At 37.6% G+C, this 107,457-nt stretch overlaps 1 protein-coding gene across 16 annotated transcripts; it reads left to right on the top strand.

Moving 5' to 3' along the window:
* The first annotated feature begins 11,231 nt into the window (after window positions 1–11,231).
* BTBD8 (BTB domain containing 8) lies at window positions 11,232–107,126 on the top strand. Of its 16 annotated transcripts, XM_064282287.1 has the most exons (19): window positions 11,232–11,364; window positions 21,811–22,008; window positions 27,879–28,035; window positions 32,189–32,424; window positions 44,685–44,802; window positions 53,590–53,679; window positions 64,149–64,229; window positions 65,493–65,589; window positions 71,484–71,572; window positions 72,125–72,227; window positions 83,961–84,143; window positions 84,782–84,919; window positions 85,795–85,924; window positions 88,348–88,409; window positions 98,780–99,485; window positions 99,792–99,876; window positions 100,282–100,421; window positions 102,342–104,657; window positions 105,939–107,126. In XM_064282287.1, the coding sequence occupies exons 3-19, from the start codon at window positions 27,959–27,961 to the stop codon at window positions 106,406–106,408; spliced, it is 5,121 nt and encodes a 1,706-aa protein (XP_064138357.1). In that variant the 5' UTR covers window positions 11,232–11,364; window positions 21,811–22,008; window positions 27,879–27,958; the 3' UTR covers window positions 106,409–107,126. The 16 variants fall into 16 exon arrangements, with proteins under 16 accessions (XP_064138357.1, XP_064138355.1, XP_010596414.2 ...); XM_064282285.1 differs by lacking the exon at window positions 27,879–28,035 and having other exon boundaries at window positions 11,242–11,616; window positions 32,189–32,340; XM_010598112.3 differs by lacking the exon at window positions 27,879–28,035 and having other exon boundaries at window positions 11,242–11,616.
* The last annotated feature ends 331 nt before the right edge of the window (window positions 107,127–107,457 follow it).

Here is a 107,457-nt window from a genome sequence, read left to right as displayed (position 1 = left end):
GTGCATTTATCGATATAAATTGGCCTCTGAGCACTGCTTTTGCTGTGTCCCAGAGGTTTTGATAGGAAGTATTTTCATTCTCGTTGCTTTCTATGAATTTCTTTATTGCCCTCTTAATGTCGTCTATAACCCAGTCTTTTTTCAGGAGGGTATTGTTCAGTTTCCAAGTATTTGATTTCTTTTCCCTAGTTTTTCTGTTATTGATTTCTAGTTTTATTGCCTTGTGGTCTGAGAAGATGCTTTGTAATATTTCGATGTTTTGGACTGTGCAAAGGTTTGTTTTATGACCTAATATGTGGTCTATTCTAGAGAACGTTCCATGTGCACTAGAAAAAAAAGTATATTTTGCAGCAGTTGGGTGGAGAGTTCTGTATAAGTCGATGAGGTCAAGTTGGTTGATTGTTGTAATTAGGTCTTCCGTGTCTCTATTGAGCTTCTTACTGGATGTCCTGTCCTTCTCCGAAAGTGGTGTGTTGAAGTCTCCTACTATAATTGTGGAGGTGTCTATCTCACTTTTCAATTCTGTTAAAATTTGATTTATGTATCTAGCAGCCCTGTCATTGGGTGCATAAATATTTAATATGGTTATGTCTTCCTGATCAATTGTGCCTTTTATCATTATGTAGTGTCCTTCTTTATCCTTTGTGGTGGATTTAAGTCTAAAGTCTATTTTGTCAGAAATTAATATTGCTACTCCTCTTCTTTTTTGCTTATTGTTTGCTTGATATATTTTTTTCCATCCTTTGAGTTTTAGTTTGTTTGTGTCTCTAAGTCTAAGGTGTGTCTCTTGTAGGCAGCATATAGACGGATCGTGTTTCTTTATCCAGTCCGTGACTCTCTGTCTCTTTATTGGTGCATTTAGTCCATTTACATTCAGCATAATTATAGATAAGTGTGTGTTTAGTGTTGTCATTTTGATGCCTTTTTATGTGTGTTGTTGACAATTTCATTTTTCCACATACTTTTTTGTGCTGAGACGTTTTTCTTAGTAAATTGTGAGATCCTCATTTTCGTAGTGTTTGACTTTATGTTTGTTGAGTCGTTATGTTTTTCTTGGCTTTTATCTTGAGTTATGGAGTTGTTATATCTCTTTGTGGTTACCTTAATATTTACCCCTATTTTTCTAAGTAAAAACTTAACTTGTATTGTTCTATATCGCCTTGTATCACTCTCCATATGGCAGTTGTATGCCTCCTGTATTTAGTCCCTCTTTTTGATTATTGTGATCTTTTACATATTGACTTCCCTGATTCCCTGTTACGAGTATTTTTTTTTTAATTAATCTTAATTTTTTTGTGTGATTTCCCTATTTGAGTTGATATCAGGATGTTCTGTTTTGTGACCTTGTGTTGTGCTGGTATCTGATATTATTGGTTTTCTGACCAAACAATATCCTTTAGTATTTCTTGTAGCTTTGGTTTGGTTTTTGCAAATTCTCTAAACTTGTGTTTATCTGTAAATATCTTAATTTCGCCTTCATATTTCAGAGAGAGTTTTGCTGGATATATGATCCTTGGCTGGCAGTTTTTCTCCTTCAGTGTTCTGTATATGTCGTCCCATTCCCTTCTTGCCTGCATGGTTTCTGCTGAGTAGTCTGAACTTATTCTTATTGATTCTCCCTTGAAGGAAACCTTTCTTTCCTCCCTGGCTGCTTTTAAAATTTTCTCTTTATCTTTGGTTTTGGCAAGTTTGATGATAATATGTCTTGGTGTTTTTCTTTTTGGATCAGTCTTAAATGGGGTTCGATGAGCATCTTGGATAGATATCCTTTCGTCTTTCATGATGTCAGGGAAGTTTTCTGCCAACAGATCTTCAACTATTCTCTCTGTGTTTTCTGTCCTCCCTCCCTGTTCTGGGACTCCAATCATACGCAAGTTATCCTTCTTGATAGAGTCCCACATGATTTTTAGGGTTTCTTCATTTTTTTAAATTCTTTTATCTAATTTTTTTTCAGCTATGTTGGTGTTAATTCCCTGGTCCTCCAGATGTCCCAGTCTGCATTCTAATTGCTCGAGTCTGCTCCTCTGACTTCCTATTGCGTTGTCTAATTCTGTAATTTTATTGTTAATCTTTTGGATTTCTACATGCTGTCTCTCTATGGATTCTTGCAACTTATTAATTTTTCCACTATGTTCTTGAATAATCTTTTTGAGTTCTTCAACTGTTTTTATCAGTGTGTTCCTTGGCTTTTTCTGCAGTTTGCCTTATTTCGTTTCTGATGTCTGGAAGCATTCTGTAAATTAGTTTTTTATATTCTGTATCTGATAATTCCAGGATTGTATCTTCATTTGGGAAATGCTGGGAGCCAGGCTGCAAGGGCGGCCCCTCTGCACCCACTGCCCCCAGCATAAACATCGAAGAATTCCTGAAAAGTCAGGAATATCTCTGTCATCTGTGTTATGTTTCTATTTCATTTTCAGCCTGTATATAGCAGAATGTATAAGCATAAAATTCCATTATAGATTTAGGGACCTTTGGACGGGGGGCGTCCTACTCATAATCCCCTGGTGAAATCTCGGGTAGGGACAGCCCGTGTGTTACTTGGGGATCAACATGAAGTTGTCTTAGGGGAAAAACAAATAGCTCGACTATGGAAAACAAGAATAGGATGGTGAAATCCTGGTATTTACCAAGGCCCTTTTTTGTGATTAAACCACCACCCACACATGACCCCATAAAAGTGGAAAAACAAAAGGCAGTGAGTTCTCTCAGCCAATCTCTCAGCCAATTGCAGGTCAACTTTCTCGTCCACCCCGCTCACTGCTGCGCTTGACTGGTCTTTGGGTATAGAGATTGGGCTAATTGTCCTTGGCATAATCGTGGACAATATGACGTAACCCAAAGTGGCTGGACTTTAAGAACTTGACCACCCTGGACAAGATGGACAAAGCCTATGTGGCAATGGTTTTGCAAAAAGATTAACTGTTATAAAAACTGTGGAAGGTATTGCAAGATTAAGCATAAGTGTAAAGCAGTATGAAGTCAATTGTTACTTTAAATCAACTAAACAAAAACTCATTGTATTTGTGTGCGCACGCAGAACTGTACTATGTGTCACTTGGAAAATTATGTCTCTGAGAAATGATGTTTATGATTATATCTTGTACTGCCCCTTTATTGATCATGCGATGTTATGCTTTTGTAAGCTTATGATATAAAAGACAATGTAAAAAATAAAGAGCAGAGGCTTCCTTTTCTGCAGAATGAAAATATAAGACACTCTACCGCTCATTCTTTTTCGCCGAACTCTACCCCTCCTCTGGTGACCCTGTTCATTGCTGAGGCTGGCCCCCGGCAGGGAAAGATTTTGATTCTTTTGTTTGGGGGGTTGTAGAAGCTGTCATGGTCTGCTTCTTTATGTGGTTTGATATGGACTGCTGTCTCCGAGCCATCAATGGGAAACTAGTTTTTCCAGGAAATCCACTGACTGGGACTCTGGCTCCAGGCTCCGAAAACAATCGCTGCTTCCCCGTATTTGTTCGTTTTCCGTCTCTAAATCTGTGTTTGTTGTTCAGGGTTCGTAGATTGTTATATACGTGATCGATTCACTTGTTTTTCCGAGTCTTTGTTGCAAGAGGGATCGGAGGTAGCGTCTACCTAGTCCGCCATCTTGGCCCCGCCTGCTCAATATTGGTATTTTGAAACTCTAAATCTTACAGGATAATACAAATGAGTAGTTCTGTTAATGTTGTTAGGAACCAAGATTTTTTCAATACGAGAGAAGAGAATGGAGTTTAAAAACAAAGAATCTAAAGATCTAATAATGTTAAATTTGAATTAGAAATATTAGTGTGGACCCAGTATTTTTTTTTTCTTGTAAAAATGTGTATTGCTTAGAAGCAAGACAACCCAGTAGCAATGAGCATACTTAGCACCCAGGTTGTGGGCTTGAAATAACTTTTCCACACTAAGAGGAACTACGCGGCTCTTTGGAGGAATAGCGGGAGCAGGAAATACACAAGATGAGTTTCCTGCCAGAAATCAAAGAAGCTATCAAAGATGAAAGGATTCCGTCAGAACACAGAAGCCAACAGGAAGGAGCTCCTATTGGTTGGATAGGACAATTCGAGCATCAAAAAGAAAAATGAATGCAATTTGACTAAAAGACTGCATATATAAAAATCTGAGTTCTTAAAGATACTAAAAATAAAAAAACTGGACACCATTGGAATTAACTGGGGGGAATTAACTTCTTACCTGAAAAAATGGTAATTTAAATAAAAGAATTAAGTGTTTATCATGTCTTTGCAGCGTGAACTGTGTTTCTGGATCACCAAATACAGTGAAGCCTGTGACAGCTAGAATTCGATTGACTGCCTTGTTTGAGTCTCACAAGTTTACAGTCTTATTACTTTTCTATCGCTCTCTATTAGTACAAAATATTTGAGTTTTCCTTCTCTGATAGGTTTCCACCTTACACAGGTTTCCAGCTTTCACAGGTTTTACTGTATTTCTTATTGATTAGGTAACTTCTTTTTTATAGAATTTCAGCAAATAAGAATGGAAGGAATGATAGAATTATAAAATCAATTTGCAACCCCTAGTTAATTGATTCAAGCATGAATCATCAACTTTTAAAACTATCACATGATAGTTTTAAATGATACATTTTAGCAGCATTAAAGGGGGGATAACCAGACATTGTGTGTCTCCTGATAGGATACAAAATGAATTACCACCTGTGTAGGCAATCTCAAAACCTGTGAATATATTAGGTTACACAGCAAAGGGGAATTAAGGTTACAGATGGAATTAAGGTTGCTAATCAGCTGACCAGAGCCCTGGTGGCACAGTGGTTAAGAGCTCGGCCGCTAACCAAAAAGTTAGCAGTTTGAATCCACCAGCTGCTCCTTGGAAACCCTATGGGGCAGCTGTACTCTGTCCTATAGGGTCACTATGAGTTAGAATCAACTTGACGGCAATGGGTTTGGCTTTGGTCAATCAGCTAACCAAGGAGCCCAGGTGGCTCAGTGGTTAAGCACTCCACTGCTAACTGAAAGTTTAGCAGTTGGAACTCACCAGCTGTTCCATGGTAGAAAGATGAGGCAGTCTGCTTCCATAAACATTAGAGCCTTAAACACCCTATAGGGCAGTTCTACTCTGCCTTACAGGGTCACTATGAGTCAGAGTCAACTTGAAGTCAACAGTTTTTGATTAACCAGCTTACTTTGAAAATAGGAGCCTATCCAGTGGGCCCAACGTAATGCTAAGAGTCCTTAAAAGAGGGAGGAGGGAGGCAGAAGAGGAGGTCAGAGTGGTGAAATGTGAGGATTCACTAGCATTTCTGGCTTCGAAGATGAAGTGTGCTATGAGCCAAGGAATGTGGGCAGCCTTCAGAGGCCAAAAAAAGCAAGAAAACAGATTCTCCCCTAGAGCTTCCAAAAGTAATGCAGCCCTGCCCACACCTTGATTTTAACCCAGTGAGACTCATGTTGGACTTTTAACCTGCAGAACTGTAAGATAATAAATTTGTATTGTTTTAAGCCATGAAATTTGTGGTAATTTGTTACAATAGCAATAGAAAACTAACAGACCACCTATAAAATATTTTTACTCAGCAGTTGAAACTGAATCTAATCAAGCCTTTTAAGATAACTTCTGTTTGTAGCAAATGCTAAGGATAGATGAACATGGTAAGTGATGCTACAAGGACACAAAAGTCAAATTTGAAATGTAAGATACAAACTGGCTGGACTTCTGCCACAAAGTCATCCAAATGAGGAGAAGAAAATGAAAAAGGAACTACTGTAGATTAGAAGAGTTTCAGGAGACGTAATAGCCAAATGTAATCTATGGATCTTTGAAAACTGATTCAAAGAAACCAACTCTAAAAGGAAATTTTCAGAATTGGGAAATTTTTATAATGGATTGCATTTTCATTGAAATTATTGTTAATTGGTAAGGGAAAATGTTAGCATCGTGGTTATACAAGAAAAGGTCCAGTTTTCTAAGAGCTGCATGCTGAAGCCTGTAGGAGTAAAATTTTAAAAATGTTTGGGATTTACTTCTAGAAACTTTAGAAGGAAGGCAGGTAAGGAGGAAGGAAAAAAGAAAAGATGAAGAAAAGGGAAAAGAAGGAAAGAATGGTAAAGCATATGTGCCCAAATCTTGATAATTATTGAATCTTGGTAATGGGTATATTAGGGTTCACTGTACCTCTCGATTTCTTTCTATGTGTGAAATTTCTCAGATTAAAACTTTTTAAGAAGGAAAAAAAAGGCGTCCAAAAGAAAAAGAAAACTTTCCTTTTCATGAAATTGTAATCCTTGGAAGAGGTTTTTGCCTTCCAAGACAATTTTGTCTAAATTTTTTTTTTTCATACACAAAGATCACAATTAAGGCCAAGCCTAAACAAAGTGGTGGGTTTAGCCACAATTATGTTCAGAGCTACCGTTGTTAATTCCTCAGGACTCTTTTAGGAAAAAAATCTGATAACCTCACTCACCCTAAGGGGTAAATGTGACCGTAGCGATGCAGTAAGTATAATACAGATAATGCTATAAGTAAAAAATCTCTAATGGTGGAATGTGAAGCACTCTATGACAAGCTTCTTTGTTCTGGTTTTTAAGAGATGTGTTATGTATGCTTTCCATATGCTCTCAAATGTCTGACTCTGTAATGTTCTTAAAACACGTGTTAAGTCACTATTATGTATGTTTCTACAATGCTTTTATATTGTTATGATGTTTTTATAATGCTCTTTTTTTTTTATTGTGCATTAGGTGGAAGTTTACAGAGCAAATCAGTTTACCATTTAATAGTTTGTACCTGAAGTGTTTAATGACCTTGGTTTCATCCCTCACAATGTGGCAGCACTATTCCCATTTCCACTCAAGAGTCCCTGTTTTCTTTCATGCTGATTTTCTACGCTCCTGCCTTCTCATCTTTGCTTTTGGGCAGATAATGGCCTTTTGATTGTCCTAAGGAATACTTTCCTCTCCGGTGTTATTGTTTATCTTATGTGCTTGTCTATTGTTTGGCTGGGAGGTGGTCTCAGGGAATGGCTTCGGTTCCAGGTCAGATGGGTGTCTCTTAGGGCCACAGTCTTGGGGGTTCCTCCAGTCTCTGTCAGACCAGCAAGTCTGGTCTTTTTTACGAATTTGGTTTTTTTGTTCTACAGTTTTCTCCTGCTCTGTCCAGGACCCTCTGTTGTGACCTCAGTCAGAGCAATTGGTAGTGGTAGCTGGGCACCATCTAGTACTTCTGGTCTAGGGGTCTGTAGGCTGTGGCTCATGTGGTCCATTGGTCCTTTGGACTAAATGATCCCTTGAGGCTTTGGTTTTCTTCACTCTTCTTTGCTCTGGACAGGAAGAGACCAATTGTTGTATCTTAGATGGCCGCTTGCAGGCCTTTAAGACGCCAGACCCTACTCACCAAAGTAGGATGCAGAACATTGTCTTTATGTGCTAGGTGGTGCCAACTGACGGAGCTGTCCCTGAGTGTATGGTCCTTTGTCTTCCAGCCTAGGAACTTCATCTATAAGGTGTTTGGTTATGTCTAAGAGGTTTCCCTGACTATACCCCTTGTGTGCTCTATATGAGCCACACCTACAATCATGTATGTAGAAATATCCACCACCAAACCTATATCTGCTGGTGGGTGTGTTCCCTTACATCCTCCCACACCCTTGATGTATCTATCTACCTACTTATCCATTCATAAATTACCATTGGAAACCCTGGTGACGTAGTGGTTAAGAGCTATGGCTGCTGGCCAAAAGGTCGGCAGTTCAAATCCACCAGGCGCTCCTTGGAAACTCTATGGGGCAGTTCTACTTTGTCCTACAGGGTCGCTATGAGCTGGAATTGACTCGACGGCAGTGGGTTTGGTTTTTTGGTTTGAGTTACCATTTGTTAATACTGTTGCTTCAGGATTGTCTAAGCTATAGCGATTACCATAAACCAAACCAAACTCATTGCCGTCAAGTTGATTCCAACTCATAGCAAAACTATAGGACAGAGTAGAACTGTCCCATAGGATTTCCAAGGTGCAGCTGATGGATTTGAACTGCCGACTTTTTGCTTAGCAGCCGAACGCTTAACCACTGCACCACCAGGGCTCCAGTAGTTACCATACCAAACCAATACCAAACACATTGCCGATGAGTCATTTCCAAGGAGGTGCTGGTGGATTCAAACCGCTGACCTTTTGGTTAGCAGCCGAGCTCTTAACCATTGTGCCACCATCCAATAACCAAACCAAACCCAGTGCCGATGAGTCAATTCTGACTCATAGCAACCCTATAAGACAGAGTAGAACTGCCCCACAGAGTTTCCAAGGAGCACCTGGCAGATTCAAACTGCCAACACTTCTGTTAGCAGCTGTGGTACTTACCCACTACGCCAACAGGGTTTCCATGCCACCATAGTTGCCCTTTATTCTTGCATTCCTCTCAATGTCGTCTTGCCTTGGTCATGTTGTACTGACTTCTGTGATATTATATATTGTCTTTCCTTTCATCAATATTACCTTGTATCTTCTATCTAATTAGAAATTTTCCCTCCTTCCGCCTCCCATCCCTGGTAACCAACAGTGATTTTTTCTTTTTTTCCTGTGTGTAAACCTGTTGTTGCTCCTTTATAGTAGTGCTCTCATAAAATATTTGTCTTTTTGTGATTGTTTCATTTAGCATAATGTCCTCCAAATTCATCCATGTTGTGAGATGTTTCATCATTATTCTTTGTTGTTGTGTAGTATTCCATTGTTTGCTTATCCATTCATCTGTTGTTGGGCACTTAGGTTCTTTCCATCTTTTTGCTATTGTAAATAAGGCTCCAATGAAAAATGGTGCAGTGATTAAGCATTTGGCTCTTATTTCTTTAGGGTATATAACTAGGAGTGGGATTGCTGAATTATATTGTATTTCTATTTCTAGCTTTTTGAGGAAGTACCATACCATTTTCCAAAGTGGTTGTACCATCTTACATTCCCACTGACAGTATCTAAGAGTCTCCCCACAACCTCGCCAACATTTTTTATTTATTTTTTAAGTGCCAGTAATGTCAGGGTGAGATAGTAACTCATTATAGTTTTGATTTACATCTAATAGGTAACTTGGAAACCCTGGTGGTGTAGTGGTGAAGTGCTGTGGCTGCTAACCAAAAGGTCAGCAGCTGGAATCCACCAGACACTCCTTAGAAACCCTATGGGGTGGTTCTACTCTGTCTTACATGGTCGCTATGAGTGGGAATGGACTCAACAGCAATGAGTTTAATAGGTAATGATCGAGAATATTTCTTCCAATGTTTGTTAGCCACCTGAATGTCTTCTTTGGTTAAGTGTCTGTTCATATCCTCTGCCCATTTTTTAATTGGATTGCTTGTCTTTTTATTGTTGAGATGTTGAAGTTCTGTATAAATTTTAGAGATTAGTCCCTTGTCTGATATGTCATAGCCAAATTTTTTTCCTCCAGTCTGTAGGTTCTTTCTTGACTCTTTCGAAGAAGTCTTCTGTTGAACATAAGTGTTTAATTTTAGGAGGTCCCGTTTATCTACATCTTGTGCTTTGTGTGTACTTTTAGTTATGTTTGGTACTCTATTTATAGCATATATTAGAGTCCCTAGCATTGTCCTATTTTTTCTTCCATCATCTTTATAGTTTTAGGTTTTATTTTAGGTCTTTGATCCAATTTGAGTTAGTTTTTCTGTGCGGTGTGAGATATAGGTCTTCTTCCATTTTTTTACAGATGGACATCCAATTTTGCCAGCCCCATTTGTTGAAGAGACTGTCTCTTCCACATTTAATGGTCTTTAGCCCTTTGCTGAAGATCAGCTGACCATAGATGGGTGGATTTACATCTGGGTTCTCAATTGTGTTCCATTGGTCTATGTGTCTGTTACTATACCAGCACCAGGCTGTTTTGACTACTGTGGCTGTATAGTATGTTCTGAGATCAGGTATTGTGAGGCCTCCTACTTTGGTCGTCTTCTTTAATATTGTTTTACTTTCCCAGGGCCTCTTTCTTTTCCACATAAGGTTGATGATTAGTTTTTCCACCTTGGTAAAGAATGTTGCTAGAATTTGGGTTGGGGTTGCAGTGTATCTGTAGATCACTTAGTAGTACTGACATTTTCACAATGTTGAGTCTTCCTATCCATGAGCATGGTATGTTTTTCCATTTATGCAGGACTCTTGCAGTAGTCTTTCGTAGTTTTCTTTGTATAGGTCTTTTATGTCCCTGGCTAGGTTTATTTCTAAGTATTTTTTCTTATAGAGGGTTTAATGCTTTTGGAGCCCTCGTGGCACGGTACTTAAGAGCTTGGCTGCTAACCAAAAGTTCAGCAGTTCAATCCACCAGCTGCTCCTTAGAAACCCTATGGGGCAGTTCTACTATGTCCTGTAAGGTCACTATGAGTTGGCATCAACTCACCAGCAATGGGTTTTTTGGTCTACCTTGTGCAGAGCTTGTGAATGAAACAGAATTGAGCTTTCTTCCGTTGGAGGAGGTAATCAAATAAAAAATACCAAAAGGCCTTTAAATGATGTCTTCTCCAGCTGTTTTCCTCAGGCCAAAATATTAAAAATTTTATAGCTCATTGATCCATCTATTTCCCTGCTCAATCAGTAGCTGTTTCTCCCACTGTACCTTGTCATAAATTTCATGGCTTTATATGCAAAACCACCCACACACCCACTGCCCTCGAGTCGATTCCGACTCATAGCGACCCTACAGGACAGAGTGGAACTGCCCCATAGAGTTTCCAAGGAGCGACTGGTGGATTTGAACTGCTCAACACTGGAATATAATCTGACCTTTCTCCAACGAAGTCCAAGAGCAGGTCTCTGAGCCAATATTGAGTGAGAAGAGGATGGGGTCTTCTAGACGTCATATATACCCTTCGTAGGAGAATCTCAGGATTGTTCTAACTCTGCTGATTTTAGGAAGTTCTTCCTCCCCACCCCTGGCTCTATTTTCCGCGCTTGAGGGAAGAGAAGTAAGTGAAGGCCTGGTAATCGCTGCTGGAAAGGTCTCGTGAACTAGTCTTTACTAGTCTTTCCCGGGTGGGGGAAAAAGTGCATACATCCCAGGAAGACATGGTACAGAAAGGCTACATGGGTCGATTTGAACTCAGGCCTCAAAAGAAGTCTATTAAAATGAATGGTTAGTTCCAACAGAAAAACAACGAAGCGTAAATGCAAACAAGGGAAAGCGGGCTTGGGCCAGGTGACTGTTGGCTCCGCGGACAAAGGGGGCCAGCCGGCGGAGGTAAACAAAGCTATTACGCCTGCGCAAACCCTCCCGGGTCACGTGCCGACGCGGTCCAGGGCCTCCGAGATTTCCGGGGACTGAGGTCCGACTGTTGTAAGGGGCCGTCTACAAACACACTAGAGGCGGCTACCTTTTCCCTCCGGGGGCCGATTCCGGTAGGAGCGGAGCTTTTGTTCGGGAGCGCCCCCTTCTCCTTCCAGTGCTGGGGGAGTGGGGCCGAGCAGTGGGCTTGGGAGGCCTCGCTGTACCTCGTGGAACATGGCCCGCTGTGGGGAGGACAGCGCGGCCCCGGTGGTAATTCTGGGGTCCCCTGGAGTTTGCAATAAGGGGTTTCAAAGGAGGGGGCCCTATGAACGGCGCCGGTTGAAGGCGATGGTGTCGGAGCAGCTCAGCCAAGATCTGCTCAGGTAGGAGGAGGCGGGGACTCTGACTGCTTCAGTTCCTAAAACCGCCCACCTCCCGCCCCCTAAACTGTAGTTTCCTCCCGCTCTGACTCTCCCTTCCCACCTAGTTTTCCTTGTCTCAGGCAACTGTGGGAAACTGACCTGTCTCACTGCTCCAAAAGCGAGTTTCCTCGCCCTCAATAACCAGTCCCGAGCACTGCGGAGACTACGTACCAGGGATTCAAAGGGAAGACAAGAATCTGAAATTGTAATTATGTGGAGTACCGGTTTATGCTAAAATAACACGGGCGGGCTTAGTTGCTTTAAAGACATTTTGTTGTGGTCGGGATGGATCCGTGTTTCATGGGTCCTGAAACGTATACAAGTTTGTGTAAGCTTAAAATTTTTAAGAAAGAAACAAAGGTATGAAACTGAATGTTTATTTAGGAGGAAGAAAAGTAGGGCAGATTACTGGGGCTTTGGAGATCTCTTTATTATGAGAGACAAACAATTTCAGCGGAAATGCTTATTTAGAAAAGGATTGCAACCTGGCTTCCCCTCTCCACTTGGAGCACACTACAGCAACCCCTAACCCCTACGAGGGACGAAGCAAGTGAACGGTCCTGAATTTTAACATTCGTAAGCCTCGTGGATGTCCACCTTTGGTTATGGTGAATCCAGCTAAAATTATCTGTTTGCAAAGAAAATAAAGCTTAGAAATCTTCCCTAGCTAATTTCCGTTTCCATCACAACACAGATTCTGGAATTTTAGCCTGCATCACAGTCAGCTGGAAAGCTTGTTAAAACGCAGATTTGCCAGGTCCCACCCCATAGTTTCTGATTCAGTAGATTTGGGATGGGATCCAAGATTTTGCATTTCTCACAAGGTCTCATGTGATGCTGATGCTGCTGGCAGGGGCCTTACTTTGAGAGCCAGTGAACTACTAACTGTTGCGCAGTAGTCTACATTTTAAAAGCACTTTGGGTCAGAAACCCACCCACACTTAAGGCACTCCTGCAGCAATAATTGGGATTTTCCTGTAATTTCCCCTTAATTTGGGCCTGCCTACCAAGGATGCTGCTTTGTCTCTACTAGCAGGACTGATGTAAAAGATGGCGAAAACAAGACTGAACGTGCCCCGTTCCTAGGGGAAGGGATGAGATACCTCCTTCCCACCAGTGGCTTTATTTTTCTGGTGGCTTTGCTTTGCTGTTCCAGGATGTGGAGTAACTAGCCTAAGAAAAGTAATCAGTGAGGCAAATGAAAGTTGTGTTCTTTGAACTTCAGGGCAGGAACTTTTATGTCTTGTAGTTGAAGATCTCTCTACTGGACACCATGAAAAAGGGTTTCAACTTCATGAAATTTCTCAAGGTCCCAGATGTGAAATATAAATACAAACAAGGTTCCCATGCTACTTAACACAAGCCTAGTGATATCTTATAAAGTGACATAATACATGTAAATTGTTTTGTGAGCCTTGAAGTGTCACATATGAATTTAAGGAAGGTAAAGTGTCATATATGAATTTAAGGAAGGTACTTCATATAAAGAAAATGATATTGAAAGTAGAACAGGTACACAATTTATCCTTGTCTTAGCAGCAGTTGAGGACAGGATCTTGGTGGTTCAGTGGTTAAGCCTTCGGCTGCAAACCAAAAGGCTGGCAGTTCGAACCCACCAGCTGCTCCTTGGAAACCCGGTGGGGTGGTCGTATTCTGTCCTATAGGATCATTATGAGTTGAAATTGACTTGGTGGCAACAGGTTTGGTTTGTGTTTTTTTGTTTTATTGCAAGCAAAGAAGAATTGGCAAAACAAGTTTGTTTTAAACAAAAACAAAACACAACTTCATATACTCATCCAACTACATTAAATGGTATGCCAAGTTAATCTTCTGTAAGTATAGCAATATTGTTCATTTATTCTACAAACAATGGACCCTGTACTAGGTTCTGAGGAATCACGGATTAATAAGACAGGGCTTTGGTGTTTGCAAGAGCCCCTGGCTGGTACAAATGGTTTGCACTCATCTGGTAACCTGAAGGTTGGCATTTGAACCCACCCAGGGGTGCCCTGGAAGAAAGGCCTGGCAATCTGCTTCCGTAAAGATTACAGCCAAGATGACATTGGGTTTGGTTTTGGATATTTGTGTTTACACCTTAGTGAGAGAGAGATTATGGCCAAACAAAAGTGATGGGGAAGAGTTGGGAAAGATTTTATAGAAAAGTAACAGTCGAACAAGTTATTGATTAGGAATTGATTAGGTAGAGATTGGGAAGGGAGAGGTCAGAGGATGTCTGAGCCAGGGGAACAGCTTTTACAGAGGCAAAGAGATATGACAAGCTTTATTTGGGGAAAGCAGTTGTATTTGATTCTTCCAAATGGCATGGAAGAGAGACTTTCAGTTTACCTGAAGTGATAGGATAGATGAGGAAGTGAGGAAAAACAGGAGACAGTTTCAGCAGTCAAAAAGCCAGATCCGATGGAGAACTAGAAGGTTGCTTAGGATATGACAGCAACTGTACAGTCTTATCTCATTGAGAAATGTACCATTATTCAGGATTATTGTAATAAAAATAGGTAATATTTACTGCTGGCTCACTATTTGCTAGATGCAGGGCTTTAATGTTTTATTTGTACCTTTCATGAGTCTCGTGAGGTAAATCTTATTATTCGAATTTAATAGATGAGGAAACAGCATTAGCGAGAGAGTGGTGGGGACAGAATAAGAACTTTGGCAGTCTGGCTCCAGGGGCATTAAAGTGACTTGCCCAAGGTCACATGGCCAGTAAATGATGGGGCCAGAATGTGAGCCCAAGCAATCTGCCTCCTCTATAGTAGCTGAGCAAACTGACCTTCCAGTAACTTTGTTCCTTCATCTTTGCTTGTCTCCATACCCATTTCTTTTTCTTACTCTACCATGGATTTGCTTTGGAACTCTCAGAGTGAGTGCGATCAGCAGATCCCTGTTTATCGTAGGACATCTCTGCTACAGTTCTAACTACCATATTAGCTGCTGGCTATCCTTGACTCTTTTTTGCCATTCCTCTTCAATTTGTCATTCCTGACGTAGTAGAGCATGTGATTGTCCAATTGAAAATGACCAATACCTGTCCATTTTAGCTTAGTAATGCCTAGGATATCCATCTTTATGCGTTCCGTTTCATTTTTTAACAACTTCCAATTTCCCTAGATTCATACTTCATACATTCCACGTGTCGATTATTAATGGATGTTTGTAGCTGTTTCTTCTTATTTTGAGTTGTGCCACCTCAGCAAATGAAGGTCCCAAAAGCTTTACTCCATCCATGTTATTTAGGTTGACTTTGAGGAGGCAGCTTTTCCCCAGTCATATTTTGAGTGCCTTCCGACCTGAGGGGCTCATCTTCTGGCACTTTAACAGACAGTGTTCCGCTGCTATTCACAAGGTTTTCACTGGCTAATTCTTTTCAAAAGTAGACCACCTGGTCCTTCTTCCTAGTCTGTCTTAGTCTGGAAGCGCCACTGAAACGTGTCCACCATGGGTAACCCTGCTGGTATTTGAGATATGGGTCGCATAGTTTCCAGCATCACAGCAACAAGCAAACTACCACAGTACAACAAACTGACAAGTGTGTCAGTCTAAAACAACATTTCAAGATTTATCCTGAAGTATAACGCTGTCAGTGGTAGGATACTATCCATATGCCTATAAGGAAGACCGGTTAATACGAATATTATTCAAATTTACACACCAACCAGTAATGCCAAAGATGAGGAAATTGAAGATTTTTACCAACTTCTGCAGTCTAAAATTCATTAAATATGCAATAAAGATGCCTGGATAATTACTGGTAATTGGCATGTGAAAGTTGGAAACAAAGAAGAAGAACCAGTAGTTGGAAAATATGGTCTTGGTGACAGAAATTATACATGATAGAATTTTGCAAGACCAACAACTTTTTCATTGTGAATGCCTTTTTTCAATAATATAAACAGCGACTATACACGTGGGCCTTGCCAGATGGACTACACAGGAATCAAATCGACTACAACTGTGGAGAGAGACAATGGAAAAGCTCAATATCATCAGTCAGAACAAGCCATCAATTACTCATATACAAGTTCAAGTTGAAATTGAAGAAAATTAGAACAAGTCCATGAGAGCCAAAATACAACCCTGAGTATATCCCACCTGAATTTGGAGACCATCTCAAGAATAGATTTGATGCATTGAATGCTAATGTCTGAAGACCAGACGAGTTATAGAATGACATCAAGGACATCAGAATGCAGAAGGTCATTAAAAAGACAGGAAAGAAAGAAAAGACCAAAATGGATGTCAGAAGAGATTCTGAAACTTGCTCTTGAACGTAGAGTAGCTAAAGTGAAAGGAAGAAATGAAATAAAAGAACTGAACAGAAAATTTCAAAAGGCAGCTGAAGAAGACAGAGTAAAATATAATGAAATGTGTGAAGACTTGGAGTAACAATATTGAAGGATTGTGTGGGTGGAAAATATTGAATGACACAGGAAGAATCAAAAGCAAATGGAAGGAATACACAGAGTCACTGTACCAAAAGGAATTAGTTGACATTCAGCCATTTCAGAGGTAGCATATGATGAAGAACCAATGGTACTGAAGGAAGAGGTCCAAGCTGCCCTAAAAAAAAAAAAAAAAAAGCCCTAAAGGGAATGGCAAAAAACAAGCCTCCAGGAATTGACAGAATATACCATTTGAAATGTTTCAACAAACGGTTGCAGTTCTAGAGGTGCTCACTCGTCTGTGTCAAGAAATTTGGAAGACAACCTCCTGGCCAACCAACAGGAAGACATCCATATTTGTGCCCATTCCAAAGAAATGTGATCCAACAGAATGAAGAAATTATCAAACAATGTCATTAATATCACAGGCCAAGTAAAATTTTGCTGAAGATCATTCAAAAGCACTTGCAGCAGTACATCAACAGGGAACTGCTAGAAATTCATGATGGATTCAGAAGAGGATGTGGAACGAGGGATATCATTGCTGATGTCAGATGGATCTTGGCTGAAATCAGAAAATACCAGAAAGATGTTTACCTGTGTTTTATTGACTATGCTAAGGCATTCGACTGTGTGGATCATAACAAATTATGGATAACATTGCAAAGAAAGGGAATTCCAGAACACTTAATTGTGTTCATGCAGAACCTGTACATAGATCAAGAGGCAGTCGTTCAAGCAGAACAAGGGGATATCACGTGGTTTAAAGTCAGGAAAGGTGTGCGTCAGGGTTGTATTCTTTCACCATATTTGTTCAGTCTACATGCTGAGCAAATGATCCAAGAAGCAAGACTGTATGAAAAGGAACGTGGCATTAGGATTGAAGGAAAACTCATTAACGGCCCGCGATATGCAGGACGGCTTGCTTGCAGAAAGTGAAGAGGACTTGAAGCACTTACTGATGACACAGACTACAGCCTTAAGTATGGATTGCGCCTCAATGTAAAGAAAACAAAAATCCTCACAGCTGGACCAATAAACAAAATCATGATAAATGGAGGAAAGATTGAAAATTTCAAGGATTTCATTTTATGTGGATCCACAATCAGCACCCATGAGAGCAGCGGTCATGAAATCAAATGACGTGTTGTACAGGGCAAATTTACTGCAAAAGACATCTTTGAAGTGTTGAAAAGCAAAGGGCTGCTTTGAGGACTAAGACGCGCCTGATCTGAACCATGGTATTTTCAATCCCCTCATATGCATGCAAAAGCTGGACAATGAATAAGAAAAACCAAAGAAGAATTGATGCCTTTGAGTTGTGGTGTTGGCAAAAAATATCCAATATACCATGGACTGCCAGAAAAACAAACAGATATGTCTTGGAAGAAGTACAAGCAGAATGCTCCTTAGAAGGTAGGATGGCGAAACTTCGTCTCATGGACTTTGGACATGTTATCAGGAGGGACTACTCCCTGGAGAGGGACATCATGCTTGGAAAAGAGTAAGACCCTCAATGACATGGATTGACACAGTGGCTGCAACAGTGAGCTCAATCATAACACTGATTGTGAGGATGGTGAAGGACTGGGCAGCATTTTGTTCTGTTGTACGTAGGGTCACTCAGAGTCAGAAGTGACTTGATGGGACCTAACAACAATTCTTGACTCAGGTGCCATACCCTTGTCCGTTCAGATGTGGCTAGGTTTTCAGGGTCATGTGGTACAAAGCATGGCTACATATGCAAAATAAATGACTTTGGTAGCTTTGTTTGGAAGGATACCAGGCAATCAAAGTGACAGCAAATGAGTGTGAATGTGTAGACTAAGGCTAGATCACGGAGGCCTTCTTTGCTCTAGGGAAGTGTTTGAAATGTATTCTGGAGGCAGTAGAGAGCCATTGTTTTTTTTTCTAAAATAGGGTATTAACATATCTGGGTCATGGATTTGAGGAAAAAGAAAGTGGAAACAAGGAAACCAGCTAGGAGATTTTATAATAGTTGAGGGATATATAATGGCAGTGGAAATGGAAAGGGTTAAAGGGATTAAGGATTGATGGCATTATCAGCACCCAGTTATCCAAACCAGACATGAAAGGGATCCTAGGTCATTGCCTTCTCTTTACCTTTTATACCCAGTCATTGACTTTTACCAATTTTATTACATATATATATAATTTTTTTTATTGTGCTTTCAGTGAAAGTTTGCAATTCAAGTCAGTCTCTCATACAAAAACTTACACACACCCTGCTATGGAACCCTAACTGCTTTCCCCGCAATGTGACAGCACACTCCTCCTCTCCACCCTGTATTCCCCGTGTCCGTTCAACCAGCTCCTGTCCCCCTCTGCCTTCTCATCTTGCTTCCAGACAGGAGCTGCACACATAGTCTTATGTGTCTATTTGAGCCGAGACATTATCATTTTCTGTCATATAGTCCAATCCAATCCCTGTCTGAAGAGTTGGCTTAGGGAATGGTTCCAGTCTTGGGCTAACAAAGGGTCCGGGGGCCATGACCTCTGGGGTCCCTCCAGTCCCAGGCCATTAAGTCTGGTATTTTTAGGACAATTTGAGGTCTGTATCCCATTGTTCTCCTGCTCCATCAAGGATTCTCTGTTGTGTTACCTGTCAGGGCAGTTATTGGTGGTCGTCGGGCACGTGCAATAGTTACCTCATTTTCTTCTTATCCCTCTTTTACACTACTAACAGATGATATTTTGAAAAATAACAGTATGACTGTGTTAAATCATTTGGTGACTCCTCTTCAACTGCACGATGGAGTTCAAGCTCTTTGCCTGTTTTCATCTTTATCTCTGCAGCTTCTTCTGCCACTTCTCGCCCCCCCCCATACTCTACGCTGACTGTACTTGCACATACCTTTGAAAGCTACATGGAGCTGGTAACTTCCTTCTATTTTTCCTTGTTTCCCTGACCAACTCTTTTTTTTTTTTTTTAGTCTCTTTTTATTGTTTTTTGCCTTCATATGATCTTTTTTTTAAAATAATTTTTTTTGAGGTTTTGGTAAAAGTCTACACAGCAAATTAGGTTCCAATTTGGCAATTTCCACACAAATTGTTCAGTGACATTACTTACATTTATCACAGTATGTCGACATTCTCTTTGTGTTCAGTTGTTCACTTTCCAGTACTCTAGTTTCCCTGCCCCCTTACTTTTTCATCTTTCCTTTTGAGTAATTGTTTACCTTTTAGTCTCATACACATGGCTTTTAAGGAGGGTGCTGATCTTATGGGTAATATATTTTGTGTGCCACTCTGCTAGTTCGCTAAAAGGTGATCTCAGGATAGGCTCAGTTCTAGGTTTAAAGAGTGTCTCAGGGAGTCCTCTGTTCTCTAGTGTTCCTGTTCATCTGGCTTTTTTTTTTTTTTTAAGAATTTGAGTTCTGCTGCACATTTTTCTCCCATTTTATAAGGGACCGTCTATTGTGACCTCAGCCTGACCAACTCTTATTCAGTCTTTAAAACCCCGTTTGGTTTCTGTGTCCTCTCTGAGGCCTTCAGGGAGCCCTGGTGACACGTGGTTGAAGTGTTTGGCTGCTAACGGCAGGTCAGCGGTTTGAACTCACTAGCCGTTCCTCACGAGAAAGATGTGGCAGTCTGCTTCCGTAAGAATTTACAGCCTTGAAAATCCTATGGGCAGTTCTACTCTGTCCTATAGGTTTGCTATTAGTCAGAATCAATTCGAGGCAGTGGGTTTGGTTTTTGGTCTATGAGGTCATCTCTTATGTCTGCCCCTAAAAAAAATATGTTACTTATTTGTGCTACTGAATTATCAAGCTGTTTTTAATTTTCAAGCATGGCTTCCCTACTATACTATGAACTCCTTAAGGATAGGTTTAGTCATTTTTATGTCCCCAGCACCTAGTGCATAATATGTGCTCAGTAAATGATTTGTGACAACCAAGTTTTATCAACAGTCTAAAATGATTTAGATAGGTTAATACAGTGGTTGGCAGAGCAATGAGATGGAAAGAAACTGGATCTTGGTACTGTTGAGGCATTGTTCCAACCTGTCTTTTCTCTAGACTTCACTATTAGATGAGCTGATAAACCCCTTTAACGTTTAAGCCAGTCTGAGTCACATTTTATTTTCTGTTACTTGTAACAAAGTCCTAACTGATATGAGTGGTTTTACAAAATAAAAACTGTTGTATTTTCTCATTAATTCTTTGTTTTCATCTAACGAATACTCTTGGGCATCTCTTACGAGCAAGGTGCATTCCCTCATGATGGTTGTATGGCTCCCAACTGCAGTGCTTTAAAATTCACATGGGGAGGAGTGCGGGATAGGGAGAAAGTGGGTGGGAGGAAGGAACAAATTGAGTGCTGTGCAATTTGAGTTTTTGTTAAAGTTTGAGAGACCAAAACATTTTTATATAACTTTTAAAATCACTTATGAAAATAATCTGTTGATGAAATATTGACCAAACTAAGATGTATCTGCTCATTGTTTTCAAGGTGCTGAAAGCTTCTTTGCTTAGAAACATTTGTTTCATTTAGGGCAAGATATGATTATTCGCCAAGCAGGAATTGAGCTCTTGCTATATGCTAAAGATACAGTTTTTGCCTATGGGGAGTTTGTTGTCTAGTGAGAAGAAAGACGTAAAAATAATGATGCAATGATAAAAGTGCTATCATAGAGGTATGTACGGAGTGCTATGGGATCAGAGGAAGGAGCCATTAACTAGGTCTTGGGGGAGTGTGAGTGTCAGTGGCAGCTTTCCCAGCTTTCACTGTAATGGTTATCTTTATCCATTACTTGTACCTCCTAGAGTGTACTGGCATGATTGCCGATTATTTCCTGCAATACAGAAGCCCTCTGAGAATACATATGATGCTAACGATAATGCTGTAGTGATATGAAGTATTGTTTAATATTTAGAGAGTAAAAACATATAATTAACCACAAAGAGAAAAAGATTGTAATACGGCAGGTTCCATTATGATGCTGATTTTTCAATCATTCCATCACTTTACATGTAGATGTAATCAGTTAGGTTTACCATAACTGTGTCTGTACATTAGTAAAGGGATTTGAATGAGTTTCCCCTATGAGTCTATCATTTTAATAATCAGTTTTTAAAAACTAGTTCTCATTGAGTCAGTTCTGACTCATGGTTATCCCATGTGTGTCAGGGTAGAACTGTACAGCGTGGTTAATTCTGTTTGGGGGGGAAAAATGGAATAGGGCTTAAATGTCACATTCTTGACAGTAAAGCTTGCATTTCAGACTTGTTATTTAACATTAGAACAAAGTGCATCAGTTTCTAATCTGAATTGTCTATTGTTACATCTAGTTTGTTGGTATTTACTTTTTTTGCTTCAATTTTAACCAGATTAAAAAAAAAAAAAAGATTTTTTAAACATCCAGTGACTATGTTACTCAGTGTTTTGTTTTTGAAAATAAATCTAAAGAATATATGTTTTTAAAGGAAAATAACCATGAGTAGCACAAATTTTACTGTTATTAGAAGGAATTTAATAAATGATATTTTTTTAAAAAGTTGTTTTACTATTTTAGTGAAATTATATTTGTTTTCACTGTAAATTTTAGGAAATTAGATTATAAGCCAATATTAAACAATGCTCTTTCAAATATACTGAGAACAAACATCTTTATATTAGCTTATTTTTATTTCATCTTGCATCTCTTTTTTAATTTGTGTGTTATTTTTTAAACCTATTTAAAAACAGGTATGTATTTCTTAGCTAAGCTATGATTCTTTCTTATACTTCACAGGCTTCTAGGGGAGGAGATCCATACAGATGTTACTTTTTGTATAGGTTGTACTTTGTTCAAAGCACACAAAGCAGTCCTTTTAGCAAGGGTTCCTGACTTCTATTATCATACTGTCGGAAAAACATCAAACAGTTTAACAAATAATGAGCCCGTTGTTGTGGAGCACTTGGAAGCGTCAGAATTTAGAACATTTTTACAGTAAGTGCTTTCTTTATCTTTTTTTCCTCTTATATTTAAGTGTAATATATAATTGTTTATTTTTAAAATATGTATGTGTGTATCTGTGCTTTTATTCCATGTAGTTTCATATCTATTTCTAACCTACTAAGAAAAATCCATTCATTTAAAATTCCAAATTGCCTTAGTAAATAGTACTGGTAAAGGCTACTTATTAGTATTAAAAGTATTAGAGGCTTCACATTGGTATACGTTAAATACTTGGTATTGTTAGAGGCTAAGTACTAACTAACTTGTGTTTAATCTTGAGAGAGGATAAATGAGTGATGTGCTCTCCAGTAATTTGAATGAATTACTATATGCCAGTCAATAGCAGCACTATTGACGTTTTGGAACAGTAATTCTTTGTTGTAGGGGCTATCCTGTATACTGTAGGAAGTTTAGCAGCATTCCTGGCCCTACCTACTAGATGTCAGTTGCATGCCTGTGTAGTAAAGAATTTGCTCTTGCCGGAGGAGAGGTCTGGCTTTTGCCCCAGGCGTCTGGAAAGTAATCTGTGTTATACCTGATAGAGGTGTCATGTGGTAACTCCATAGTAGTCTCTGGGTGAAGCAAACAGTTAAGCACTCCACTACTGTCTGAAAGGTTGGCAGTTCGAACCTACTCAGAGACACCTTGGAAGAAAAACCTGCTGATCTGCCTCTGAGAGGTCATAGCCACTGAAAACTGTGTAGTTCTACTCTGTAACACATGGGGTCACCATGAGTCGGAATTGACTTGATGGCAACTAGGTTTTTTTTCCTTTTTAGTGGATGTAAAATAGTATCAGGAGTTCTGGGTAGTACAGATACTTAAGAGCTCAGCTACTGACTAAAAGGTTGGTGATTCAAATCCACCCAGAAGCTCATTGGAAAAAAGGCCTGGTGATCTACTTCTGTGGAGTGAGGTTCTAGTCTGAAACACATGGAGTCACCATGAATTGGAATTGACCCAAAAGCAACTGGTTTTAAAGTAATATCTCATTGTGGTTTTGATTTGCAGCCCCCTGATGGCTAATGATATTGTGCATCTTTTCATGTCCTAATTGGCCATTTGTGTATCTTCTTTGGAGAAATGTCTATTCATATTCCTTGCCCATCCCCCTTCCATAGCTGTATTTTTAGAGATAGATTGCCAGTACTTTCTTCTGTGGCATTGCTGGGTAGATTCGAACCTCTAACCTTTTGGTTATTAGCCCAGCACAAACCGTTTGCACCACCACCCAGGGACCTTTCTTTGCCCATTTTTAATTGGCCTATTTGTGTTTTTATTTTTCAGTTGTAAGAGTCTTCATATGTTCTGGATACTTAACCCTTAATTTGCAAGTATTTTTTTCCCATTCTGTGTATTGTCTCTTCACCTTCTTGATGGTATCATTTGTAGTATAAAAGTTTTAAATTTTGATGTAGTCCAGTTTACCTAGTTTTTCTTTTGTTGTCTTTTCACCTTCTTGATGGTATCATTTGTAGTATATAAGCTTTAAATTTTGATGTAGTCCAATTTATCTAATTTTTCTTTTGTTGCTTATGCTTTTGGTGTTATATCTAAGAAACCGTTGCCTAATCAGAGGTCACAAAGATTTATCCTTTTTTTTTTTAAAGAATTCTGTAATACTATAGTTTTAGCTCTTATATTTTGGTCTGTGATCCATTTGAGTTAATTTTTGTGTACAATATAAGAGCCCCAACTCTTTTCTTTTACCTGTGGATATCTAGTTGTCCCAGCACCATTTGTTGAAAAGGCTGTTCTTTCACCATTGGATTGTCTTGACACCCCTGTCAAAAATCACTTGACTGTAGATGTTAGGATTTATTTTTGAATTTTCAGTTCTATTCCATGGATTTATATGCGTATTCTTATGCCAACGCCAATTATTATTTATGACTCTAATGAGAAACCAAAGTTGGATTTTTGTGTTTTTATGTTCTGGATCCTAGGTATTTTTTAGATGTTAGTCTTTTAGTCATTTGCTGACATACTTTTTTCCTATTAACAAAATCATGTTAAAAAAAATCGTATTGACTTTCTCTTTGGATAATTAAATTTCAAGTATATTTATGCAATTTGGCTTATTCTTTATTTTATGAAAGTTGTTTGAGTGATTTGTTTTTTTATTATTTCAGAGTTTCTTGTATGAAGTTCCTATAAGCATAAATGAAAAATTCCCTAACCTATACTTCACCTGGAGCCCGGGTGGCAGAGTAGTTAAGAGCTCAGGCTGCTAAGCAAAAGGTCGGCAGTTCGAATCCACCAGCTGCTTCTTGCAAACCCTATGGGGCAGTTCTGCTCTGTCCTATAGGGTCGCTATGAGTTGGAATCGACTCAGCAGCAACGGGTTTGGTTTTTGTTTTGTTTTTTTTAATACTTCCCCTGTGTATAAGAAAAGCGTGATGTCCTATAATTTAAGTAGATTGTTTAAGTACAGTTTAGAAAATCATTTAACCATTTCCCAGTGTAGATTATAAGCTCACCATTGAGTTCTAAATATTAATTTTAAAATGTATACTTTTTTCCCCCAGTAGGCAGTATACCAAAACCAAACCAGTTGCTGTAAGTTGATTTCCGACTGAAGAGGAGGCTCTAGAGTCAAGCAAGGCCTACCACTTCTAGCTGTGTTAACTTGGACTAATCACTAACCATTATATCCTTAGTTCCTCCACTGACAAATGGGCATAATAGTAGTACCTACCTCATAATGCTGTGAGGATTGAATGAGATGCTCATAAAGCACTTAACACAGTGGCCTAGCATATAGTAACCATCCAGCTGTCACCAAAAATTCCGATATTGATTCCAAGTAATGGCAACCCTGTGTGTGTCAGAGTAGGAGTGTGCTCCATTGGGTTTTCAGTGGCTGTGATCTTTCAGAAGTGAATCACCAGACCTTTCTTTCAAGGAGCCTGTGGGTGAATTCGAACTGCCAGCCTTTTGATTAGTGGCTTAGCTGAGTGCTTAACTGTTTGCACCACCCAGGGACTAATGAGCACTCATTAAATATTAATAAGTCGTATTAACCACTACGCCACCAGGGTTTCCATTCATAGTAAAAAATTAGTAGGCTCTATTTTTTTTTTATTAAATAGTAAAAAAAAAAAAAAAAAACTAGTAGGCTCTGTTAAATCATGGTTCTTCAAATACTGAGTGTATGTTTAAAAGAAGATGCTTGGGATAAGTTGTATTTTTATACATTAGAGAAAGGGAGAGATTACAGCAGTGTTATTCTTGGTTATCGTTAAAAGCGATAGGGAAAAAAGATTGGATTGAAGAAAACATAGCTGAGTGGAAACAGCATTGACCTTGATAACAAGGCAGCTATATGCCTTCTCCTGGCTCTGTGTTACTGTTTTATGACATCTTTCAGCCTCATTGTTCTCATATGTAGAACAGGGAAGTTGGAGTGGATACCTTTGTGCTTCATAGCACTTAAGCGTGCTCTATTTTAAGCACTTAATCACATTCTATTTTGAGTTAGTCATGTATGTCTGTGGTTATATAAGCTCCTTGAGATTGGATTGTCTTATTGATGTGAGCACCCCAACAGTATCTCATATGGCATCTTGCACATTAAATGTGCTTGTGATGCTGCCCCCATTTGTTTTTTTAAGCAGATTGCACTAAAACTGGTTTATATTAAAATAAAGCATAAGGAGAGGGTTATAATTAAAACATTGACATTAAAATTTGTTATAATAAAAATTTTGATAAAGTAAATTTTTAAATTCTGACTTTATGAAATTTAGTCTTTATAAATCTCTTCATCTCTTCAGTTCACATTGTTCCTCTTAGGAAAACCAATAGAGTTTAAAACAACTCTGAAAAGTTTTATGTAGAATGACTTCAGAGATGGCTCAGGTGATTGGCAATGGGAAGTAGTGCTTGCCCTTACGATTAAAATTCAACTCAGGATCATAAAATCTTTGGTTTTCCGAAACGACTTACATTATTACAGTTTGTGTGTGCTTGTGTGTGTGTGTGTGTGTGTGTGTGTGTAAAACAGGGAAGGAAAAGAACCTTTGACTTTTCTGTTTAACATCAATAACCAGGAAGATGCTGGGGTGAAGTGTCAATCAGGTAAACATAGAAGAGCACTGAACAAGGGATTCTGCTTTCCCTGAAGCTTTCACCCGTTACACTGAGTAGCCTTGGTGACACAGATGGTTAAACGCTCAGCTGCTAACCGAAAGGTCAGTGGTTTGAACCCACCAATGACTCCACAGGAGAAAAGACCTGACACTCTGTTCCAGTGGAGATTACAGCCCAGGAAACCCTATGGGGCAGTTCTGCTCTGTCACATGAGGTTCCTGTCAGTCTGGATAGACTGAGCGGCACACAACAACATTAACCTCTTATACTACTAGGGCTGCAAGTGAATGGGATAGGTGTCTTCCTTGTGAACATTATTGCTACTTCCAGACCATTCTCCCTTCCTTCTTCCTAATCCCTCTATCTTTGAATCTCATTTTTTCTGTCTAGACCACTTGACAGTCATCTTGACCCCCAGATCAGGTCTCATTCCTCAAAGATTTTAGCTACTGACCATTGTCAGTCTCTCTATTAAATCTTGTTAATTGCAGTAGTCACATGTATGTTGCCAATATCCTAGCCTCTGCGTCTGGAACTGTCATCTTTAGTAATCTTGTCCTGCAACCTGACTCACCCGTTGTACCATGCCAAATTCTAAACTTTGTCATTGCCAATAGCTGAAACCCTCCATAATCTTAATTCCAAGTATCTTGCTTTCTAACTTTTACCTCCTATCTTTCTAGCTTACTCCCTTTAGTACTCCACCTCCGAAAATTCATCAGCGCACCAGGACCTGCAAATAATCCTACCACATTTTTTTATTGTCTCTTATCCTCTTATGTCCTCATTTCCCTCCTTAAAAAAAAAAATTTTTTTTTTCATTTCTCTCCTTACTCAGCTTAAATTCCTTCGTCTATCATTGTATCCTCAGAATTTGTGTTATTTTAATGTTAAAATCCAACTTTTAAATCCCACTCATTGACCACTCCACTCCTACATCGACACATTTGAAGGTGGCTGGAGAAAAACACTCAACAGGCTAACTTGTCTCACTTTATATTCATGACCGTGAACATCAGGTAGGCATTTAGTGCTGACCATCAGTCATAAACCCTAGTCATTTGCTCTTTCATTCTTGAGGATTGTTTTACACCTTCTCTTCCCTCAACTTGCAACTGCTTCTCCTCCATCCTGATTCTCACTGAGAAAACCAAAGCAATCAGAAGAGAACTTCCAAAAACTTCCACCACATTGACTTGCTCACTTGCATATGCGTCCATATGCTTTGTCTTCTCTCCTCTTACTATTGATGAACTGTCAGTGCATTTAAAGTCAGTCCCAGCACTTGTCCACCAGATCTTATCCTATCCCTTTTCACCTATTCAGGGACATTGCTCCAGCAATTTTCACTTTTCCACAAAAGTTTTCCCTCTCTTGGATTTTTTTATCAGTACGTAAACATTTTCTTTTTTCCCTCATCTAAAAAACAAACTCTCCTGACCCCACTCTCACTTTAGCTGATATTCTAATGCCATGATCCCATTCCATCAAAGCTCTTCAAGAGTTATCTGTTGCACTCTCTTCAATCCCTTTCCTCCGATCCTTTCATTTCTTTAATTGAGATATAATCCACATACCAAAAAGTTCACCCTTTTAAAATATATGGTTTTTAGTATATTCACAAAGTTGTGCAACTATCTCCACTACGTACCTAATTCCAGAATATTTTCATCACCCTAAAAAGAAATCCTATAACCATTAGCAGTCAGTCCTGTTTCCTCCTTCCCCCTGCCCCTGGCAATCATAATCTTTTTTTTTTTCCTCTTTAGGGATTTGGCTCTTCTGGGCATTTCACATGAATGGAATCATATAGTATTCATCCTTTGGTGTCTGGCTTATTTCAGTTAGCATGTCGTTTTCAAGTTTCATCGTTATTGGAGCATTATCAGAACATCATTCCTTTTTATGGCTGAATAATATTCCATTGTATGTATGTACCAAGTTTTGTTGATCCATTCGTCTGTTGATAGCCAAAAGATGGAAAAAAAGTGCCTGTTGTGAATAATGTTGCAAACTGCTATCTATAGGGGCTGCACCATTTTACCTTAACAATAATGTACAGGAGTTCCAGTTTTTCCACATCTTCTCCAACACTTGTTATCCTCCATTTTTTTTTTTTTTGATCATAGCCATCCTAGAAGTTGTAAAGTGGTATCTCATTGCAGCTTTGATTTGCATTTCCCTAATGATTATAGGGAAACCCTGGGGGCTTAGTGGTTAAGAGCTACAGCTGCTAACCAAAAGGTCGGCAGTTCGAATCCACCAGGTGCTCCTTGGAAATCCTATGGGGCAGTTCTACTCTATCATATGGGGTCGCTATGAGTCGATTATAGGGTTGCTGTTTTTGGGTGAGTCAATTATAGGGTCGCTATGAGTTAGAATCAACTCGGCAGCAACGGGTAATGACTAATGATGTTGAGTATTTTTTTATGTGCTTATTGGCAGTTTGTAACAACAACAATGTATCTTCTTTGGAGAAGTGCCTGTTCCTTTGCCTGTTTTTAAATTGGGTTGTTTGTCTTTTTGTTGTTGAATTGTAGAAGTTCTTTATATATTCTGGATATTAAATCCTTATCAGATAAATGGTTCCCAAGTATTTTCTCCCATTATGTAGATTGTCTCTTCACTTTACTGATCGTCCTTTGATACTGTAAGAACGGGGCTGTTTCTGACCTCCTCCAGCCCCACAAGGGAGAAAGAGAACCAAGATTAACAGCCCAAGGCTGATTCCTATGAGTTGGAAGCCAGACAAGCCTCCTCTGCCATCTCTACCAATTATGACACCAGCCATCCCTCCCACAGCACTGTTTACAGGGTTCGATAATTCATTGCAATGGCCACACAGAACTCACAGATCATACAGTTATGGGGTTTATTAGGGAAGTAACAGTTACAGTTCAGGGTCAGGAACACTCGGGATACATTTCTTCCATCGGGATAGCCTCTCTCCAGCTGTGCTTGCAGGCACGCCTTTCCCTGGACCTCAGTTTCTGCCCAAAGGCACTCGGCTTTCTCTGTGGATCAGGAAGGCCACCATCCTGACTCCTGCTGCTGGAATCTCCTGCTGGTCTCTCCTTCCTTGGTGGTGGTGGGCTCCTCTTTGCTCTGGAATTAGCTCTCTTTTAAGGCAAAACTGACCAACCCCCTTGGTAGGCCACAGTTACCCTATCACACAATCACCTGGGTGGGAGTTACAAGCCCGTGGCTAGAAAGGCCAATCACAGATACATACAGATTTTTCATTTTGATGAAGTGCAACTTATCTATTTTTTTCTTTTGTTCTTTATGCTTTTGGTGTCATGTCTAAGAATCCATTGTCAAAAACAAAATCTTGAATTTTTATGCCCATTTTTTTTCTAAGAGTTTTATGCTTTTAGGTCTTATATTTAGGTTATAGATAGACTTTGAGTTAATATTTGTATATGGCTTGACGTATTGGCCCACTTCATTCCTTTGCATGTGAAGGTCCAGTTGTCCCAGCACCATTTATTAAAGATACTGTTCTTATCCCGTTGAATGGACTTGGGACCTTTGTCAAAAATCAATTGGCCATAAATATATGGGTTCATTTCTGAACTTTCAGTTCTATTCCGTTGGTCTGTATGTCTGTCCTTATACGGTGAAACCTGTGAGAACTGGAATGCTACAGGACAGCCTTGTTTTTCTGGGTCTCGCAAGTTTCCTGCCTTTGACAGGGTGCAGTCACCACTTTTCTATCGTTCTCTGTTTAATGGAAGATATTTTAGTTTTCCTTCTCTGACAGGTTTCCACTTTACCCAGGTTCCTGCTTTCACAGGTTTTACTGTATCAATACTACACTGTTTACATTAGTAAATTTTAAAATCAGGAAGTGTGAGTCCTCCCGCTTTGTTCTTCTTTTTCAAGATTGTTTTAGCTATTCGGGGCTCCTTGCAATTCCATGTGAATTTGAGGATTGACTTTTCCATTTCTTCGAAAATGCCTGGTTGAATTTTGATAGGGATTTTGTTGAATCTGTAAATTGCTTTGGATAGTGTTGACATCTTAACAATATTAAGTCTCCCAGTCCATGAACATAGAATGTCTTTCCATTTATTTAGGTCTTTAATTTCTTTGAGCAACATTTTAGAGTTTTCAGAGTACAAGTCTTTTACCTCCCTGGTTAAATTTATTCCCAGGTATTTTATCGTTTCAGATGCTAATGTAAGTGGGATTATTTTCTTGATTTCCTTTTCAGATTATTCATTGCTGGTGTGTAGAGAAACCTGACTTGATTTCTGTGTGTTGATCTTGTATCCTGCCACTTTGCTGAATTCATTTATTAGCTCTACTAGCTTTCTTGTGGATTCTTGGGGATTTTCTATATTAGTTTTACTCCTTCCTCATTGATTTGAATGCCTTATACTTCTTTTTCTTATCTGATTGCTCTGGCTAGAACTTCCATACAATATTAAATAACAGTGATGATAGTGGGCATCCTTATCATGTTCCTGATCTTAGGGAGAAAGTTTTTGGTCTTTTACCATTGAGTATGATGTTAGCCATTTATTTTTCACAAATGCCCTTGTCATGTTGAGGACTTTCCCTTCTATTCCTATTTTGCTGACTGTTTTGTTTTTTTAATCATGAAAGGGTGTTAGATTTTGTCAAATGCCTTTTGTGCATCAATTAAGATGATCATGTGGTTCTTTTCCCTCATTCTATTAATGTGGTATATTATTTTTATTTATTTATTTATTTATTTAACTTTTATTGTGCTTTAAGTGAAAGTTTACAAATCAGGTCAGTCTCTCATACAAAAATTTATGTACACCTTGCTATACACTCCTAATTGCTCTCCCCCTAGTGAGATAGCACAGTCCTTCCCTCCACTGTCTCTCCTCGTGTCCATTTGGGCAGCTTCTGGCCCCCTCTGCCCTCTCATCTCCCCTCTGGACAGGAGATGCCAACGTAGTCTCATGTGTCTACTTAATCCAAGAAGCTCGTTCTTCATCAGTGTCATTTTCCATCCTATATTCCAGTCCAATCCCTGTCTGAAGAGTTGGCTTTGGAAATGGTTCCCGTCTTGGGCTACCAGAAAGCCTGGGGACTGTGACCTCCAGGGTCCTTCTAGTCCCAGTCTGACCATTAATTCTGGTCTTTTTACGAGAATTTGGGGTCTGCATCCCACTGCTCTACGTGCTCCCTTAGGGGTTCTCTGTTGTGTTCCCTCTCAGGCAGTCATCAGTTGCAGCCAGGCACCATCTAGTTCTTCTGGTCTCAGGCTGATGTAGTCTCTGGTTTATGTGGCCTTTTCCGTCTCTTAGGCTCATAATTACCATGTGTCTTTGGTGTTCTTCATTCTTCCTTACTCCAGGTAGGTTGAGACCAATTGATGCATCTTAGGTGGCCGCTTGCCATGATGTGGTATATTATATTGGTTGATTTTCTTATGTGGAATCACCCTTCCATTCCTAGGTTAAAGCCCACTTGGTCATGGTGTATAATCCTTTTAATATATTGGAATTGGATTGTTATTATTTTGTTGAGGGTTTTTGCACCTATACTTGTAACAGATATTGGTCTGTGGTTTTCTTTACTTGTGTTGTCTTTATCTGGCCTTGGTATCATGCTAATGCTGGCCTCATATAGTGATTTAGGAAGTGCTCACTCCTCTTCTGCTTTTCTGGGGGAGTTTGGGAAGAAGGATTGCTATTAATTCTTCTTTGAATGTTTGGTGGAATTAACCACCGAAGCTGTCTGCCCATGGACTTGTGATTTTTTTGGTCACTGATTCAGTCTCTTGTTATAGGTCTGTGGAGACACTGTATTTTTTCTCAAGTCATTTTTTTGTAATTTGTGTGTTTCCAGAAATTTGTCCATTTCATCTAGGTTATCTAATTAGTTGTTACATTGTGAAGTGTAATTTATTATGTTTTAACATTTAAAAAACGTATAGGCTACTTTTCTGCTGTTTTAGATTGACCTTTCTCCACTTAGTCCTGATTAAAATGGCTTTAATATTATGTAATTGTAATATATGAAATCAGCATGTTGGGAAATTAGCTTTTAAGAATCATCAACATTATTTTAATTAAGTGTATTACATTTTGTCTTTTAGGATTGTATATTCATCAAACAGAAACATAAAAAGCTATGAAGACGAAATTCTTATGAAAAAGATACTAGAGAGAGGGTTATCACCAAAGAAACCTGACTTAAATCCTGGAAAGTGTATTGACAATGATGGAAGATCATCTGTAGAATTCTTAGGTAAAAAGTTATCTGATCGTTCCCTTCTGAAGAATGACATTTCAGAGGATATCAGCGATAAAGAAAAAAGTTTAATTTCTACTGGTGAGGTATTTTTTTGTGGATTTTTACAAAATTTTATAGCCATGAAAATAATTATGTACTGATACTATTAAAGAAAGCAAACTTCATAGATCTGCTGTACTGATTGTATAAGCATGGGGAAATGAAAATGCTGGTATGATCAACTCCCAGTTTTCCCAAGCAGTTAAAGATGAAGTTATAATGGAAAAATCCACACAGAATTCACACTTCACCTTTTAAGCATTCCAGCCTCCACCTGTTACCATTCTTGTTCTAATCTACACCAATAAAGAAGCTTTAGTAGACCTATAGAGTCAGTTCTGCTGTAAAACAATATATACATTCCTTAAAAAAAAAAAAAAGCCACGCAGCACAAAATCACCAATAGGTGAAAACTTTATTGTTGCCATATAAGAAAACAATAACAATGGTAGCATGGTTTTACATATGTTAAATGGTTAAGTACGTAAATACTATGATAAATATGACACTTTGCCTTGAAAAGACTTGAAGTTTGCTTATGGAAGTGGGTATTGGAAAGACTGTTGTTTTCGAATGGGTGAAAGGAGGATTTAAGTATATAGACATACCCTTTGGTTAGCATCTGTAGCACTTAACCACTATGCCACCAGGGTTTCCTGTAGATATACATATACAAATAATAATTTTTAATTTAATATTATTATTTTTATAATATTTTATTGAGTTTTTGTTGAAAGTTTGCACAGCAAGTTAGGTTCCCATTTGACAATTTCCACACAAAGTGTTCAGTAACATTAGTTACATTTATCACAATGTGTCAGTGTTCTCTTTAATTATGTTCAGTTTGTTCACTTTCCAGTACACTAGTTTCCCTGCCCTCTTATCTTTTCATCTTTGCGTTTGAGTAATTGTTGACCTTTTGGCCTCATACACATGGTTTTTAAGTAGGGCACTGATCTTACGGGTCATGTCCTTTATTTTGTGTGCCACTCTACTAAAAGGTGATATCAGGTTAGGCTCAGTTCTAGGTTTAAAGAGTGTCTCAGGGTGATAGTCTCAGGGAGTCCTCTGATCTCGAGTGTTCCAGTTTGCCTGGCTTTTTTTTTTTTTTTTTTTTAATAAGGATTTGAGTTCTGCTCCATAATATTTTCCCATTCTATCTGGTTTCAACTATTGTGTCCCTATACAGAATCGTCAGTGATTGTCACTGGGTACCATCTAGTTCTTCTGGTCTCAGGAGAGATGAGGTTGTGGCTCATGTAGACATGTTTCTTTTCTGTGCTTTTGGTTACCTTCTTACAGTTTTTCTCCTGGTGAGTAGAAACCCACAGTTGTGTCTTAGATGGCCGATCGCAAGGTTTTAAGACCCCAGATGCTACTCGCTTCACTAGGATACAGATCATGATTTTTGTGAACTTTGTCATGACAATTGACTGAGTCGTATCATGAGACTATTGCCCTACAAAGCTATAGATATTCTGACAAGAAACATGAGGTGTCTGAATCAGAGAACAGACCATTTATTACTTACAGAGCACATTAGCACCAGTTTCTAAGCCCTCATCGCCATGATGTGATGCACTGAGGGCCTGATGTTACCCTGCATGTGCAGTGGGATTGCACTGTAGGAAAGGAATCCCAAAATTAGGAGACTCTAAGCTTTTATAAGCTGCTAACACATCTGCCCATCATCCCCTCCAGAGAGAGAGACTTTTACTTTGGAAGGTAAAAAAAACCCTTCTCTGGGAGGGGAGGGGAAAGTCTGTAGATTCCTCACCTTGTAATGTAAGGAAATGACTCCATGAGGGAGGTGTCTAAATCTTTCCGAAGCAGTGCATTAGCCCACTTTGCTTGCTGTTCAGTCATCCTTTAACCAAGTTTGTCAGTGTTCAGCTCAGAAATCCCATACCACGTAGAAATACAAAAATATTCATAGAAAATGATCCAACAGTTGGTTATCTGAAATCAGTTGGATGTTTGGAACACCAGATATGAGTGGGTATAACTTGTAACACATACAGTGAACTTAGGTATCTGAGACATATTTGAGAGGTGAGTGTATGTTTGTGTATTCTTAGATGGCTTGGTTCAGCTGGTTGCAGTTCCCTGCATTAATTTAGTGTTTCTCGTGGATGAAATTGCACATAACCAAATGCAAAATTCATGTTATGTTCAAATTGTTCCTACTGTATCAATTGTATTGGATCAAATTCATGTTTTCATAGCAAGTATTATAGCAAAATTGACTACATATTAAAGAGCCCTGTTAACTTCTTGTTGTTAGGTGCCATTGAGTCAGCTTTGACTCATAGTGACTCTTTGTACAACAGAACGAAGCACTCCCTGGTCCTGCACCACCCTCACATTCGTTGCTGTGTTTCAGGCCATTGTTGCAGCCACTGTGTCAATGTTTCAACAAACGGATGCAGTGCTCGAAGTGCTTACTCCTCTATGCCAAGAAATTTGGACAACAACTGACTGAAAGAGATCCATATTCATGCCCATTCCAAAGAAAGGTGATCCAATGAAGTGCAGAAATTATCAAATAATATCATTAATATCACATGCAAGTGAAATTATGCTGAAGGTAATTCAAAACCAGGGATTTGAACCTGTTCTTCCTGTTTCAGCCATGGCCAAGGAAGTGACACTGGAACAGATCCAAATTTTTAGAATAATTGGACAGTACAGTAGTTGGAATGGGACAAATTATGGGTCAAAGCCCTGCTAGAAACTTCGGGCAGCGTACATGGTGCATAGCAACCAAGTCTCTTGCCCTTTGGATTTTGCATAGAGTGGGGAGCAGTGAGACCCTGCTCAAAGGTGGAAGCCAGACATGCTGCTTTGAATGTACATTGCTCTACTGCCTCGTCCCACGCATCAGGTTCCTGTAAAGGCTCACTATGCCTCTTCCGAGTCTTTGATTCCAGGGCTTTGAGCCATAATTTTCTCTGTTCTAGATCACCCAATTTATAAAAATTCAGGTCTGTTCTGGTTTCGCTTAATCAGCCATGAATGAACCAGTTTGAAGCCCTGTTCAAAAATGGCTGTAGTAGTATGTTGACAGGGAACTGCCAGAAATTCAAGCCAGATTCAGAAGAGGATGTGGAGCTAGGGTTATCATTGCTGATGTCAGGTGGATCCTGGCTGAAAGAAGAGAGTACCAGAAAGATGTTTGCCTGTATTTTATTGACTATGCTAAGGCATTCGACTGTATTGATTATAACAAATTATGGATGACATTGCAAAGAAGGAGAATTCCAGAACACTTAGTTTTGCTTATGTGGAAACTGGACATAGACAAAGAGGCAGTCATTCAAGCAGAACAAGGGGATATACTGTGTGGTTTAAAGTTAGGACCGGTATGTGTCAGGGTTGTATCCTTTCACCATACCCATTCAATCTGTATGCAAAGCAGATAATCTAAGAAGCTAGACTATAGGAAGAAGAACGTGGCATCAGGATTGGAGGAAGACTCATCAACAACCTGCGTTATGCAGATGGCACAACGTTGCTTGCTGAAAGTGAAGAGGACTTGAAGCATTTACTGATGAAGATCAAAGACTACAGCCTTCAGTTTGGATTATACTCCAACATAAAGAAAACAAAAATTCTCACGACTGAACCAATAAGCAAAATCATGGTAAATGGAGAAAATGTTGAAGTTGTCAAGGATTTCATTTTACTTGGTCCATGATCAACACTGATTGAAGCAGCAGTCAAAAAATCAAACGACTTGTGGGATTCATACCAGGTATGCAGGGATGGTTCAACATTAGAAAAACAATTAATGTAATCCATCATATGAATAAAACAAAAGACAAGAACCACGTGATTTTATCAATCAATGCAGAAAAGGCATTTGATAAAGTTCAACACCCATTCATGATGAAAACACTCAGCAAAGTAGAAGTAGAAGGAAAATTCCTCAACATAATAAAGGGCATTTATACGAAGCCAATAGCTAACATCATCCTAACTGGAGAGAGTCTGAAAGCATTCCCCTTGAGATCGGGAACCAGGCAAGGATGCCCTTTATCACCACTCTTATTCAACGTTGTGCTGGAGGTCCTAGCCAAAGCAATTAGGCTAGATAAAAAAATAAAGGGCATCCAGATTGGTAAGGAAGAAGTAAAAGTATCTCTATTTGCAGATGGCATGTTCTTATACACAGAAAACCCCAAGGAATCCTCAAGAAAACTACTGAAACTAGTAGAAGAGTTCAGCAGAGTCAGGATACAAGATAAACATAGAAAAACCAGTTGGATTCCTCTACACCAATAAAAAGAACATTAGAGAGGAAATCACCAAATCAATACCATTTACAGTAGCCCCCAAGAAGATAAAATACTTAGGAATAAATCTTACCAGAGATGTAAAAGACCTATACATAGAAAACTACAAGACACTACCACAAGAAACCAAAAGAGACCTACATAGGTGGAAAAACATACCTTGCTCCTGGATAGGAAGACTTAACATTGTAAAAATGGCTATTCTGCCAAAAGCGACCTATAGATACAATGTAATTCCGATCCAAATTCCAACGACATTTTTTAATGAGATGTAGAAACAATCACCAACTTTATATGGAAGGGAAAGGGGCCCCAGACAAGTAAAGCATTACTGAAAAAGAACAAAGTGGGAGGCCTCACTCTACCTGATTTTAGAATCTATTATAACCATGACAGTAGTCAAAACAGCCTGGTACTGGTACAACAACAGATACATGGACCAGTGGAGCAGAATTGAGAATCCAGACATAAATCCATCCACATATGAGCAGCTGATATTTGACAAAAGCCCAAAATCAGTTACATGGGAAAAAGACAGTCTTTTTAACAAATGGTGCTGGCATAACAGGATACCCATCTGCAAAAAAATCTCACACCGTGTACAAAAAAACTAATTCAAAATGGATCAAAGACCTAAATATAAAATCTAAAACAATAAAGATCATGGAAGGAAAAATAGGGACAATGCTAGGAGCCCTAATACGTGGCATAAATGGTATACAAAACATTACTAACAATGCAGAAGAGAAACTAGATAACTGGGAGCTCCTGAAAATCAAACGCCTATGCTCATCCAAAGACTTCACCAATAGAGTAAAAAGATTACCTACCTAAAAGTTTTTAGCTATGACATTTCCATTCAGCGCCTGATCTCTAAAATCTACATGATACTGCAAAAACTCAACTACAATACAACAAATAACCCAATTAAGAAATGGACAAAGGACATGAATAGACACTTCACTAAAGAAGACATTCAGGTAGCTAACAGATACATGAGGAAATGCTCATGATGATTAGCCATTAGAGAAATGCAGATCAAAACTACAATGAGATTCTATCTCACTCCAACAAGGCTGGCATTAATCCAAAAAACACAAAATAATAGATGTTGGAGAGGTTGTGGAGAGACTGGAACACTTATACACTGCTGGTGGGAATGTCAAATGGTACAACCACTTTGGATATCGATTTGGCGCTTCCTTAAAAAACTAGAAATAGAACTACCGTACGATGCAGCATTCCCTTTCCTTGGAATATATCCTAGAGAAATAAGAGCCTTTATACGAACAGATATATGCACACCCATGTTCATTGCAGCACTGTTTGCAGTAGCAAAAAGATGGAAGCAACCAAGGTGCCCATCAACAGATAAATGGATAAATAAATTATGGCATTTTCACACAACGGAATATTACGCATCAATAAAGAACAGTGATGAATCTGTGAAACATTTCATAACATGGAGGAATCTGCAAGGCATTATGCTGAGTGAAATTAATCAGTTGCAAAAGGACAAATGTTGCATAAGACCACTATTATAAGAACTCGAGAAATAGTTTAAAGAGAAGAGAATGATCTTTAACGGTTATGAGAAGGGGGAGGGAGGGAGGGAGGAGGGGAGAGGGCTTTCACTAATTAGGTAGTAGACAAGAACTATTTTAGGTGAAGGGAAAGACAACACACAGTACAGGAGAGGTCAGCACAACTGGACTAAACCAACAGCAAAGAAGCTTCCTGAATAAACTGAACACTTCGAAGTCCAGCATAGCAGGGGCAGGGGTTTGAGGACCATGGTTTCAGGGGACATCTAAGTCATTTGGCATAATGAAATATATTAAGAAAACATTCTGCATCCCACTTTGGAGAGTGATGTCTGGGGTCTTATACACTAGCAAGTGGCCATCTAAGATGCATCAATTGATCTGAACCTACCAGGAGCAAAGGAGATGAAGAATACCAGAGACACAAGGTAATTATGAGCCCAAGATACAGAAAGGACCACATAAAGCAGAGACTATATCAGCCTGAGACCAGAAGAATTAGATGGTACCTGGCTACAACAGATGACTGCCCTGACAGGGAACATAACAGAGAACCCCTGAGGGAGCAGGAAAGCAGTGGGATGCAGACCCCAAATTCTCATAAAAAAACCAGACTTAATGGCCTGACTGAGACTAGAAGGACCCAAGAGGCCATGGTCCCCAGACCTTCTGTTAGCCCAAGACAGGAACCATTCCCAAAGCCAACTCTTCAGACGGATTGGACTGGACTATGGGATAGACAATGATACTGGTGAAGAATGAGCTTCTTGGATCAAGTAGACACATGAGACTATGTTGGCATCTCCTGTCTAAAGGGGAGATGAGAGGGTAGAGGGGATAGAAGCTGGCCAAATGGACATGAAAAGAGAGAGTAGAGGGAAGGAGTATGCTGTCTCATTAGGGGGAGAGCAATTAGGAGTATATAGCAAGGTGTTTATAAATTTTTGTATGAGAGTCTGACTTGATTTGTAAACTTTAACTTAAAGCACAATAATAATTAAAAAAAAAATCAAAAGGCTTATTGCACTGGGCAAATCTGTTGCAAAAGACCTCTTTAAGTGTTAAAAAGCGAACATGTCCCTTTGAGGAATAAAGTGTACCTGACCCCAAGCCATGGTATTTTCAGTCACCTCCTATGCATGGAAAAGCTAGACAATGAATAAGGAAGACTGAGGAAGAATTGATGAATTTGAATTATGGTGTTGGCAAAAAATATTGAATATACTATGGACTGCCAGAAGAATTTGGAAGAAGTACAGCCAGAATGCTCCTTGGAAGGGAGGATGGTGAGACTTCATCTCATGTACTTTGGACATGTTAGGAGGGACCAGTGCCTGGAGAAGAACATCATGCTTGCTAAAGTAGAAGCTCATTGAAAAAGAGGAAGACCCTCAACGAGATAGATTGATCCTGTGACTTGTTAACTTAGGGATTCTATTATTGGTGTTTAGTGCAACAACAATAAAAACAACTGAACTAATTTAAGATCAGTTTGATTCCTTTTATGTTACATTCATAGTGTCTAATTATGGTGAGTGAATGAATCAGTCAGTAGGCATCCTAGGTTTTGAGGTAGATGTAGTCGTATATTTTATCTCATTTAGTCTCAAATAGTCTTAAGAGGTAAATTGTTACAGACTGATTGTTTAGATGAGGACTCTAAGACTCAGAGCATAAGAGACTTTCCCATTGCCATACAGATGGAGAAGTTGGCAGAGTTAGTATTTGATACCATTTATAAAAAAAATTTTTTTTTTCTGGTTAGGATGCTCCTACGGCCCCACAGCAGGCCTTTAAAGTGGCCAAACTGTTGTGAATGTAAGTGAAAAGACCTCATTTACCTCTCAGCCCCCTATATATTAGACTACCTCTCTATCATTCCATGGAAAGCCCTCATGTTCACCAGTGGTAACCTTCCAGTTGACAGTTTAACAGATGTTTTTTGTCCACGTCTTATTTATTAACTAGTTTTTCATATTGTCAGTGCTGCCTTCCATGAAACTTCCTCTGGCTCCTCCTGACTTTTCTTCTTGACCACTGCTTAGTCTCCTTCACTGGCTCATCCTTCTGCTCCTTAAGTAATTGATATTCTTCTTCTTTTTTTTTTTTTTTTTGCTGTTTATAACCAACTACTGACTAGACATATGTGCTTAAATATACCTTAAATATCTCAAATGTAACCTATCCTAAACTGACCTAATCACCAACCTCCCCCAACCTTTTCTTTTCTTAAACACTGTATCATTGTGAATTATATCACCATCTTTCTACTCATTTCTTATCCTTCATTCCATGTTGATGACCATGTCTGTTGATTTATCTCCTAAATATCCTTAAATATTTCTCTTTATCCTCCAGCCATTTCTTTAGCTTAGGACTTCCAGTTAGAGCTTTACGTTTTTCCTTCAAACGTTTTTGTTATATAATATATGGTATTTAATATATTCAACAGATATTTACCAAGGATCTGCTATGTGCCAGGCACGGTTCTAGATCTGAGGGGTACCTCAGTGACTAAAACAGACTTCCAGTCCTTTTGAAACTTATATTCTAGTTAGGCGCAGTGGGGTGGGGTGGAGATAAACAGTAAACAATAAGCATAGTAAAAAAGTTAGAAGGTGGTGTGCTATAGAAAAAAAACAATAGAAAGGGGAATTGGGAGTACTGGTGATTACAGTTATAATTTTAGATAGAGTGGTCAGGGTTGGCCTCATTGAAAAGGTGACATTTAAGGAAAGATTTGAAAGAGGTGAGGGAGTTAGCTATGTGGACCTCTGGAAGAAGAGTGTTCAAGGCAAAAGAAGGGGCAGTACAAAGATCTTAAGATGGGAACATACTTGCCACATTGGAGGGATAGGAAAAAGTTCAGTGTGGAAGTAAGCAAAAAAGTAGGCAATGAGGTCAAAGAGATCATGGAGAGCCAGATGAATTAACACTTTAAAAAGATGGCTTTGGATGCTTTGTTGAAAATAGACTGTGAAGGTGAAGGGTGGGAGACCATTTAGGAGGTCATTGTAGAAACCCAGGTGATGATGGTGGTTTGGACCAGGGTGGTAGCAGTGGAGATGGTGAAAAGTAGTTGGATTCTGGATCTGTTTTTGAAGGTAGAGCCAATAATGGCATTCTGGTTTATTCTCTAAGCATGTAAATTTAATTATTGGTAATCTGTCCCCAGTAACTGATCCTTATCAGATATCCTGACTAGATAATTTCTGAACCTGCAAAGTTGTGTTACACAATATAGCAGTTTCCTTCCTTCTTTTCTGTCTCTTTCCCTCTCTTCCTTCCTTTCCATGTATGCATGTCTTATATGTTACTTCCCACTGCCTAAAGGCATTTTTTTTTTGCATAGAGATAATTTTTTAAACATTTGTTTTCTATACTTTTCCATACTGTATACAGTGCTAAACTCATAATCAGTACTTTATACGTATTCATTGATTTCAGTTGGATTTCTGTCAGTATACAGATTGTGCTAGCCACATATCCATGATGTAGGGAACGGGAAAGAATTTAGTACTGAGAAAGAACATCAAAATTGGAAATTTTTCTAACTTTGTAACTGAGATGTTCATGAATGGCTTCATTTTTAGTGTACAACTTTGTAATAATATTACCCATATTTAAATGTATGTCTGTATTTAAACATATATCTATACAGGCATGCCTCGAAGATATTATGGGTTCAGTTCCAGACTACCACAATAAAGCAAATATCTCAATAAAGCGAGTCACATGAATTTTGAGGTTTCTCAGTGTATCTAAACGTTATGTTTATGCTAGGCTGTAGTCTATTAAGTGTGCAGTAGCGTTGTCTAAAAAAAAACAATGTACATACCTTAATTAAAAAATACTAAATTGCTAAAAAATTCTAAATATCATGTGAGCCTTCAGCAAGTCGTAAACTTTTTCCTGGTGGAGGGTCTTGTCTCGATGCTGATGGCTGCTGACTGATCAGGGTGGTGATTGCTGAAGGTTGGGGTGGCTGTGGCAATTTCTTAAAATAAGGCAACCGTGAAGTTTGCTGAATTGATTGACGCTTCCTTTCACGAAAGGCTTCAGCCTAGCACGCGATGCTGTTTGATGGCATTTTACCAACAGTAGAACTTCGCTCAAAATTGGAGTCAATCCTCCCAAACCCTGCTGCTGCTTTATCAACTAAGTGTATGTAATATTCTAAATTCTTTGTTGTCATTTCAACAGTGTCCATAGCATCTTCACTAGGAGTAGTTTCCATTTCAAGAAACCACTTTTCTTTGCTTATCCATAAGAACCAACTCCTCATCCTTTAAAGTTTTATCATAAGATTGCAGGAGTTCAGCCACATCTTCAGGCTCCACTTCTAGTTCTTGCTGTTTCCACCACATCTGCAGTTACTTCCTCCACTGAAGTCTTGAACCCCTCAAATTCATCTATGAGGGTTGGAATCAACTTCTTCCGAATACCTGTTAATGTTGATATTTTGACATGAATCACGAATGTTCTTAATGGCATTTAGAATGGTGAATCCTTTCCAGAAGGTTTTCAATTTACTTTGCCCAGGCTACCAGAGGAATCACTGTCTATGGCAGCTATAGCCTTACGAAATGTATTTCTTAAATAGTAAGACTTGAAAGTCAAAATTACTCCTTGATGCATGAACTGCAGAATGGATGCTATGTTAACAGGCATGAAAACAACACTAATCTCCTTGTACATCTCCATCAGAGCTCTTGGCTGATCAGGTGCGTTGTCAATGAGCAGTAATATTTTGAAAGCAATCTTTTTTTCTGAGCATTAGGTCTCAACAGTGGGCTTAAAATATTTAGTAAACCATGTTGTAAACATATATGCTGTCATCCAGGCTTTGTTGTTTATCTATACAGCACTGGCAGAGTAGATTTAGCATAATTCTTAGGGGCCCTAGGATTTTCAGAATGGTCAATGAGCATTGGCTTCAACTTAAAGTCACCAGCTGCATTAGTCCCTAACAAGAGAGTCAGCCTGTCCTTTGAAGCTTTGAAGCCAGGCGTTGACTTCTCTGTAGCTGTGAAGGAAACCCTGATGGTGTAGTGGTAAGGTGCTATGGTTGCCAACCAAAAGGTCGGCAGTTTGACTCCACCAGGTGCTCCTTGGAAACTCAAGGAGGCAGTTCTACTCTGTCCTATAGGGATGCTATGAGTCAGAATCAACTCGGTGGCAGTAGGTTTGGTTTTTTGTTTGGGTAGCTATGAAAGTCCTAGACGGCATCTTCTTCTAATGTATGGTTGTTTTGTCTATGTTAAAAGTTGTCATTCAGTGTGGCCGCCTTCATCAGTTCTCTCAGCCAGATCTTCTGGACAACTCACTGCAGCTTCTGCATCAGCACTTGCTCCCTCACCTTGCACTTTAATGTTATGGAGACAGCTTCCTTCCTTACACCTCGTGAACCAACCTTTGGTAGCTTCAGACTTTTCCTCTGTAGCTACCTCACCTCTCTCAGCCTTCACAGAGCTGAAGAGAGTTGGGGCCTTGCTCTGAATTAGGCTTTGGCGTAAGGGACTGTTGTGGCTGGTTTGACCTTCTATCCAGACCATTAAAACTTTCCCCATATCAGCAATAAGGCTGTTTTGCTTTTTTATCATTTGTGTGTTCACTGGAGTAGCACTTTTCCGTTCCTTTGAGAACTTTTCCTTTGCATTCACACATTCGCTAACTGTTTGGTACAACAGGCCTGGCTTTTGACCTATCTCGGCTTTTGACACGCCTTCTTCTATAAGCTTAATCATTTCTAGCTTTTGATTTAAAGTGAGAGATGTGTGACTCCTCCTTTCACTTGAACACTTAGAGGCTATGGTAGGGTTATTAATTAGTCTAATTTCAATATTGTGGTATCTCAGGGAATAGGGCTGCCCGAGAAGAGGGAGAGGGATGGGGGAATGGTTGGTTGGTGGAGCTGTCAGAATACACACAGCATTTATTAAGTTCACTGTCATATGGGTGTGGTTCATGATGTCCCAAAATGATTACAATAGTAACATCAAAGATCACTGATCACAGATCACCATAACAGATACAATGATAATGAAAAAGCTTGAAATATTGTGAGAATTATCAAACTGTGACACAGGCACACAAAGTGAATACATGCTGTTGGAAAATGGCGCCAATAGACTTGGCTCGATGCAGGACTGTCACAAACCTTCAATTCATAAAAAATGCCACATCTGCAAAGCACAAGGAGATATATAAATAAATGAGATATGCCCGTATTTAAATGCAAGTACAAACTATATTTCAAAGCAGAAATTATTGATAATTTTAAAATTTCATTTTTTTTTTAATTTACTGCTTAAATATTTCAGTCACAGCTGCTCACTCTCAGAGCAGTTAATTGAGATAATTATGTGGAAAAACCTTTTGTTAATATTAGAATATAAAATTTTTGAATGTCTATAATTTTAAAGAAATCAATTTTTAGTCATATTTTTTTCTTTTAAAGATAATTATGACTTGGAACCTGCATCTGAATTAGGAGAAGATTTATTGAAACTTTATGTGAACCAGTGTTGCCCAGATATTGATATTTATGTTGATGGAAAAAGTTTTAAAGCTCACAGGTAAATAGAAATATGATTGATTTCAACGGTATGGTGGGATGGTTGTCTTTTTCTAGCACAGTGGTTTTTAAGCTCTGAGTCTCACAGGCCACTGGGGTTCCACAGTGATGCCTCAGGGGGTCTCTGACACGGGAAGTTGGCCATTAGGGCGTTCTGCCTGCAGGCTCACACGTGCACCCGTGCACTCACATACCCACACAGACCTGCTTCAGCCAGAGCAGGTCCTCTGTCATCTCTGCTTTACATCGGAAATGAATCTAAAACTTCATTCGAAGAAAATGTTCTGTTGCCTAAAATAGGTTTGAAAACCACTGTTGCAGAAAATTTAGTTAAATGCAGTTTTTAATTTCACAGGCATTATACTATTGAGGATGACTGTTTCTACATGAATGGCACATCTTCTCTGAATGCATTTTGGCTCAAATTCTGTGATTCAAAATAGATGATACTGATGAATAGCACTGATGAGGAGTTTTAGGACTTCAGTGTACTAAAAAAAAAAAATTATTCTGCTGTTGAATTGGATTGTTTAAAGATTCCAGATTTTAAATTGAATCTTGCTCCCTGTTTGGTCAGGCTCTTTTGATTCCAAGTCACAGAAATCTGCTTAAAAGAAGAAAAAATATTAATAAGAAATACAGGTTATTGTCTGTTGGAACTCAAAGGAAATAAATACAGCTGGGCTTCACAATGGACCAAAATGAGAACCAGGAAACTGAGGAACCCAGATAGTTATCCTCCCTCCCTTTCTTTGGGTTTCAGATAAGGTGTTGATAAGAAGTTGTTCTGATACTCCTGCAGAGGAAGATACAGACTGTTTACAGTGGCAAGGAGCAACCACACCTTCTAGGTTCAAGAGTGCACAACCTTTATTTTTTTTTTAGGCTATAGGAGTCCATTACCAGAAACCACAGTGTTAATGTTTGTGCTCTCAAAAGTCATACTCGTTTTGCCAGTTAACTGACAGTAGTGCATTGCTGTACTCTAGGATTGCCAGTTTTGAACCAGACTATTTACTATTCAGTATTTGAAGTGCACATATTAATCTCTGGGAACATGTATTTTGTAAATATATATACACGTATTTCCAATTCTTATGTAATCTCCACTACATACAGGAAATATGGAATGTAAATGATTAGTGTATTTTCCATAGCCTGGATGTATATTTTCCCAACATTGTGTGTATGTATGTTGTTCTTCTCCTCCCGCTTCTTCTCCCCCTTCCTTATTTTCTTTCTTCTCCCCATCATTGTCTCACCATTGTCTTCTTCTTCCTCTTCTCACAATTTTATCTTAAAAATTAATTTAATTTTGTGTTCAAGTTTTTCTTCAAACCATATGGATATCATACCAAAGTTCTTTTTTTTTTTGGTACATCTTATCATTAGTAATATGTACTACAGGCAGTGTTGCAGCGTGTAATTTGCTATTATCATTCTCAGATGCTCACTTGCAGATGTAAGTTGGGGACTATCCGTATTGTCTAAGTGCTTACTGTCATCTTCATCATCCAGATGATAGGCCCTTGATACAAGCTTCTGTGTGGACGGCAGCAACAGACTCCGTGCCCCATTACTTTGGTGAGACAAGGAGAGAAACAGGGTCTGAGTCACTTGGCTTTCTGCTAGTCCAAGGCGGAGGGATAGCAGTAGGCCTCTAGGGGAGACCACATTAACTGGACTCTTCTGTTACGTAGACCTTTCCCTCCGCAAAGCACAAATCCCCTGCCCTTCCCTTTTGTCCTCGTTTATCTCTAATACTTCTGTTCAAAACAAATGAGGAGAGTTCTTTTTGTTATTTTGAGGGAGGGGTATGATAAAAGAAGGGCCCATTAGATTTCATGGATCCCATTTGTTAAGTTTCGCTACAAGTTCACTGTGTATTACTGCCTGAGATACCAATATACATTACCTCTTGGTGTGAACTTCTCTAACATTGCCTTTCTGCCAAAAGTACTCTCAGCAGCTAGATGAATACCATCTTGATGTCATGTATTTCTGTTTATATTCCCTCCTGTCACCTTCAGTGTACCCTTAAGCACCTACTTGACCCACTCCATTGCTGCCTGGCCATTTTATCATGTGATTTATTGTTTTAAAGTTTTCTGAGAGAAGTCAAATCTGCTATTTTTTTTGCGATTTCAACATTTTTTACATGTGTAATTCAGTGACCTTAATTACATTCATCATGTTGTACAACCATCACTGCTATCGGTTCCTAAATTTTCCCATCACTCTTAACAGAAGGTCAGTGTCCCCTAAGCAATGAGTCCCTCTTTCTCCCTCCCACCTTTTCCCTGGTAGCCGCTAATAATCTCTATAAATTTACTTATTCTGGATATTTCATACAAATGGGATCATACAATATTTGTCCTTTTGTGGCTGACTTATTTCACTCAGCATAATGTTTTCAGGATCCATCTATGTTGTAATATGTATGGGGACTTCATTTCTCTTTATGGCAGAGCAGTATTCCATTGTATGCATGTACAAAATCTTTTAAGAGAATTTATTTATTGTACTTCTTTCATAATTAAGATCCTCTTATGCTACATTATTGAAAAAGCTAGGGAGTGATTCCTAATTTTAGCTTTTTGACATTCAAGATCTGATGTCCCTTCAAAAAATACCTCTCTTATCAGTGCCTGATATTGTATCTTTAGACATTCATTCATTGAGTTAAGACCTTATCAAATCCCCTTTTTAAAATGTAGATTTCTCTGAATATTTAGTAAATCAGCCCTGAGTCAGGAGGTCAGTGTTCTAGTCTGGGCCATGCTACTCATTAGCTGTATACTCTTGGGCACACCAGCTGAAAGCTTTTTCAGAAGCTGTGTAGCTTAGTATTTAAGATGTCAGTCTTTCTGGGTTTAAATTCTGATTCCACCACTTTGTTGCTGGGAAGTTACTTAATTTCTCCAAGTCTCGATTTCTTTATCTGGAAAAGGAATAATAAGCATTGCTTCTTGGCCCCTTTGGCTAAGATTAGGTGTAAAAGGAATAATAATAGTAACTATAGCAGAAGATGGCTATGAGGATTGAATCAGATAATGCACCTAAAGCACTTAGCAAAGTGCCTGGCACGTTGTAAGCTTTCACTAAATATTAATTGCTGTAAATATATATCTGTAAGAGAGGCACAATGTTGCCTACTCTACCTTTTCTTTTTGGAGATTTCTGCAAACTTGGGCCTAAATCTTGTCAGTGGCTTGTTTTTGTGTGACCCTCAAGCTAAGAAGGGTTTTTACATTTAGAAAGGCTTGTTAAAAACAACAGCAACACAAACAAAAACAAAGGATATGCACCAGGGACTGGCCAAACTTAAAATGCTTACTGTCTGGGCTTTTACGGAAGGTTGCCAGTCCCTCTCATAGAATTTTTTTTAAGCTTAAGTGAAATGATTATAACTAAACTCCAAATTACCATGTAATAAAGTGAGTAACTAGTATTGTTATTTACTTTATTAGTGATAAATGGTCTACCCTGTCTACATGAAAGGTTTAAAGTAAGGATAAATTAGATGCGGGAACAACAAAGGGGAAAACCGGCCTTTGTGGAAGGTTGCAATGGGGACCATAGCAAAACGCACTGGGTGCATGAGAGGAGAGGCAGGAAACAAAGCGCCTACAGTAGAGGCTCTTCTAACTGAGCTCTATATAACCTGCTGCCCAGATTCTCTCTTTAGAACACGCTGACACATGAGGCTGAATTCTCAAGGCTAGGAGACCACTCTCAAGTATGCTTACACATTTCTCTTCCCATGGGTGGTTAAGTCTGTGCCTTTCAAGAGTCATCACTTGGGTTTGTTACAAACCTGTTTATGCCATCCGCATTTGTTATTTTAATGATAGAAATTAATAAAATATCATGTAAACCTATAATACATGAAGTATGAAAGAAAAAGTTGTTATTTCAGTGAAAACAGGTGAATGCGTTGGAAAGATAAAATAAAGGACAGGCGCTTTTAAATTCAGTGGAGATGAAGCAATATAAAAGTTTGAAGGGAAATTATAAAAATCTAGAGTAATTTATACACGGATTGCTTCATAAAAGCTTTTAAATTCTTCACTTTAAAGAAATTTGCACTAGAAATCATAGATAATGTATATGGGTATAGTTTATGCAAGAAAAAGGCTCCAATCAGCAAACTTATATTAAAAGAAAGATTTTGAATGAATGTACTTTTTAAAATTACAATGAAATGATATATAAAAATCATTTTTTATTCACTCCTGTCTTCTTTTATTAACCAAACAGCTACCATTCCCAGTTGTGTTGGATAATAGGGCATCCACTGCACTTTACAGTTTAACCTAAGAAAGACTAGTCCTATGAGATCTGTAGTCAAAGGATGTCATAAAATTCTTAAGACAAAGCTAACTTTCATTTTTAAAAAGCATACGTTCTCTAAAATATTTGCAAAGATGTGGAGTAGGTAGTAATGACAGCTCTAAAAGTTTAGGTTTACTGCTCAGTTATGGGGAACTAAAGGAAAAAAAATTCTCAGAGCAAGAATACTTAAAAAAATTAGTCCAAGTAAAAAATGCCCTTTTTAGAGCTTCTCTGAGTAATCCAGGCCATTATTCTGCCTGAAGTAGTGAATCTAGTTCAGCTAACATCAGGAAGTATTGAACAGCAGCATATTAAAGCGACAGCAAGGGGGAAATTAGGGCATCTTAACAGAGCCAGGAGCAGCATTGTCAGTTGAGATTAAATTTGATCAAAAGGTGAAAATAGTTTTTGGCATGTTGGAAAATGATGAATTTGGCAAAGATATTTAATGCAGCATGTTATCTACAGCGTTATTTTTCAATCTGAGGCTTGCATCCTAATTAAATAATTTAAAATTTAATTTTAAAGTTTAGAAAATTTAAGTTCTCTAAATGTCTGCTTTAGGATCAGGATAATTGTTTGAGCCTCAGATGTGTTGACTTCAGATCTTCTGAAAGCAGACACAAATAAGGCATTAGATTTGCAAGAAATTTGTTAGGGTAAATGCGTGTGAGAGAAAATGGGAAAGAAGCCAGAGGAGGCTGGGAGAGGTATCAGACCACAACGTGAATATGACCCTGAGTGAAAGAGAGAGGGAAGGAAAGTTGGGTGTAAGCATCTTAGACTAAGGAAAGTTTATCAGAGCTGTTGGAAATTTGCCTGTCTCCCAGGAATAGGCCTGACCTAGTATCCCTGCCACACTCAGTCATTGGCAGGGAACAGCCTGTGGGAACTGTGGCCTGGTGACCAATGTGGTGATAGATTTCAGAATGCAGTAGTTGGGCCATAGGTCAGTTACACAGTCAAAGATCTGAGAGGTGTACCTCTCATGGCTGCCACACATGAAGTACATATTTATATATGTATTTACCACTAGGCATAGTCAAAGTACATGGTAGGATACAATTTTAATGGTATTCTTTCATTAATTGTCTGATGAGTACTATATGCCAAGTAGTATATTTTGTGCTGAGAGTGAAATTCATAAAGAAAAAATGAAGTATGTATAATCAAGTAGATTATAAGTATTAAAATTTAGCATAGTCATTATACCATGAAAGACTGCCATGGCTAAAGCCCTGGCAGGATATTCAATAAATTGTTAAAAAAAAAAAAATCATTGCCATCAAGTCCATTCTGACTCATAGCAACCCTATAGCACAGAATAGAACTGCCCCATAGGGTTTCCAAGGATATAAATATTTATGAAAGCAGACTGCCACATCTTTCTCCTGCAGAGTCGCTGGTGGGTTTGAACCGCCAACCTTTTGGTTAGTGGCCAAGCACTTAACCACTGCACCACCCACCAAACCAAACCAAACTCATTGCTGTCAAGTTGATTCCAACTCGTAATGACCCTATAGGACAGAGTCATAGGATTTCCTGCCCTGTAGGATTTCCAGGGAGCTGCTGGTGGATTCTAACTGCCGACCTTTTGGTTAGCAGCCAAACTCTTAACCACTGTGCCGCCAGGACTCCTTAATACATTGTTAACAATGGTGATTCCTAAAGAGTGGAAACAAGGAAGCAAGGAGAAGGCTTAAATTTTTACTGTATATAGTTCTGTATTAGAGCTTATTATAAGCATGTATTTTATAATTAAAAGAGCTTTAAAAATTTTTAGCTTTTCATGATTGAGGAAAGAATCATAGAATGAGTACTAGTTTCTGATTGGGTCATATAGGTTTAATCATACTCTAAGGTATGACCTCTAATCTTTGGCTTCTCTTATAGAAAGATAGAAATTACACAGCAAACTTAGTGAATAAAATATTTCACTTGATCATCAGGTTCTATTGCTTTTTCTTTCCTTTCTACTTTCTTTAGGCTTAATTTACTGTTCTTTTTGTGGTTTTCTAAGGTAGAATCTTAGGTCATTGATTTGAAACCTTTTTCCAAGATAGGCATTTATAGCTAGAACTAGTGTAAATGGCATTTTTAAAATTTCATTTTCCAGTTGTTTGTTGTGATGCCTGATTATGATTGGATGCTACCTGGACATTTTATTAAATTTTTATAGAAATAATTTGATGCTCTGGCTGATGTTAATGCAGAGAGGATTTCGTTTTGTTTTTGGCTGGCAGTTAGGCTAGATGCAGATCACTTTAATCTAGTCAGGAATTGAGCTGATTGAAAACAGAGCTTCATTTCTAATAAGGGTTTGTCTATTTCCTGTTCACTGTTGTGCATAGGGTGTAGCCCTTCGGGGTCCAACAGAAATACGCAATAGCAGTCCTTAGGAAAAAAAGATACATTTATTGCATGTATGTCTGGGTTTTTTTTTTTTATGTCACTATCTTAATAGGTACATGTTTTTGTTACTTCACAAGCTAATGTTTTATCATTCTCAGAGGTCAATAGTGGAACCTGTCCTGGAACATGAGAAATTGATGACAAGAGGACTGAACTCCTGGAGTATGCATACCTGTTTTGTTAGTGGTCCAGTTGAAGAAAGGTTGTCTAATATTTAGCATAACGCTTGATTTTCTGAGGTTAATTTGGTATGTAATATTGAAACATATCTTGTGTTGCAGCCAGTTTCTCTTTAGAAGGGAGCTCTTCGTGCGCATCATCTTCCATTACTAGAAAATATTTAAAGCAGCTTCTGCATTTATTTGTATTTCTATTTTAAGCCAGGTCTTTTTAACGAGCTCCAAACTTTTATACTAACTATCTACTTGATAATTTCACATTGCTGTCCAATAGGCATCTTAAAATTAACATATTCAAAACAGAAAACTTGATTCCTTCCTCCCACCCCACCAATCCACAAACCATCTACTACTTGCTTGTGACAAAAACCTAGACATTATCTTTGATTCCTCTCTTTTGCTGAATCCCCACAACCAGTCCATCAGCAAGTCCTTATTCTACCTTTAGCCTCCAAAATATGTCTCAGATTTGTCCATTTTTCTATCCTTACTGCTACTATCCTAGCCCAAGCCACTGATATCTGTAAGCAGTCTTCCTGTTTCTACTCTTGGCTCTCTATTATCCATTCTTTACAAAGCAGTTTGAGTAATCAGTCTTTCAAAAAATCAGATCATGTCATTGTATTGCTTAGTACCTAATGGTTTCTCATTGCAGTTGAAATAATATGTAAACAAACCCCTCGCTATGGCCACAAGGTCCTGCATGAGCTGACTCTCTACCTCTTTTGCCTCATCTCGTATCCATGTTCTAGCTCACTATGCGCAGTCACACAGGCTGTTTTCTTCCTATTCCTTAAGCACACCAAGTTTGTAATCCCCTTAGGTTCATGGCACTAGCTAGTTCTTCTGTCTGGAGTTCCGTCTCCCAGATCTTTGCATAGCTGGCTCCTCCTTATTCAGGTTCGGCTTAAATGTCACCTCCTCCGAGAAGCCTTCGCTGACTACCCAGTCTAAAGTAGCCTCCTCCCCTAAATTCTGGAGGAACCCAGTTCCCTCATTACCATCTCCTCTGTAGCTTCACTCTGCTTAATTGCATGCATAGCACTACTTAAAATTATCTATCTATCTGCCATCCATTTGGAGCCCCGATGCATAGTGGTTAACAGCTTGGCTGCTGACCAAAAGGTCAGCAGTTTGAATCCACCAGCTGCTTCTTGGAAACCCTATGGGGCAATTCTACTCTTTGCTTTGTTATCTTTCTCTCCTCCCTATCTCTCTCCATGCTTCCATTCCATCCCCCACTAGAATATAACATTGTGATATATGTCTCATTTATTGCTGTATTCCCAGCACCTAGGATAGTGCCTGGCACAGCGTAGAAGTTAATAGATATTTGTCAAATGAAGAATAAATTAATTAACATTTATCTCACAAGACAATAGAAATTCAAAATAAATGATATTTCCTGTCATTTTCTCAAACCTAAGATACGGCTTTTCTTGAGTATAGTTAGGGCAAGTTCTGAACTAGAGCTCAGGACCTTTAAAGTTTTAGTCTCTAACATCTTTTGGTCTTTATTTCTGTTTGTAAATAATTTATTACTCTGTTAGTCATGGAAATAGTCCCAGTTATTGTTCTCAGTAAAGAGCCTGTATGAAGAAAAATTAGAAAGATAAAAAAGGTATGGAAATTAATGTTTTAGTTGAACAATAAAATACTTAGGTATAAATATAGGCAATTCAAATACTTCATTGTAAATACAGGCTTGTAAATTTTTTTATTATTGTAATAATCCTACCCATGCACACAAACAACAAAAGATAGTCATGTTTTAGAAGGTTAAGATGAAGAGTTTCATTAAAAAATTATATTTTGCATGGTGCATAAATACTCACCTGTATTTTTTTTCCTCTCCCCTTTAGGGCCATTTTAAGTGCCAGATCTAGTTATTTTGCTGCAATGCTGAGTGGCTGCTGGGCTGAAAGCTCCCAGGAGTGCATTACTCTTCAAGGGTAAGCATAATTTTTACAAGGCAGCTTGACTGCAAATGATCGCAAATAATGCTTCATACAAAGCACTGTTTATGAATCTGATTTCTCTGTAAGCCCAGTGAAATGTGTCTCATGTGGTAGAATTCAGTGAAGTACATTTTCTGAAAACAAGAGATAGTTGGGATCGTTTAGTAATAAAGGTAGTTTCTGATTATTTAAGATTTTAAATGCCAGGCTAGGGGAGTTTATTATCCTGTGTGTAAAAGGGATGCACAGATGGAGCAGTTGGTGAAATTGTATCATTACTGTTGAAAAAACCCCTGAAAGATACATCCTGCTGATAAGGTCCCTTCGTTATGATGACTTTAAAGTATCTGCTTAATGTAAGAAGAGCAGTGTTAGCAGAGCCAGAGTCTAAGTGTGCCAATTCTAGGGATAATCATGTTTGTGTAATTTTGAAAACTTGTCCAGGGACTATGCTTGATATATTCTAGACCTCATTTTCAAGAACTATTAATTCACTCTCATGAGAACTGAATTCAATAAAAACTGAAATGGAAAAGTAATACTACGATGACCCAGAATGCAACATTTTGGCATTTATTAATAATCATGTAGTGAGACAAAGGTCAAACAAGTGTATGATTTGTGAGACCTCATTCTACAGCAGGGAAGGTAATCTGGAGAGAGCACGTGACTAATTTTTTTCTGGAAGAAATCTTATTTCCTTGTAGGTTTAGTGATAATTTTTATTATTTGATACCTATTATGAATATTGTTGTTCCTCTCACCAAACAGATTCTGTCCTCTTTCTCATTCACTATGTCTGTTAATTTTTTGAATCAATCTTTGAGATAGGGAAGGTGTATTCACATATTACAGATGAGGAAAATCAAGGTCAGAAGTTAAATGTTTTCCTAGGGCCTTCTGGTAAATAAGTGCTTGTGCTGAAAATAAACCCCATATTTTTTGATTCTTAGTTCAGAATCTATTCCACCACTGTCACTGAGGAAATACAAGGTTTCCCTTGGATATGTGTTCTTGAGCTAGCTCAGACTGCTCTTCTCCACTGTTTAGATCAGTGATTTTCAATCTGTGTTCATTAGAACCCTAAAGTTCCTGGTAGGTACGTTATGGAACACATGGTATGGGGTTGGTTTCTGAGGGGAAGGTCATTTGGAAGGTACCCCTTTAACCAGAGTTGCTGTATTTTTATCTCTTTTATATTGTTCAAGATGTCCTCTGAGTTTAGCTACAGGAATATAGCCAAGGGGACTCCTTTTTTCCTCTGTCTTCCTTAATTAATACGTATAAATGAATTACATTAAACATTAAAACACTCAACTGTTTAAAAATGAGTCCTGTTTATTAAGAGGTCAGTGGACAAGAAAGTAGTAGTGACATCAACTATTGGTCTCTACTCCTTTACCTATAGTTTTCCATGTTTGATTTATGATGGAGGTGGTTGATCATGGAGAAATACCTCCTTTTATAATATGGCTTTACCACTGGTCAACTTTACTAGCCTGTCCAATGGGGAAGACAAATAGAAGTAGCCAAATTGGTGTAAGGTGTCATCCAAATGCGTAGTCTGTGCATTGTAGTAGTACCAGCCATAACTAGGCTCAGTCCTCTCACAGTATTGTTCCTTCAGTTCCGTTGTCATATGCAAGGTTCTGCCCCTTACTGATTCATCTCACCCAGAGTTGCTATATTGGTGGTGGGGCTCACTGCTAATGCTAATGCATTGGAGATTAGAATACATTTCTTTTTAGTTCAACTCCTTTATCTTGCTTGATAAAGCAAGGTTTTATAATACTAAAATGATGTTTGAAAGTGTTTCCTGAGGGATACATAGTTTTATCTATGTCCTTTATTACTGTTATCACACAATACTGTAATAAATAGCATACCCATTGCTGTTAAGTCGATTCTGACTCATAGTGACCCTACAGAGCAGAACTGCCCCATAAGGTTTCCAAGGCTGCCACATCTTTCTGCCAAGTTGTTGCTAATGGGTTTGAACTGCCAACCTTTCAGTTAGCAGCCGAGCACTTAACCATTGTGCCACCAGGGCTTCCTAATAAATAGTATAGTAAAGTAAATGTGTTTTACCTTTCCCTATTATATTTTGGATCAAATTAACTGTCTTAAATTATGACCTAAGATTTTTATCAGTATGATGGCACATAGGGTTGTTGGAAGGAATTTTAAAAAGTAAAATTCTTAAAAGGGTATTTAAGAATTTTACTTTCAAAAATACCACATCTTTTAGGAATTTTTATATTGCAACAAAGTAATCAATAAAACAAATTCCATTTTCCCATTAACTTATAAACCAGGGAAAATGCTTCCATGGGCAGTGTGGTGTAGTGGAAAGAACATGGATATTGGTGTTCTTATGCCAGTTGTAAAGAACCAAATAAAGTGCTTGGCACATAATATGTAATATTCATTAATATTTGTCATTTTCTTCTTTCCCTAAATTAGACTGTTCTCACTTTCTAGAGATAAAGAGGTTCAAGTGAGGGCCATTCTCAATACTAGGACAGTAATGCTGGTTTTGCATGATCAGTAGCTTCCTTGAAATTTTGCAGCTGTGGGTTTTTGTTTTTTTTATTTTGATTGCAGAGCATTTTCTACAAATAGATTTGGGTGAAATCCTGTCTGTCTCTACAGAGAAGAACCACACTGTTTTTAATGAGCTGGTAACTCAAAGCTATAAACATGATATTTTTCAAAAGAGACAGCCTTCAATAAATTGAGGTGGGGGGGGTGATATTAGAGGCCTATAATCCTAGTTCCACTCATGCCCCAGATTGGGAGGGTGGAAGGGTATAGCTGGAAGGAAATTCTCCCATTCTAGGAGGAAAGGGGACATTTTCCATACTGAATCACAGCCAATACTTCTTTGAAGGAATACAACCTATTTTCATTTTATCTAAAAGAAGTCTTACATTGGTGGCTTGGGGCTTTGGAGTACAAATTTAGATTTTCTGATCTCCCTTGGAGGATTCCTGATATTGCTCTGAATCTTCAGAATGATGTTTTGGAATATAAATCAGATCACATTTCTCTCCTGACTAAAGCCCTTCAGTGCCTTCTCATCACAATTAGAATTAAACCCAAACTTTTTCCCCTGACATGTAAGACCCTGTATGACCCAACCCCTGTTTTCTCCTTCATTTTGTACCATCCTTTCCCTCGTTTGTTGGCTTTCATATCAGCCCTCCAGTAAGCTCATTCATGCCTCATGGCCGTTGCCTTGCTGTTCCCTCTGCCTAAGAGTTTTTTATCTAGATCTTTTCATGCCTGTCTTCGTGCTTGCAGTATGAGCTCAAGTGTCACCTTTGCAGAATACCCTACCTAAAGTAGCTACTTCCCGACTCCCCAGTTACTCTTTTATATTTTCTGGCTGTATTGTCTTCCTGGCACTTTTCCCTATCAAAATTTTCTTCTTTATATATTTGTTTACGTATTTATTATTCATGTCCTCTCTCTAGAATGTAAGCTTCTTGTATCCCCAAAGTCTAGAATGTTGTTGTTCTTGTTAGGTGCTGTCGAGTTGGTTCTGACTCATAGCGACCCTGTGTACAACAGAACAAAACAGTGCCTGGTCCTGCACCATCCTTACAATCATTGTTATGCTTGAGCCCATTGTTCCAGTCACTGTGTCAATCCATCTTGTTGAGGGTCTTTCTATTTTTCACTGGCCCTCTACTTTACCAAGCATGATGTCCTTCTCCAGGGACTGATCCCTCCTGATAACATGTCCAAAGTCTGTGAGAGGTAGTCTCGCTATCCTTGCTTCTCAGGAGTGTTCTGGTTGTACTCCTTCCAAGACACATTTGTTTGTTCTTTTGGCAGTCCATGGTATATTCAGTATTCTTCGCCAGCATCAGAATTCAAAGGTGTCACCTCTCCTTTGGGCTTCTTTATTCATCATCCAACTTTCCTATGCATATGAAGCAATTGAAAACACCATGGCTTAGGTCAGGTATACCTTAGTCTACAAGGTGACATCTTTGTTTTTCAACACTTTAAAGAGGTCTTTTGCAGCAGATTTGCCCAATGCAATGCATCTTTTGATTTCCTGACTGCTCCTTCCATGAGTGTTGATTGTGGATCCAAATAAAATGAAATCCTTGACAACTTCAGTCTGTTCCCTGTTTATCATGAAAAGTCTAGAATAAAACCTGTTATTCAGTAAATATTGAATGTGGATGAATGAAGTCCCTCTGCATATTTTAGCCCATATATAGGAGTCTTAAATTTTAGGAAGCCCACTTAAAGCACAGATATTTTAGTAGGCTAGGTATATGTTCAGGCTTCTGTCTTTAATCTCTGTCCTTTCAGGTTTTTTTTTTTTCTCCTAACTCTGAGTATATGTAATGTTTTCATCCCCTACAAGCATTTATTTTGATTACATCTTAATGAGAATAGTATTTTAAATCTTTTCATTTAAATTGCAAACTATATAATTTGTTGTTTTTCTAGGTCAGTTGATCATGCCTTTGTAAACACGCTTAGTAAAAACACAGATAACTTACAGCATAATAATGGGAATGTAGTTTAGTGAAACATCTGTCGAGACAGCAGGAAAACGGATTCTTGCCATTTTTATAGCTATCATATATATTGATACATAAGCTGAAATGTCTAGATTTTGATATTTATTATAATAAAACTACTTTTTATTTAGTCATTATTATCTCTCGCTTAAACATGTCAAGTCTTAAAAAGAAGCCATTCTTTAAACATAAATTCCCAATTCTCATTAATGTTGATAAGAATGGTTCTTGAGAATCTGAGAAAGTCTATAGAATAGTATATGTACTAGTAATTATGCTAGAATTTTAAAAGATAAACAAAATGCAGATAATGTGGCTCAGTTATGAGATCAAGTCTTCTCATATCCATTTAGGAGGGAAGTAAAATGTATAAATGAGAATATTCTGAGATTTGGCTTTTTATTTCTAAGTATTAGAATAAAGATGCATAGTTTTGAATCAGCAGGTACTTAGCCATAGTAGGGACCAATACATATTTATTAAATGAATGCAAAAATATTTATATTTTCAGCCCTGAAGGTTTAGGAAGATGCTGTAAATGCCGTAATACACCATTCATTAACTCATCAGATACTTATTTAGCATACTATTATATAATAATATTATATAAGGCCGTGGAATCAAAGCAAATCCCTTTCTCACTCCTGCTCTCTGGGACTCTTGTTTCTTTTCTTCTTACCTTCTTTGTTTTATTTCCTTAACAAATGTTAGGTAGTGTGCCTAGCAACTGTGGGGTCTTATCATCCCTCTCCCACCCTGTTTTCAATGCAGAGCTGTGGTATCATGGGGGAAAAAGGAAATTCTTCTGATCCTGGGGGCATTGAATCAATGCTGACATTCTGGTGGTACTGGAAATACAAGCATAATAAGACACAAATCCTGCCCTCGTGGTACTCAGTCTAGAAGGAGAGACAAATGTGTAAACAAGATATTATAAATCAGTTTGATAAATGTGACAATGGAAGTATGTATAGTATAATGGTTAAGAGCCCAGACTTTGAGTTAATCTGTCTAGATTTAAATTCCACTGTATCACTAGTTGTTTGACCTTGGACAAGTTGCTAAATTTCAGTCTCTTCATCTAGAAAATGAGACTGATAATAGTACTTCCTGGAGTTATGATGATTAAATGGGCTAGTGGCATTCAAAACGCATATTAGCACAGTGAATGTCTCATAAGTGCTCAGTAGATGTTATTATTGTTTTTAAAATTCAGTGATTTTTTTCTTTTTTGCTTTGGGGGCATTAAGGAAACAATCAGATAAAGAACTGCATGTCTTGCGTCTGAACGATGAAATAAGTGGAGAGGGAGAGCATTTGAAGCAGATGAACAGCATGTGCTAAGGCCTGGCGTATAGGGAATTATAAATAGTTCAGGTATAGGAAATGAGCAGTTCATTTATCTCGGAACAGCTGCTAGAGAGGGTGAACCAGAAGTCAGATATAAAGGACTTTTTACGCTGAGCTTAGGAATTTGGACTTTATTCTGTGGGCTATGGAGAATAGTTGAAGGGTTTTAAAAGTGGGAGACTAAATCAGATTTGCATTTTAGCAAAGTCATTCTAATAGTAATGTGGAAAATGGGATGCAAGTAGATTTCAGGCAGGAAACTTGCATACGAGGGTGCTATCATAATTCAGATGGGAGTAAATGAGGGGCTAAACAGGGCAGTAAGGGAGGAAATACAGAGCAGAGCCTGAATTCAAGAGGTTTTTGAAGGTATAAATGATAGGATATACTGAGGGAGAGGATTAAGATTAACCCCAGATTCTGAAGTGGGTAGTGTCTGTTGGAGTTTAGAAGGGGCAAAATAGATAATATCCATCCTTCCTGTTCAAAATAAGACAAAAAAAAGATGTTAAAGCACTAGGATGTGCTTTAATGTAAGAGCCAAAGTTGGCTTGCTGTTATTCCTCAACGTAATAAAAGACATATATACAAAGCCAACAGCCAACATCTTTTAAATGGAGAGAGACTGAAAGCATTCCCCTTGAGAATGGGAACAAGACAAGGATGTCTTTTTCACCACTCTTATTCAGCATTGTGCTGATGGTCCTAGCTAGAGCAGTAAGGGAAGAAAAAGAATTAAAAGGCATCCAGATTGGTAAGGAAGAGGTAAAATTATCCCTTTTCATAGGTGATATGTTATACACAGAAAACCCCAAAGAATTCAACAAGAAAGCTACTGGAACTAATAGAAGATTTCAGCAAAGTAGCAAGATATAAGATAAAAAAAAAACATACAAAAATCAGTTGGATTCCTCTACACCAACAGAGAGAACATCAAAAAGGCAATCACCATATCAACACCATTTACAATAGCCCCTGAGAAGATAAAGTACTTAGGAGTAAATCTTACCAGGACCGCAAAAGATCGATACAAAGAAGACTACAAAACACTATTGCAAGAAGCCAAAAGAGACCTACATAAGTGGAAAAACATACCTTGCTCATGGATAGGAAGACTCAACATTGTGAAAATGTCAGTTCTACCCAAAGTTATCTACAGATACAATGCAATTCCAGTCCAAATTGCAGCAGCATTTTTTAATGAGATGGAGAAACAAATCATGAACTTTATATGGAAAGGGAAGAGGTCCTGGATAAGTAAAGCATTACTGAAGAAGAAGAAAGTGGGAGGCCTCACACTACCTGATCTTATAACCTATTATATGACCATGGTCGTCAAAACAGCCCGGTACTGGTACAACAGACACGTAGACCAATGGAGCATAATTGAAAACCCAGACGTAAATCCATCCATCAATGAGCAGTTGATATTTGACAAAGGCCCAAAGTCCAGTTAGATGGGGAAAAGACAATCTCTTTAACAAATGGTCCTGCCAAAACTGGATATCCACCTGTAACAAATGAAAAAGGACGCATTCCTTACACCATATACAAAAACTAACTCAAAATGGAAATGATAAAGATCATTGAGGAAAAATAGGGACAAGGCTGGGGGCCCTAATACATGATATAAATAGTGTACAAGCCACAACAGTGCACAAACACCAGAAGAGAAACTAGATAACTGGGAGCTCCTAAAAATCAAACACTATGCTCATCAAAAGACTTCACCGAAAGAGTAAAAAGAAGGAATTTTTGATTTGTACATATCCAATAAGGGTCTAATCTCTACAATCTACAAAATACTGCAACACGTCAGTAACAGAAAGACAAATAATCCAGTTAAAAAATGGGCAAAGGATATGAACAGGTACTTTACCAAAGAAGACATTCAGGCGGCTAACAGACACATAAGGAAATGATTGCGATCATTAGTCATGAGAGAAATGCAAGTCAAAACTACACTGGGATTCCATCTCACCCCAGCAATACTGGCAGTAATCCAAAAAAAACACAAAATAACGAATGTTGGAGAGGTTGTAGGGGAATTGGTGGGAATGTAAAATAGTACAACCACTTTGGAAAACGATATGGCATTTCCTTTAAAAACTAGAAATAGAAATACCATATGATCCAGCAATCCCACTCCTAGGAATATACCCTAGAGAAATAAGAGCCATTACACAAGAAGACAGTATGCACACCTATGTTCATTGCAGCACTATTCACAATAGCAAAAATGGAAACAACCTAAATGCCAATCAACAGATGAACAGATAAACAAATTGTACATACACACAATGGAATACTATGCAGCGATAAAGAACAATGATGAATCAGCAAAACACAACGTGGATAAATATGAAAGGCATTATGCTGAGTGAAATAAGTTAGTCACTAAAGAACAAATATTGTATGAGGCCACTATTGCAAGAACTCAAGAAAAGGTTTACACACAGAAAAACATATTCTTTGATCGTTACTAGGGTAGGTAGGAAGGGAGGGAGAAATCACTAACTGGATAGTAGACAAGTGTCAACCTCAGTGAAGGGAAGGATAACACACAATATGGGATAAGTCAGCACAACTGGACGAAAGCAAAAGCATAGAAGTTTTCTAGAGACATCCAAACACTTTGAGGGACCAAGTGGCTGGGGCTTGGGGACCATAGTCTTGGGGGATATCTAGGTCAATTGGCATAACATAGTTTATGGAAAAAATGTCCTACATCCCACTTTGGTGAATAGTGTCTGTGGTCTTAAAAAGCCTGCAAGCGGCCATTTAAGATACATCTACTGGTCCTGTACCACCTGGAGCAAAGGAGAATGAAGAAAACCAAAGACATAAGGAAAATACTTGCCCAAGGGACTAAAGGACCTCATGAACCAGAGACTCTACCAGCCTGAGACTAAAAGAACTAAATGGTGCCCAGCTGCTACCACTGACCACCCTAATGGGTCAGAACAGAGAATCCAGTCAGAGCAGGAGAAATATGTAGAACAAAATTCAAATTCACATAAAAAGACCAGACTTAATGGCCTGACAGAGACTGGAGGAACCCCTGAAACTATGGCCCCTGTATGCTCTGCTAACCCAGAACTGAAATCATTGCCTAAGCCCACTTTTCAGACAAAGATTAGACAAGCCTATAAAACAAAAATAACATACATGAGGAACATGCTCCTTAGTTCAATCAAATACATGAGACCAGATGGGCAGTTCCTGTCCAAAAGCAGAATGAGAAGGCAAGAAGGAACAGGAACTGGATAAATGGACACAGGGAACCCAGGGTGAAAAGGGGGAGGGGAGTGTGCTGTCCCATTGCGAGGATTGCAACCAATGTCACAAAACTATGTGTATAAATTTTTGAGCTGTAAACTCTTAACGCACAATTAAAAAAAAAGAAAGTTGGCTTGCTGACTGTATCCCAAGATAGCCCACCAGAGAGAAAGTTTGATTCTTCATAGCACGTGTTCTTCCCGAGCACAGCTTCCCAATGGTTTAGTAGAGAAGGAAGGAGAAAAGAATTCAAATCCCCTCTCATCTCAAGTTCCAATAGCTTTTGCCCACCAACCAGTTAATTCACTCCTTTTTGCATGGAAGCAAGATGCAATAAATCCTGTAACAGTGCTATTAACAAGATAGGATTAAGAGAAAGAAGACCAAATTTGGGGCGTTTGGTGAGGTTGGGAAGAGGATGGAGGTCATGAGATCAGACCTTGAGATCTGATAGTCAGTGGGCCATAAAGGTTATCACTTTACACTACTTCTTAAGTTGTATTATTACTGTTTGTTTTTTTAAATCTGTGTACGGAGGTTGTCCAGACTAAACCCAGTGCTGTCGAGTCGATTCCGACTCATAGCGACCCTATAGGACAGAGTAGACCTGCCCCATAGAGTTTCCAAGGAGCGCCTGGCGGATTCCAACTGCCAACCTTTTGGTTAGCAGCCATAGCACTTAACCACTATGTCACCAGGGTTTCCTGTCCAGACTAGAGCCACTGAAAAAGAAACAGTACAGCATAACAAGAATCTTTCTAGTGAACAGACTTGTCCATCTGAGGCATTAAAACAAGTCCAGAGGCTGTTTGTCATAGATGCTGAGGGGAGAATTCCTTAATGAGTCAGAGGAAGGTCTGTGCCCTCTAAGGTCCCTTTGTGGTCGAGTTGATTCTGACTCATAGTGACCCTATAGGATAGAAACTGCCCCATAGAGTTTCCAAGGAGCAGCTGGTAGATTCGAACTGCCAACCTTTTGGTTAGCAGCCTGAGCTCTTAACCACTGCACCACCAGAGCTCCAAAAGTCTATGAAAAAGGTAATAAATGATTTGATAATATCCTAATAACATTTTATAACATATGAAAAATCCTTAGCTGCAGTTAGACTTTCTTTTAAATTAATGGTATATTTTCTATAGGTGTTATCTGAAGAACATATTCTTTAGATTTGTGTGAAATTAGAACTTTATCTTGGCTAAAAGTTGTTGGGGAGAATAGAATACATCTTGATATCAGTTAACCCTTAGTTATTTCTGAATTTGGGTTCAGTTTTTCTTTTTTAATTTCAGTATAAGCCAGGTAGAAATGAATGTTATGATGTATTTCATATATGGAGGAACTTTGGACTTTCCAGACAAAGCTAATGTTGGGTATGTATTACTTTTTACTAATTTGAATATAATAGTGTCAGTATTTCTTAAGCTACTGCTTTGTTGAGCTATGTTGTAAAGTGTCAGTGAAGTAGAAGCTTCACTTTTGTTATCTATTTTGCTATATCCTTTTTGTGTTTTGGGAATATTTGAGGAAAAAAAGCAAATTACCTTACTTAGAAGAAAAGATGATCTGGCAATTCGTAGTAATAATAAGATTATGTAAAGTCTTTTATTAGACCTAAATCAAGGTCTAAATTTTTAGATCTAAATCAAAGTAGAAGAAACTTTTTTGTTTTGGAAAATAAATAACTAGTTTTTATAAAAATTAATAGTACTTTTATCAAAGTTTGCACAATTATTTTCTTTCTTTTTTTTTTTTTTAATTTTACACTGTCTCTTTTTAAACGGAAAAGAAGGGGGAAAAAACCCTTAAATCTTGTTGAGGAATATAGACATTGTAAAGACCAACAACAATGATGTGATTCTTAAGTGCTTGGTACTGAGGTACCATTGGAAATGCTGAAATTCTCCTGTAGGATGAAATGCCACCTGCTCTTCTTAATCAGTGTTTCAGGGGTCCTCGCCTTCTCCTGCTCTTCCAACAGCAGACAAATGAAAGCTGTACTTTTAATTTTAAATATTCATTAAGTATTCATTTATTCACAAACTGAATAAATATGTTTCTTGGGAGAAAGTACCAGAAGTTACAGGGATTTAGTACTGACCTTTTTCTCTCTGGACACTTCCTTAGAATTTCGTAATGCTCCTAAAGCTTGCAGATTTTCTAAGTACCTAAAGTATGTGTAGGCGTTCAGAAATATTTATCAAATGAAAGAAGCAAAGGAAACTCTGAGTCATTGAACGCTGTCTACAATCTTAGGGTCATTTATGATGATAAGCACCAATAAATTCCTCCCTCAAACTGTAATTGTACAAATTTATTGCACAGAATTTGGAAAGGTTTACTGCCTTAAAAACAGATAGTTTCCAGGACTAAGAATATGAGAGGAAGTTTATTAAACATCTCTAAATTTACCTTTTATTATTCTTTATTAGTCAAGTCATGTGACAGTGCTTTCAACCTTTTGCCATGTACTTTTTATAATCAGTAAAGTATCTGTTTTGTTGGGGGGAAAAGTTAGAATTAAAAAAATTCAGGTTTTTTTTTTCTAAGTAGACTATATATTATCAAGAAACTTCTGTGTATTATGCCTTTATTTTTAAATTAGAGAAATAACAGTGAATGTATTTTTATTTTAGTCAGATACTCAATATGGCTGATATGTATGGACTAGAAGGATTAAAAGAAGTAGCAGTCTATATTTTAAGAAGAGATTACTGTAATTTCTTTCAAAAGGTAATTATTGGGTCTGAAATCTTTTATGCAGTGCTTAAAGTCACCCATTATTACCTAGTAATTTTTAACTCCAATAGTAAATAGTGCTTTAAGTATTAAAAATATTAAGTCAATGCAACTACTGGGAACTCCAATTGAGAAATAACATACATGGTATGCTTGCAAAAAATAGAAACCAATTCAAATAATTCTAAGTGAAATAAAATTGAGATGGTGGCTTATGGAAAGGATTTGGAATTGTCCTATATAATTCAAGGGTAGAGTATATAGTGGGAACTCAGTGTTTGGAACTAGAAGAAAGAACCAAGGTTAACCTCCTCGATTAATCAGAGGGTTATATAGGACTTCACTGGTTCTTTTCCCTTAAAGTACACTTTCTCCTACCGCCTCTTCTTTATAGCATGTATGTACTTGGGACAGAATATAGTTCTCTTCTTCCTATTTCCCCAGGTGGAATATGCTTAGGAAATACCATTTTTCATTTTAATTTATGCAAAGGTAAATTTACTGTCTAAAAAAAGATCCCATACGGTGTATTTTAGAGTCATTTTGTACATTATTCTTAGGTTTTCCATTGTTTTTATTTTGCTCTGGGACTATAGATTATTTTTGTTTTCTGATTCACGCTTTTCTACATTTTCTGCAGTTAATAAATATTACTTTTATACTTAACCAAAAGCAAATCTTCAAAGAATTGTTTACATCAACATTTCCCTCTTATTGGGTCCTTTAGAGGCAATAATATGCATTATATGAAGTCTAATTATGCTGATTTTAATAGTTGAAATGACATTTAGATTTATATGTGGGATGGAATTTTTCCTGTCTCCCTATGATCTGCAGCTGACGAAAAGGGAGCACTAAATACCCCACGTGCTGAAGAGAGCATGAACAACGGGTTCCTGCACCATCACTCTCCCACTCCCAGGGTTTACTGAGAAACAGTTAAACACCCCAGTTACCTTTAATAAATCACTTCAGCCTCTAGAAGTGAAATAACTGAAAGAGGGGGAGCAGTCTGGTGTTTTCAGCTTTCTGGAGAATAGAGAATTCTGGTGAAAGACTTTTCCTTTTCTGTCCTTCATATGGCTCCACCATTCAGATAAAGCAAGGAGGTAGATCCAAGTGAATCCCAAATAAAAATTAAAGATAGAGTGAGTACCTGTAATGAGGAGACAATGTCTTCTTATCCCTGAGATGGACTTTATCCTTTCTGTAAAACCAGCCTGCCCTGGCACTTCCATCAAAAAAAGACAGTGGTACAAGATTTCTCAGGAGAGCTTGGAATATGTCCTCAGAAGCCAGTGGGAGTATACTTGAACGTGCTAATTTCTAAAGGAGGAAGCTTGCTGGATAGCAAACACTAGCCTGTTGATAAAACCAGAAAACCAAATACATCACTCTCAAGTCAATTCCAACTTATAGGAACCCTACAGGACAAAGTAGAACTGCCCATAGGGTTTCCAAGGAGCGGCTTGTGGATTTGAACTGCCTACCTTTTGGTTAGCAGCCAAGCTCTTAACCAATGCCTGGTGATAAAGGACTATAATTATCGCTATATAAGGGAAAAATGATAGGGAGTTTATCTCACACCCCAATTACACATGGTCCAGAGGTAAGGAGGAGGATTTTAGAGATTGGTTAGAAGAGTCTGTTACAGGGCCAAATGATACTGTGCCCTATGTAGGGAAGCGCTGGGGATTGCAAGCCAGTGGAAGATTTTTTATCCACAGAAAGCCTAGAAGATAGCTTGATCTGCCCCCAAAAGAGTCATACATCAACAGAGGCCACCAGCATCTGAACCAGAGCAAGGCCAAGGACATCTCCTCACTACCATCTTGGTCTCTGCTTAGTTATATAAGGTGACCTCTGCCATTCATAGCCCTCTACCAGAGGAGTATTTTCATATTTTTATGGAAATTATTTATAAGCTATACATCAATTAGTGGACCTTATGTTGTATAGGCCAGGTTATTTGTAAATGAAGTTAATTTAGAATGCTGGATATTTTAATTCTTGTGCTTCCTTTTTACAGTTTTTCAGACTTCTGGCTGCTTTAGGTTGTCAAGTATGCCTATACCAGTAGCTCCTTCCATTAGATACTCTAGTCTACAGTGAGTCAGGACATCAAGTTTTTAACTTGGGAGAATTATCACTGGGTAGCATATAGAGTGATAAACCATTCTTGATTTTAGGACAACTTAAACCAAAACGAAACCTGTTGCCATTGAGTCAATTCTGACTCATAGCGACCCTAAAAGACAGAGTAGAACTGCCCCATAGAGTTTCCAAGGAGTACCTGGCAGATTCAAACTGCTGACCCTTTGGTTAGCAGCCGTAGCACTTAACCACTACGCCACCAGGGTTTCCTCAGACAACTTAAAGCACCTTAAATTATCTTAAAGGGAATAACTAATTTGTTAATACGCAAAGTAAAATATTTATATTCCATTACTTAAGTAAATGCTAATATAACACTTTCCAAATTTACGCACCAGCTGCTGAGGCAAAAGATGAAGAAATTGAAGATTTTTGCCAATTTCTGCAGTCTAAAATTGATCAAACACGCAATCAGATTGTATTGATAATTACTGGTTATTGAAATGCAAAAGCTGAAAATGAAGAAGGACCGATGGTTGGAAAGTATGACCTTGGTGATAGAAACGATGCCGGAGATGGCATGATAGAATTTTGCAAGACCAGTGACTGCTTCATTGCAAATACCTTTTGTCAACAACATTAACAGTGACTATACACGTGAGCCTCACCAGGTGGAATGAATAGGAATCAGATCGACTGCATCTATGGAAAGAGACAATAGAAAAGTTCAGTATCATCAGTCAGAACAAGGCTAGGGTCTGACTGCGGAACAGACTATCAGTTGCTCATATGCAAGTTCAAGCTGAAGCTAGAACAAGTCCACAAGAGCCAAAGTACGACCTTGAGTATATCCCACCTGAATTTAGAGACCATCTCAAGAACGGATTTGATGCATGAGCACTAATGACCGAAGGTGAGATGAGTTGTGCAGTGACATCAAGGACTTCATATGTGAAAAAAGCAGGAGATGATTAAAAAGACAGGAAAGAAAGAAAAGACCAAAACAGATGTCAGAAGAGACTCTGAAACTTGCTCTTGAATGTCGAGTAGCTACAGCAAAAGGAAGAAATGATGAAGTAAAAGCTAAACAGAAGATTTCAAAGGACAACTCGGGAAGCCAAAGCCTAAGTATTATAGTGATATGTGCAAAGACCTGGAGTTAGAAAACCAAAAGGGAAGAACATGCTCGACTTTTCTCAAGATGAAATAACTGAAGAAAAAATTCAAGCCTCAAGTTAAAATAGTGAAGGATTCCAAAGGCAAAATACTGAACGACACAGGAAGCATCAAAAGCAGATGGAAGGAATGCACAGGATCATTGTACCAAAAAGAATTGGTCGATGTTCAGTCATTTCAAGAGGTGGCATATGGTCAAGAACTAATGGTACTGAAGGAAGAAGTCCAAGCTACACCAAAGGCATTGGTGAAAAACAGTGCTCCGGGAACTGACAGAATACCAACTGAGATGTTTCAGCAAATGGATGCAGCACTGGAAGTGCTCACTCATCTATGCCAAGAAATTTGGAAGACAGCTACCTGGCCAACCGACTGGAAGAGATTCATCTTTATGTCTAGTCCCAAGAAAGGTGATCCAACCAATTGTGAAAATTGTCGAACAATATCATTAACATCACATGCAAGTAAAATTTTGCTGAAGATCATTCAAAAGTGGTTGCAGCAGTGCATCAACAGGGAACTGCCGGAAATTAAAGCCAGATTCAGAAGAGGATGTGGAACGAGGGATATCATTGCTGACGTCAGATGGATCCTGGCTGAAAGCAGAGAATACCAGAAGGATGTTTACCTGTGTTTTATTGACTGTGCAAAGGCATTCGACTGTGTGGATCATAACAAATTATGGATAACATTACAAAGAACAGGAATTCCAGGACACTTAATTGTGCTCATGAGGAACCTGTACCTAGGTCAAGAGGCAGTCATTCGAACAAAACTAGGGAATACGGTCTGATTTAAAGTCAGGAAGGGTGTGCATCAGGGTTGTAGCCTTTTACCATATTTATTCAATCTGTATGCTGAGGAAATAATCCAAGCCGTTGGACTATACAAAGAAGAATGGGGCATCAGGATTGGAGGAAGACTCGTTAACAACCTGCGTTATGCAGATGACACAGCCTTGCCTGCTGAAAGTGAAGAGAACTTGAAGCGCTTACTGATGAGGATCAAAGACCACAGCCTTCAGTATGGATTACACCTCAACATATAAGAAAACAAAAATCCTTACAGCTGGAACAATAAGCAACATCATAATAAACAGAAAAAACATTGAAGTTGTCAAGGATTTCATTTTACTTGGATTTACAATCAACATCCATGGAAGCAGCAGTCAGGAAATCCAAAGACACATTGCACTGGGCAAATCTGCTGCAAAAGACCTCTGTAAAGTGCTTTAAAAAAAGCAAAGATGTCACTCTAACGACTAAGGTGTGCTTGACCCAAGCCATGGTGTTTTTAGTTACCTCATATGCATGGGAAAGCTGGACAATGAATAAGGAAGACTGAAGAAAATTGGTGCCTTTGAATTGTGGTGTTGGCGAAGAATATCTTGTATACCATGTACTGCCAAAAGAACGAACAAATATGTCTTGGAAGAAGTACAGCCAGAATACTCCTTAGAAGCAAGGATGACAAGACTTCGTCTCACATACTTTGGACATGTTATCAGGAGGGACCAGTTCTTGGAGAAGGACATCTTGCTTGGTAAAGTGGAGGGTCAGTGAAAAAGAGGAAGACCCTTAACAAGATGATTGACACAGTGGCTGCAACGATGAGCTCAAGCATAACAATGATCATGAGGATGGTGCAGGACCTGGCAGTGTTTTGTTCTGTTGTACACAGGGTTGCTATGAGGCAGAACTCACTTGAGGGCACCTAACAACGATAGAACACTTTTAAGGAAAGGGCATTTTAAAATCAAATTAATAGCAATTCATTTTTTAAAAAAGTTGGTAATCATTAACCTCGTTAGAAGGACTGTGCTGAAGGCATTTCCAAAGATTTTGCTCTCTTTTTTTTTTTATCCCCCTCAGAGCAGGGTAAGTAGAAGTATACATTTAGAGATTAAATATACAAATTGACCAATACATGTCTTTATTAAGTGTATAAACCCCAAATCATAATTAACAGATGTGTACAAAGAGAAGTTGAACTGCCATCAACTTAAATGAGTAATAGATGTGCTTAGGAACATGGTCCAAAAACTGAAAATACATGGCATGGGCAATGTATATACCACAGAGGGTTTAACACCAAGAGCAGCAAGTTGCTTTCACTCCTCGTGTCTACATTTTGTTTGTTTTAGTTCATTACTTCCATGTATGTGCCTTAAAAAAATATGTTGTATTTCATTCTGATCCAGTTAAGTTCTCTTTTAATCTGAGTTCGGTGTAGGACCTCCCATTGCACATGTACTTAAATGTTATATTGTATATTTTAGGAAGTAGATTAGACCATATGGTTATATTGCAGTGTGATGTGCTGGAAATTATTATGCCTCTTTTGCTATATATATATATGTGTGTGTGTGTATATATATATTTTTTTTTTCAGCCAAAAGAAATGAGAATAAAAATTGTGTGCACTCTGGCAGTTAAGAGAGCTCAAATGATACTCTATAAAACTAAATGTTATTGGTGATAGTTGATTTTAAGAGAATAACACACTTTCGAATTAAGTATATTTATAATGCAGTTAAATCAGACTGTCTTTATGGAACGAATACTTTTAGCCCCTATAAGTTGGAAAATAATAAATGTGGTATTTTCTATCAATTTTAGCCTATTCCCAGAAGGTTGACATCTATCCTAGAATGTCTGATTATTGCTCATTCATTTGGTGTGGGAAGTCTTTTTGCTGACTGCATGAAGTAAGTGATCTGAAGTAGTACTGATACAATTAATTTAGGAATTTTGTTCTTTCGTTCTCCTACTTTTGTGGATAATTTTAGACTTGTCCTATTGAGCACAATGTAAATATCTTAATGCTTAACTAGTTGCACCAATTGAGAAAAAATATCAATATAGATGTTACTCGAGATGCTTGGGATCAGTTTTATTTTAACTGAATTCATAGTGACCCTATAGGAGAGAATAGAACTGCCCCATAGGGTTTCCAAGGAGCAGCTAGTGGATTCAAACTGCTGACCTTTTGGTTAGCAGCCAAGCTCTTAATCACTGTGCCACCAGGGCTCCAAATCATGGTTAGTTACATTAAAATCTGTGTACATAATCCAATGTGGATTAAAATATGTGTTCACAGAAAAGGAAGCATAGTGAAGTCTGCCACAGAGCTCATAAAATTAACGGTAAGGGTTATCAAAATGTATGTGTAATTTACATAACTGACAACTAAAGTATTACTGAATATTATAATGAAAAATATTTTCACTTTCCTAATTTGGGATTCTTTGATTTAACAGGTGGATTGTAAAGCATTTTGCAAGGTGTTGGTCTGAGAGAAGCTTTGCAAATGTACCCTATGAGATTCAGAAAAGTTGCCTTAATATGTTGATTCAGTCCTTAGTAAGTATGACCTAAATAACCTTGTTTGTGTTTGTCATCACAAATACATGTACTTTCAATCTTTTAAATATATAGAACTTGATTATGAAAGCAAGATAAGAGAACCAGTTCCAGATAACCCAGAACCAATTCAGAGAGTCTATCCGTAAGATTCTGTTCCTCTGGAAACATGCTCATGACCAGATTCATCAGTCAGGCTTCAATCTTAGAAGCAGAACCACTAGGAGGTATATATTGGTTTATGAACAAGGGGGCGTGGTGGGGATGGAGTTTATGCATTGACTCAGCAACATGGATGTCCTCTCACCAAGGTGGTTCTAGGTACAACATTGAGACCTCTATGGCATCAGTCCCCAAGGAGATCAGCCAGCTGCCTGGTGGCAGATTGATTACATTTCATCACTTCCATCATGGAAAAGGCAGTGTTTTGTTTTCGTTGGAATAGACATTTGTTCTGCATATGGTTTTACCCTCCTTGCCTGTATTGCTTCTGCTGAAACCACCATCTGTGGACTTAGAGAATGACTTATCCACCATCCTGATATTCTACACAGCATAATTTCTAACTAAGGAAGTTAATTCACATCAAATGAAGTGTGGCAATGATCTTACCATGTTCCCCACCATCCTGAAGCAGCTGGTTTGATAGAGTGGTAGAATAGCCGTCTGAAGACTCAGTTGTGGTGCCAGCAAGGTGGCAAGACCTTGTAAGCCTGGAGTAATATTGTGATACATGCTCTAAATTAGTGTCCAGTAAGTAGTGCTGTTTCACCCATAGCCAGGATTCATGGCTCTAGAAATTAAGGTGCAGAAATAGGAGTGACTCCACACACTGTTATCCTAGTGACCCAATAACAAAATGTTTGCTTCCTGTCCCCACAACCTTAGGCTCTGCTGACCTAGAGGTATTAGTTCCAAAGAGAAGAATGCTTCCACCAGGGGATACAATGATTTCATTAAACTGAAAGTTAAGACTGCCTTCTGGCCATCTAGGGTTCCTCATGCCAGTGAATAAATACACAAAGTTGGAGGATCACTGATAAATTGATCCTAACTATTGAGGGGAATTTGGGTTGCTACTGTAAAATATAGGTAAGGAGGAGTGTATCTGGAAAGTAGCACTCCCATGTCCTATGGTTAAAGTCAGTGGAAAGCTATAACAACCCAATTTAGGCAGCACTGATTATGTCCCAGATCCTTTAGGAATGAAAGTTTGGGTCGCCCTACCAGATAAGGAACTACAACTAGCTGAGGTACTAGTGAGGACAAAGGGAATATGGAATGGGTAGTGGAAGAAGGTAGTTAGAAATGCCAGCTACGACCATGTGACCAGTTATAGGAATAGTACTGCAGTAATAAAAAAAAAAAAAAAATTAGTAGTTCCTTTTTCATATGAATATTTTTATATGTATATTAACCGTTCTTGGTTTTTCCCTCTCTCCCATTCCCCTACCATCTAATATACCCAGTGTTAATAATACATATATACACACCCATTGCTGTTGAATCGATTCCAACTCCTAGCGACCCTACAGGATGGAGTAGAACTGCCCCATAGGATTTCCAAGGAGTGGCTGGTGGATTTGAGCTGCTGACCTTTTGGTTAGCAGCTGTAGCACTTAACTACTAGGCCACCAGGGCTCCATCTTAATAACAGTTAACGTTGTATCTCCATATTTAAGTTACCGGTTATCCAAGGGGAGTGTGAATCAGTTTGAAGAAGAATGAATATCACCCAAAGACAAAAATAAGGCATCCTCTTATTAGAAAATGGGTTAGCGTGTTTGTTGTATGCAAGTTTGTTGTATGTGGGATAGTTGTATCATGTTAGACAGAGGCAGGACTTTGTTATTGTCTCCATTTGAAACTTAGTTTAAAGAGATTTGTATGGGTGCCACATTGACAAGGAGTGGACTTTGGTAGCTTTGTAATGTGTCAGCTTGGCTAGGCTGAACTGTGCTTCCCAGAATTCCCCTCTTTATGTGTTACCAGTTACGGTGAGCCACAAGAGACAATTTGGCATGAGATTTGGAGAACAGAAGTGAGGCAACAGCCATTTTTTTTACTCTAGGAAGGTTGGGGCAGCCATTTTTAGCTCATGCATGTTGTTGCTTATTTACTGACACATCTTGTTGGCATAGGACAGCAGCCAGACCTGCAACTGCTCTACCTTGTCGTGTATACTCCCTTCGGCCTCTTCGATTCCTGGGCCAGGTGTGTGTTTAGCTCCATGAAGAAAGGTGCCAGCATCTCCTGCAGGACACTCACTTCATCACAGTTGGAGGCAGTGAGAAGTGACAACAGCTCCAGTCCATCCTTGTGGGTTTCAGCTCATACTCCTGGGTTTCAACTTGCTGTCCCCCACTTTACATCTACCTTCCCTTCTTGACTGACTGCCCTATGGACTTCAAACTACAGCATCAGATATAAAGACCATTTAACCAGCTTCCACACTTGTGTAGGGTCAAACCCTGTAACAAATCCCTTTGTGTGTATAAATACCTCCTAATGGTTTTCTGTTCCCCTAACTGAATCCTGAATGATACCACAAACTGGGTTACATAGAAGAGGTATCTAAATCTAACTGGGAAAATAAGTATAGGTCATAAGCTGGTGATATACCACTGCAAAAAATAAATCTAAATCTAGGTTTAAGCTAATGAATGACTTCGTAGTTTTCTTGCTACTATTTTGCATCATAGTTTCTTTGGTCTTGGTATGGTTACTCCCTATTCATGAAGGCAAACAAAAGGCCCTGCTATAATTCAGTTTAGTAGAAGTGGAAACATTCATTTATAATTATAATCATTATTGTTTAGAGGGTTTTTTTGTAATACCTTTTGTGATAGTTAAGATTGTGTGTCAACTTGGCTGGGCCATGATTCTCAGTGTTTATACGTGATCACCCCTGTGATGGGATCTGCTGTGAGCAGCCAGTTGAAGCGGAATTTCCTTGGGCATGTGGCCTGCGTACAAATATAAGTGGATGTTCTGGCTTTTGCCTGCACTGGATCCTGCAGCTGCCTCCTGCAGCTTACCTGCCAATCTCGGGATTTGTAAATTTTCATAGCCTGTGAGCAAGAGCCCTGCTTTCTGACCTGATCGTGGGTTAACCAGCCCGTGCAGCTGTGTAAATGAGGAGAGGCCTTGCAGTCTTGCCTGCCAGTCTTGAGATTTGTAGATCTTCACAGCCTGTGAACAAGAGCCCTGCTCTTCAACCTGCCAATCTTGGGTTCACTGGCCCCTACAGCTACATGAGTTAGGAGAAGACTCTATCCTGATCCGTAGACTTGGGCCGTTCCAGCCTCTTTTATCACGGGAGCGGTTTCCTTGATATAAATCTTTCTCTCTATATATATTTATACCCTTTACTGGTTTTGTCTCTCTAGAGAACCTAGCCTCAGACACCTTTACAGTTCAAAAATGCTTTTAAGAGTATAAGACAGGTACTATTATCTTCATTTCACAGATGAGACAGAGAATCAGAGAAGTAAGTGCTTTATTCAAATTCACAATGCCAGGAAGTGCAAGGCCAGGTCTTAAAACTAACTGCTGCCATATTATGATGGGTATTCAGATTGGGCAGTTTTTTCGTTTTTGTTTTTTTTAAGATGTGGGCCTTTACTTCAAGGAACTTATAAACTGATGGAAAAATGGGCATTTAAACAACTAAAATGCAAGTTATATTTATGATGAATATTATTTACCATCATAGTCCAGGCCTTACAATCAAAACCAAAAACCCATTGCCATGAGTCAATTCTAACTCATAGGGACCATGTAGGACAAAGTAGAACTGCCCCATAGGGTTTCCAAGGAGCGGCTGGTGGATTCAATCTGTGGACCTTTTGGTTAACAGCCAAGCTCTTAACCAGTGCACTACTGGGGCTTTGGCCTTATGACAGTACCTCCCAAAAACCCAAACCCACTGCCATTGAGTCGATTCTAACTCATAGAGACCTGGTAGGACAGAGTAGAACTACCCTATGGGGTTTCCAAGGCTGTAAATCTTTACGGAAGCCAACTGCCATATCTTTCTCTTGCAGAGTGGCTTGTGGGTTCCAACTGCTGACCTTTTGGTTAGCATCCAAGCGCTTTAACCGCTGCACCAGCCGGGCTCCTCCACCAGCGCCTAGCACACTTAGTATTTGTTGTCAAGTAGGCAAATGAATGAATGAATAAGTATAATTTATAATCAGGTGTATACATGGGAACATAGAAGAGAAAACAGTTGATTCTGACTGGAAGCATGAGAGAAGTAATTCAAGATGAACCTGAAGATAGAGTACGATTTTAAAATAAATAAGTAGGTTGGAGCGTTCCTAATAGACTATAAAATGTGACCAAGAACCTGAAGCCTGGACAGTCAGTGCTAATAATCAGTTGTCACTGGAATGAGAACAAATGAGTCTTCAGAAAGTTTGACTGAGGCCAGATGGAAGGGATCTTTAATGAATGTCTTGTTAAGAAATTTGATTTTTATTTTACAGGTAGTATTTTTTTTTTTAAGTATGTGAGATTAATTGAAGAATAAAACCTTCATAATTCTTTTCCTCTGCCTCAATATTTTGTTTTGATTTTATAGCTCTAATCAGATCCTCATAAGCTTTGTGACTACATGTCTTTTTTTCCTTTCAAGACAGATAAAAAGATAAACATCAGAACAGCCAAATGCCCAGTCTGATCAATATCGTTTTAGCACCATGGTGATTATTTTGAAAATTTGAATTTTGTTGTTCTTTGTGGATATTCAGATTTTAAGAAACATTAATTTAACGTATTCTTCATATTTTATGATACGAGTAAAGTATATTTAGCTTTTTTGAAAGAAAATAGAATATTTTTAATTGATACAAGTTAAAAATTTGAATTTTATTCTCTAGAAAAATGAAAGCGTAAGTAGTCTTCCTAAGCCTTTTTTAGTTCTGATTCAGCTCAACCACATATGCCATGACATGCACTTTAATCGTCAAAAAATGCTGGTCATCAGTGGTTTGCCCAGCACTGTTCATATACTGAGGGAGGGAAGAGAGTGCTGCATTGGTCTATATATGGGGAAATATATATTTTTAAAATTTTAATGTGAGGAGCTTTGAGTTTTTCTATTTCTTGGACACTGTGTAGCAGTTCAGTAAGATGTGGCTGCTGCCTACTACCAGTTACAAACCATTATTTCTGGAAGGAAGAGAGAGTAGCGTGATTGCCAGGGTGAGGGGTAAAAGAGAGAAAGGTGTTAGAAAAGGTAGGACTTGTCTTAGTTATCTAGTGTTGCTATAACAGAAATACCACAAGTGGATGTCTTCAAGAAACAGGTGTTTATTCTCTCACAGTCTAGTAGGCTAGAAGTCCAAGTTCAGGGCATCGGCTCCAGGGGAAGGCTTTCTCTCTCTGTTAGCTCAATCTTCCCCTGGTCTAGGAGCTTCTCAGGCCCAGGGACCCTGGGTCCAAAGCACGTGCTCTGCTCCCAGTGCTGCTTTCTTGGTGGTATGAGGACCCCTAAAAATATCTGTCAACTTGGCTAGGCCATGATTCCCAGTATTGTATGATTGTCAACCATTTTGTCATCTGATATGATTTTCCTACGTGTTGTAAATTCTACCTCTGTGATGTTAATAAGGCAGGATTAGTGGCAGTTATGTTAATGAGGCAGGACTCAAACAATAAGATTGGATTGTGTTTTAAGCTAAACTCTTTTGAGATATGAAAGAATCAAGCAGAGAGACACGGGGACCTATTACCACCGAGAAAGTAGTGCCAGGAGAAGGGTGTGTCCTTTGGACTCGCGGTCTCTATGCTGAGAAGCTCCTAGTCCGGGTTAAGATTGATGATAAGGACCTTCCTGCAGACCCGACAGAGAGAGAATACTTTCCCTTGGATCTGACACCCTCAATTCGGACTTCTAGCCTCCTAGACTGTGAGAGAATAAACTTCTCTTTGTTAAACCCATCTGCTTGTGGTATTTCTGTTATAACAGGACTAGATGACTAAGACAGGACTTTATAATGTAATTTCTAGAACCATTTCAAAACCTGATTAAAGTTTTGTTTCAGAATATTTTGTTTAAGCCCTTAAAAACAAATTATGAAGAGTTTTTAAATTTAGGAAAGTTAAAATAAAAATAGGTGTTGGTGGTCACGAGGGTAAAACTGAAATGACATATAGTATGTTATTAGTTCCAAGGCCAAAGATTAGTTGAAGGTCTATTTAATTAGCACAATATCACAAGGACTATGAAATACTGTGTTATAGTGTTTATTCAATGTATGGTATTAGGACAACCAGGAAACTGTCTGAAAAAATTTAAATTGGATCTATGCCTCATGTTTCATACCAGGATATATTCCAAATGGATCAAAGATCTGAATGTAAAACAAAAAACTAAAGCTATTAAAATACTACAATAAACCATGGAAGAATTATGATCTCAGTGGGGTAGGAAAAGGGATTGTCTTTTTAAGTATGATACAAACTCAGAAGCCATAAAAGAAATTTGGTTATGTAAAAATACACCATTGCTACACAATAAAAACCACCATAAGTAAAGTCAAAGGACAAATGACAGTTCATATCATAGACATGATACTAATTTTCCTAATATAGTGAGGTCCTAAAAATGGATTTTTTAAAAAGCCGAAGGAAAGGATTAGATAGTTCACAGAGAAAATATAAACACCTCTTAATTTGATGAAGAGATCCTAAACTTCACTTACTCAAGTTAAATGGTCATTAAAACTACAGGATCATACCATTTTTTGCTTTTCAGAATGGAAAAAAAAAAAAGGAGATTTAACAATGTACTATTGCAGTTGTTAGTAAGTCTGTGAGGAATAAATACTGCTACTCATTCCTGGGGAGGGCATAAATTTGCAAGACTTTCGTTGTGGTTTTGAAACTTTTTTGCCTGTGACCCAGAATACGTTCTTTTTACATTGTGATCCAGCACTGGTGCATGTAGAACTGAAACAAAAGTTTCACAGAGCAGCACTGACCCTTATTATATAGGATGTACTGGTGCTTTCCATTTTTCTTTATTCTGTTTCTTTCTTTGTTGTTTTCTAATGCTGGTTGTGACCCACTAAGTAGATTTCTCTAGGTTGCTACAGAGGAGGAAACTACAGCTTGAAAAACAGTGCTGGATTGAACGTATGTTGGAAATGTTTCAATAGCCCTGGCACCCCACCTCATGTCCTCTTGGCCTGTCTTTGTGCTCCAGTCATTGCTGCAGCACTGAGCTGCACTCAGCTGTGATCTGACAGCATTTCATCTCAGTCACATCATATGTATTTCTCACTTTCTGTCCTGAGGCTTTATTGCTGCACCACCTGGAATACTTGCAGTTTAGCAATTCTGGCATGTGTGCGTACCTGGACATGAAAGGATGTTAACACCTCAGGGGCAACCTGAGGTGTTAATACCTTGTCCAGTGGAAGATGGGAGCCAGTATTTAAATGATCTCCCCTCTGTCCTTTGAATGGATAATTCTCCATGGCTCTCCAGAGGGTCCCCAGCAAGATTGAGCCCAGTTGCCTACAGTAATCAATAGCTATATCACTTACCAAATTTTAATGTATACACAAAACACTTGGGGATCTTGTTTAAATGCAGATTTTAATTCAGTAAGTCAAGGGTGAGACCTGAGATTCTGCATTTCTAACAAGCTCCCAGTGATGTCAATAACTGTGGATTACACTTTGAGTAGCAAGAAGCTAGATAGCATACCCTTGGGTTGGTTTCCCTCCTTCCATGTTTCACTCTTTCTAGTGCCTTTGATTTCCTTGAGATCACTTCCCAAAATAACTTTGCATACAAGCCTGTTACTCAGGCTCCGTTTTATTGGCAGAACCCAGGCTAAGGCAAGTAGTCGTCACCAAGCAACTTGTCATGAATTGAATTGCGTCCTCCCAAAACATGTGTCAACTTGGCTAGGCCATGATTCCCAGTATTATGTGATTGTGCACCATTTTGTCATCTGATGTGATTTTCCTATGTGTTGTAAATCGTACCTCTATGATGTTAATGAGGCAGGATTAGAGGCAGTCATGTTAATGAGGCAGGACTCAATCTATAAGATTAGATTGTATCTTAAATCAGCCTCTTTTGAGATATGAAAGAGAGAAGCAAGCAGAGAAACAGGGAGACCATACCACCAAGAAAGTGGTGCCAGGAGCAGAGCATATCCTTTGGACCTGGGGTTCCTGCGCAGAGAAGCTCCTTGACCAAGGTAAGATTGATGACAAGGACCTTCTTCCTGAGCTGACAGAGAAAGCTTTCTACTGGAGCTGACACCCTGAATTCAGACTTCTAGTCTACTAGACTGTGAGAGAATAAATTTCTCTTTGTTAAAGCCATCCACTTGTGGTATTTCTGTTATAGCAGCACTAGATAACCAAGATACAACTCTACTAAGAATTTATCCTGTAGGGATTTATCCTCTGGGAATTTATTCACAGATATGTGAAATAATGTTACATACAATGTCATTCATTACAACATTGTAATAGCAAAGAATTGGAAAGCAGCACAAGTGTCTATCAGTAGAGGACTGGATAAATGACTTATGGTGTATCTATATGATGAACTACTATGTAGCTAATAAAACAATAAGAAGGCTCTTCATAAATTGTTAAGAATATTCAAGATGTACACTAAGTGAAAAAATCAAGATACAGAGCACTGTATACTGATGCCTCCATTTGGGTAAAATAAGGGGAGGTTACTTGTTTGTGTATGCATAAAATAACTGGAAAGATATAGAAAAAGTAAAACTGGTTGTGAGACAGGAAAATAGGTGGTCGATGATGGGAATGGAGGAGGAATGGGAGGGAGACTTTTCCTAGTAATGCGTTTTATACATTTTTGAACTTTGAATCATGTGATTATGTTAACCATTAAATTAAAATTTAGTATCTAGTCTAGAAGTATCACATTTTTTCTTCTGTGAACCTGAAGGCACTCTGTCCTTTCAGGTTGTTATGTATTTGGGTCCATATGGAACAAAGTCTCATACCACCTATGTTATCATTTAACTGTTCCATATTTCAAACTCAATTACAACTATACTTGATATCTGGATTTTTTAAAATTACTATCACAGCAAATAACATTGTGTATATAATAAGCACTTTGTAGATATCTGCCAAGAATATCTGAATACTGTACATTTGACTCCACTATCAGAGTAATCCCTATAGTAGAACAAACTGAACTTATTGCTTTAAAACCCTTAGTAATTCGATAGTTACTAAGTCACCAGAGGAGGAAAGGACAATGGGACTAAACAAACAAAAAAAAAACCCTGAATTATAGCAAAGTGATTTTTTTCTCTAATGAAGCAAATCCAAACCAAACCCACTGCTCTCAGTCAATTCTGACTCATAGCGACCTCACAGGGTTTCCAACGCTATAAATCTCTATGGAAGCAGACTGCCACATCTTTCTCACTCTAAGCAGCTGGCAGTTTCGAATTGCTGACTGTCTTAGGCTGAATTCTCTAGAGAAGCAAAACCAGTAAAGCATATAAATATATAGAGAGATTTATATCAAGGAAATGGCTTATGCGATTGTAGAGGCTGGAACGTCCCAAGTCCGTGGATTGAAATAGAGGCTTTTCCTGATTTACGTAGCCACAGGGGCCAGCAAACCCAAGATTGGTAGGTTGGAGAGCAGGGCTCTTGTTCACAGGCTGTGAAGACTGATGAATCCCAAGGTTGACAGGCAAGCTGATAGCTCAAGTCCCAAGAACTGTAGGTCAGATGAACAGGAGGCAGCCACAGGATCCAGAGCGAGCAAAAAGCTAGAATGTCTGCTTATATTTGGATGCAGGCCACACCCCCAAGGAAACTCCCTTTCAACTGACTGGCTACTCACAGCAGATCTCGTCATGGGAATGATCACATATAAACACTGAGAATCATGGCCCAGCCAAGGTGACACAACAATCTTAACCATCAGACTGACCTTTCAGTTAGCAATCAGTCACTTTAACCACTGCACAACCAGGGTTCCTTCTAATAAAGCAGAAGTATATAATACATTTTTTAAAAATTCTTGCCAAATGGGTGAAATTTAAAAAGTTTGGTACTCAAGGATTAAACTTATCTTAGAAATTCAGTTATAGATTCACAGTTCAGTCTCCGATAATGCTAAAAGATTAACAAATATTTTAGTGTCTACTATGATCCACTTCTATACCAGGCACTGGGCAACAACAGACATGGTTTCACACTCAGTGAACGTACAGTGTAGTGAGGGAGATAGACATTAATCAAATAGGAACATTTGTGATTGAATAATTACAAATGAATTAAGTGCTTTAAGGAAAAGAGACAGGCTCTCTGATAGCACGTATAAAAGGAATCTGATATAAATCTAGAGAACAGGGAAGACATAGTGCTTGAGTTGAGGATTGAATGAAACAGGGTATGCAAAGTTCCACATCATGCCACAAATGCCATTCATGTTAAGGATTTCAGTCTGTCATTTCCAAATTTAATATTTTTGTATTGGCACATCGGAAACCCTGGTGGCATAGGAAACCAAAGGGTCGGCAGTTTGAATCCACCAGGCGCTCTTTGGAAACTCTATGGGGCAGTTCTACTCTGTCCTACAGGGTCGCTATGAGTCGGAATCAACTCGATGGCACTGGGTTTTCTGGGTTTTTAATGGCACGTAATAACCTACCCCAAATCTACAAAACAAACCCCAAATCTAAGTGGCATAAAATCATAACTTATTATTTCTCACACTTCTGTGGGTTGCTTGATGGTGGTTCTGCTGGTCGTGTGTGAACTCACTCCTGAGTTGCATTCAGCTGTTGGCTAAGCTGTAGGCTGGACCTCTTTCTCCACTGGTCTTTCTTCCCAGGCTTCCTCATAACCTGGTGGTCTCAAGGTTCCAAGAGTTTGAAGACAGAAGTTATAAGGCCTAGGCTCTGAAACTTGCACAAAATCAGTTCCACCACATTTTGTTGGTTAAAACAAGTGACAAGGCAAGTCCACATTAAAAAACCAGAACCAAACCCATTGCCATCCGGTTGGTTCTGACTTATAGCAGCCCTGTAGGACAGAGTAGAACTGAGCTGCAAAGAATTTGTGGCCATGTTTTTCAGTCTACTACAGTTTATCAGATAATTATTCAATAAATAACTAATTTATTAATCATTGTTTTAATAACTAGAAATAAAACATGAATAAGATATATACATTTTTAAGTTGTCATTTTTTTCCCTTTTCTTGGAGCACATGGCATTCATTGTCATTCCATTTTCCACAGAGATCAGTATTTGTGAATTTTTTTCCCTATGGTATGAAAATGAATTATCATTAAACGAATAAGATAAAAAGTATAGTCTTACCTAATTAGGCAGGAGGAAGAAAATCACTGGGGATAATAAGTAATTTTTAGCCTTTCTGAATTTGCAATAAAAAGCATGTATTTTATAGTCAGAAAAGAAGTAAGGCTATATCACTGTAGCCCTGCCTAAATGGTGTCTATAAGCACAAAAATTAATTCAGTAGTGAAAATCTCAGTATAACTCCATTCTTCCCAGCACATAGTCTGACCTTTTGGGTAATTCTAAATGAATAGGTAAATATTATGCATAAAACTAATGATAAAGATAGCACCTTTTTCCAGGTAAATCACAAAGCAACAAAAGTGTTTCATTTGCTTATAAAGTTATTTTTTGAATAGTGAAACTATCTAACCTTTTTCCAATATTTTTAAAATTTTAAGAATGATGAGAATGCTGCTTTTCTTCTGATGGAAAGTGACAGACTAATCATGAGTCTACCCAGGGTGAAGTGGACAGAAGTAGTACTGACTATGGCATCTCGGCTCCAAGAAGAGTGTATCGCATTTATTGTAGTAAACTTCTCCAGGATCATTCAGAGTGAAAATTTTGCTCTTCTGTTACAGGTATTATGTCTAAAATTTTATCCTATATTTAGTTCCATCTTTGGGTTCTGATTTTAATTATGTATGAGTTTTTAAATTCGGGTACTCTGTCCTATGGGGTCGCTATGAGTCGGAATCGACTCGATGGCAATGGGTTTTTTTTTTTTTTCCTATGGAATTAGTATGATTTAAATAAATTCCATACCAGATGGCATGTTTGCATAGGATTTAGAGAAGTGACGGACAAGATTTTTGGCTTACAAGATAAAGGGAGGGATGGGTGTGAGTGCCCTGGCAAGGCACAGTGTAACTCTGGCCAACTCCTTTAGAAACCAAAGTTGTAAACATGTATATTGTTTTGGTCAGTTACGGTTCATGCAAAATTCCGTCTTACTGGGGCCTCACTTTCTCTAACATTAGTCGTTGAATATAGACCCTCTACTACTTATTTCTAGGCTCTGTTATTAGGGCTATTTTGACTGCCAAGAACAGTGTGTGTGTGTATTTTTAACGAAGGGAAAGGAAGGAGCAAATGTAACTGTTGGCTGAGTTCCTACAGCCAGTTATGATAAATGGTCTGCTGTTATGCCAGACTTTCATATTTCTTATACTTTTTACAGATATATTCTTGTTAAATATCAGTTTTCTGTGTTTTGTAGTCACAAGCAATGAGCAGCACAGCTGATCTGTTGGAAAAAGTTTTGAAAGCAATTGAAGAAAACATTACCACTGAGAATAGTTGCTCTCTTCTTATGGCTCTGGACACATTGCTGAACTCTGACAGTACAAAGGAAATGGTATTAAGTATAATAAAGTTCACAAAATCATGATATTTGAACTGTTCTAAGATTTTTAAATGTATGCACAGAAATGCTCAGGATCATTAAAAATAGGCAATGGGTACATGGGGTTATACTCTTTTGTGTATGTTTGAAATTCCTTGTAATACAGAGTTTAAAAAATTCTGTTTACTTCCAAATGAGTTTATTATGAAAGTTTTAGAATTTGGGGGTTGGCTGGTTAATTCTAAACAAATTTTGCTACTTAGCGATAGTAATTGGCATGGCATAACTCTAGTATTTCTACCCTGTCACCATATTAAATTTTCTGAATATAAAACTTATATTTAAAAATTTAAATCATTAATATCTTTTATTTTATAATATATTCTTAATTCCTTTTTATTTTCAGAAAAAAATTTTATTTTAAAGTTGTATTAACTGGGACACAGTAAAATTAAAATATTACTTATTTTTTATGTGCAGTTAATCAATATTAATTAATAAGCTAATTGCAAATTATTGGCATTTTGCATTTGTTCAACATGAATGATTAAAATATTTCATCAAATTTATTACTATTCCGTAGAGTATTTGACCTTGTAATGTCATAGTTGATTTAAAAAAGGCCGTGGAAGGTATTCATCCAAAGGGCATTGGTGATTTAAAATAACGTTTGCTTGAAAGGGTAACAGCATTTGCCTTCCTGCCTCACTGTAAAATTCTGTTGTTGGAGCATAAGCATTCATAAATAACATGTACCCGATGATCTTAAAATCTAAGTGATGACATCACTGATCTAGCTTAGGAGTAAGTAGATTCGGAAAGGAATAATGACTGGTTGCTATGACAATGTGGCTCTCACCAGCTGCTGATTTGTTGCCTGAACACAGGGTTTTACGTGCAAGATCCAGGCTCTGCGCGATAAGCTGTGGGTCTTCCTGGTACAGTCTTTCTATGCTGTTCGTCACACAGAAAGCTGGAAGCTGATGAGCACAGATGACCAACAGAAAATCCAAGCAGGTATGTTAGCTTGAGATTTTCTTATTCTTTTATTATGATCTTTGTGACAGCAGGTATTTTGACGGCATTTTAGTAAATGGTAGGATTAACATTTGTGTGCTTCTATTCAATAATAGGGTGCTAAAACTGAATCTAGTGATAGTATGTTTAGGTAGTTTTAATAAATCATTTTTTGTTCTTATGAAATGAAACTCTGTTCCTTTTTATGTATGTATCAATTTTTAATCCTACTCTGTATTAACAAAAATGTTCTAGCCTAATTTGCTTAAAAACATTCTTGTAAAGAGATTAGAAGTATAGGAAAATGTAATCTACCTAGAACAGATCACCAAGCATACTTTTTCCTCCCTTTTAAAAATGTATTTTACCATAAAGATTTTCCATCTTTTGCATGAGCTTCTATTTCTTGTGATTTTTGCCTAGATTAGATTGCTTTATTTCACAATTGATTGGTTCAGTGATATGGTGTGTGCTGTTGCGGAGTGTCCCTCAGGAGCCGCACAGTGGTCTCTGACATTTAATAGGTACTATTTGAAACATTAGCATTAAACAAAAGATGTATGTTGCTCAGCAGTGTCTTTATTTCAAAAATATTAAAATACAGTTTTGAGGGTGGGGAATTGAAAATGGCTTCATGACTACTTTCGTGTTAAAGCAGGTGCCTTAGGAAATATGTTGGCAGATTCAGCAAGTATACTTTTAAAAACATTTTAGGTTAAGAGACTGTATTTCATGAAGGGAATATTTTTGTGCTATAAAACATGAAAGCCATGTGTGATATAACATATTATTGATAGTACGTAAATATGTTAAATTATTTGTGGTATAGTTGAAATATCATCTGCTCTGTCTTGCCTTATGAGCATAGGCAGCTAAATGTGATCCAATGAGCACTTTTCAAAGAAATTCCATTTTTTTAAATGACAACAAATGTCTTGGAAAGAGGGTCCTTAGAAATTGGAAATTTTTCCTGTGACCATTTCTGTGCTGATTTTGAGATGACAGTTTATTACAAAATGTACAATGTGAAGAAACAAGATCAGAATTCCTAGAGTCGGTGTTGTTCAACACTCTCTTCTGACTGGTAGCAAACTTTGCTTTTCCCTATTTTTAAGGATTTCGTAGTTAAGTTGCACTTCAAACAATGTTCTTTTATTTTAATTCTTAAAAGTCCTATTAAAAATATATGTAAATATACAACATACCCATACATATCTAAAATAAAATATTATTGGTAATCCAACTAATTTCAAAAGAACTTTCCATCCTATTACATCAGTGTAATGATTTTTTTTTTTTTTAATCTTAAATGCGTTGAATGATAATGAGTCCTGACTTTATCTGTGATTACTGTATTGGGAAACCCCACATAAAGGAATTGTTCTGGGTTGTCTTTGTTACAACATTTCTTATTTTCTTGTTGAGTTACAGACCTTTGGTAGGAATTTTGTGTTAATTTCTTGTATATTATCATACAAGGTCATGTGCTTTTTGTGAATCAGACCTTATAATACCATTTTCAGAATCTCGCTTTGTCTTAGAGCACAGATCCTGTAGAATAGAAATGCTGGAAGATGCATGGTAGAATTTCAGAAAATTTATTTTATATTTCATCAGCTGTTTTATGTTTTAATAAAAGTCAAATTACTTTTGGAAATTATATACATTTCTTCAAAGTATCTTTTAAATTACCATAACCTTCAAAAAGAATAAATATATAAACTAAACTGCATTTATAGCTTTCATACCATTATTCCTATATATTTTTCTGACTTCATTCAAATTCTTATTTGAAGAACATAGCATGAGTTCACAAATAATTCCCATGTAAACCTAACCTATAAAGTTAATTTTTATGTAATTCTAAGAAAATGATGTGGGTTTGGGGATTGTGTCTGGGTTTATTTTCAGTAAAACCTTCTATTTTTCTTCCTTCCTCAAACATCCAAAACCAGAAAATATTTGTAGTTAATTTCAACAGAATATTTTTAAGGTTTTTAGGATAAGTGTGTTCTTATATTTAATAGTCTGTAAAACACTACATTTGCCACAATCTGTAAATTTTTGAAATTTGGAAAACTAAATGAAACCAATTATCTCTAAAATTTCACTGGTTAAGAAAATTCTATTTTTGTGTAAATATGCAAATCTTCTCTGTGAGATAGTGCATTTCTTATCTGTTCATTTTAATTTAGTAACACAGAATCTGTGGGGACCAATGAGTAAGACTGAAAAAGTACTTTTTTAAAAAAAATCTAAAATATATTAGAGAATTATTTATGTGTAATAGATTGGTTTCAGCTCTTTGAAGTTATTTTCATACAAACATAACCTTTTTTTTGCTAGCATACTACCTTCCTTTTATGTCTATGATAATAATAATAATGCTTCCTATAAAAGTAAATTACTCTTTCTTTCTACAGCTGCATTTGACAAGGGCGATGACCGAAGACTGGGCAAAAAGCCTGTATTCAGTAGCTCTCAGGTAAACTTTCAAAAGATACCAAATAGTTTAGACTTCATTATTTTTCATTTCTGATTAACTTTTTAACAATTTATTCTTTAATTAATTAAAGCTATTTCTTTTTATGTGTATGTGTGCTTTAGGTGAAAGTTTACAGCTCAAGTTATTTTCTCATACAAAAGTTTATACACATACTGTTATGTGACATTAGTTGCAGTCCCTATAATGTGACAGCACACTGCCCGTTTCCACCCCGGGTTTCTTGTGTCCATTTCATTAAAGCTATTTCTTAATGGAAATTATTTAAAAAAAAATTTTTTTAAATCAGGTGTGTATTTCATAAATTTTTAAAATGATGTGAACTTCTGATATCCAGCTGGCACAGGAAATGAAATACTGTCTACCTTTTTCATTTCCTTGAAAACTCTTTTGGCAAATAACACATTGAAACTATTCCATTAGATCAAAAATTGTCTAGAATTCTAGACCTAATTCAGTATCTATTTTTCTAATTAACCTACTTTTTTTTTGCTTTTGTTGTTCCAGTTTTCTCTGTTTTAAGTTTAAATTCTCGTAATGTATTTTTGGTCTGGAAAAGGCACTTAATACCAAGAATACAATTGTTTTTTTACTCCAAAAGTTACTTTGTATATTTGTTATAACCTGAAATACATTTTTCTTCCAAAAAATGTTTTTAATGATAGGGTTCCAAGCTAACTTATATACTCACTTAATCAGTAATGTATTTGAAGCCCCAAACTATACTGATGTAATGGAGATTACACGGAGAGTTCCAATTTGAAATGCAAAGGACACATTGCCCTTGCAAAGTGGAATAGGGAATCCTCTTTTCTTTTTCATCAGCCATTAGATAGGAACCCGGGACCCACAAAGCTGTAGGCCTAAGCTGAGAGAGCTCTTACTGCTTGAGGCAGGGGTCAAGTTCCCATTGTCCAGGGTGAGAAACATCACTACCCTCCTACCCCCTTCATTATACGCTTCCATAGAACATACTGTAGGAAATACTACCTTGGGTCTTTTTTTTTTAATGCTCTCCAGCCATTAGCTTACCTGCCTTCCTTTTCCCCTGTTCTCCTAATGGTTATCAGGGTTAGTAGATAAGAGGCTTTCTCACCTTTATTCGCCTATAGCAAAATAAAACCCAGTCCCATTGCTTTTTCGTGCTCTTCCTGACTTTGAGATTGTCTGAGGGCTTTTTGTTGTTAACAACAATGGGAAGGAAACAGAGCAATAAGTTTTTCTCATAAAGGGAGTGGTAAGAATGAAATGAATGCTGGACCTAGGATCGGAAGAGCTGGGTTCAAATCTTGGCTCTACATTTGTTATCTGTGTCATCCTGGACAAGACATTTAAACTGTAAGTCTTAGTTTGGAATAATAAAGCCTGACTAGACTATTGTGAAAATTAAGTGTAATAACTTATGTTCAATTATCTGGTATTAGTAAGTACTCAGTAAATGTGAAATGATTAAATACGTTTTCCAAAGAGAGATGGAATCTTTGAAGATGGGAGAAAATTAACGTGGTAAGACAGAGAGGAAGGTTTTTGTTTTTTAAATAATATTTTATTGCATTTTAGGTGAAGGTTTACACAGCAAATTAGGTTCCCCTTTAGCAGTTTTTATGGAGCCCTGGTGGCACAGTTGTTAAGAACTTGGCTGCTAACCAAAAGGTCAGCAGTTTGAATCCACCAGCTGCTCCTTGGAAACCCTGTGGGGCAGTTTTACTCTGTCCTGTAGGGTTGTTATGAGTTGGAATCAACTTGATGGCAACAGGGTTGGTTTGGTTTTAACTATTTTTATACAAATTGTTCTATCCCATTGGTTACAATTTTTATAATGTGTCAGCATTCTCATTATTTCCATTCTGTTTGTTCTGTTTCCATTGATCTAGCTTCACTTTCCCTCCTTGCCATCTCTTCTTTGCTTGTGGGTAACCGTTGACTGTTTGGTCTCATATAGTTAATTGTTTAAGGGAGCACATTACTCATGGGTGATATTGTTTATTTTATAAGCCATTATGTTATTTGGCTGAAAGGCGACCTGCAGAAATAGCTTCAATTCCAAGTTCAAAGGGTGTCTTAGGACAGTAGTCATGGGGGTTCCTCTAGTCTCTCAGGTCTGGCCTTTTATAGGAATTTGAGTTTTGTTCTACATTTTTCCCCCATCCTATCCGGGGCCTTCTATTTTGTCCCTGGTTCTTTTGCTCTCAGGTTTGAAAAGGTTGTGGTTCATGTGGGCTAGTAGTCCCGTAAACTAGTTTCTTCTTTGAACCTTTGATTCCTTCATTCTCTTTTGCTCCATATGAGTAGAGACCAATAGTTGTATCTTAGATGGCCATTTGCAAGCTTTTAAGACCTCAGACGCAGCTCACCAAACTCAGATGTAGAACATTATCCTTGTGAACTGTGTTACGCCAATTGACAAAGTGGTCCCCTGAAACTATGGTTCCAAGCCTTTTGACGCAGTAAACCAATGCCACAAGTTGTTTGGTTATGTCTAGGAATCCTCCATAACTGTGTCCCCTATGCGATTTGTTATATATGTGGATAATATGCAACACACACACGTGTATACATATGCCTACAGATACCCCATGCATGCATGTGGGTTTACTCACGTATGCATTCCTATACACATACATACATCCATATCTACCTACCATATCTTTCCATATCTATCTAATCATATCCATCCATCCATATGTATGTAACCACACACATATTTTTTCATTGTTTTTACTGTTGGTGCAAAATTGTGTATGTTATAGCATTTACCAATAGTGTCCCTTTTTCTTGTGTACCTCTTAGTGTCTTTATTAACTTGGTCACGTTGTGCTGACTTCACCCATATTTGGTCTTACCTTTCCATCACCAAAAGTAACAAGCGTCTACTATCTAGAAGGTAATTCCCTCTTCTTCTACCTCCTATCCCCAGTAAGCATCAAAGAACTTTGCTTTCTGTGTGTATATCTGTTCTTGACTTTTTATAACAGTGGGACCATACAATATTTGTCTTTTTGTGATTGACTTATTTCACTCAGCACTGTATCCTCCAGATTCATTCATGTTACAAGATGTTTCATGGACTTCTCATTATTCTTTATAGTTGCGTAGTATCCCATCGTATGTATATACCACAATTTGTTTATCCATTCATCCCCTGATGGGCACTTAGGTTATTTCTGTATTTTTGCCATTGTGAATAATGCTACAGTGATCATAGCTGTGCGTATGTCTATTCGTGTCACTGCTCTTACATCTCTAGAATATGTACCTAGGAGCGAGATTGCTGGATCATAAGGTGTTTCTATTCCTAGCTTTTTGAGGAAGCAGCATACCATTTTCCATAGTGGTTGTACCATTTTACAGCCCCACTAGCAATGTATAAGAGTTCCAATCCCCCACAACCTTACCACTATTGTTTTCTATTTTTTTGATCACTGCCATTTTTGCAGGCGTGAGATGGTATCTCATTGTAATTTTGACTTGCATCTCTAATAGCTAATGATCATGAGCATATTTTCATGTATTTGTTGACCACTGGAATGTCTGCTTTGGTGAAGTGTCTGTTCATGTCCTTTGCCCATTTTTCCATTTTTTGATTGGATTGTATACCTTTTTGTTGTTGAGCTGTTGAAGTTTTCTACATATTTTAGAGATTAGACCCTTATCTGATTTGTCATTGACAAAGTTTTTTTCCCAGTCTATAGATTCTCCTTTTATTCTCTTGGTGAAGTCTTTTGATAAGCATAAGTATTTAATTTTTAGGAGGTCCCAGTTATGTAATTTATCTTCTGTCATTCATGCATTTTTAGTTTTCTTTAGTAGACTATTTATGCCAAAAACTAGGTCCCCTAGTTTTGACCCTATGTTAACTTACAGGAACTTTATAGTTTTAGCTTTAATGTTTAGGTCTTTGCTCCAGTTTGAATTAGTTTTTGTGCATGGTGTGAGGTATGGATCCTGATTCATTTTTCTGCATATGAATATCTAGCTTTGCCAGCACCTTTAAAGAGACTGTTTCTTCCCCACTGAATGGACATCTACCTGTTGTCAAAGATCAGCTTCCCATAGATGGATGGATTTACTTCTGAGTTCTCAATTCTGTTCCATTGGTCTATGTGTCTGTCATTAAACCAGTACCAGGTTGTTCTGATTACCATAGCTGTATAGTAAATTTTGATATTGGACAGTATGAGGCCTCCTACTTCATTCTTCTTCAATATTTAGCTATTCGGGACCTCCTTTTCCATATAAAGTTGGAGATTAGTTTTTCCATTTCATTAAAGAATTCTGTTGAGATTTGGATTGGGATTGCATTGTATCTTTAGATCGCTTTTGGTAGTATTGACATTTTCACAACATTGTCTTCCAATCTATGAGCATGGAATGTTTTTCCATTTATGTATATCTCTTTTACTCTTGCAGTAGTATTTTATAGTTTTCCTTGTATAAGTCTTTTATGTCCCTGGTTAGGTTTATTCCTAGGTATTTTATCCTTTTGGGGTCTATTATAAATGGTATTGATTTCCTGATTTCATTTTTAGAGTCCTCCGTGTTAGTGTAGAGGAACCTAAATGATTTTTGTGTGTTGATCTTTTTGTACTCCATCACTTTGCTAAATTCTTCCACTAATTTTCTTATGGAGTCTCTAGGATTTTCTAGATATAGAGTCATGTCATTTGTGAGTAAGGATAGTTTTACTTCTTCCTTTCCAGTTTGGATACACTTTATTTTCCTTTCTTGCCTTATTCTCTAGCTAGAACATCCAGTACAATACTGAATAAGAGTGGTGATAAGGGCATCCTTATCTTGTTCTCCTTGTCAAGGGGAATGTTCTCAATCTTTCTCTGTTGAGAATAATGTTGGCTATTGGTTTTGCATCTAATTTGCCCTTAATTATGTTGAGGAATTTCCCTTCTATTCCTATTTTGCTGAGAGTTTTTTAATCAGGAAAGGGTGTTGGATTTTATCAAATGCCTTTTCTGCGTCAATTGAGATGATCATGTGATTCTTTTCATTGGTTTTATTTATGTGGTGAATTGGGTTGATTGATTTTCTGATGTTGAACCATTCTTGCATCCCTGGTATGAATTTGATTTGATCATTTTTTTTTTTATGCTCTTAAATTCTGTTGGCTCTAATTTTTAAAGAATTTTTGCACCTATATTCATGAAGGATATTGGTCTGTAGTTTTCTTTTTTAGTAGTGTCTTTGCCTGGCTTTGGTATCAGGGTATCAGGGTTATGCTGGCTTCGTAGAATAAAGTAGGGAGTATTCCTTCCTTTTCTGTGTTCTGGAGTAGTTTGAGCAGAATTGGTGTCAACTGTTCTCTGAATGTTTGGTAGAATTCTCCAGTGAAGTTGCCTGGGCCAGGGCTTTTTGTTGTTAGAAGTTTTTTTAATGACATCTTCAATTTCTTCCTTTGTTATGGGTCTGTTCAAATCTTCTATCTCTACTTGTATTAGTTTAGGTAGGTAGTATGTTTCTAGAATGTTTTCTAGGTTTTCAAATTTGTTGGAGTACAGTTTTTTCAGAATATTCTGTTAAGATCCTTTTTATCTCAATTGGTTTTATTGTAATGCCACCCATCTAATTTCTTGTTTTGGTTATTTGCATCTTCTCATTTTTTTCCTTTGTCAGTTTGGCCAGTGGTTTGTCAGTTTTAGTGATCCTTTCAGAGAACCAACTTTCAGTCTTGTTGATTTTTTCTATTGTGTTTCTGTCGTCTATTTCTGCTCTGATCTTTATTATTTCCTTTTTTCTGATGACTGTAGACTTCTTTTGCTGCTCCTTTCTATTTGTTCAAGTTAAGCTATTGATTTTGGCCCTTTTTTCTTTTTCGATGTGTGCGTTTATTGCTTCTCTGAGCACTGCTTTTGCTGTGTCTCAGAGGTTTTGGTAGGTTGTGTTTTCATTCTTCTTTGAGTCTAAGAATTTTTTAGTTTCATTTTTAATTTTTTTTCTGTTACCCAATAATTTTTCAGTAAGTTGTTACTCAGTTTCTATTTATTTAATTTTTTTCTTGTTTTTTCTATTATTGGTTTCCAATTCTATAGTGTTAGGCTCAGAGAAAATGCTTTGTATTATTTCGAAGTTTTTGAACTTATTGGGGTTTGGTTTGTGGCCTAAAATATGGTCTATTCTTGAGAATGATCCGTGAGCATTGGAGAAGAATGTGTAGTATGCTCCTCTTGGGTGGTGTGTTCTGTGTGTGTCTGTGAGGTCGAGTTGGTTGTGTTGTTTAGACCTTCTGTATCTTTGTTGAGTTTCTTTCTAGTTGTTCTGGCCATCAAACATATCAAAAGTGGTGTGTTAAAGTTTCCTACTACTATTGTAGAACTGTCTATTTCTCTTTTCAATTCTTTGAGAGTTTGTTTTATGTATTTTGGAGCTTTGTCATTCGGTATGTAAATATTTATATAGAGAGAGGTTATGTTTTCTTGGTCAACTGTCCCTTTAACCATTATATAATGTCCTTCTTTGTCTCTTTAATGGATTTTGACTTAAAATCTATTTTATCACAAACTATTATTGCCACTCCTACTCTCTTTTGGTTACTGTTTGCTTGATATATATTTTTCCATCCTTTGATTTTTAACCTATTTATGTCTTTGTGCCTAAGATATGTCTCTTGGAGGCAACATATTGATCGGTCATTTTTTTATCCACTCTGCCACTGTCTGTGTCTTGACAGGAGCATTTAAACCATTTATATTCAGTGTGATTATCGATAGATATGAATTTACTGCTACCATTTTGTTATGCTTTTTCTTTTCGTGTTAATAGTTTCCTTGTTCTGCATAATTTTCTGTGATGAGTGCTTTTCGTTTATGAATTTTCTTTTCATGTACTTCGTTGTCATTGATTTTACTGAGTCTTTTTTATTTTCTTCTTTATTTTGGTAGGCAGATTTATTAATTTTCTTTGTGGTTACTCTGAAATTTAACTTTATCTTCCTAAGGTTTTTTTTTTTGTTCGTGTGCTTTAAGTGAAAGTTTACAGCTCAGGTTGGTTTCTCATACAAAAATTTATACACACATTGTTAATGTGACCCTAGTTAGTATCCCTATAATATGTCAGGACACTCCTCCTTTCCACCCCGGATTTCCAGTGTCCATTCAACCAGCTTCTATCCCTTTCTTTTCATCTTGCCTCTGGACAGGAGCTGCCCATTTAGTCTCATATATTCACTTGAACTAAGAAGCACACTCTTCACAAGTACCATTTTATGTTTTACAGTCCAGTCTAATCTTTGTCTGAAGAGTTGGCTTCAGGAATGGTTTTAGTTTTAGATTAACAGAGTTTGGGGGCCATGTCTTCTGGGGTTCCTTTGGTCTCAGTCAGACCATTAAGTCTGGTCGTTTTACTAGAATTTTAGTTTTGCACCCCACTTTTCTCCCACTCTGTCAGGGACTCTCTGTTGTTTTCCTTGTCAGAGTGGTCATTGGTGGTAGCCAGGCACCATCTAGTTCTTCTGGTCTCAGACTGATGGAGTCTCTGGTTTTTGTGGCCCTTTCTGTCTCCTGGGCTAATATTTTCCTTGTGTCTTTGGTGTCCTTCATTCTCCTTTGCTCCAGGTGGATTGGGACCAATTGATGCATCACAGATAGCCACTCGCTAGGGTTTAAGACCCCAGATGCCACTCACCAAAGTGGGATGCAGAACATTTTCTTAATAAACTTTCTTATGCCAGTTGACCTAGATGTCCCCTGAAACCATGGTCCCCAAAATATCACCCCTCTACTCTGTCACTTGAAGTATTTGGTTGTACTCAGGAAGCTTCTTAGCATTTGCTTTAGTTCATTTGTGCTGACTTCTCCTGAATTGTATGTTGTCCTTCCCTTCACCTAAGATAATTCTTATCTACTTTCTAGTTAGTGAATACCACTTTCCCTCCCTCCCTACCTTCATAACCATCATAGAATGTTTTCTTCTGTGTTTAAACTTTTTCTTGAGTTCTTATAATAGTGGTCTCATATTTGTCCTTTTGCAACTGACTAATTTCACTTAGCATAATGCTTTCCAGATTCATCCATGTTATGAAATGTTTCACCGATTCATTGTTGTTCTTTATCGTTGCATAGTATTCCATTGTATGAATATATCATAGTTTGTTTATCCATTCGTCCATGGATGGGCATCTAGGTTGTTTCCATCTTTTTGCTATTGTGAACAGTGCTGCAGTGAACATGGGTGTGCATACATCTATTCGTGTGACGGCTCTTATTTCTCTAGGATATGTTCCAAGGAGTGGGATTGCTGAATCATATGGTAGTTCTATTTCTAGCTTTCTAAAGAAGCACCAAGTTGATTTCCAAAGTGGTTGTACCATTTTACATTCCCACTGGCAGTGTATAAGTGTTCCAGTCTCTCCAACATTTATTATTTTGTGTTTTTTGAATTAATGCTAACCTTGTTGGGGTGAGATGGGATCTTAATGTAGTTTTGATTTGCAATTCTCTAATGGCTAATGATTTGGCCAATGGCTAGTGATCATGAGCATTTCCTCATGAACCTCTTAGCCACCTGAATGTCTTCTTTGGTGAAGTGCTGTCTTCCTAAGTTTAAAACAGTGTATTATATCTTGATATCGCCTTGACTTCCAAGAAGGTTTAAGAAGAGTACTGGTACTGTATTTCTTAAGTATAAAATTATGCGATGTCTGAGATTTGTTTAAAAACAAAATGGCGTATGGGTAAATATGAAATGCAGTCAGCCATTAGTTGAAAATTGTTAAAACTGAATAGTGAGTACATGGAATTTATTATACTATTTTGTCTTCTTTTGATTGTATTTACATTTTTCCATAATCAAAACTTTTTTCTTAAAAAAAAGGAATCTTACTAGAACTGAGAGTATCTGAGAGGTATATGTTAGAGGGTAACCCTCTCCTTCATTTTTATCAATAGCATGTGGTGACCTTTCGCAGTGGGCCATTTGCATATAAGGAATGTACATAAACTTTACAGATGTTAAGTCAGGCAGTACCTGTGTATGTATGTGTATACATAGAATCCTTATCATGCTGTATTATGTTAATGTGAAGTTTCTAAAGGAGTGTAGCAACATATACTACATAGGTCTCCCCCATAGCATGATGCTTCAGTGTGGATAGATTAAAAGATAGAGTAAATTAAATAGAATCAGTTTTTAAGGATGAGAAAGAGATGCAAAAGCAGAAGTTGGCCTGGTTTCAGGTATTAAAAATAGAGTTATTTTTTTGAGCTCTGATTTCATCAAGGAAACCAAAAATGAGTACCAAACCTATTTGAACTTTATAAATTTACATAGATGAAGACAGCACAGGCTCTGCCTCATATCTCTGCAATCTCATATAGCTTTCCCAAGAAAAAATAAGTGTTTACATATTTACATGAAGAATGTCTTAGTGTAAATCTTAAAAATGTATTCTAAAATCTCTACCAACCTTTTAAATTTCTTGTTCCCTTCTGTATCAAGGTTGGTTCTAAGCAAAGTGATGAAGTAGGTGTGTTTGTCTTCAGTGCCCTTCTCTTTTCCCTTTTTTACCTATCCTTTTTCTCCACTTCCTTCAGACAGTCAGCACTGTGCTACTAACCCAAACTTTTCAGATATAATGTATTGTGTTCTCTAGGAGCTTTTTTGTTTTGTTTTTAATGAGAACTTTAAGAAATAAACAATTCTACGACAGAGGATTAAGTCTTTAATGATAAAATTACTGGCATGTAGGGTAGAGTTGAAGACAGAATTTTTGGTGAAAATCATGATAATGCCCATCAAATTATACCACATAGATGACTATCTGCTTGAGGCAATAAAGCATGGGCTCAAGTCCTACTTCTACCCCTTCCCTGTATGTGACCTTGTATAAGTCACATACCTGCTTTAATCCTCAGTTTCTTGCCTAAGAAATGGAGATAGCAACAGGAGCTATATCATAGAATTGTTTTACATTTTTGTAAATTTGTAAATTGAATACATTTTTAAGATTTATACTTACATTAAGTGAGATGGTGTACAAAAAGGGCTTAATAGTACCTGGGAGTGAGTCATCAAAGAATATTGGGTATTATTATCATTCACCAAAGGCATCCCGACCCCTTTAGGTATTAACCTCTCCCGTAACTTCATAAATTAAAAAAATCTGTCTGTTAAACAAATATTTTATGCTGTATTTCAAATTTGATTAAAGTAATGTGAAACAAACTGAAATGCCTTTAAAGATGGTTTAAGTTTTTTAAGTGACCCTAAGTCATAACATGAAATTTGCTGTTTTTTTTTCTCTTTGAAAAACTGGGTTATTTAAGCATAAGTATTACATGTGAAAGACCTAAAAATGGTAAAAAATTTAGTCAAGCTACAAAGTATTTTTTTTTTCTGTTTTGTAGCAAAGGAGACAAGTTTCTGACTCTGATGTTATAAAAAACAAATCTTTGAGGGAAGATAACAAGAAAGAGTGTTGGAGTTATCCCTCTCCCAGTCAAAAGATGAAATCCGATGGGTTAGGAGCATCTGGACATTCATCAAGTACTAATAGAAATACTATAAATAAAACTTTGAAGCATGATGATTTAAAGGAAAAGAATGGTACTAAAATAGCATCTAAGATTACAAAAGATTTAAAAAGTGGAGAAAAAATGGTTTCTGGGAAGCCCAGAGCTCTAATTAACCTTAAAACAGAAAACAGTGATAATGCAAAGTCAGAAAACACGTCTCCTAGACAAGTTGTGGAAAGATCAGCGGCAGCATATGGACAGAAGAATTCATTCAGTGGAAAAGGAGTGAAAAATCAGGAAGGGCAAATTACAGGTGCCAGGCCCAAGGTACTCTCCGGAAGCTTAAATGTACATGCCAAAACAAAGCCTTTGAAGAAAGTAACAGGGAAGGATTCCCCAAGCCTCAGCATCACAGGACTCTCCAGCAAATCTTCCAGTTCAAGTATGGAATTATTGATTTCCTCTGAATGTCTGTATGAGCCGAAAGAAAATGAATCGATAAGAGAGGAGAAGCCATCAGATCATAAGCTGTCTTTTTATGACTCTCAAGGACAGACAATGAAAACCAGAGTGGAAAGTGTCAAAACTTCCACTGTAGGTGGGTTTTAGCACTCTAATTTTTAATAGTGCCTGCCAGCTAAAGTCCTAGAAAAAATGAACCTCTATTTGGAATTTTATTTGTTTCAAATGCCAGATGTATTTATTTACATGTATTCATACCAACTATAATTCCTTCTACTTTAACATTTAATTTTATTTATAGCGTTTGACCAATGAATTTACACATAATTGTTATATATTTAATATATTCCATTTTATAATGTCTGACCAATGAATTTATATATAATTGTTATGGATTTAATATGTTCTATCTTGTGACTCACTTTTTCTTAATTTTTACCAGTAAAATCTCGACCTGTTTCAAGGGCTTCCAGTGGAACTCCCAGTAAAAAAAGCATTCATGAACAGGAAACTAATATAAATAACAGGTAAGTCTTCATTCAGTGTTTTACCTATATGTTAGCTTTCTTCTGAAGTTAATTATATACTAACTTCTAACTAAATATTTTTAAAATATCTTCTCTGTTAAAAGAAATTAGTATATTTACACAGTGATATTTTTAAAACTATTTTCTTTTAAAAGAAGTTGTATATTTATGCAAATTATAGAATACCTTAAATTACCCTTGTAGTACTTGATTATTGATTGCTTTATCAAACTTGATCTATAATTTTATAAACTTAAAGACTTATGCACATATGGTTTTTCTGCTTTCAGAAATGTCTTTTTTATTTTTTTCTTTGAGAAGAAATGTATATTTCCTGTTTGGGCCTTTTAAGTGCTCATATTTTGGAATTTCAATGTAATATTGAATGCAAATCATTTTTCTTAGTGTGTTAAAGAAGGTCACTGGCAAAGGACCTAGTGACCCAGCGCCACAGGCAGTTTTGAAGAAAAGAGGAAGTGGCAATGGATGTGCTACAGCTCAGCACAGGACAAAAAGTGCCCCATCTAATCTTGCCAAAACCCGAGGTAAAACTGAAATACAAAGGGATATCACAAGTATTATTTACTTGTTTAAACTGGATAAACAAACTCTAATTTGGAACCTCAGTAACAAGTAAGCAAAACATAACATGGTTTCACTTATTAATATACTATTAATTTTCAGACAAATATTTTGGTGTTTTGAGGTTGAGTTGGGTTGCTTTTATTGTCTATTGTGGGACACATAATTGAGAGAGTCATTAATTTATCTATATTTCTGGCCCTTTTATATATCATGCTTATTTCTTAAAGGTTTTGTTAATAACTGTAGGAATTCCATTTGCAAACTATCACTAAAGAGCTCAAAAAAAAAAGTAATGGTACAGTCTAGAAAGTTATAATACATAAGTAGGGAGAACTTTCCTCCAGAATATGTACTGTGCCCATTGTTTTTCTGGTTTAAGAAAGAAGAGTACTGATCAGAATTGTATAATACTGCTAAGCATTATAAGTGATTTTAAAAATTAATTTGTCTTGTACATTAATCATTCATATAGGTAAGAGCAGTATGTAACATCTTAAAAACAATTTTTGAGTTGAATTGTGAATTAGTACAGAAAAGTCAGTTAAAAAATAAGATAGAAAAATTATTCATTTTCTAGTAATTAAGTTAAAAAGCATTTTAAAATATTTAGTACTCTATTTTTATACAAATAATGTATGCTTCCTACATCTGTTGCCAACCACACCCTCTCCCTACAAGGTACTTTCGTAAGCATGCTATGCTAATTTTTTTTAACAACTTGTAAAAAAAAAAATTAGAATACTGGTGCTTATGAAAATAGCTTGTGGGGGGAGGGCACGATTGGCAAACAAACATAGAAGGCAGCATTATTCGCATAAAAATACAGTAATTCTATTTGACAGATTTGAATGCCAAAATATCATCTTTAGTACTTTAACTAATGTAAACAGATTCCCAAAATTAATCCCTCTTTCCATCCAGGCACCAGTTTCAGTTTCCACTGTATATCTAAGCTATTATCCTTAATGAAGGAGCCGTAGTAGCATTAACAGTTAAGCACCCAGCTGCTAACCAAAAGGTTGGTGGTTACAAACCCACCCGGTGGCTCAACGGGAGAAAGACATGGCGACCTGCTTCTGTAAAGGTTACAGCCAAGAAAACCCTATGGGGCAGTTCTCTGTCACATGCGGTCGCTATGTGTTGGAATGGACTTGATGGCACCTAACAACAACAACCTTAATGAGCTGCAATAATAATGAAGTGGTTATGGAAAGTAAATTAATCTTGTTCATGCTTAAGGAAAAAACTGCAACAATTTCAACATCCCTATTTTATATTTAGCTTGATTCTCGTCTTTGGCTATACAGAACACAGTCTTTTTGTTCAAAATTTCAAAGGGAAGACGATCCTTCTTGCTCTTTTGCGACAGGAAAAAAACAAATTTTTCTCTCCCTGTGTATTTATGGAAATCCAGTTCTGGCATAGGATCAAGGCTGCTTACTTGAGGAAGAGAGATCCTATTTTAATAATTTTTACTAAGACCTTGGAATAGTCCCTATATTTTAATTGAAAAATCTTTTCTTTTTAAAAATTTTGTCATGTTGACCTGTCGCCCTATAGGACAGAGTAGAGCTGCCCCATAGGATTTCCAAGGCTGTAATCTTTACGGAAGCAGACTGCCACATCTTTCTCCTGAGGGGTGGCTGGTGGGTTTGAACCACCTACCTTTCTGTTAATAGCCAAGTGATTAACCACTGCACCACCAGGGACTCCTTATTGTCGTGTCACTAACCCCTAATCTGTAATTGCCCGTTTGATCATAGAGATGTTACCATTATTTTATTAATTTTATTTTTTTCTTAAGTAATTTAAAAACAAATATTGCATTCAGTTCACAAATTGGAGTGTATATTGTTATTTTTGGGTTTTTTTTTCCTTAGGATGTCAAGGAGAGTCACCAAACTCACTAAAATCTTCAGCCTCTTCAAGGCAGTCTGAAGGAAATGTGACAAAGTTGGATCACAATGCAACAGATAAACAGACACCTAAGAGAAAAACCATCAAGCAGGGACATACAACTTTGCCCAAGGTTAATACAAAAATAGTGGCAATGCCTAAAAGCCTAAGTCAGTCAAAGAAAGGGCAAACTTTGAATAATAAAGATGCAAAACAGAAAATACTTTCTGGACAGGTTACCTTGAGGACTCAGTCTTCTCAAAGACCTTTAAAAAGTGAAACATCTGTCCAAAAAAGTGTGGTTCGTGATGTACATGATAAGAAGGGCAGCGTTTCTAAACAGAAGTCTCACATACCTCCAGTTAATAATATACCTGAAATTAACGGTACAGAAGCACCCCTGGCTTCATCCATACCTGACTTACAAAAGCCAGTAAACAATCAAGAAAAAGAGAAGTCAGTGGTAGAATGCCAAAATATTTCGAAGCTGGAGAAATTAGTAAAACATGAACTGGAATCAAAACAGATTTGTTCAGATAAAAGTGAAGCGAAATTTCCTGATTACAGAGAAACAGATAATTGCCATGCAGCTGAAACACATTCTTGTTGTGATGAGAGGGATAATGTAAATTTAAAAATTTGTAGCACCACTGCCCTGAAATCTGTGATTTCAAATCCAGGTGATAACTCCTTGAACTCTAATCTAACTTATGGTTTAGACTCAACGAATGAAGAGCAAATCCATTTAATATCAGAGAGTGAGCACCAAGAGGAGAGAAAAGATACAAACCAAAAATCAGCCATTAAATGTGTGAAAGGATTTTTACCTTGTGTTCCTGAAAGGACAAATGCTACTTTAAATTCTGTTCAAGACGACAGAAAATGCAGAATTCCTGCGGAAACACTGACACTTCCTAGTCAGTTGTCTGATGACCCTGCTATAAATACAGACAGACGTGCTACAGTAGGTTCAGATATTTCCTCTAAATGTTTTTCGGGACAAATACCAGGCAAAAATTCTCCTAAAGATATGGAAACCACAGAAACCCCAGAGAGCCATGCAGCTTTAGAAGCTCCATTCGTGGGTCCCTGGAGTTTGAGTACCAGCGTTCTGCATCAGAGAGAGAGCCCGGAATCTGATACTGGCAGTGCCACCACATCCTCTGATGACATAAAGCCCAGATCTGAAGACTATGATGCTGGAGGGTCTCAGGATGATGATGGGTCTAATGATAGAGGCATTTCGAAATGTGGCACTATGCTGTGCCATGATTTTCTTGGAAGAAGTAGCAGTGACACCAGTACTCCTGAAGAATTAAAAATATATGATAGTAATTTAAGAATTGAAGTAAAAGTGAAAAAGCAAAGTAGTAACGATCTTTTCCAAGTTAATTCCACAAGTGATGATGAGATTCCTAGGAAAAGGCCAGACATCTGGTCTCGTCCTGCAGTAGTCCACCCTAGGGAGAAAGAAAATATTCCACGAGGCAGTGTCTTGTGTGCTCAGGAAATAGATCAAGTTTCTTCCTCAGCAGATGAAACAGAAGATGAAAGGTCTGAAACAGAAAATGTTGCCGAAAGTTTTCCTACGTCTAACCAAGCTCCTCAGCCGTTTCAGGGAATAATTAATTTAGCTTTTGAAGATGCAACTGAAAATGAAAGTCATGAGTTTTCGGCAACTAAAAAATTTAAAAGATCAGTTTTACTTTCAGTAGATGAATGTGAAGAGCTGGGGTCTGATGAAGGGGAAGTTCACACTCCCTTGCAGCCTTCAACAGATTGTCTTTCACCTTCTGCTGTTTTTGATGGCATTTCTCATGAACAGCACGGAAGGACCGGCTATCCCAGATGTGTGCAAGAAACTGAAAATAGTATTTTAGCATGTAAACAAGGTAAAGGCAATAGCGTACATACAAATGAAGGCACTCTCTCAGGTCTTAGCAGCATTGGCTCTTCTAGAAAAGATCAGCGGAGTGCTTCAGCCACAGAAGAAAAGAACACAATAGATGTTCTGTCCAAAGGAAGCAGACAGCTTCTTCCAGAAGATTCAGAAGTAAATACTGGAAGTGATACAAATGTTGACTTTCAGCAACACAGCAAACTTTCAGATAGTGATATAAAAAATCAAGAAAGACCATGTCATTTGGAGCTTCATCAGAGAAAACCCAATTCTGACATACCAAAGAACAGCTCTACAAAATCTATAGACTCCTGTCGGAGTCAAGTTCTGCCTCAGGAAGGTCAAGTGAAAGAGAGCCATCCCACAGCTACCGAAAAAGCCAATATTGCTTTACCTGCAGGTAATGTACAGAAATAGAAATGCTAAATCCATAAGAAAATGAGTGTATAGAATTTTAAAGTTGTATCTAGCCCTGAATGTTGTATTTTAGTTATGTAGGATAACTACTTAAGCAACAGATTCAAAATTTAAATAAAAACTTAAATTTCTTAATAATATGAAAATTAGCTAGTTTTTCTTTGTTTACTTAAAATTCTAGTGAAGAATGAATACCTAGTAAAAAATTTTGTTTGTTAATCTAAAATTATACATGAAAGAATAAAGAAGAGCACTTAGTTTGCTATTATTTAGTTATGTCTAATTTAACATAGGAATTCTTGATTATTAGAAATTTTATAATTCATTGAATATGATTTATGGATTATGCTAGTATATGTCTAAGAGGGCTGTGCAATAACTATAGGAATATGTAACTAAAAGGACTGAACTATTTTAACAACTAGATGAATTATTACAGTTTATATACATTTTACAGAGATTAAGACTTTCAGGAGCACTATAGTTATATTCTAAAATTTTCAAGTAAAAACATAAATTTCCTAAAAGAGATTATATTTAGAAGCACTGATTATATATGAAAAAAGCCCAGGCTTATTTCATATGCTTAGATGATTTCCTGTCTAATTGTTTTATGTGTTTGTCTTCCTTGTTATAGTAATTTGAACCAATGACCTAAATTTAAAATATGCAATAGTGGCTGGCTAAGTAGCTATTGTTTATGAGGACTACAAAAAATACTGATCAATAGTCGCTGTTCAGCAAAATCAAAAGAACAGATCTTCAAACGTTGTACTTTTTTGTTTGTTTGTCCTTGCCTGCATCCTCCTTTGCATGTGGAATATACAAATAAGCCTTTAGATAAAATGTATTTATTCTCCCTTTTGGAACTGACTGACTTTAAAAGTCACCATGAAATAACCACATCTTTTTTTTTTTCTTTTTAAGTTTATATTATAGTGAATTAGATACATGTGTGCATTCTGTGTTTGTGTTTGAATAATGTATGTTGTTTTCTGTACCACACGTTTTCAAATTAAAATATGGAGAATTACTGTTAGTTGCCTGTATGATTTTGCTGCCAAACAGTACCCTTGAGTTGTTGTTTTCTTTTAATATAGAAAAAGGATCGCCTCAAGAATTTCGTCAACCTTGTATATGTTATTTTTCCCATTCTGTGTTTTTTTTGGGTTGTCACTGTTACATTGTGTTAATATTGTTCTGCAAAACTCTGAGGGTAACAATGTGCAATTTTTACATTGTGTAGTATTATGAATTATTTCAGGAGACATAGATGATTGTGACACACTGGCACAAACCTGCAGGTATGACCATCGGCCTTCAAAAACCCTCTCTCCAATATATGAGATGGATGTAATTGAAGCTTTTGAGCAGAAAATGGAATCAGACTCACACTTTATGGACATAGATTTTGAAGATGATCAACATTTTGCAAAACAAGATTGGTCACTACTAAAGCAACTGCTCTCTGAAGAGGATTCAAACTTGAATATTACAAATTCTGTTCCTGAAGACTTAAATTTAGCACAGTATCTAATCAATCAGACACTACTTTTAGCACGAGACAGTTCAAAACCTCAGGGCAAAGCACATGTTGACACTTTGAACAGATGGAGGGAAATAACATCTCCACTTGATGATTCCTCAGCAAGCATCACCATGGCTAGTTTTTCCTCTGAAGATTGTTCACCTCAAGGGGAATGGACAATTCTGGAACTGGAAACTCAGCATTAAGAGTGTTAAATTTCTGGAAAATTTTAAACTATGCCACTCTTTTCTTTTTTGATGCTTATATTGTATCCACATGATAATTGCATTAGCCAGACATAGACTGCCCTTAATATTGAGGGATTTTTTCCAATTATAGTTTATTTATTAATACAATATCACATGTAGAAAAAAGTGTTTTTCTAAAATTTTTGTGCATGTTTTCTGTAATTATGAGAGAAATTAGAAGACTTGTAAAGAAACCCTAGCTTTGTTTTTTCTTTCCTAACTGATCATTTGTTCACTTGTTTATAATTCAAGAATTTAAAATGTGAATGCACAAGTAGATCAGTCCCTTTCCTTTTTGCTCTGCATATGGTAACATAGCAATTTAACAATAAAAACTTACTGTGCTTGTGTCAGCGTATGTAGTGTTAGTCTACGAAGAACATTCATACTCAGGTTGGAGTGGTTGAGGGTGATAGCTGAGCATTAAAAAAAACCTTAACTTTCCCAACAATTCAGGTCCAAGAAACTGTGAGCTAAACACACCACGTCGTTACACACCTGTCTTGTGGGATATATCCAGAGAGAGGCATCTGCTCTTGCTCAAAAGAAGAAACTGTCTTTCTTATCTGGATAGACCCCCCCCCCCTTACAGTTACTTAATCATTCTGTATTTTCCATTCCATGTTAGGGGTATTTTGGAACTGTGCCTGCAATAAATATTAATTTGTAAGTGGTACATGAAGCAATTGAGGCAGTTATTAAGTTTTGTGTGTGTGTGCGTGTGTGTATGTTTGCTTTCTCAGTGTGTCTACATACCCTAGTTCCTAATTTTCTTGGTCAGATTATCTTTCAGTTGGTAATTTTGGTAGAAAGGCAAAGATGAAAACCTTTTCTACAGAATGCTACTAAGGAATGAAAACTTGGATACCTACTTGGTGTTGGTGGATATTACCCTTAGGTTGATGGGAGTTAGTAGAATTACGTAGTTGCTGTTGAGTCACTTCCAACTCACAGTGACCCCATGTGTGTCAGAGTAGAACTGTGCTCTGTAGGGTTTTCAATGGCTG

Source organism: Loxodonta africana, chromosome 3, assembly GCF_030014295.1.
Source record: "Loxodonta africana isolate mLoxAfr1 chromosome 3, mLoxAfr1.hap2, whole genome shotgun sequence".
Lineage (NCBI taxonomy): Eukaryota > Metazoa > Chordata > Mammalia > Proboscidea > Elephantidae > Loxodonta > Loxodonta africana.
Note: the sequence above shows the minus strand (reverse complement) of the source record. Positions and strands in the feature narration are given on the sequence as shown.

What these genes read in the sequence shown, in the direction of transcription:
- BTBD8 (XM_010598112.3), top strand. Translation starts at nt 11,468, where the DNA reads ATGGCCCGCTGTGGGGAGGACAGCGCGGCCCCGGTGGTAATTCTGGGG. An exon ending in ATATGTTGATTCAGTCCTTA is followed by an intron (nt 72,228 to 83,960) that starts GTAAGTATGACC and finishes TAAAATTTTAAG; the next exon opens with AATGATGAGAATGCTGCTTT. An exon ending in ATTTTGCTCTTCTGTTACAG is followed by an intron (nt 84,144 to 84,781) that starts GTATTATGTCTA and finishes TGTGTTTTGTAG; the next exon opens with TCACAAGCAATGAGCAGCAC.